This window comes from Emydura macquarii, unplaced genomic scaffold (assembly GCF_026122565.2).
Source record: "Emydura macquarii macquarii isolate MOO-44397 ecotype Brisbane River unplaced genomic scaffold, CSIRO-AGI_Emac_v2 contig_1253, whole genome shotgun sequence".
Classification (NCBI taxonomy): domain Eukaryota; kingdom Metazoa; phylum Chordata; order Testudines; family Chelidae; genus Emydura; species Emydura macquarii.
In genome coordinates, this window is record NW_027131390.1 from 72235724 (window position 1) to 72360000 (window position 124277).

General features: G+C 40.8%; 10 protein-coding genes and 3 long non-coding RNA genes across 18 annotated transcripts; 3 read left to right on the plus strand and 10 right to left on the minus strand.

The window, feature by feature from the left end:
- Nucleotides 1-14274: 14274 nt before the first annotated feature.
- On the minus strand, nt 14275-16354 carry HOXD1 (homeobox D1). Its single transcript, XM_067549850.1, has 2 exons — nt 15692-16354; nt 14275-15407 (listed from the first exon to the last, which is right to left on the minus strand). Exons 1-2 carry the CDS (start codon nt 16263-16265, stop codon nt 15073-15075), a joined length of 909 nt encoding a protein of 302 aa, XP_067405951.1. The 5' UTR covers nt 16266-16354; the 3' UTR covers nt 14275-15072.
- A 3436-nt stretch (nt 16355-19790) lies between these two features.
- Nucleotides 19791-21545, minus strand: LOC137153618 (uncharacterized). Of its 2 annotated transcripts, none has more exons than XR_010919854.1 (3): nt 21294-21545; nt 20563-20687; nt 19791-20067 (listed from the first exon to the last, which is right to left on the minus strand). It is a non-coding gene; the product is annotated as an uncharacterized lncRNA (long non-coding RNA). The 2 variants fall into 2 exon arrangements; XR_010919853.1 differs by having other exon boundaries at nt 20053-20114.
- A 197-nt stretch (nt 21546-21742) lies between these two features.
- LOC137154152 (uncharacterized) lies at nt 21743-22805 on the plus strand. The gene is made up of 2 exons (XR_010920114.1): nt 21743-21836; nt 22437-22805. It is a non-coding gene; the product is annotated as an uncharacterized lncRNA (long non-coding RNA).
- Nucleotides 22806-25022: 2217 nt separating this feature from the next.
- HOXD3 (homeobox D3) lies at nt 25023-63263 on the minus strand. Of its 3 annotated transcripts, none has more exons than XM_067549193.1 (5): nt 63187-63222; nt 52380-52406; nt 36306-36389; nt 31119-31676; nt 25023-29626 (listed from the first exon to the last, which is right to left on the minus strand). In XM_067549193.1, the coding sequence occupies exons 4-5, from the start codon at nt 31615-31617 to the stop codon at nt 28878-28880; spliced, it is 1248 nt and encodes a 415-aa protein (XP_067405294.1). In that variant the 5' UTR covers nt 31618-31676; nt 36306-36389; nt 52380-52406; nt 63187-63222; the 3' UTR covers nt 25023-28877. The 3 variants fall into 3 exon arrangements, with proteins under 3 accessions (XP_067405294.1, XP_067405292.1, XP_067405295.1); XM_067549191.1 differs by lacking the exon at nt 63187-63222 and adding an exon at nt 53616-54174; XM_067549194.1 differs by lacking the exon at nt 52380-52406 and having other exon boundaries at nt 63187-63263.
- Nucleotides 44009-52084, minus strand: HOXD4 (homeobox D4). Its single transcript, XM_067549195.1, has 2 exons — nt 48000-52084; nt 44009-47617 (listed from the first exon to the last, which is right to left on the minus strand). The coding sequence occupies exons 1-2, from the start codon at nt 48406-48408 to the stop codon at nt 47313-47315; spliced, it is 714 nt and encodes a 237-aa protein (XP_067405296.1). The 5' UTR covers nt 48409-52084; the 3' UTR covers nt 44009-47312.
- Nucleotides 53921-56827, plus strand: LOC137153621 (uncharacterized). The gene is made up of 3 exons (XR_010919855.1): nt 53921-54080; nt 55988-56131; nt 56460-56827. It is a non-coding gene; the product is annotated as an uncharacterized lncRNA (long non-coding RNA).
- A 4939-nt stretch (nt 63264-68202) lies between the features above and the next one.
- Nucleotides 68203-70270, minus strand: HOXD8 (homeobox D8). Its single transcript, XM_067549851.1, has 2 exons — nt 69601-70270; nt 68203-69013 (listed from the first exon to the last, which is right to left on the minus strand). The coding sequence occupies exons 1-2, from the start codon at nt 70118-70120 to the stop codon at nt 68718-68720; spliced, it is 816 nt and encodes a 271-aa protein (XP_067405952.1). The 5' UTR covers nt 70121-70270; the 3' UTR covers nt 68203-68717.
- A 5438-nt stretch (nt 70271-75708) lies between these two features.
- HOXD9 (homeobox D9) lies at nt 75709-78918 on the minus strand. Of its 2 annotated transcripts, XM_067549198.1 has the most exons (3): nt 78911-78918; nt 77000-77575; nt 75709-76684 (listed from the first exon to the last, which is right to left on the minus strand). In XM_067549198.1, the coding sequence occupies exons 1-3, from the start codon at nt 78912-78914 to the stop codon at nt 76443-76445; spliced, it is 822 nt and encodes a 273-aa protein (XP_067405299.1). In that variant the 5' UTR covers nt 78915-78918; the 3' UTR covers nt 75709-76442. The 2 variants fall into 2 exon arrangements, with proteins under 2 accessions (XP_067405299.1, XP_067405298.1); XM_067549197.1 differs by lacking the exon at nt 78911-78918 and having other exon boundaries at nt 77000-77777.
- A 1607-nt stretch (nt 78919-80525) lies between these two features.
- HOXD10 (homeobox D10) lies at nt 80526-83665 on the minus strand. The gene is made up of 2 exons (XM_067549196.1): nt 82908-83665; nt 80526-81523 (listed from the first exon to the last, which is right to left on the minus strand). The coding sequence occupies exons 1-2, from the start codon at nt 83647-83649 to the stop codon at nt 81246-81248; spliced, it is 1020 nt and encodes a 339-aa protein (XP_067405297.1). The 5' UTR covers nt 83650-83665; the 3' UTR covers nt 80526-81245.
- A 7312-nt stretch (nt 83666-90977) lies between these two features.
- HOXD11 (homeobox D11) lies at nt 90978-92754 on the minus strand. Of its 2 annotated transcripts, none has more exons than XM_067549852.1 (2): nt 92148-92754; nt 90978-91587 (listed from the first exon to the last, which is right to left on the minus strand). In XM_067549852.1, exons 1-2 carry the CDS (start codon nt 92752-92754, stop codon nt 91355-91357), a joined length of 840 nt encoding a protein of 279 aa, XP_067405953.1. In that variant the 3' UTR covers nt 90978-91354. The 2 variants fall into 2 exon arrangements, with proteins under 2 accessions (XP_067405953.1, XP_067405954.1); XM_067549853.1 differs by having other exon boundaries at nt 90978-91590.
- A 6763-nt stretch (nt 92755-99517) lies between these two features.
- HOXD12 (homeobox D12) lies at nt 99518-100574 on the minus strand. The gene is made up of 2 exons (XM_067549854.1): nt 100013-100574; nt 99518-99756 (listed from the first exon to the last, which is right to left on the minus strand). Exons 1-2 carry the CDS (start codon nt 100572-100574, stop codon nt 99518-99520), a joined length of 801 nt encoding a protein of 266 aa, XP_067405955.1.
- A 6192-nt stretch (nt 100575-106766) lies between these two features.
- HOXD13 (homeobox D13) lies at nt 106767-108394 on the minus strand. Its single transcript, XM_067549855.1, has 2 exons — nt 107737-108394; nt 106767-107017 (listed from the first exon to the last, which is right to left on the minus strand). Exons 1-2 carry the CDS (start codon nt 108392-108394, stop codon nt 106767-106769), a joined length of 909 nt encoding a protein of 302 aa, XP_067405956.1.
- An 8614-nt stretch (nt 108395-117008) lies between these two features.
- Nucleotides 117009-120725, plus strand: EVX2 (even-skipped homeobox 2). The gene is made up of 3 exons (XM_067549857.1): nt 117009-117432; nt 118472-118722; nt 120084-120725. The coding sequence occupies exons 1-3, from the start codon at nt 117009-117011 to the stop codon at nt 120723-120725; spliced, it is 1317 nt and encodes a 438-aa protein (XP_067405958.1).
- Nucleotides 120726-124277: the final 3552 nt, after the last annotated feature.

Here is a 124277-nt window from a genome sequence, read left to right on the forward strand (position 1 = left end):
CTAGACATTTTCTGGTACTCCCAGTGGGTTTATATGGGGTCAAGGGGCAATGAGGAACCTCTAAGGTGGCTGCCAATCAGGTCTCTCAGACGGGACTTCCCATGGTGTACATCCACTGTTGTTTATGGGTTGCAGGTTATAGCTACTGCTAAGTAGTAGCATAGAGCTGTATGCTGCCTTGCAGCTCTAGTGACCAAGTTTTGAGTCCTGCTAATCTGTGCACAATGGTAGCTTTTGTTAAATGTAGACACTATTCCACTAGAGCTCAGACTAACACCAACTTTTCACATAAATCCATGAACACCCATCAAATGAAAATGGCTATTAATCATTACGAGCGGCTTCTGGATTTGAGCCAGTGACCTGGAAATGAAAAGTTCCATATCTCAGTAGCAACCACTGAGACAACCAGACCTCTTGAAAATGTATCCCATGTTCTAGCTAACTATAATCCTTTCCTTCCCACAAATTCCACGTAATAAACCTTTTGAGCTTTCCTTTGAACTGTACATTTGGAATGGGGGGAATTATTCAGTTATTAATTTTTATTACAGATTACTAGAATTGGTGGGTAACACTAGTTGTTTTCTTATTATTAGGAGTAAATATTTATACTATCATAGCTTCCAAAGGCAGTTTAAACCAGGGCCCCATTGTGCTAAGTGCTTACAAACACACAAAAGAGACTATCCCTGCCCTAAAGAATTTACAGAAGCAGACAAAGAACAGGGAATGAAGATTCAACATATAAGCAAATGATATGGTGCAGAACTGGCACCACTGTATTGGCTACATGTCTAACATCTGGGTTACTTTTTAATTGGAGTGGATGTTTGTTTTCCCCGTGTTCATTAGAGGGTGGTTGAAACCAGCTTCAGTCACATCTCCATCTCATCGGTGTCCTTGATGTCTATTGGTCTCCTTTTTTAGCTGGGAGTATGGTCTGGAGATAGTATTATAATCTGTGGATGATGCTTTCTCTGTACCAATGGACATCAGCTACCATGGGGATTGTTAGATCTCTCGGAAAAGGCTTGAATACAAACAACTGCTTATTACCATATCAGTTTGGATGCCTGCCTGATCCTCCCTTCGGGAACGTGTGACCAGTAATATTGACCAACAGCCTTCTTTAAAAGATATTTTTTTATTTAACTGTTGGAACAAAATATTAGTGAGAAATTGATTTTAAAACAAGCAGCCTACACACACTTCTAAGGTAAAGCATAAGATTAACCACCTACAAGCTAAATTAGATAGGCTTTCCTCTTCAGTTACAGCAACAGAACCAAATCAACTCTCATTCTTTTAAAAAGCAAAGATCCTCTTGTGACCTATCCTGGTTACAGTAGACAGCATGCCCTAATGTTCTTTTAGCCCTCCTGCCTTTCTTCTAGGGGTGGATTTGAGGCTTCTATATAAGAGGAAATTGATCAGCATTGCTACAGCAGAATAAATTATTCTCCAGGTGGTCACTCTATTCCAGAATTAAAATGACTCTTCTTTGGAAGCAGATTGATTATTCTAGAATAAAGTCACTATTATTCCAGAATAGTGTGTCCACATGGAGAGTTATTCCAGCATAGCTATGGTAGAATAACTTATTTCTCTATACCTATACCAGTCAGTTTCCCCATCTAGCCAAGCTCTTAGTTTCTCTTAAATAGGAAATCCCTCCCCAACCCCTGATATTCCAGTTAAATCCATTACCACATTAACCCATCACCACATACTCAACAGTTCTCTTTGTTTCAGGGCCCAGGTGTGAACCCTCCTGGTGCCTCAAAGGGGTTTCCCCTGTAACTAGGTCAGACCATCCAGGTGGGCTGATGCAGGAAGATGCCCCTCAGTTAGCTGCTCCATTGTTTGGGTAGTTGAACCCATTCAGTCTTAGGGCTTGTCTAACTTACCTCGGAGATTCAGCGGCAGTCAACCGGAGTTACGCAAGCTACGCAAAAAGCTTGCGTAACTCCCATTGACTTCTCTGCTTCTGTTTTGCGCACCGTCTTAACTGCACTGCGCCGCTTGAGAAGGTGGTCTTAGTACGTCGATTTCTGGATCGACTAAGTGGGTCTTCACTGACCACTCAGTCGATCCAGAGAAATCGATCTGACAGTGGCGACTTTGCCGCCATCAGTGTAGACATAGCCTTAGAGTTTGTCTTCTTAGAAGGAATAAGGGGATAGTTTGGTTTGGTTTTAAGAGCAAAATAACTAACTCATATAGGCTATCCTGCTGTAAAATCCCAATGGAGACAAGGAACCTGCAGTCATTTTTACTGTGAATACCTAAGAAAGGTTGAGACTATATTCCCTGTTGACCTTACCTAATTTACCTCATGATAAAATTACAGGCCCTTGTCTGAGTTAGGGTTTTACAGTGGGATAGCAAATGCATGTTAGTTATCTCATGGTTAAAACACAGCAATGACCAAACCAACCAGTCAAACAAACCCACCACCCATTTTCTGGCAGTGAAGACAAAGCCTTAATGGATTGTAATCCCTGGCCTGATAGCTGGGTCTCCTCTGTGAGTAACAGTGTTGAAACTGTGTATGTGGGGCCTTCTCACTCCCTTTTGTTAGTTAGCATAACCTTAGGCTATGTCTACACTACAGACCTTACAGCGGCACAGCCGTACCACTGCAGTTGCACTGCTGCAAGGTCTCCCGGTAGCCACTCTATGGTGATGGGAGAGAGCTCTCCTGCCAGCATAATTAAACCACCCCCAGTGACCGGTTGTAGCTATGTTGGCGGGAGAGTGTCTCCTACCAACATAGTGCTGTCCACACCAGTGCTGTTGTTGGTGAAACTAATATTTGTCGGGGGGGGTGTTTTTTCACACCTTGGCCGACAAAAGTTTTGTCAACAAAAGTGCAAGTGGAGACAAAGCCACAGACATCAAGTATTGTGCCAGGTGATGTCCCTGAGCATAGCCCTTTTTGTGGCATAGCATGGCCCTGCGGATCACTGCACTCTCCTCTCCCTCTTGGGTCTTGTAATTATTTACTCCCAGACCTGTATTTAGACTACAATTCCCCTTCTTTGGGGCTTATTCATTAACTCTTGTACTGAGACCAAAACTCTTTGGGCCCTCAGTACTAAAGCTTTCTCCTAGAATCAGGACTCTGCTGTGCTGATTCAGGTCAGCTATGATCTTAAACCAGCTTCTCCCAGCTGGCCCCTTTTTAAATTCTTTCCAGCCTCACAGTGGGAAAGATCAGTGGTCTTCCTCCTGCTACTATCTCTCATATTATGAGGGAGGAGGCAGGGCTCATCCCGGTTGCCTGGGTAAGAGGATAACCTTGTGCACCCTGCACTCCTGGTCCCTTAAAAAAAACAGTAATGCGGATTTAAAGAAACAGTAGTGTGGATTTTTCCTAAATACTAATTTCCTGGGACCACTCCTTGTCTCCCTTCATGTACTCTCAAACTCCTGAAACCCTAGAGGGCCATGTTATAGCCATGGAACAAGGATTGGCCGCCCTTGAAGGAGCAGATCACCTGTTACAAGTACAAAAATCACATTTTTATATAGCTCAAAATATACAATTAATACAGAGATATTTAAGATCAGCTGTTGTCAGAAATGTTCACTTTGTCTCCTTTAAGGGCTGTCACATAGGAGAGTTCCATCTTGTCCCACTCCCAGCAGTGAAATGGGCAACTGTTGAGGTCCGCACTTTCATATAAATGTGGTGCTGTCCAGATATGCCTCTCTTTTTCATCAAACCTAGATACTGTGACCCAGACCCTTAAAGATATTTAGGTGCCAAAATGCCTTTGAGGATCTGGATCTGTTGGTTTTTGCTTTCCCAGGTGGGTAGGGATAAAAGCAAATTTACTCTCAACCCACATAAAAGAGGAGATAAGGCTGATAGGCATGGGAAAACATTCAGAGGACTGGGCCAGAGCTGTGAGTGCACTTGCTGTTGTTGGTGTGTGTCCGACCTTTAACAATAAAGTTCTCAGTCTTGAGGGAAGGTTGCTCTTGGATCCCAAGTGACTCTAGTAAAACATAAAACATTTTATTTCATTTATGGCTAGCCCCACAACTGTGAAGGCTCTTTTTTATGTGGACCTCACATCACCAGTTCACACCTATGCAATCTCATGGCTAGATAACTGACACATATTCTACTTGGGTCTACACTTGAAAATAAACTGGAAGAGATTAACTCATCTCTTAAATTGGATGAGACTTTCTGAGCGTATAACAACTTTACTCCATTTTCTGCACTGGCTACCTATTCACATTCAACTGAAATTCAAGGTGTTGATTACAATTATAAAGACTTACATGGTCTTGGGCCCAGGTATATGAGAGAACTCTTTTGTCCTGTGAAGACAGTCACAATTTGTTGGGTCAATCTTGCTGTCAGTTCTTGCAACTGAACAATCTAGCACCAGCAGCGGAGAGTTCTTAGTGGATGGCCTATGCTTTTGGGATTTATTCCCTCTTATGCATGCAAGGCCAGGTTTGATAAGCTTCAGGGTGCAATATAATGGATGTTTAGTCTGTCAAGTTTTTTACCTGAACTCTAAACAGTTTTTAAGAGCAAGATGTATGGGTTTTATTGAGAGCCTTTTTAACTTACAGTTTGTGAACTTTGTAATGATTTTTTAATTTGAGGCACTCAGGTGATGAAGAGAGAGTCACCTTTTATAAATCAGTGAATATATGAACGCATGGGTTTTCAAAATAATACTCTTATACCTATGTTAACCACAAGATCTAATACTAAAGATTACCAGAAACTGAAATTGAGTCCATTATGTGAATAGTAGTTGAGCAAAATTCAATCTTTGCTAGTCATTAAAAAATTTATTGTTAGTAGGCTTTGTATCATCTATTTTCAAATACCACTCTAAACTTTATTGTGTTTAATCTAGTTTACTTGTTAAAGGAACATAAAAAAGGACATTAAGAATGTAGATTTAGTGTAGCAAAACAGTTAAGATGAAGAATAATGGATATAAAGCCTTAACTCTCAGGTTTCACTGATGCAGTAACATAACAAAAATCATATTACTAGGATGCAGACATTTTTATAAAGGGTATAAAAACAAAATGCACTTTTTTCCTCATAAAAACAATGGTCCTGGTCCAGCAAACACTTATGCATGTGAGTAACTTTGTATACACACATAGCTGCAGTGAACCATTAGTAAAAACAATAACTGTTGAAATCATAGACCATTCTCCCGCAATGAGCTATGCTGAAGTGGAACTCCTCTGCTCATGCAGTGCCTCATTTAAGTCAACATAGTTTGGTGTAGGTGCAGAGGTCTCAATGCAGGGGCATAGGTTGTGACAGAAAAGTTATTCTTTTGATTACACTTTGGTAAAAAATGCTCTGTTTATGCCACTGTAGTTAGGGGTGCAGCAATGACTTCCATTATAAACTTATATTTTCTGGACTTTATAACTTGGCTGTAACAATTTGCTCTATGCTGAAATGAAGTAGCAAATATATCTTTTTGGAGGGTGGTAGCTGTAACTCAAATGATGCAACTTCAGGTTGGTAGTTTTTGTTTGTTTGTTTATTTATTTATTTGTTTAGTTTTAATTGCTACTTTACAATCCATTAATCTCCAGTGGCTGTTAACTTTGTGTGTTTTAGGAAACAAAAACACAAATAAAAAGCAAACAAGTGAATTTCTTTATGAAGCTATTTTTGGGGGGTATGTACTAATTTTGTTCAACATATAAGAAGCCTAGTCCTGCTTCCCATGTTCACACAAAACTCCCAAGACTGCACCATTATCTGAGATGTTAAGTTTATATATTGGCAAAAAACATAAACTAAAGATGATCAAAACTTTGCATAATTGAGGGCTATATTGGCAACTTGCCAAGAGCTCAAGAACAGCAACTAATTTGGTTAAAATGAGGTAGATATTAATAAATTATAATAATATTTTTCACATGTGTAACATTCTCATTCATACAGCTCATTATCCCCATCTTAAAGCTGAGACTAGGACATAGAGAAATTAGATAACATGCCCAGGGTTACACAATCAGTCAGTGGCAGAGTCCACAATAGGCTTTAGATGTCCTGACTTGCAGCTTCATGCTCAACCAATTTAATAAGAAAACATCACCTGTTCAGCTCAAGATAGAGCATAGCATTCTGGGACATATAGTCTCAGTGGGCCAGCCTTCTGTATTAAAGAAGAGGGCAGCCATGAATCAACTGCAGAATCTTGTGGGCTGCACTTTGGCCCCTCTTGCTATAAAGATTTAGTGGAAACTGTGACTGATTTATGCATCATACCATAAATCTCTTTTTGGAGGCCACAGAGGCCTACAGATGCAAAAATAATCTTAATAACAAATATTCAAATTGTATTATCACAGAGTGGCCATTACAGTCTATTGGGTAAATAATAACACATTTTATATTTAGCTTGCATACCCCATTACATTCTTAATCACCTGTGGTACCGCCGAGGCAGAGGATAGTGGTTTGATATCCCGGTAGCAAGAAAAGAGCAGCCGGATGAGGAAGTACCTTACACTGTTAGTTTATTTAAGCAGCACTCAAAATGTGAAAGTTACAAATCTTAAGCTATCATTACAACACTCAGCTGCTGGGGATGTAAATCAGGCGCTTACCACAATAAGGGAGGGGAAGCCCATCACCCCCCTGTAAGCCGACTGCAACCAGGGAGCAAACCTGCCACGCAGCACCCGCTGGATCCTCTAGGGGGCTGCAGAGAACTTCGGGCCGGGCAGCACCCGGGGGTCCCAATATACTTCTTCCCCCCACTTCTAGCAATAAGTTTATTGGTTATGTCTCAATCCACTTCGCGATTGGGTCCTAACATTTGTTATTTTCTCTGCTATTGGCACTTAGCTAAGGACAAATCCACTACAAGCTGCAGTTATTTGTTTACAACTTCTACTGACCTTTAGCTGGCTTGAACTGATTCTGTGGTTATCCTAGTTTCCTGCAATTGACCTAATTTTTTGCAATTAGCCTACCTCTGCCTATCGGCCGAGTTTATGCCCAAATTAGGAGACACCTAGCTTTTGCTCAAACGGCGTAGTATTACCCATAGGACCTAGCTATTATTACTTATGCTAACTCGGGGCTAGCTGATACTGCCTCAGGCCTGGCCGTTGCCACTTACGCTGCCCCCCATGTCACAAAATTCTTCCGCTCCTTACAGCACCCTACAGATTAGAAACTCTACAATGTCAATGGATAAATAGTTAAAGACCAGCAACAAGTATTTAACTTCCTAACATGAACTGACTTGTGTGTTGTGATGAAACAGATACAGTCCAGTTTCTCCTCTGTTATTGGGTGATGAAGAGTGGTTGATATTATTAATTATTATTATTATTATGTGTATTATCATAGTGCCTGAGAGCAGCAGTCATAGACCAGGACCCACTGTGCTAGGCACTATACAAACAGAGAGCAAAAAGACAGTCAATTTAATCTCTCTCTGATTCAACAAGGTGCCTTATCCCAATTAAAAAACACAGTAATGATAAGTACATACAGTGGAAAAATCAGTCAGAACTGATAGCCTAGGTTTACGTGCATATATTTTTCATAGGGAATACAAATGAAGAAAGAGTTTACTGTAAACTTAAGGCATCTCTGAGTGACATGCTGACAACGTATATGTCTTATGTGGTAGTTTCTCCCATATCTATTTCTCACTGCACAGCAAACAAATGGACTTGTAACAACTATAAGCATTTACTTAGCATTTAGGTTAACAAAATAATATAGTTAAAAAGTGTAAATCTCATCCAAGATTTATAAGTTCTTATGAGAAAATATTGGGCACTACAAAGCAGATCTTTTCATTTGTAATTTTGTCTGCTAAGCATTTTTGGAGAGGACAGTTAATAATTTGTTTTGCTTTACTCTTTCATGTGTAAATTACTCCAATTTTTATTAAAAAATAGAGTGAGGGCTCACATTTTTAAAAAGAGATAATAATGTAGCCCTTATTTTTGTTGTCTAGTTTATCATTTTGTTCCTTGATCCTCAAAACAGTGCTATTGATGCAACCAGCAGTATGTTTTGAAGTAGTCTGGAATGACGCTAAAGGAGGTGTCTGCTGTATTGTAGTGCAAGTGGCCCACACACATTCAATTCTATGTGACCATTTAAAACGTGGTGTTCTCTTATTGCCTGCATTTGATTTCCAAGGAAACAAGATTTTCCATGATTAACTAAATATCCAAAGCATACATAATCCAAACATTTATATATCCCTCTCAAATATAGCAACTGCATGCCATTTTCTCCATAGAAAATGACAGATGCACTACCAGCCTTCCAAGTCAGTGATTTTATTCCATCTTCTCTGGAATGTACATTTTTTTGCAGATCCCTTTGTGGACTGAGCTTAAGCCAATAGCAACTAGGTTAAAACTAATTTATGACTGATACAGAGTCATTTCTTTTTGGTTTTCTTTTTGAATATAATCTGGGGAAAAATAAGGTGAAAAAATAGCATAATATTCATTATTCTTAATAATGCAGAGTATGGTAAGTATTCGCTAAGGCCAGGCTAGAATACTATACTAATTCCAATGAGAATTATGAACTGTGCTTTTATTCCTATTAGCAAAACTGACAACCTGTTTCCAACGGCTAGGCATCAAAGTGAACATATGCAACACCCAACTGCTGGGTTTAATGTTGAATGAATAAATGTTAGACCTTATCTATCATTTATTTGTCTCATGTGTATGCCCACATATATTACAGACATTTTTATTCAATTATTCAGGAATTGGCACATGAGTTGCATTATCTCATTCCTCTGGGTATCTGACTGAGAGAATAATGCAAAAGAACAGTAGCTAACATGTGTACAGTTAAGATTGTTCATGGGGAACCTAGGTGTCATTAAGCTGCCCATATCACATGAGAAAAAATATACTTAATAATAAGTACTAGCTTTTAACACAGAATGTGGTTATGTTCATACCAATGAATTGTTTCTGACTCTTGTAGAAGAGTTGTAGGGTTTAGTCTTAATTGCAAGTATGTTTCCATATTCAGATTGTGTTGTTTTGATAGATATAGAGCTGCGCAAATTTGTATTTTTTTATTCAAGAAAATATATGGCATGGAAAAATTCATTGTAAGTGGCTTGGCATGGTCAAATGGACTCATCCAGCTAGACTAAAGTTGATTGGAGTCTTTCATTTGACTTCAACAGAAGAGGAACAGATCCCCAAATGAGGAATTTACCTGACCTTTTTATAAAATTGATACATTCCTCAAAATCTAAGTGAATGACATGAACATGAAAACCATTACAAAAATGAAAACCGTGACAAACCCCTAACCTCGAAGCCATGTGACAGATTTAGAGGCAGCAGCAAACACAGCTGTTTTTGAAGTTTACATGAGAACCACATGCTGTTGGAAAAATAAGTTATTCTGGTTGCATGTGCATGTGTATTTGTAGTTAAAACAGAAGGAATACTAACAATAGGTTTGGTGGGAAAATTGTGTTTAAAAACAATAGAAATGTATTTGTACAGGAATTAAATAGTTTTAAATATTTGGATGAAAACAAGAGTTTTGATTTGAATTTATTTCTCTAGTGCTTATTGTATTTCACTTGTTTGGGCTCTTTCCTTTTTTTATGTTGTAAAGGAGCAGTCAGAAGTCAGTAGTTATTTTTCTAGTGTTTCAGTGAGTGATCAACACAGGATATGAACATTCATTTCTGGTGCAATTTAATAAGAAGCAGTAAACATTTATTTTGGTTGCAATTAGTTTCATGCAGGTAATCCTGTTACCATGAATTTTAACAGCAACCTAAGAAGTGAATCAGCTATTTAGGGTAAATGGTAACATTATGAATCACAGAAGAAGTCTCTGTGCACGAGTGTGTTTGTGTTTGTAAGTATGTGTCGTTTGGGGCTTACAATTTCATTGTACTTTGAAAATACAAGTAAAATACAATATGTAACCTAACACTTCAGTATTGGAAGGTCAGATCCCTCAAGTACTAATGACACTTTACACCATACTCATTATCAAGAATTCCTCAGTGCCCCACAGCTCAGCCATCTGTCTTTCACCTCAACATTCAGTCCTGAGTTGTCTGGTCTCTTTTTTACACTGTGTTTGGGAAAGTTCTGTTTCCTGTGATCTCCCACGTCTCTGCCTGTGTTAGCAACAATCAGCAGAACAGCCACTGGTGATGGTTATGCTTGATGCTTTGGAGAAGAGAAATTCTAGTGGGAAGGCACTTATTCTGAAGGGCACTCTGGGATTGTTATACTTGTAAAAGAAAAGGCTAGCAGGATCTTATTCAAGGCAATACTCCACGTTTATTGTAAATGTAAGACTATCAAAAAGCAGTCACATTCACACACACATTCATACCCAAGAAGTTCTGCAAGCTGGTGTGATATAATTACCAGTCCTTTTATGCGTTGCTCGAGCCTGCCCAGTGGCCAACTAGACTGGGCATGAGGAGGGAACCAGGCCTCTGTCGGTTGTGAATCCAATGCTCTAGATGACAATTGCAGAATGAGACCCAATATTTCCATGTTTTTACCCCATCTTTTACACTTGCTGGCTCTCGTGTAAGTCAATGGGCCTTGCTGTGTCATGCTGCCTTTAGGTTCAGTTTAGCTGTTAATCACTAGGTAATTGCAAGCATGACTATTCTCATATTTCTGTACTTTGTTTGTTCCCAGGGTGGATCCTTCTGTACTTTAGGGTCATTTATTTGCACTTTAGGGTCATTGCTAGGTATTCTTCAGCCTTCAGGGTTAGGATGGCAGTCAGTGTCTTTACTCCCCTTTCTGTTGTTAGAACAGTTTAGGTTGGTGTCTTTTTATGCCCTGCACATACATTCCTCACTCACACACACAAAGAGAATTCATCAAGATATTTTTAGGTTCAATAGTACAAGTTTCAGGAAAGAGCTTACTTCAAGAAACTAACAAGATGAAGTCCATTTATGCCACATTAAACAGTACTGTACCATTACCATAACAGTAAAGGAAACATATCTACCTTTATCTCACTTATACAATAAAACAAGGAATCTACATCTGATTCGTTTGCACAGCTCCTGGAGGTGGCTCACAATGGAAGATATTACATGGAGTAATCCATACAAGTTGCAATGTTCATGGCTTATCTGACCAAACTAGTTTGATTTGTATCTCTTGGACCTAAATAACAACAGCCATTTTTCTTCAAGGATGGGGCAGATTCAAGGTGTGTTTTGGTTTATTTTGGGGCATCCAAGACATAATTGTAAATATTAACAACTTCCAGGGAACTTTGTCTGGGGCACAACAATGTCATCCATCCCATAGATTATACATGAAGGTTAAAAATTAAAGCAGAATTTTCAAATCACCTGTTGGAGTATTTATAGCCTTTTGCCAGCCACAAGAATACATTTCAAGTGAGTGCAGTGCTAATGACAGACCAGAAGACTGCACTTCTCTTTCCACAGAACTGGCATCACAGATTAGTTCAATCTTCCCAGTGCTACCTGGCCAATATACTTCAGTCCTCATCTCAGAGAAATTCAGTCTCCAGGCTTTATCAGCTCTCTGTCAAGATTATCAACATAGTGAAAATTAGTGCCAGTTGTTGTGTAATGTGGACAAACTGCCAACTAGGACACTACACCTATTTCACATAGACCCGCAAGCAGCCAACAACAGGCAATAACTGTTGGATCTGGACTGGCTTCTACCCAGTGACCCTAAAGTCATAAATCCCCTGCCATCCATCCCCCTTTAAACTGGGATATTATGTTTAACACCTATGTAGTTTCATTTTCTTTTCTGAAATTGTGTTACTCGTGAGCTTATTTTGTCCGTTGCCATTAGTTATCATGTTATAATGATATACCAAACCAAACCCAAGAAGGCAGAAAATCAGTCTAAAACAGGCCATTTGAGATTTCCTTCTGCTCTATTTTACCTTGCTCTTTATTCCACAAGTGGTGAACTATAGAAATCAGACGAGCGAGATCAGCCTTATTCACACTTAGATGAACTTGCTGTTTATTTGGTAGCATGTGCTACTTTTGGTGGCTGTTCCTCATTTTGAGCTTGGAACGGCACAACTAAGAACCATCACTGCCATGGGTCTTTTGCACAAAGATGTCTGAGATCAAACCAAATCTTCCTGAACTCAAACAGTTGGAGGTTTTCCAGTTCGACAAGATTTATTATAAACGAATTTAATATGGAACATTTCTTTAACCATAAGGTATAATCAAGAACTGGAGAGGGAGAAGATGACATAGGTAACCCTGTCAAGCTGCAAGTGCTGTGTGAGGCCCATTTATTTTCTATTCTTGCCCAACACCCCCTCCGAGAGGGCAGGAGTTAAGAGTCAATGGGGCAAAAACAGAATGGGAGCTTGTGATATAACCCTAATAGTTGAGACAAAGTCAACTCCAGGCCCCTCACTATAATCATTGCACTTGTTCAGTTTTGACTGATATCCCGTCTCCTCAATACTGTGTTTGTCTTTTTAAATGTTTATTTCGAATTAGTCTACAGATTCTGGACTAAGTCAGGCCTCTTTGGGAAAACAAAGTACTGATCCGTTAAATGCTACAGACCATAAATTTACATTCAGTCTTGCAATGGGGCTGGGGAGAGCAGATAAGGTACTAAATACCGGCACTTTTTTTTTTAAACAGGACACTTTTAGAGATTTTGGCCTTTTTTTGGTGGTGGCAACCAAAAAAACTTTCCGAAGGATAAAGTCTTCGCTGCTCTTCCTCCTTTCCGTCTCTTTTCTGCATGAACTCCCTGTGACCCTACTCTTGCCTGAGGGCTTTGGATGCGATTGGAACAGTCCAGTTGGCCTGGCACTGTCCCCACTCCCCTTTTAAAAGGTTAGTTCAAAAATGCAGGTTTTTGTGTGATCCAAGCGAGCAGGATTTGGCCTTTGGATTCATACACTAAGGCGAAAGCCAGACAGCCAGGCTAGAGCTCCCGAGTATTATGTGAAACATAACAACTAGGAGATCAGATTTACTCCTCCTGTAAGCTGCAAACGTGAAGCCATCGTGTGTTGTCATACGTGTGTTTGAAGGGGCAGGGAGGGGAGAAACTTTCAAGTAGTTCCCTTTGGAAAAGGAAATATATATGGGGAGCTGCAGTGAAGTTGTTTCCGCTTTTGTATCTGTGTAGATTTCAATGCTTTTCAAAGCAGGGGGCATTGCCATATCAAAGACTTCAGGAGGAGAGACCGGAGGTCAATGAAAATGCGTCCATCCCGGAGACCCTTTGAAATACCGACACATCACTGCAGGTCCTCTGTTGTTTTAACCAAGAGCTAATTAGCATTGCGCAGTTGAAAGACAGATGGCCAAATACATGAGAATAATATCGACAACATTACATCTTAAAAGTGTGACATAGTTTTCCAATCAAGCTATTTTTAAAAAGTTTTATTTCTCCTTCCTCTTAAAACCCCAGAGTTTTGGTTAAAATGGATCGCCGCAAAAAACTTGGGCTGAATGTGGTCTGAGCTCACTATTGCTAAGGGTCTGTTCCATGCAAGTGACTGACTTTTCAAGAATTCGGCACTTACCTATTTCCCAACGTTTGAGGCTTTTAAAATCGGATTGTGATGCCATGGGTAATTATAATATTTCATCCATATGGACTGATACTGGGATAGTTTCCAAAGGTTTGCAGTTCAGTGATTTACTACAGAAAAAAAGAGGAGATTTCTTAGCATGAGGCTTAATATTGGTCACATTGGAGACTGAAGGTCATCCACTCAACTTCTGGAACAAGAACATGCACGTGTTCCTCTTTACTTCAACCCTCTTTTGTGATTCTTGACTTTGGTAGCGTGAATTCGGCCCCTCACAACCCTTTGATGTGCAGTTACCCTAATGCGAACCCCTATAAAAGTTGCTTTTGTTTTTAATTAAGACAACCCTGTTTGCAAACCACGCTTCTCTAGGCTTTTGCACTGTAAAGGTGGAAAAGAGGCAATATGCCTCGTGTTTTGTAATCACCTTGAGTCCGAATTTTTTTTAGAAATCGGAAAACAGACAAAAGGCATTGGAGCTACTGTTATAACTCCTCAGACATACTGAAGCAAAGTTTGACCCTGGCAGAAGGCATAAAGACGAGATGGCAATTATACCACATGTTCCCAAAACCCTCCCACAGCCATTTCACTTTCATCTGGTCTGTAGCTGTTTATTAATTTTGACTAGTTTTCAGCTCTGGGTGATTTTGTCATTTAAAAAACCAAAACCAAAACCAACAACCATGCTCTAGCAATTAATTTAATTCAGAATTATTCAAGACAAAGCCTATTGTTCACAAAATATAAATACAATACAAATCCGGACAAAGCGTTGATAATTCGGAGTTTAGACATTTAACAGGTCAGTTAGTCCTTGATAGTACTGAAGCTATCTGAGTAATGATGGTTTCCCCCCACATAGGCACATTGAAAAGTAGGAGCAATTTAAAACACCTTGTAGTGCAAACGTTAACTTCTCCGTCAGTGCAGAAACTCAACTGAACCAGCCAGTTTGCATCTTCTTTGGCTCTTTTACGAATAGCAATAATCTTCCTTTAACCTAATTTCGTTGCATATATATGACTAAGCTTGAGGGCTCAGTTTAAAAGGTCAACCAAGACCATACAGATACAGGCACAACGTGTGCCGGCTGCTTTACCAACAACAACAACAACAAATTCATAAGGCCAAAGAGGAAATTTAGCAGAACGTTTTGACGGACAGTTTTCCCTGATAAACCCATACATAAAATGTAAACAAGTTGCAATAACGAGCAATAGTATATTGTTACAGTCCTGCATTTAAAAAAAAAACAAAAAACCAGACCGATATTACATACACATACTTCCTTACACAGATACAGCCCAACTATTTCATTGGCAGTGATAGCCTTCGTGAAATGACTCATTTCTTTTTTGCTCGGGTTGTGCAGGATTAACACCGTGGAGATGCTTTCTGCATTCCTTAAAAAGTGTCTGAAACTCGGCTTTCCTTTCCTGGCAAGTAGCTGTCACAACAGCTGGCCCTGGGAGGTGCTCGCGGCATCAGCAGGAGTCTTTGGCAGGAGAGGAGGGTTCCGAATTGCTGCCTGGCTTTGGGGGCCTGTGCCCGGCGGGGGAGAGCTGAAGGGACGTTACAGGGGAAGGGCTAAGCAGCCCTTCTCTTTCCCGTTTCTTTTGTTTCATTCTTCTGTTTTGGAACCAGATTTTCACTTGAGTGTCACTGAGGTGGAGCGAGTTGGCGATCTCCACGCGGCGGGCCCGGGTGAGGTACTTATTGAAGTGAAACTCCTTTTCAAGTTCCGTGAGTTGCTTGGTGCTGAAATGGGTCCGGCCCGCGCTGGGGGGACCGTGCGCTCCGTAGGCGGAGAGGAGTCTGCCTGCAACACAAAACGTTCGTTCAGTAGCCGTGAGAACCGGGCTCGGTGCACCGAGCCGTTTCTCTGGGCGCTGCAGGGGCGAAGAGGCAACGCTCTGCGTTCACGTTTCACGGGGCCGCTCGCGGCTTACAGGCACTTGAGGCGAGATAAGGAAACAATAAGTGACACTGCACGCGAGCCGCTGCATCCTCGCTTCGCTCTGAGCGCCCCTCCCAGCCAGGCGCTAAGGCGCCGGCTCTGTGGCCCTGTGCCCACGCAGCCCCCTCTCCGAGCCTGACACTTACTTTTCTTGGCTGCCTTTCTTTTCACTCTCATCCACTCGAATGGACTGAGCGCGGCGGAGGGCACCCCTGAGGCCGGGGAGTCGGGCTTCGGGTAGGTCCCCGGGGACGGGGAGACGCTCTGAAAGCCCCCCGGCTGGAAGCCAGGCGGTTCTTGGAGGCAGGGGTGGAAGCGGCTCTGCTCGGCCAAGGTGCTGTAGCCGACGGGGAGCAGCGATCCGCTCCCGGAGAAGACAGACGTTGCATAGTGCAGGTGGCCCCCGCCAGCGCCCTCCACCTGGTGACTGGCTCCGTAGGGCAGGTCGTAGGCTGAGCTCTGAGGCAGGCCGCTGAAGTCGGCCGCAGGTGGAGCGGATTCGTAAGCCCCCGCCAGGGCGCAGGGAGGGAAGCGAGACGCTGCTGCTGGCCGCGCCGGGCCGGGAGGAGTCCCCCCGGGGCTGCCCACGTGCGCGCTCTCCCTGCGCTGGGGGCACGAGGGCTGCAGGGCGACGATGCCGGGCTCTGCAGGGCAAAGCCTAGGGGGGGCGGGCAGGGCATCCCCGCGGGACACGTGCTCCAGGTAGAAGCTGGAGTTCATGTCCTGGCGCAGCGCTGGGCCAGCGGCCGGGGGGCGCGGGGCAGGAGCCCGCTGCTGCTGCCCGGGCCGCTCTCTGGATCTGCCCTCCTCCTCCCAGAGCCATCGCAGCGGCGGAGGTAAATATTGTCCTAATATAGAGCCAGCGGGCTGGCACGTGCTGCCCGGTGGCCAATCGTAGCCCTCCGTGGAGAGCCCACCTCAAGGATGCTGGGTGCTGCTAGCTGCCTTCTGCCCCGGCGCAAACTTTGCCAAGGGAGAAGCGGGCTGCTGCGCGCAGGACCCGGGCAACCCACCCTCGGAGCGCTGCTACGGCCAGGGAGGCAGCGTCTGGCGTTGCCCTGATCCGGCCCGAGCTCAGGCTGCCCCCCGCCCAGGTAGGGGGATGGGGCAGGCAGGGAGCTGAAGGTGGGACAGGGAGGGAGGCGCTGTCCGCTGGCCTTTTTCGCACTAGATGGTGGCTAGGCGGCTGGGGCGCAGAGCAAGCTAGGGCTGCTCCGGCGCGCCCCAATCTGTTTTCATTTCCTAACCGGCGCCTCGGACCCCTGTTATAACCCTAACTGGCCAGGGGGCCCGCCTTGGTTCCCGCGGCAGTTTTAGTGCAGGAGGCAAAGGGAGCGCACAGCTGGCAGCTCACCTCATCTGAACTCGAGCCCTTTGAGCCACTGCAGAAGGCTCTAAATTGCCAAGTAAACGTCTCAGCCTTGCTCCCTATGGGAGCGGATCCGGCCAAGCCTCGCTGGGCTGTTCTAGTAGCACTTTTGCGTTGTTTAGCAAGAGCTCTGCTTCCCTGTGGTCATCTCCCCCTCTCTTAAGGTGGAATATAATAGTAACGTCTTATTAGGTATTGCAGTGGAAGGCGCAAGTTTCTTTGATTTGGTGGTGTCTAGTGTATTTCAGAGGCGTCCCTACTTTTTCCCTGCTGTGTAATCTAGGCTTGCTTGCAATAAACCGTGAAAACTATCTTCTGCCAACTTTGTGATATCTCCGCCTCAGATGTCTCCGTGTTTTCCCTCAGAGGCGCTTCATTGCTGCAGCTGGGTTTTCTAAGAAATCCGAGGTTAAAATGCATCCGGAAGACAGTTCAGATCTGGAAGGGTTCGATGTTACTGTGCGTCACAACAATTAATGGATCTGCTCCATCAGATAAGTGCTTTGTAGTGTCTTGAAAGTGAATCCGAGGGCACACAATGTTAATGGGCTCTCATTTTCCCCTGGGCAGTATGATATTGTTTAGTGAGTGTTTATGACTGGCACAGAAATAAAAAACAGGAAAGAGATTAGAGTAAATCTCACTGCTCTCCCAAACTTTCTAATCTTCATTTCCCTAGGGCAGTAAGGAATTATCCTGGTGGGGGGGAAGATTTGACTCCACAAGACAAGTCATCCCCCAAGTTCTCCTAAAAAGGACTTTCACGTATAAAATTTGACTCATGAACTGTTGGGCTCTATTCCACTCCAAGTCTAATTTACATGAAGTCACTACGCGCTAAGAAGGCACGTGGTTTAAATATTTTGAGTACTCCTTGCCTTTCATGACGCCTGACAAAGAAGGTGGCACCTGTCATGTAGTCCACGCTTGGAAAGGGAGCGGGGCTGCAGTATAAAGTTTTGAAATATGCTTCCTTCTCTTCACAAGAGGCCTACAAAGTTCAAAGGCAGTCCCTTCAAAGAAGGGGAAAGCCACATTCATAATTCAGTACTAGTGAATATAAAGCCCTACTTTCATTCCCAGTACAGTAATATACTCCGAAGGTACACCTCCCACACCAAACAATGTATAGGATAACGTGAAAACTGCATTGAAGAATTCGTGAACGGTTTTTCTATCTGAACCCTACTCATCGCTGTGTACCGCAGATCCAGTCCTGTCCAGTTAAAAGGGGGCAGCCCTCACTGAAGTCATGTAATCCAGGCAGAATCTGGCCCCACTCCTCAGATTTTTCATGGGGATTCAAGTTAAGGGGTCATGCCTAAAACAGGCCCGTTGCTTCTGACACACACAAATGATGGCCTGCTCACTAGAGCAACAGAGCACCTGCAATTCCCACGTAACAAAGGGGAAAACTTTCATCCTAGTGCTACCAGTGAAAGTTGTAGACACGCAGGCCGTAGTTTGCATTCCATACCTTGATGACTGCATTAAGAAGGTAGGATTCGGGACACAGTTTTAAGGAAGGGAATCAGTAGGACAGCACAAGTGAAGTATTTAATAATAAACAAGCTCTTAAGGGTTGGAACTGCCATTAGACATTTCAGCCAGTGCTTACATCCCCTGAAATGCTTAGTTACCTTCAACCGTTCAAAACAAGGACTTCATTATTTTCTCTTGAATAACAGGGGAAATTCCTGTGATTCGGAGCAACAAACCAAAGAGCTGCTTTTTACCCCTCTTTTCGGACCCAGTGTCCCTTTACCTAAACGTTGGGGTTTGTTCAGTAGCTGGTCATTCTAACAGTAGAACAGCTAGAAGTCTGTCCAATTATCTCCCTCACACCTTTGCTTTTAAGCATTCAACTCAAGCACAGAGATTCTCTAGGCTGAAATTTACTTAACATTAACAGTGTTGTCCTTTTCTAGTGTATAGATGGCAGAAAAACAGAAGTGTTTTGGATGAGATTTTTCTACCATATCATTTTGTAAAATAAAATATTGCAGGGACACTGGACCTTTGTGGATTAATGCTTTTGTGGTGCAGCTAAATCAAGAGCTACTGCAGTTAGAATAACAGTGTCTACAGCACAGCTACATTAAAAACAGCCAACCAACCATTTTTTACTTAGTTACTGTCACACGGATTCTTGGATTAGGTTTTTCCCTGAATACACCTCGACACATTCTGCTGCTGCCAACTATGGAGTCAGTGCTCCACCCTAATGGGAATCTCTCATATTTCGGTTTGCAGGGGATCCATTTATGAACTCAATGGTTATGATCCCACAATATATATATATATATATAACCAAATGAGGCGGAGACCGGATGTGTTCAGGAAATTTAGTTTTTGTGTCCATTTAAATCCAGACCGTGGTGATATGAGGGTCAACACAGCTGGCTGGTATACACTTCCCGTGCACATTCACTGAGATCAAGAGAGTTTTGAAAAAAAAGCCATTTTCATCGGAGCTGTTGATGCTCAGCAGCTTCAGGCAAGCACCAAAGTTTTCCTAAAAGGGGGTGTCTGGAAAAGAATCCAGGGAAGTTGAGGGATGGAGAAGGGAATCTTACAGTTAGAGGAAGGGATAGTGTCAGTAGAGAATACTGGGGCGGCTAAGAACGTGGATGTGGAAATCCATTGAGCGCCCAGTTTCTGGATGGAAGAGCCCACAGGAGACCATTTAGGTGAAAGCTGGGCATGTGCCTGGAATAAGTGGAATCCAGAGTGCAAAGGCGCTGTTACCCCCCTCCCCGCCCCCGGTAGAGAAATAGCCTAAACCAAACCATGTTAGCTAAGGTGCGAACAATAGCGGCCGTCCTCTTCACAAACACGAGCCTCTTAAACGAATTAACTCCACAGCCGAGTTGGATTCATAAATAATATATTATAAGGAAGTCTAACAAACAGTTGGAGTGCAGGCACTTATTTAAAAAGCATTAGTACGTTACACCCTGCTCAAACATTGCCTTCGCTAAAGGCAAAGGTAGCTTTGCCAAGTAGAGTCAAAGTACTTCAGAATTTGGCCAATTTGTCGTTTTGTTCATTCGCCTTCATGTTTACAGGATGAAAATCCTTTTCTCCGACGGAAATCTTCAAGGTATCAGCTGGAACAGAACTATTTTCCTTGCCCTGGCATCCTTGATGGTTCTAATAAGATTGAAAATCCTCACGAGTGGGAGTATAGGCTAAGTGACCTAGGAGACAGTTTTACACTACACTAGCGTAGATGTAACAGATTCTCCATGAAATCTAGGACGTGAAAGCCCTAATCCAAATACACACTTGGGTTCTCCCACGTTAGTGTGCGATGTTTTTACAGAGAAGTTGTTTAGTGGGTGCAGTTACTGTGGATCTAGACGTATACGGGGTCATACACATTCTCATTTGAAAATATTCCTGTTTTAAAGTGGCTCTCCAGGAAAACGGATCATGTTCATGATGAGTAGACATGAAGAGCTTATGATAAACTTTTCAGCAGTATTTGCCAAAACATTCTGAATTGGCCAGATTGTGAACATTAGAGATATTTGAAGAGAAAAATTGAAATGCAGTGGAGCAGATAGATTTTATGAAGTTTTTCATAGGGACTACAGTTGATGACTGGCATTGATGCAAAAAAAAAAAAAAATGAAGTCATCCTACCATTCTAGGGGAATCCAAATTCAGCTCCTGGGAAAACATGGACGCCCCGTAGACGCAATTCACTTATTCCTTCTCTGGGCTGGCCTTTGGAGCAGTTTTGATGGGGTCTGGAGGATTTTGCCCCCCTGGATACATGATAGTGGAAGGTGAAATGGGGAGACTAACGGAGATCCTCCCAACGATGGACGGGAACTCTTAACTCTGCAGATACGCTAGCCCGTTATGCAAAGAAACAGGGGAATTCCCTGTAATTCTCATCAGCAGTCGCTGAAATAAGACCTGGGCTGATGGCCTCCAGTCTCTGCTTTCCTCACATTACCTGGGCTTTAGCAGGGGTGGCCAAGCCGTGGTTTGTGAGCGGCAGGGGGCTCTTTTACGGTTAAAACGCAGCTCGTGGAGACCCCTATGCACCTCCCCACACACACTCGAGCTTCTGTCCTGCGGCAGGGTGATGGGGCAGAGGGTTCTGCCCAGCAGGAAGCGGGGGGGGGGGGGGTGTCTCTCGGGGGTCAGTAAGTTTGGCCACCTGTGATCTATAGGGAAGATTAAGTGGAGAGTGTGCTGGGAATGAACGGCTTAGCGACATCGGAAAGGCCTGTTAGGGGACTGCAAAAAGGCACACCCGCCCCGTAGCACCCCTACTGGCCAAGCAGCTCTGCAGCACCCTCCTTTGGTTTACCCCTGCAGGGCGCCTTACAAATGTAAGGCCTTAAAGTCACACCACCACTCACTCGTGGGGCTCCTCTCCTTCACCCGGAAGAGAATCCTCCTCTCCAGCGGGCCGCTCCCCAGCTTTCCCCTTGGCCTCTTTTCCCACCGTTGTCTCAGCTCAGTTTTGGGCTTCTCCCCCAGAGAGGATCTAAGCTACACCCACGCTCTTCCCTGTTCTGGGAAGGCCATTGCCCACCTGCCTGCTTGGTAGCTATTGGTCCCCGAAGCTCAGCCTCTCCTACGGCCTTCTGCTCGCTCTAGGCCACGGGAGATGCCTGACGCACTGCAATTACAATTACACCTGCACCTTTCCCTCCCCCCCCCTTTATAAGGCCCAGGTGCCTTCCTTTAAGCGCAATTGGACAGCAGGTAACCAGTCGCAGGTGCATTCGACGCCACTCTCTTAAAGGCATCGGTCACCCTATATAGGGAGGCAGCGCACAGTCTTACTTTACAATTGTTGTCAGTTAACACGCACACACACACAATATATATTGGATTGTTCCTACACTGACAAAGTCCATGATTATTATTTTTGAAAAGAAAAGAAAAAAGAAAGGCCGGCAAGTACTTCAGGCTGTTCAGAGCCAAACCCAGCCTTCGACTCGTGGGACTCCCACCATTCACGCAATACCACAGGGCCGGTACTGCTGCGGGAGATTGAAAAAATAATTCTATAACAGCTACATTTATTTTCAAGTCCAGTCTAGCAGGGACCTTGCAAGGCAAAACGTTAATTAAATTAATGAATTAATTGACTAATTAAACGTTTTAACTTTGATACATAAATGTGAGCTGCTTAATTAAGTACCTAAAAGTTATTTGGGGGGGGGGAGGGAAATGTTTTAATTAAATCATTTGTGCCAAATCCTTCTGGCTGAATCCCAGATTTGGTTTTGGGCTGAGATCGGGGCGCAGGCAAATGTGAGCCAGCGAAGAGGTTCTCGGAGCTATCACAGAACCTATAACGGCTTTGAATCGAAATAGGGTGGACAAAGCCCACCTTTGCTTTTCGGGAGCAGATTGCACTGTTGTGTGTTGCCTTCAGGAGCAAAATTCCCAGTGTGGTGACGTGTGTGTGTGTGGGCACAAAGTCTGGTGAGGCTGTTTGTTACCCAGAGGGTCACTTTTTGCATTTCGGTTTTGTTTTTTTGTGACTAAAGGATTCAGTTGCGCCCTCCCTGCTGGAAGCTGAATGCAGAGCGTTCGCCCGTGAACATTAGGTTGCGGTTTTCTGAGCTTCGGTTTCTGTCTCCTCCGGCTGCGGTTTCTGGTCGAATCCCAGCTGGCCCAGACTCGAGCTGAAGGAGGAGGAACCGCTGTCGAGTGAAAAGTGCACATCGTGTGATTGATGAACTCTTAATAGAACCCATCCCCCCCGCCAGCCCCGCGCCCACAGCCTTCCCACTGCAACTGCTCGCTTGGTAATGGCGAGCTGTTGCCTGCGCCGTCATTAACTTGAGATCTAGTCTCCAGAAAGTGTCACGGGCTAGTGTAACGTTGGGCTAAGCCCATCTCACGACTTTTAGAAATATACCTTGTGGGTTCATAAATATGTAACAACACGTGGTCCTAGAGCCAACCCACTCGGCCCGCTCATGGTACACGCAGAAGAGAGCGGCTCTTTGTGCCGCCGCTCGGTCACAGAGCTATTGTTCCCAGCGAGCGAGTTCGAACTCACGTCCCCTTGGGCAGACCCAGCGTTACTGCAGAGAGCGCTCGTGAAAGCCGTGCAGAGCAGGTCTTGCGTTGTGTCTTATTATTGGCAGACTTTGGAAAGCTAAAAAGAGACAGGAACTAAATAAAATTGGAGGGTCTTCTTCTAGCTTTTGTTTAACTGCTCAGCCATCTTTCTTTAGCAGCACCAAATCCCAGTTAGACGGTTGCAGGCTTTGAACTGGAGGGCAGGATTTCAGCCATTTGCACATTGCAGAATGTGAATGAGCCAGGGCCAAATCATGCTTGAGCTGAGTGGATTCAGAAGAGCTACTGGCGTTGAGTCCGGCGAGCAAGCTCGAGCCCTAGCAGTGACCCTAGGTGTCCCTGCGTTCTTGTTTAATTCTTGCTGAATTAAATGGTGCTTTTGGATCTACCTTCCAATCAACGTCAGATGGTTTCCTTGGTTTTCCACCAGGCTGGCAGAGTACAAGGAACCCAGCTCCGCTTTCTACGACGGATTATTACTTACAAACAATTCACTACCGGGGTTTTACAATTAGCCTCCTCTCTTTAGCCGCTTCTACATAAATAACTTTTGCAGGGTTTTGCAATTATTTACATGCCAGCTCTGCAACTCTGGCTTTATTGGCACACTCTTACTAGATGCATTTTAAGACTATTTGGCAGGGTTGTCTCCCTCCGGCTTCCTTTTTATGGTGCCGCTGTGCAAATGGTTTGATATTTATTTTACCCTGTTCCCTCCTGCTATTTCAACTCAATTCGCTCAAACTTGCCATGTCCATCCTTTAAACCCGAGTCCGTGCCAGACCTGCTGCAGCCTTTTCAAAGGGCTGCAAAGTCTCTTCCAGCCCCAGCGGTGCCCGTTCCATGGGGCCTTAGCATTGAAAACGAAGGGCAGCTTGCAAGCCAGACAGTGTACAAACATAATGCGGGGGTGGCAGGATGGCTTTGAAAAGCCAGGGCTTTCAAATCTGGAGAGCTCCCGCCAGTTTCGGTGTCAGGCTATTATTACCGATACTCCTCTTCTGACTGTTATGTTAGGGAGTTAATTATAAATACATCTGAAGTAGACTTAAAGTATGATGAACCCTGCAATTGTAGACATTGTAGTGATGGCTCTAAAACAGATACAAGAGTCAGACAACGGTTATAAAATCATCCAGGGAGAAAAAAAGACACCTCCCCCGCCCCCCGCGACCTATAGGAAATAACTGTTTCATAAATTATTTCTTCTTCTATAGGCTTTGTATCGTGTTTTCCTGTTGACCATTTTAGGATGCGCTACCAAATACAAACAGAAAGAAAGGGTCCCTGAAGGAGAGGATCACGTGACAAAGAGGCGCCCGGGATATCATGACTATCGCACTTCCACATTTATTTAAAACAACAACAATTCACAGGAATTGTACCTCTAAAATATTAAAGTAAACGATGTGGAGCGAGTAGCACAGAGATGATGACAAAGTCCCTAGCCAAAAGGTTGCATATATAGATACGTATTTCTCTGGGTTTTGTCAAATACAGAGAGTTAATGTGGTGGTGTTCAGGAAATTCAATCTAGGGCATTTTTTCTCTGACTCCCACCCCGTCCCACAGCCGATGGGACGTTTAAACTAACTAGCTGCTTTCCACGGTTTGGAGAAAAGTCTACCACTTTTGCTAGGGTCGTTCTGTTGAATTTGAGCTAGGAGGAGCCATAACAAGTGGGATAAAGGGAATAACGTTTAGTGAAGGTGGTTAGTATCTTAGCCCCAAGATCTGGCGGAGTGGGGTACTAGACTGTACGGCTTCAGCCATCAATTCTGCGGCTGTCTCTGGTCTGTTATAAGTGATTTTACCTGGGCGGGCGGAGGGGGGGGGTGATCTTTACAGTCCTACATTCAAACTCATTTTCTGGTAACGCACAAGGGGAGATCTGTCTTTATTTTTTCAGGATGTGGTTTAGAGAAAGGTTCCCGTTTTCTTTTAATCAATTCTGTGGATTATAATGGAGTCTTCGGGGTCTAGATTTGCGGACTATCAGAATAATACAAAATAGTTGCGTATGCTCCGTGATCTTAAACGTCTCCTTTATTTTTTGTTGCGATCAGGACTCTTGGGCTGCAGTCTTTATACAGGTTGCAAATGTTACTACAGTCAAAACAACATTAAGCATTATAAGTGATGCTAAACGTCAGTCTAGCTTTTAAATCAGTTTCAGCATACAGGCATGTCCCATTCAATCCGTACAGTGTTTCTACACCCATTGAGGTCGCCCAACTACAGTGCGTAACTCAAAAAAACAACGGAGGAGGTACATAAAAGTGCTATTTTCTTAGTTATTTTCCTGTGCACACGTTTGAAATTGTAAATAATAAGTGGATTATACAGGGCAGAAGTTTACCTGCTTCTTAAATGAAAAATTAAGGTCCTTTTCCGCTCCCATTTATTGACTTCAGTAGGGCCAGGATTTCAACCGCTGAGTTTTGCTATTGACCGTAAAGGGAGCAGGATCTGGCTCCAAGCCTTTTTAATCACAAGTGGTCTCCACAATCAAAACGCGTAAATAGAGGTCACATTGTTCCCTCATCTCCACACTAGATATCTTCCATGAGCAGGAATTAATTCAGATCAAATAAATCTCCCCCGTTCTCTCAATGCATAATCCTGCAGAGGTAACAGGCACAGGCACTGATTAGGTTCAGGTTATTTTTTGAAACTCTCAGTTGCTATGGTTATTATTTTGAATACCATTTTTTAAAGACAAATAGGAAGAGCTATTATAAGAAATTCCTTTGGGGCCTGATCCAAAGCCCAGTGAAGTCAATGGGCGTCTTTCCATTGACTTCAATGGGGCTCGGATCAGGCTTTTAGAAGCCTGCCATGCCACTAAGCCATTTTTGTCTCTTTCTCAGTAGCACTTAGGAACGGGTGGTTTGGCCCTGCTCAGAAATGGATTTTCAGCGTCAGTGAATCGTCTGTGACTGTCACTGGACCAGGCGTTATGGAAATGAAGCCAACCCGAATGTAAAGACAAACTTCAGCCTTCCTGACCTCGCTTGATGCTCTTACGCGATTGGTTTTTGGTGCTGCTGGGGGAGGGGTTCGTCCCTGGAAATAAATGAAGGTTTGGAGCCCCGCACAGCTCAGCACTCGCAGTCGTGTTTTGTTGTATCTAGGTTGCCATGGTTCAGAACACTAATTGCACGGTCAAAAGGAGCTGAATTTATGCCGAATGTGAAAGCGGGTTGTTTATAATTTATGAAGTTTTAAATGGCGGGCCAAGGAAGCGTCTCTCTCTTAGGTTGCTGGGGCTTCTACACACACTATAAAAATGCCAACAATAAAGACAAGGTCACATTACTTCTAATAATTAGGTTATGATCCTGGGGTTCTGTCGCAGTTACATCAGATTTGCCTCTACCAGAATAAGAGAGAAGAAACGGAATTTATTTATCACACGACCCCTCTTCCACCCTACCGCCCACAGTCAGAAGATTTGGAGAAAGAGATCTGCAAGCTTTGACTCCATGGCATACGAAGATATTATATACCAGTGCTCCCTGGTAACACTGTGCTTTTAGTCTAAAGCAATTAATTTTTTTAAAAGGAAGTGTATTTATAATAATTTCCCTGGTAACACGAATGTAAAAGGAACTAATAATAATATAACCTAGCTCAGACACCATCTGAAGTCTAGCCCATAAAACAGTAGACAACACTTGCACTATAGATCCCCGCAGACTCAGAAGATTTACGTTGAGTAACGTGAGCTACTATAACATGCCTACTGGAATACACAGATTATGCATTTTTGATTGATAAGCGGCTGAAGTGAAATATGTCTGAAGAACATAAAAATAATCGACATGTACCAGTTCAGTTTTAGATCTATTCCCTGCAAACTGTAACACAACGCATTGTACTTGTGTAATTCACGAATAGAATGTATTACTATTTATCTTATTGATTATTTATTTAAAATAGTCATAGCTTATCGCTCAAGAAATAATCTATGTGTAAATCATCATAGAAAACAATTGTAGGTCTCGAAGTGGTTAAAATATGTCTTTGATCAAAGTAGTTTATTCTGTTTTGTTTACAGCTCTACAACACGTATATTCAAATCTGCTTGGGTAAAAGTGAGATTTTAACAAAAAGATACACTTCTTTTCGTGACATTTTAAAAATAGCACAGCGAAAAATTAAATAATATTTCAAACCATTATTGTCCAGCGAAACACAAATATCAGAAAATAAAGATTTTTCCATGTTGACCAGAACTGTAGGAGTTAAATATTTCTCACACTGGGAATTCCAGGTCTTGTCATCAGGGGATGGAGCAGTTATTTGTCAAACTAAAAAGTGATGCGTCGGGACGATTTTGCTGGGAATACAGAAGATTTGAATCTTAACTGAACACTTTTAAAAGCGATAAGAATACCGTCTTCCTGGAAGGACATATATGGTTACTAACATAGCTAATACCATTTCTACGTTTACAAATCGTTGTAAATCCGGCAAGAGATCAAACACAGTCATGTAAATAAAAAGGACGACATAAGATGTGTATACTTCTTTGTTTCTTTTACGAAATATTTTGTTAACGGCAGTAAGATTTGTTTTCACAAGGAATGTACCAATATCTGCTACAGAAGATTACACGGATGGAGATCATTTCCTAACTGAAAGCTCTTGTGATCATCTCGGAATAGTTTGTTTACCTACTCTGTACCTCAGTTTCTACTCTTAGCGGCTTCCTTTCATTTGTATATATTTGATTGTCAATTTTCTTTCATGTTTTAATGCGCGAAATTAAGCTCGGGCTTCCAATGATGTCTAAAAAATTGATTTATGGTTAGTATGAAGACAACAGTATAAATAACAAAGGAGACGGGCAGCTGCAGCACGGATTGCTATGGAAACCCTAATTCAATTATCACTATTAGACAGTTTCTAATTTTTTGCATTCTAACATTTTTTTTTCCTATTTCAGATAGCTAGAATGTAATGCGAACAAAATAGCCCACCGAATTAATGTGTGCAATAGATAGCTAATCAATAAATAAATGCCAACCTCTCTGAGGTTTTAGTATGTAGAAGTTTATCAGAAACAAAATGGCCGAGTGCTCAGCTTTGCATTATTAAAACAGATACACTTCCAACTTAAAAAGATTGCTTATTTTTCAAATCTAAATAGATATTCAAACGGTACCAGACAATTTGAAATAAATACACTTTATAAAAATGTGTAAGGGCTATTCGTGTGATGTCACAGTTTGTTTTACTCTATTAAAGATTTACAGTTTGCTGTCTTAATTAATCCTTACATAAACTACAAACACCAGCCACTGTTACAACTGTTCAAAACTACTCTCTCAACTATTTCAGACCAAATATACTAAATAGGTGAAATGTAATAGTCACCATGGACCTGACTCAATCTCCCGAAGTTATGGTGAATAAAGTCTACAAATATCCACATAAATACATTAAGACGAGGATAAATAATCAGTGATACAAAAATGTCTCGCTTAAAACAATAAATACATAGCCTTTAGTCCAATGCAATCCTTACATTACTGAAGAATTCATAAATTAACTTCTCTGAAATAAGCTTATACGCAGGCAAGACCCCATGGTTCACAATTGGTCTAAAAACACCTCAGCATGACGCGCTGCTAATACTAATTGATCTATAAAACTTACCTTCAAGTACATCATTACCAGATTATTAGCCCCTTGGTTTGCAGTATATTGCACTGTCATGCTTAAAACAGCTATCAAAGAAAGGATCCTTTTCATTGACTTATTTAGAGTCGCAAAAAAAGAACGTAGCTGTTAGGGGAGACAAATCCACCCAGAGTAAAGTAACACTGTAAGGTCAGAAAAGTGAGGTAATTTAAACGTGAGTACATTTCGCTCTCTTAATCCATCCCAGTCCACTACAGATGCGTTAGTTTGGGTGCTTCCTGAATCCTTCCCTGAGATGTGTGATGAGAAGTAAGATCTGTGTATGTAGGATGAGGGTCACAAGGTCCATGGTGATGGTTGCCTGGGATCTGAGCAGCGCAGCTGTAGTCCACGCTAGCAGATGAAGGATGAGAAAGATGGCCGATATTGAACATTGGGCCAGAAGCTGGCATGGAATCAACAAAGTTACCGCCGACATAAACGGGGCTGCCCTGCAAATTGGGATTGGCAAAGCCGCCGTTGCTTTGCATGGTGTGATGGTCATACTCTGCTCCCGGGTATCTTTTCTGCTGGGGTAAGCAGCTGCTGAGGGGCGCTGTGTAAGCAGCCAGGCCATACATGTTTTGCTGTGATTTGGCAAAGGATGTTGGCGAAGGAGCATCATAGCTAAGACTATTTACAGATGGAAGCTGGCTGGAATATCCTACGTGATTTGGGCCACTTAAGGGTGGACTTCGGTCAGGGGACTGTCCTACAGGAGAGTGCATGATCCCTTTGGCTTTCTGGTCTTTTTTGTACTTCATTCTCCTGTTCTGGAACCAGATCTTTATCTGACGCTCCGTCAGGTTCAGAAGATTGGCCATTTCCACTCTGCGTGGGCGACAGAGATAGCGGTTGAAATGAAACTCCTTTTCCAGCTCCACCAGCTGCGCGCTGGTGTAGGCGGTGCGGACTCTCTTGGAAGCTGGGCCGGGGGGACTTTTATCTTCGCAGTTATCGCCTGCCGAAGGAAGGGAAACAAATAAAGGTTGATTCTTTTATGGATCCTGACCCAGCAGCCCAGTGAGGACAGGGCAGCCCAGTGACATAAAGAGCGTCCTGTCCAAATCAGATGAACACATGCTACTGTCCCTGTTCTGACTGTGCAAATGACTTCGCTATTGTTAGGAACTGGGGCTGCAACATTCTATGTATATGGAGACTCTGTCACACCGAACCTGTTCCAGTGGTTTGACTATACACGGATCAAATCCCGTGTAGTTTGGTTTTGCTTTTCCCTGGTCTCTTCCACTGGTCTATTTGTACCACACCGACACCTAAACATACACTCGTGTGGTTGACGTTACATAGCTCTTAAAATATCCCCAGTTGGAATTCAAAGTACAATGAGACTTAATGGGCAGAGTACTGACTATTTTAAGCGAAAGCGTGTGTCAGAGATTACTGATGATTTCCGTATATGCCTTTTCCATATCACATTAATTAACGACAAGGTACACACGACCTGAGATCCCCCTGAAAGACACGTTAGTGGCATCATATCCAAATCCCTCTGTCCACGCATGTCTCTTTTTTTAAAAAGCCATATCCAAGGCCCGATCCTGTTCCCAATTTGCACAATATCAAAATTGCTTCATATTGCTTCAAGAGGGAGCAGGCCAGGGGTCCGTAATCCGGATTTTTATCTGAGCCTAAAGCACCAGAGAGGGGAAGTAATTATAAGGAGCAACAGTGGATAATAAAAGGGGTGAAAATAAATTAGATAGCGGGGGATTCATACATATTCTCAATCCAACTGAATGGAGAAAGTGGGGGAGGGATGAGGGGCTCCTTTTTCTTTTATCCCAAAGCAGAGCAAAGGCCCAATGGCAGGATTTTAAGCCAGCGGAACTGCTAGCAAGAGTAGGCCAGACAGGGGATTGGCCTTATCGCTTTCAAATCTGAAGAGATGCTCTGACTACTGGAGAAAAGATTGGGGGGAGGGGGGGCCCTTCCCAGGGATGAGTGTGAGGAGTACGTGTTTTTCAGCGCTTGTGCTGTCTGTATTTCTAAAGGCTGGCTCCGGGCTAGAAGCCATTTCAGAGTCAGGGAGAGCGGACAGACTGAAGCGTTGAAAAGGAGGGCCCGGGAGTGTGGTTTTGAATGGCGAGCAGGAATTCATGCCCTACACCGCTGCTCCGGGGGCCTCTCTCTGTGGTGCCGCCTCGAATGGCCTCGACCAAAGCAACACGCCAATTCGGGTGCTCCTAGGGGGAGTTGCTATGTACAGTGAAGCAGGCCCCGAGCCAGGAGGCCCTCATTCGCCAACTCCAGAAACCACGGAGCGGAGCATGTCAAAAATGCGGGTGCCACTCCTTCCCCGTGCTACCTGGGCCTCTGGCTCCCTGCCTTCCTGGCCAGGGGCGCTCGCCAGACTGATCAATGTGCTGCTTAGCGGGACCGGGACCAGCCGTGCTGGGGGGTGACCCAGGACAGGGGAGCGTGTCGGGTACCTGAAGCGGCGCAGTTGCTTTTCTGCTTGGAGTTCTGCCGGGACTCTTTCATCCAGGGGAAGATCTGTTTGCTAATGGTGGCGGAGGAGGAATTGGAGGCATTGGGGCCGCCTTTGGATTTTTTCGGGGGGGCCGCATTGGTGGGGTTCGGTGGGGAGGAAGGGGGCAGAGCAGGCGGCGGCTGCTGCTCTCCTATACCCGGGGGCTGACTGCCAGCTTGGCTGCCGCCGTTGGTCCGCATGCAGCTGCCATTCAGCTCGCTGCTTTTGTGGGCCGGGGCTCGGGTGGGAGCCGCCGAGCTCTGAATGGAGCAGGCCGAGCTCGAGTAGTCGGTGTCCAGGGCGGCTTGTGTGTAAGGCTGGTGGGCCGAGCTGTAGCTGTAGGCGTCGGCTTTGCTGTAGGTGTAGCCCCCGAAGAGCCCGGAGTTATCGTAGTAAGCGGTTTTCTGCATCTTGCTCTCTGGGATCGCCGAGGCCTGGGCACCCTGCTCAAATAACATTGACTGGATCCCAGAGGCTCACGTGTTCGGCCTGGGCCACTCACTGCCTAGAAAGCCACCTAGGGGGAAACAGCAAGAGACACAAAAGAAACTTTCATTAGGAAGAACTGGTTTGATTTCAGAGACTTTAAGGCCAGAAGGGACCATCTCGATCATCTAGTCTGACCTCCTGCACACCGCAGGCCACAGAACCTCACCCACCCACTCCTGCAATGGGCCCATAACCTCTGACCGAAATGATGAAATCCTCAAATCTTGATTTAAAAACTGAAAGTTCAAACCAGCAAGTGTCTACTGCCTCACGCTCAGAGGAAGGCTGTAAAACCCCCAGGTTAAAAAACAAACAACCAACCAAACCAAAAAAAAAAAAAAAAAAAACCCTCCACAGTATCATGAAGGCAGATATCTCTTTTAGCCACCACCACTCATTACAAACACACATGTATACACACTGCCTCACCTGCTTACATATAGATTCACAAACACTAACTCACTCAGTCCTACACTTTGACACTCAGACATGCTAAAATTGGGCTAGTTATTATATTCCTTTCATCTGTATATTTCATAGGCTATACTTTCTGATCTTTTACCTTGAGAGAGCTAGAGGGAGACTATAGAATGGATTAACTTCACTAAGAAGCTACACTGAACACAAAATGGGTGAAAAAATACATTAAACAATTAACAAAATAATGATAATCTAGTTGAATAGACAGACAGATAGTTCGATCGCTCAGTGTCTTTCTGCAGGTTTCCTTCTCTCTCTAAACAAAAAGCCTAGGTCAACTCACCTAAGGGAAGGGATGAGCATTGGACCTGATCTCTTTAAAATCTGACGAGATTCTCAGATCATCGCAGAAATAATTGGGAACACACACCTAGTTGCCAACAATCGCCCAGACATTAGGAACACATTTCAGGACTTGTTTAATTTCCTCTTGCTCTGAGTTTGTTTTTTGGTTTTATGGTTTTATGTTTTTTGTTTTTTTTGTTTTTGTTTTTTTTGAACTTTGAACTGATGCTCAATAAATTTACCTCGGTACACTTGAGCCATTAACAATTTGTTAGGCTTTCAATGAAAAACGGGAGGTTTACACTGTCCCACAGCATTATTCTATAATAACTTTAGATCCTTTAAAAATTCCCAGCTGTATCGAAATGAATTAACTACTATATTCCTTGTGTGCACTGGATCTTATACATTCTTCCTTCCCTGTGCTTCCTAGAATGTGTTTTAAAACCACACATGCCCTTTCCTCTAGCTCTTTGTTTTGTTTTTTCCAGCTGCACTGTCATATTATCATGTATTTTCTTACGGTATATGTGTATATATTTATATATAATGTGCATGATTTGTGACCCTCCTGTACCATTTTGGTATAAAGATTAACCCACCTCCCTACTTTCCCTTCTCCCCCCACCTTCCTGGACACGCAGGCGCAAGCGTGTGAAAGAGCCCCACATGACATGATGGATTGTACCAGAATTAGAACCTGAAAAAACAGAAAATTCCATCCCTATTGTAAATTCTGTCTCTTTTTTCCTTGAAAGATTCCTAAGAAGTTAAACTATAACTAACGCCATTCAGTAACGTAAGTTTGCACTATAAAGAAAAACGCATGTCAGCTACCCTATCTTAACTCTTTGAATAATTTTACCCCGCTCAAAATCTTTTACCCCGCCCAACGTTTCTTGTTAGTTATTTTCAATCTAATCAGACTGAGACCATGTATATGGTTTGGTTTTCATTACAAACCATATTTTGTCTGTGTACTGGTATGCACAACTTATTTCAGCTTTCAGTATTGGTCTGGAAAAAGTATCTAAATGAAAAGTTCTCCATGTAATCAATATTTTCGTATGGATACAAAAACTATATGCAATTTGTTGAATGTAGATCTGTATTTTATCTTTTGCAAGAAGGGTACTAACATGTAATATTGAAAAATGCTGTGACGTGGCTGCTACAATTTCTCTGCTGGTTCCCTTAGTTAGTATTTTATGCTTTTTTTTTTTTTTTTTTTTTTAAACGCATCTTTCATCCCTTCCAGCAAAATGAAGAATGGGATTTTTAACCTGACAATATAGTCTGTATTTGAGAAAATCGGAGGTGTCTTTCTTTATTGTTTAAACTTATTAACATATTACAGGAAAGTGGTTCTAAAATATTATTTGTCTGCTGTTTCCCCAATGGTAATTTGTATTATTGGCATTTTTTTAAAGTTACCATCACATATATTCTAAACTAAGATAACGAAAATTCGAGGTCACTTCAAATTGTTTTCTTGTCATCTCATCTTAAATACTGCTTCGCCAGAGGAGTTCTTTCATCAACATGAGTTGATAACTCTTTGGGAAGCTGGTAGAGGCAGAAAAGCTAAGGCTTCGCCCCAACCCCACCACGAAGAATGCAATGAACAGAGGACTAAGAAGTAATAATCAACGGTTTATTATGAATGATAAGAAAATACACTTATCCAGACTATGCTATCTACGGTTTAACTGTCTTTCATAATTTACATTTTGCAAATAATCCATTCAATTCATAATGTTCTACCTTTATCATTTACATTTTCAGGTATGGTCTGGACTGAAACACTTTGTTATCACAGCACAGCTTTGTGCCTGTTCTTTTATATACCAAGTAAAATATGGTTCCCGAAAGAATACACAGAATCTTAAGAAAGGATATTGCTGAAAAACTGTTAAAAGCCTTATTTCTTTTCTGAAATACCAACTGCTTGTGAACTCTGCTTGAACCTAAAAAGGAGGCAATGGGCCATAAATCACACGGACAATGCTCAACTGTTTGGTGGCTCATCTTTTAGATCTTTTTTTTTTTTTTTTTAAATCTTTACACGTTTTGACTTTACAAGTGCAGTGCATAAGGCGATGTTTTTGTATGCAACACCAAAGCATAGGCTCAACACTTCTCGGTTTGGCCAAAGACAGTCTGCAGAAAAGTAACCTCCAAATGGTTTGTCAGCGTTGTTGGGGGTGGACTAAAATGCACTAGGGCTAGGCAACCACAAAGTATCCATGTCTGTGTTTCGAGTTTCCCTTCCCACTACCCAGAGAGGTTAACCTCATCGGCTCCGTTAGACATTACATATGGTAATAAGGTTCTTTGTCCTGTGTCTATTTTCAAAACGCTTGGAAGCTACCACGCTTTCTACAGTTATACCTAGAAATCAGACTAGATACAAGAGATGCAGGATAATTAGACAAAAAGCTGACTCTTACACACACCCAGACACACACCACGTGTGTGCACGAAATACAACAAACTCAAATTTTGACAAGTTCCCAGTCTCACAGTTGTGTTCGATCCGACATCCAAACATATTCATATTAAGCAGTTCCCTACTAATACTTCCACTACACTTAATTCTGCTTAGGATCAATATCTAATATGATACCGAATAAATAAAAGGCAGAAAGAGCGGCCAGCGGAGTGGTTATTAAGCAGCCGGAGCTCTCACGGTGCATATCAATGCACCTGTCACTGTGGTTTGTAACAAAATTTATGACTGCTAGTGCTATGGCAGTAAACGCTTCAGTAAGGAATGAAAAGGAAAACACTTCTCAAGACCTAGCACTTTCAGAAGGGTAAAACAGGCTGCGCGTAGGAGGAAGAGCAGCAAAAGAATTCTCTACTCCGCACATTTTCCTTATTTGCAGCCTGGAAGGGTACATGTATATAAAGTAGCCAAACAGTTTCCTCATTTACTGATTCTCTGGCAGAGCACAGATTATTTTCCTCCACGTTTCCAGGGATTTTGGAAACACTCTATGCTCCTCCGTTGTTATTGTTTTACCCCGCTTTCCCCCTCCTCCTCCCCGCCAGCACTTTCTACTCAGGGTCTTTGGATTTGCTGGAATACGGTTTACCAAAACGGACGGACAGACTGCAACTTGAAGACTGCTAGGAAATTAACTCTCCCTCCCCACCCCCCAATTTTTGTGGGGAAAGAGTGACCGATGTAATTTGACCATAGCTGCCACTGATACTGAAATATATTCGGGTTACAGGTTGTACACAAAGGCTTGCCGAAGGAGCCGCGTTTGAATAGGTCTATTTTCTGTTTCTCTTACAGCGATTTAAAATGATGTGAGCCACCTACTAACGCTCGTAAGTCAGGATCCTGATGTCGGCCTTTCTGTCTCACCGATGTGAGAGTTCTTCTGAGCAAAGTAGAGGTCTTCCTAAAACATCGGTTTGGAGCTTTAATATTAATATTTGTAACCAGCCTTTGGCACATAAAAGCAGCATTAAAAGGTTACTGGCTTTTAAAACGCCTGGCCCAATTCCCATGGACGATGGGGACAAATTCCCATTCGGTGGCAGGAGGGTTGGTCCAAATGTGGTTCTATTAAATGTTTGTTTTGTTTTCCATTGATGTTTAAATAATTCTAAGAATGAACTACTTTAAACGGGGCGAGAGCATTTTAGGCACTAGCTTTTACAGTAATAGCGTACGTCGTGTTTGAAGTATTGGGTTAACGCCGCTAAAGAGTCATATATTTGAAAATCGATTATCAGTTACCATGTAATGTATGTTAGCTTACACTAGGGTGATAAACTTTCAAGCATTTTTGTTCTTTACATACGATAAATTATCCGTGGCAACTACTTCTGTAGCAAGAGAGGTGACAAATCTATAGAGAAGAAAATAATAACTCACCACACTTATGTTTTTTCTTGAATTTTGACTTTAACTCTTTTTGTAGGATCTTCGGATTCCTTTGGATAATCCGTTGGGACGTACCTGAAACAAAAGTGAGAACTTTCAATGGAAGCTGTTTTGTTTTGTTCTTCCTTCTTTACAACTTTCATAATAAATTCACGCCTTATAGGCAGCCACTCTCTCTGTCTCTAACTCCACATCAGAGCTTTTACTATACAGATAACAGGTGCTTTACATGTACTTCCTAACAGCACTTTGAAAACAAGCCTTTGGTTTTTATACGATTCATCGCCAAAACTTTACAGAGGCCTGGTTAGACTTGTCCAGACAATACAGTACATACGACGCGTGACTCCGGCGTTCACGCAATGTGAGACCCAAAGCCTTCTAATCGTTTGTGCGGAACATTTGATAGAACAGCTCGACCTCGGATCGAAATAAAACACGGTTCCACATTCTTATGGCGTCCTGAAAGCTCCCAGCCTCTCCACAAGTTAGTAGCTACTGTATCAATGTTCTTTGCCTCTTAGAAGGAGGAAGTGCAAACATGGCAATTGTGAACTGTAACTTTTCCCCCGCTCAGCAAAAGGATTCAAAGGCATCTAGCGCTGTACAGTGTAAGTGATAACTGCAAACATTTGGTACAGGCATGGAAAATCATGCCCAAGTCTAGCCATCACACTAAGAAGAATGGAAATTTACTAGAAAGATCACAGCGCCATTACACAGGACTCATACATTATGTATAGGTGTGGTTATCTCGGGTTTGTCACAACAAGAGAAAACAAGACACCACACTACTGTACAGATCTGCCCTCCCCCCCTCTGATCTACGATTTTAGGAAAGCGGCACAAAAATTTAATTGGATCTGCTTTTTAAATTCCCCATTTAAGATACATAGAAAGATAAGACAGAAACTTAGCCTGCTGTAAATGAACAACAAATATTTGTGGATCAAAATGAACATTTTGCATTTCGATCTGTAATGTGTCGACTAAGGAATCTGAGAACATTAAGAGTGCCAGAAAATCCCCCACAAAGAAGCCCAGGTCATTATAAAGACGATATCTAGCAACCATAAGCCTTTGAAATGACCTTTGGCTTGTATAGCAATAACTCACCACTTAATGAACAACCAACGGAAGCGCCTCCAATAGCTCACACCATAACAGCGCTTGCAACTTTCCACCAAGTCTTCTCTGTCCCTATCCAAACCCAGTATGCTGCAGCATTCCCTCTCCAATTCACCTTAATTTATGCTGGCAAACTGGAGTTTGGGAACTGGAGCTTCATGATTACACACGATGCTCTACCAGGTTCTTGGTCCAAGGCCTGTCCCGGTAACGTCTTATATAATATATTCACGTGGGCGTACGTCAACTTTAAGTGCTTTATTTTTTTATTTTTTTTTATAACGGAGTTCATTAGAAATAGTACTTTACAGTGTGTGTGAGAAGCAAGCACAAATTGGGCACACCTTAACTCCTGAGCGGACAGATCATAATACTGCAGACCAAGTCATTCTTATCTGCTGTTGATTAACATGGTAAGTTTTCATTTTGTGTCTTCTTAATTCTCGACTTCCGATCCTTTCTTGCAGCAGCACTCACCAGCAGCTCAGTGGCACCATCCTTCTTCTAGGCATGGCTTACTTCACAACCAATTTTGCAAAGATGTATTTTTGATCCCAACACGAGCAACACCCAAAGTTTGTATGTCTAAGGCTCTGATGCTTAAACACGTTGGCTTTATGCCAGCGTTGCTGAAGCGTCGTCAAAGAAATACAACGGGGCTCTGCTAAAAAGTTGCCAGGGATAAACCTAAGGAAACCTTCAGAACTATTCAGGCATGGACCCAATCTAGGTATTATTGAAATTTTAGGTGAAGTTATAAGTGAGTGCTTCCATCCAGCCAAATGAAATGCTGCTTGCAGTAATTGGATTCAGCTGACTAACTTGGCAGGCCAGCAGCTTGGAGGCACAGAGCTAAGAAAAATGTTCACTGCCTTTAAATTCTGATCGAGCAGCGCACACGCAATTGACAAAACAACTTTCTCTCCATCTTTTCATTGTTCTGCATAAATATGGATAAGCATCTCAAATGAAGGAAGATTCGCCTAAGAGACTGAGAGATCTGAAGACTGCTGTAAGGTTTTGCCCAGCAGTGCCTTATTCTGAGTTGCTGGGATCCAACACAAAGGATGGATAATATATTATGCCCATCTCAATAAGTATAACCGGAACAGGTCCTCCATAATTCATACATTTTAAATAGGGTGGAAAGTTATTTAAAACACAAACTTTGCAGCTGGTGAGAGGTTCTGGATATTTTAAACAGCCAAAAGTTGAGTTAAGGTTTAAACATGTTACTGTGATAGCCATTTACTAGGCGAAACAGGTACGACATTTGTTTGTAATTTATTGGTTGTAGACCTCAAGCCCTCCACTAAATATTCCCTCGCTGAACATGCTGGCTCATTTATAAGTTGCCCAAACTGTGGAAATATATTTTAAGAACATTTCTTGGTGTCTGAATAGCCAAGAGTACTTTATCAGCACGTGTGCCTGAAATACATGAAAAACCCGGAAGCTCAGATAGAAATGCTGCATCGAATGATAAATATGAATCCAAGGCTAAGGAAAAAATGTGAGTATGTGAGTGCGGATGGTAAGAGCATTCAAGAAACCTATGTGGAGGCTCCGTTACCAGTGAATTTATTTCAGATTGTACCGTATAAATCAACCCGGCTACACCCTGCCCAGCAGTCCAAGTCAACGAATTAATAGGATGCTCTATAGTACTTGGGCAGTGACAGAACATGAAAAACTTTTTCTTTCATTTGTTCAATTCCATACCTGAAACCACCCAAACCAAGACGGGGGCAAACATATTTTCCTGGACATTTGGAAAGTGTTTCGGTTCCCCCCCCAAAAGAGCATATCATTAAGATGATAGTGCTATAAATGTATATGGAAACACAGATTTCTAGACATAGTCTGCAGTCAGTTAGATCACAGATTACTAGCAAGTTATATTTAGTCTCTGACTAACGGCGATAATGTAGACCTATGGTTAAAGGTTCCGATTTGTCATGCAATTGCTTACCTGGGTATCAATTTATCATAAACCTGGGCTCCTCAGACTCAATATCTGCGCTTGCAGTTGTTAGAATATATCCTTCACCCTTTGTCTGCAGACAGGATTATCCTAAGCCTGATCTTGCGGGTTACAGACATTTTCATATACCAGTATTCCCGATAGAATGAAACAGGTTCAGGCTCAACTACCAATAAAAGAGGGCGAATGGAGTTCAGAATTTGTTGTTGTTGTTGTTGTTGTTGTTTTTAATACATAACAGCAGTCCTTGGCAATCAACCCCACGGAATAAAAGGCAGCAATTGAGCGGCTATTGCTTTGTTGTGGTATTAAATCATGCGGCCATTTATGATTTTTTTTTTAGAAGAGCCACAGAAACCCCTTTATAATCACAAATAGAGGCGCTGCCTTGAAATACAAGCATATTTGTTCACGTGATCCTGAGAGCAGATTGTTCTGATTGAGGCTGGAACTTTCACATTGTCTGTCCTCTCCAAAGCTCCCAGAATGTACATGGCTGGGGGCATTACACAGGATCCAAAAGCACCCATAAGCTTCATATAAAAGCTGTGCAGCAGTCAAATGCAAAAACGCCTCACACTCCAATAAAGGCTGGGTTACATTATTGTTTTAGGCACCAAATGGCAACATTTCTTTTCTGACGGGTTACAAAACCCTTGAATTAATTGATCTTTTAGGTTAAGTATTTTGAAGACCTTCTCTTCCTAGACGAATCAAGCGTTCTTATATCTTTTGAGCAAATTGAACTGCCGCAGCAACCGTCAGTGGAAGGGTCCCTTAATCCATGAACACTTTATAATGGCTATTGTATTAATCTTTGGGGGGGGGGGGGGCGGACAAATACACAGGATATTAATTTGAATTATAGTTTTTTTCAGCCATTGCTGATCAAACAAATTATTAATTCAGAAATTTCCGCTAGCAGATGAAAAGAAATTGGGATTTAATGTAATCGAAAATATGGTTTAATGAAAACCCTGAAGCACAAATGTACAATACCAAGCTGTCTGAAATGTTCTAGGTTTTACTAATATGCACTAATCTTTGTTTTCTCCTTCTCTATAGGGGTGGAAATTTAGGTAAACTCGGATTTTCCGGATCGGAAGATTAAAGAAGACTTAGAAAAATCGCCTTACTTTTCTCTTTGCGGTGCACTGAGTCTGATCTCTCTGTGTGAGTGTGTGTGTATATGTCTATACACAGAGACAGACCAAACACTATATGTGTATATGTACACCCGAACATAGATACACAATGAGTTAGAACAAACACTCTTTCTATATTAAATGCGTGTACAAAAACGCCCTGAACTGCTCAAATTCAGTAAAAACATTATTTTAACTCCTTTGTTTGATTTTTCTAAGGTGTCTGTAGCTGTAAATACACCACCCCTAATCTGGGATCTGCTAAACTTTCATTACCATCCAAAGCATGGCGATCTGACAGTAACGTGTCACCTTACTATACCGCCCAATCCATAAGTGTATTGTAACATTTATCTGAATTACATCGCTTCTCCTGACTTTGCAAACAAGTTAGAAGAAGATTGGAGTCCAGTTACTGAAGCACGCCTTCATAGCAAGTGATTGTTTACGACAATTTATAATCTTATATTTCTTGGAAATAATGTACTTGAATCTTGCATCAAGTAAAAGGCACTTGTTCTTCGCGTCATTTTTCCTCGGCCATATAGTTCTCTGTTAGTGTAGCTCTCTGCAGAGCTGTATTCACAGAACGGTGTGTGTAGACATGGATTCGGAATAGTGTTTACACCTTTTCTAATGACGAAAGTCTCGTTCGCTCCTTACATAAAAGTGAAAGTGCAAAGTGTGCCATTAATCAAGGAGAGATCGAGAGGAGGGATGGAGAAGAAAAATCTCCCGTTTTATCCTCAATGTATAAATATCTTTAGCAATAGTCACACGCCACCGCGGGGTTCATTTAGGTTCTATGGCATAAACATAACAACAACCGCAAAAATGAAGCCATTGCACGGGGACTGCAAAAGCAATAAAGAGGTGTGAAACTCCAGCGATGGGACTCAAGCTTGGAGGGAATTTGTCTCCAATAAAGGATCTGAAGACTTCCTCAATCGGAGCATATGTTCATAGAGCAATAAAACAGAAAGATTTACAGTCTTCGCCCGCCCCGCAACAGCCTCGCACCCTTTCAGGAATTACTTACGATGATTTATAACAACAACCCCGGCAATTGTCAAACTGATCAAATATCCCAGGCTCTATGCAGGAATAAACGGTATTATTAAAGCGTTTCCATTTCTGGTCGGGGCCATTTTACCGCGTGGCTTTGTGGAGTTTGGTTTCTTTCCGGGCACACAGGGTGATAGAAACTTCATTGATGGACACGAAGAAGTTATCCTGAAGCGGCAAATCTGGTTTTTTAGCCGCTACCAAAGTACAGAAGCGTTTGTCATCTTTGAATAATTGATGGAATGTGTTATTGTTTGAACGTATCATTCATAACATGGGAAACTTTGTGTCTCTCCTGCCACCGAAACGGAAGCAGTAAAAGCTACAGTCTGGGGTTTTAGAAACGTCTCCAGCGAGAGATAATAAAGAATATCCTGTTAGCAGCAAGTATTTCCAACTGACTGGGGGGTTTAATAGAGAAATCTTAGCCTGGCGGTCTGCATGCTGTAGAATGGGAAACAGGGTTTGTATATAAAATAAGGGCAAGCCTCGATTTTCCTTTAGCTTGGACCACTGATTCCAAAGTTATCAGAGTGTGTGTCCACCGCAAAATGACCCAAAGACTGGGGGGCTTTTCCTAGTCTTTTTCTATTTTCAGCATCCTCCCCCCCACACCCCATCCCCGCCACTCACCCATACACACACACACATAGACGAAGGCTCTGCTAATCATTTCAGAGAGAAACCGAACAAGACCGGGTCAAAATGGACATTTATCCGGCAAAAATCAAAATCAAAATAAACCTTTCCCTTTGTGTAACGGTAGCAGTAATGTCGAGGGGGTGGGTGGGAGGAAGCAAGCTCGGAATTCATTATCTGCTGCTTAAAACCTGCCTTGGGTAAAATTTCAACGCAGTTTTATAGCCTTCTATTATGACGCAAAGAAAAAATTACGACCCTTGCTTGAAAAGAAGTTCAGGGCCTTTTCTCACCATTTTAAGAATGGACAGCAGATGCCCTGACAGCCAGTATTGTTCCCAGTAAGACATAAGCAACCAGTAAATCTTCTCCCATTTCACCACACATAAAGCTCTTAGCGAGACCTTTCTATTTTCTTTTGCCTTCTTGTTATCTCCATGCAGAACGCACACACACAAACACACACACACACAAAGGGAGCCTTTGCCCAATATCAGAATTTTTCAGAAAGGGTAAATCTTTTGCTCTGAATTTAAGGTCACCGCATAAGCCTAGACCAACAACTTCTGGCTATTGCATGGTTCCAAATCAGGAAGCAAAGGGTCCTATTTGTCAAGCATTTGACAGCTAAGTTCATTAAGGATTTTAAAATGAAGGAATAAAAGTAAAATGTTTACATACCAAGCGTCTCTTTTTCGGCTGCTACCAAAGATATTGCTGTGCAGGGAAAGAGCCTGCACCCTTTGTATATTATATTCTTGGGATCTCTTCAGTTTTCAAGTCTGATAGAGTCCTTTGCTTGGCAGATTAATGACGACTCCGTGTTTCTTAAGGGACGTGCTGAATTAATTATTTCGCAAATCACGTGGTCAGGACTTGTAGAAATCTATTCTTATCATCTTCCTTGCACTTTGAATTCTGCCTGTTATGACTCTTCCTAGCAAGATCATTTTGGTCTATACGGTTACAAAAATCAGGGGAAAGGGCTAACAAACATGGCCGTTGGAAGCTCTGTGGCTCTGCATTGAAAGGTCCCTATTTACTGTACTGTACAGTGAGTGGTGTTTGCTATTGACTCTGCCTTTCCTCCTCATTCTTACCTTAACGACTAGTGGTGATATAATATACAGAATTGTATTGATGTATTGGTAGTAACAGGAGGAGCCATTAGACACAAGGCGGTCAAAGTGTAATCAGAAGATGTTTCTAAATATTTAAACTTAATGCCTGTGTTCTGAAAAATACACATGCACACACATCTTCCCCATGCATTAATTGTATTCAGGGTACAAGCCTCATTTTTGCATTATGTTCATGTCACAAAAGAAGAATACTCTATTTTTGGACTCATGCCCTGGCCAGTCTTCAAGAAAAGATAAGTCATATGTGACATATATCTATGCTAAAAATAGTGCAATCGACTTCTTGTAGTAAGAAATATTTGTTGTTGTTTGAGGACTTATATCAAAAAGAAAGGAGGCTGCCTCAGGTCCACAGGAAAGTTGAAAATTCTAAGTTTGTCTTTCATTTTTGTCCTATTGAGATCAGCTGAAGTAATTAAACCTACTTCTAATTTAAAAACAAAAACAAAAAACCTACCCTATTTCACTTCGATTTTGAATTTTAAAATAATTTCTTGCATTACCCACCTAAAATACACACCACTTGTGTAGGGTTCGAAGTAAGTTCAGGTGTGGTTTCTTGCTACTTATCAAGAGTGCATGCATCTGCGAGTCATTTAAGAATGACTTGCTAAATGTAAAACATTAACAAATGGATGATGGGCACTTTAACTGCGGCCTGAATGTAAATACAAACTTCAGTTTGTCCCAAAGTCACACCATTGTAGCTAATGTCATTTGCAAAACTGTTCAAAGGGACAGTTGGATATATACATTGGGATTATAGATAAACATCCATGCTTTTACAATATTATGTAGGGCCTGTATGATTAGAGAATAGAGAAGTTGTCCGTATGATTAAGACAATTTGGTCAGGGTACAAAACAGAATATGCTTCTCTACACCTTTTATTGTTTCAAATATATATAGAGGACTTACATCAAAACTACAGGCGATAGTTAGTATAAATAATAGTTTAATCAATGGCAGCAAAACATTGATAAAGTCTATAAAAAGCATCTCACGCTGACAAATATAATAGTATTGTTGGACAATGCAATCGTATAACAAAAGGCTGCAATACACAACGTTGTAACCGTGATAAACAAAAAGAAACATCTTTACTTCTTACACATAACCTCTCCAGAGAGTTAAAAACTCTTCTGCCTTTTCTATGGGCTAAAATGGGCGATAACAGCAAATTTTGTTTGTATTTATCTTTACACAGAAATGTTCATTCCTGAACCTTCAGAACAGTGGCAGATGTAAATAAATAATATATTTTGTTACACTGGTGCTTCAATTCAAGTATTTTCAGATCTTACAGATGTGATTGTTACCTAGTAAACTTCAACTCCCCCAGCCCTGCTCAAATTGGACTCGCAAACAAGATTTTAAGAGCTGTGTCTGAACCAAACATTCGTCCAGAAGATAGACAATGGGCCAACTTCTGCTCTCAGATACACCCTTGTTTTACTTCAGTTACTTAAGTAGATTTCAATGGGGGGCGGGGGCTAAATCTGAGAGCAGAATTTGGCTCTTTCACTGTAGGTATTCATCTCAACCTAAGACATACAAATCAAAGATTTGTTTCTCTGAGCAAGTTACTTTAAGGAATATTACACAAAGGAAGCCAAAGTTGTTGGCTTTCCCCCCAAAATAACATGTCTGCATGGTTCCCAATTAGCTCAGCACAGACATTAGGTAAACAATAGGGGGATTTATCTTAAATCAGACTAACCAGGGCTTCTTTTTCAGGTTAATTTTGACAGAATATACATGATTTGTGACACCTGTGTAGATTGAACGTAGATTGAAAAAATAATTAGTTTCAACAGCTTCTAAACTTGCCTAAAGAAAGCCCCTTCCAAATGCTGCATCTAACGACTCTCCATGTTAGAGAAAAGGAAGAGTAGTTAGGGTCCAAAAGGTTAAGGGTTTAGAGGTCACTCTTCCCGGCTGAAATACAGCTAATCGAATAGAAAATTTGTCCTCTGGATGAACCTGATTCTGCAATTTAGCCGAACTTCAGTAAAATACCTTTTCAGCTTCTCAACGTGAAGGCGTCAGAAAAAAGACGTCTTTACTATGTATGAACTCTGTGCTTTTTGTATTAGAAACAATGATGCGAATAATGCGGGAATATCCATCTTTAATATCACGACGTGGAGATTCAAGTATGGCCATATGCAAGTCTGAGAACGAGGCTAACCCTAAGAAGAACAAAGAATTGTCTCCAGGATCTAATACAAAAGACCAAGTCTTGTAAAATACTTTACAAGTTCTAGGGATGAGTAAAGGGCAGAAATGAATCCCCGACCACGGTTAATTTTGCCAATTGAATTATTTTTTAGGCTCTTGCCTTTTTATTCACAACCTATATTAAATCAATTTTCTTAATGTTTTCTCTAAATGTCCAGATACCGGTTTATTATCACCCAGAATACATGTTTGAACTTTCCAAATAACTCAGATATTGTAATGTGATATTTCTTTGTATAGAAGGAAGAATTTAGTTTAAAAAAATAGAAGTAATATCTAGTTAAAATAGCTGATGCCCTGGTACATCCTCTTGACTGCTTTCAGAGTGCAAGAGTAAAGCACTGATCTTTAAATCCGTCTGCGTTTAGGTGGAAGTGAAGGGGGCAAGTTGATTTTGCTCACTTTATTAGCATTTTAGCGAAGAAACAAGAAAGGCTGATTGCGCAAAAACTTTTCGATGGTGCAGAAGACATCCCCGAACAAATCAAAGTACATTAGACTTGCTCAGCTATTATTAAAACGTTTTATTTCCCCCTAAAATTAACTTTCTTTCAGTCGTTCAATTCAAGCTAATTTGTCTTCTTAAAAAATGAACACCCTCCCAAAATCATATTTCCCATCCTTCTTTAAAACTATACTTGAACTAAAAACAGGGCATGAAACAAAGAGCGTGTAATCTATGCTGAAGACAGAATGGCTTAAATAATGCCACAAATCGCTTTGATTTCACTCTGTATATTTATTTATTTATTTATTTACAGCTTTTTGTTTGTTTTTCTTTCTTAAATTAGGAAACTCTGGTTCAAAGTATAGCGCTGAATAAAGCAGGCATTTAAAATACATAATAAAGAATGTAACTTCTAGAAGATATATTTTGAAGGGTTAGGAACGCTTTCGTATTTACAGAAAAGGAAATCAGAGAAAAGAGACAGAAAAGTTCTGTATGTTCAGGTTAACTGATCATTATGCATATGGATACAGAAAAGAAGGAATACTGGATTTCACCTCTCCTCTTTAGTATTTTTGGTTTGACTATTTTTCTTTTTATTCTTTCTAATTAACAATAAATAAATAGGCTAATATAATCAGAAAAAACAACAACCCGTTTTCACTTCATTTCTATGCATTTGCTCTGAGATGTTATGGAAATGAGCAAGTTTTTTCATTACACCACGAAATGTAAAGCAGCACAAAAAGTTCACAACTACTATCTTCCTAGTTTAAATAAAAGACTAAGCCATAGATTTCTGTCCTGAATTTGCCCAAATGCATAATCCGGAAATTGCCTGGGGTAAAAAAAATAATAATAATAAAACCAAAAAATACCGGAATAAAGCATCAAATCTCAACTTTAAAATTCAAAACTGAAGACAATTTCATTTTCAATGATTTATTACTTTTTTATGGACAGAAGATCTCAGGCATTATTTTCCCACTTCCCACTACCTGTGAGAAGAGTTTTTAGGTTGTGCTAATGAAGGTAATTCAAATAAAGTCCAAAGCATTGTCATTTTATCTCCTCTTTACAACAGTACCTTAAAGCAAGATGACAGTCTTGAGTCTTTAGCTGCTACATGCAGGTTCTGCTTGGATAATGTCATTTATGTACAGTACTGTTCTAAATCAAAGGATGAAATGGAAAATGTCACCTCTTCTATAAAGTTGTCAAGTCAGTCTGGTGGTCCTTGGAAACAGTCTGTAAATGTTGGTTTGAACCAGATGAAGAAGACCTACCCTTAGTGTTGGGCAGTTTGTGATCTTTTTTCCACTTCATTCTTCTGTTCTGAAACCAGATCTTGATCTGGCGTTCAGAGAGACACAAAGTGTGGGCTATTTCAATACGACGACGCCTAGTCAGATACCTGTTAAAATGAAATTCTTTTTCCAGTTCTAGGACTTGCTGCCTCGTGTAGGCTGTCCTGGAGCGTTTAGGTTCCCCTCCGGTGTAATTGGGATTCACTGAGAAAAAAATATGTATTACTTTAAAAATCCAATCTTGACTTTCTAGTCACACTTCACACAACAAACCTTACAGGCTGCTACCATGTGGCTGTTATGTCTGCTCACATTTCCTTACAACAGCAGTGCATGTTTCTTCCTTCTTTATACAGATAGACACTCTGGAAATCTCTACCATGCTTCTAAAATGGAGTTTTCTCCTCCACAGAAAAGAGCCACATGGCCAACGGCCTATTTCCTCTGCAATAAAAATTTATGACGAGTGTAATTGGCTCCCTCAGTTTAAAAAACCTCATCTATTAGCCTTGGAAGGACTTCAGCAAACATCTAACAGGATTAGCTTAATCAGGGTAGAAGAGCAAAATAAGAAGATAATCCTTACCCGAGTTAACATGGACTTTCTTCATCCAGGGATAAACTACTGCGGGCTGCTTAATTGCTGACCCGTTTGGGGTTTTGAGGTTTTGCTGCTGGCCGCAGGCTCGTGAGTTGGCTATTGGAGGCGGTAGACAATGCTCTGCTTGGCCGGGGAAGTGGCTCGGTGGGCCGGATTGCTCCTGTCCATGACCCCGCGGCTGCACTGCCGAGCCTTGGGCATTGCTACAGCTAAAGGGCTGCTCGCTGTAGTTTGACCGTGGATAGATTCCCTGGTGCTGAAAATCAGAGCCCTGCGATGCACTGTAATAGTCTGAGCCCTGCTCAGCTAAGTAGCCGTTCTGTAAATATTCCTCACAAGGAGGAAATTTGGGCTCCACATACTTAGAGTTCACCATATACGAACTCATGGCCATTAATTTCTGAAGGTAGAAAATACTAATTTTTCTCGTGTTGTCTTTTTTTCTCCTGCCATAGAGCCCTCCTACTTGCTGTCAACTGAATAAAGTTAGGCAGCCATGTGACTGGCTCAGCCAATAGGGAGGCAGGGAGTTTATCACCGGATTTGTGTGCATCTCATAATTTCCATCAATTTAACTAAATACTATACGTGTAATCAAGTGCCCAAAGTTCAATCTGTTTTATTTTCAAAAGCAGATATTATGAATATGTTAAGAATATTCATCAAACGATGATCGCTTCATTGACCATCAGGTAAATCAAGCTTTTTGACTGAATTGACTTTACTAACCTTTGATGCCCTTTAGTCTAAATCACCAGCAATAATTTCAAACATGGCTTGTTACATTTGTCAAACAAAATATCGAAAGAAATAACGACCGAGAAGCTAAAATAGCATTAAGAGGGAGGAAATTGATAAGGAAACAAGAAAAAGAAAAGACATCAAAGAAGAGGGTAATATGATGTACAATAGATCTGTCCTGTCTTTGTCTTGCAAAGGTCATCCAAAAGTTACCAGAATCTAGTTCTGTTGAATAAAATTAGGCAATCAGTAACTTCTAGTTTACTTTGCCATTCTCAATATAAAAATCATGCAGATAACAAGGAAACATTCATTTTAAACCATTAAAGTCCAATCAATTGAACTGGAGATGGCATTTAACGTTATGTACAAAATTCACAGATGTAATTAGATAAATGCAGACTTCATTCATCAATCGTGTTCTTGTAATACAAGTAAATACCTTTCAGTGTCTCGAACGCTGCTTGTACTATTGTCATATATATATTTGGATGAAATCTGTATATTTGATATGAAAATTTTGCTAACATCTGGCATATCAAACTAACTTTTTAAGTGTCTTTTTAAAGATTCATTAATGAATTGGTATTTTTCAGACTTTTTTTTTACTGATCTTGTGATTAACTTTTGTAATTAGCAGTGATAGATACGACTGAACAACACAAATAGATATTAAGCATTGTTCTACTGTGTAGTAAATATGTTAGAGGCAGCAAAACTTTTAGAATTCCCCAATATTCAGCATGCACATGTTTTTTGATACCTTCAATATTTAAACTTCTAACCATTTGCAGAAAGGTGAAGTTTTTGCATCGACCATATATTCCCCTAGAATCGAATCTGTGACTATGTGAATACCACACAAATTCGGTTCTACAGGGTATATATAGACAACGTAATAACATTCTGTTTTCATCTACAATATAAGTCAGGATCATTGCAATTTTCGTATTCCTTACTGTCTTCTGAGGAATGCAAACTATTCTGTTGTGATAAAGTTCTGAAATATGGATTTGATGAAGGGTGTGATTTCAGAAAAGATTCAGGTATGTTATTATTGATTAACTTTGTAACAATTTAAAACGACGAATCTCAACTAACAGTATTACACATGATCAATAGGATCTGGTTATTACTTCAGATGCTCTGTCATTTAAATCTCCACTAAAGCCAATGGTTGTTAATAATCAAACTATTTTTATATTAAAATTAAAAATAAAGAGGTATTATCCATTTAGGCTAATATGGAACTGAAGAGATTTTATCTAATTTGATCAGGTTTTTTTTTTTTTTTTTTTTTTTCAAAAGGATTTCTTTTAATGAAAACAGGAATAAAACAGGAAGCAATACAAAGAGAGAGAGAGAGACTGGCGGAAATAGTTCTAAATGATAAGGTTTCTATTTTATTAAAATAGTTTCCAAATTTATCTCCATCACATTATGCTGTCTGTAACTATTATTCCTGTTAGCTGAATGCGAATCTACCATCAAAACTCTCTGCTTAGCCACTCTCTTCAGGTTTTTCTCGCGGTAGCGTTTATGGTGAAGGACAGGGCGAGAGGTCATTCTAAATCATTTACAAACATATCAGAAAGTTTCATTATTTTAACTTTGTGGACAGCCGCACACAGGAGTATCAAAGTTCATGAATTGTGTCTGACCCAGCTTCTCAGTGCTGTCCTGTGGTCAACCTCTTCTCCTTCGACTATTTAATACAAGGAACATCATCAGGATAAATAAGAGTGTGTGTGCAAATTTCGGGGGTATTCCGTTTACCAAAGTGAGGTTTGCTTTTATGCTACATTTAACATCTACTGTGGATGTGTTTGGGAAAGATATTTTTAAACATCTGATTTCTGATTCTGGCGGTGCTGAGTACTCAATAGCAAGTGCAACTCCTAACGATTTTCTGACCAAACTCAACTGCTCTGGATTGCTGAGATTTGCATCTAAATATTTTAATAGGTCCTTTTTGCTTACTCTTTTTTATTAATAGTGTTTAACTACGAAATGCTGAATAGTTCAATATGCTCAACAAGCCAATACTACAACATCTAGTTCACAGCTTAGCAGAAAGGCTTAGTTTTGGAAAATCCTGTATAGTGTTGAACAGAAGGGATCGATGGCGTTGGAAGAATCGCCTCCATATTCTGTTAAATAGTGCACATTTTCATATTTGTTAGACGCTGTGACCTGTGTTTCACCTTATTGCACGACTTGCTCAGACAGGTCAAAGCCAAAGAGTTATTGATGAACAAAAGCGTTAAATATTCACCTCCTGTTCAACTGCCCATACAAATGCTTTTGATCTATCAGCCTTTTTGTATTCTGGTTCATAATCAGCATGGTAAATGTAGTTTGTAAAAAGAAAGTAATCCCTAGATTTAGGGCCGACCACAGAATAATATGACAAGAGCATTCATACAACTCAGTGCTGAGCTATATAAGAAGAGAAGTTACCTACGGAAGGGAATTTAAACCCCTACAGCAGAGGCAATTGTTTAGTTCCGTTAGAGAGGATTCGAAAAATAATATTGCAATGTAAAATCAATATAAGAAGGAGCAGCCTGGTAGCCAGAAGTAAAAGAGGTTGTTGGTCAGAATGTATGAAGGAATGAAAAAGGAAGCAGAGAAAAATATAAATAAGCACAGTTCCCCTTCTGCACATTACCACATTCAGATCATGCTTTCAGAAATGGTAGGAAATTTAAATTTAATGAATCCTCAGCAATCTTAGATTTTCTTTTCCCTTATAAAACAGGTCAATCTTCCTCTGAAGCATGAAGCTAAAATGCATTTAACTAAGATAGTTGCCATTATTTCAGCCATAAAGCGTCAACAACAAACATTTTCTACTTTATATCTAATTGTTGTCTTCGTCACAGATTTTTCTCTAATATTCCTTTATGTTTCATTTCAGTTTGGATGATCATAGATTCGAAAATCAGTAACGTTTGACTAAACTTCCCTCAACTCAAATATTAGTTCTATTCCACTTCATATCATTTAAATAAATGTCATATTTTCACTATCTCGAAAAGACTTAATTGAATCAGAGGATCAGTGACACCACTTAGAATAATATAATTACATGGCTAGGCTAACAACTCAGCTCACTGATGCTAACAACACACAAATGCCATTATGCCATTCATTCATTCTGCCATTCCAAATGAGTTTAAAATTAGATAACAAACGCAACTATACTTTGAATCCTTTCTGAGAAAAGAGGAGGAGTAGCCAAGATTATGAGAAACTATGAGACTGTGGTATAACATGATACATTCAGTATTTGCACAGGGAGGCGCTGTATAGCTCGTTAAAATGGCAATACTGCTAATTAGTTTATATTACTTAAGAGAAACATAATATGACACCTAGCACCTGTGTCGCACTGTAATTATCTCTAAAGAAATTGTACATCAACTTTTAATATTATATGTGATTATAAACATGCATGAGAACAGGCTTAAATAAATTGAAGCCCCGAGAGTCTTTATATACACATAAAACAACCGTGTAGTCATGTAAAACTGGCATTTTTTCTCTGATTTTTCCAGTCTAAGGAAAAGAATAGGTGTTTTCACGCAGTGCTAATTTTGTAAGAAATTAGGAGTTACTTACTGTAGACGTCTTTCCATTGTGTCGAACCTGTTGCAATAAAAACGTTTGTTATTGTTATATTCCATAGAAGAAGAATATTTCTTTACAACATTTATGGAAACATATGAAGTGTATGCACGTAAATAGACAGAAAACGTGATAGCAAATTCTGAGAACAGGATAGTAGAAAGGAATTCCATTTCCAACTAAGAATACTATTCAACCAGATTTTTATGAACACATCTTTTTTTCCAATGGCTGAAGTGTGCTGTTTCATTTTTACTGTTCATTCCTGTTCATACTGTATACTTTTTATTTCATATAATGGGGAGGGGGAGGAAAACCCTCTACTTTCACCATTGGAAAAAGGCTAACAAAGGCCTTTCTTTCTTTTGTAATTCACTCACATCCCAATGAAGTATTCAGCTCCATCTTTGATAACTCATAACTCATAACGTGTCGCAACACGTCACGAAACATCATTTCCATCCTGAGTCTAGAAAGAACTATACTTCTATATCAACATGACTCGAATTACTCCAATATTAATACCCTTTAAGACCACCAGTAATTAGCCAAACATTAACCAAGAGTCATATGTGTCTTTGTCCGCGTTATAAGAGGGTGTATTTTACGAGAATGCACTTTCACTTTTCTTTTCTTTATTTAATTAAATAGATTTAAACAGTAATTTAAAACAAAATTTACGAGCATTCAGACTGATGTTCATTAAAACATATATGCTTAAAGAGCAAATGTCAATACGATTTTATTTTTAACAGCTATTTGGCTTCCTCCATTTCATTGCTACCCCATCTTGGAGAATTGTTCTCTTAATATACAAAGGAATTGAATAGGTAATAATAGTTCTCTAGATACAGCTGGCCAAGTCTTTTTTTGTTTGCTACGCTACTCGGTTTTCTTCAGGGACGACAGCTAGAACTTGCAAGGACAGTGGGATCTCAGCAGTTAAGCACTAAATAAGACACCTTCCCGGGATAAAAACAGGGTTAACGAGATGCTCTATTATCATCAGAAATCTCAGACATGGAAACATAGCCCAATTCCATTCTCCACATAATCCTAGCTACTGCCACTGTACCCGCCCATGTTTACAGTAAATCAGATTCAAATCCATATACCATTTCAGGCTGGTTCGTATATTATCAGTCGTACGTAGTTTCAGGAGGCACAAAAACAGCGGAGCTTCTCGATCACTTACTTATATGGTTGTATAAAGAGTAATAACGGACTTACTGTGTGCTTTTCCAGTGGCAGGGGGGATCTGAAAGAAGAAATATCTCGATGTTCGGATTCAAGCTGAATGTTCCTTGCTAACACTTTCCCTGTTACTGCTTCCAGGAACTGAAGCATCTGCACTTGTATGCTCTTAAACTAATTTATGGTGGGAATTATATTTTGGCTTGTCAACTCTCAAGCCATAAAACAAAGTTTATTGGAATCACGTGTCTCTAAATAGCCACTCAGGACCTCTCTCTATGGAACCATAAATAACCTTCAGCTTTAAACTTTTATTCACTAAATAAAGGTTCGCTGAACTGTTCTATCAAATGTACATAGTTGAAAATATCAAGGATGCACGGAAGGTCATAGTTGTATCACTATCCCAGCCTCCAAAATAGTAGATTGTAAGGAATACTACTTAAAGTGGAGTTAGCTCTCCAAAATTGCTATTGGGAAAAGGAACGTGCGCATTTCGCTGTGAGTATTAATTCAAACCTTTATTTGAATATGCATGTAGCTTGTAGGGATGGGGAAGCAAATCGTAAGGAGAAAAGAGATGTAGTTCATTTTGGGGATTTCCCAACCCCCCCCCCCCCTTAACCGGAAGTTTATGGCATTTTAGTCAAACGGAAACCATGGAAGATGGTTTTGACTAATTCATCTGCTAACCTGTTACTCGGTGGGCTGGTGCCAGAAGGCTGATGTCTCCCACCACATGCATGAAGCTGCTGTGAAATGTTTGTCTGAGGGGCGTTCGCAAGTTCGCAAACTGCTTCAAACCGCAAGGCTTTGCGGGGTCTTTCTAAAGTGAGAACTCGTTAAGCCTGCCCCAGTGAAATCTTTGATAACCGAAGCTGTAAGGAGGGCTATAAAACGATAAAACAGCTCTGGTGTGAAGGGAGCAGGGTGTGAGTGAGCACATGCGAATTGCAAGGAGTGTAAGCACAGGAAGTCAAATGTCACTGGCAGTCACCCAGCCGCCCTTTGCATAAAGAAAGCTGGGCGCCGATTAATAGTATATTACCGCGTCCTTTTCAAATTAGAAAATCAGACGGAGAGGATTGCTGATTCATGACAGCTTTCTCCTTAGGTCTGGAAAGAAACAGGCAACAAAGGTAAACGCTCTTCTCTCCCCGAATCACACATTCGTGTATCTTCACCTCATCTCAGCCACATACGTTATTACAAAGTAATCAGCTATAGATTCACGATGGCTGCATAATGTCCGGCACGAATTATTAAATATCTGTTATTGTCAGGACACCCAATAGTCTGAAGAGAAAGCTAGTACCACAGCCTGCAATCGACCTAATAAAGACATTAAGGAAGTTACGATGTCTTTATGTTTCTAAACCCTTAGTTTAATCATTTGTGTTTCGCTAGGCGGAGAGTCTGAGGAGTCCTGATGTTTTTACAATAACGTTCCTCTCTTGCTTCCGTTCTCTAACATCTGGTTATTTTGCATTCTGCTGTTTTTCTTTTCCCTCGTAAAAACTTTGATTCAAAGACAACATTTTCCTATATTCATAAATCAGACAACTCTCTGATACAGTTTGTTTCTGTTTGTGTTCTGTACTGCCTCTGATTCCTGAATGAATTGTGACAGAGTCTTGGTATTACATTCAGCTATTTAATGATGCAGTTAAGACACGAATGTGAAAAGAAACCATATCAATCAAACAATGAAATGGAAGCAAACATTCCAAGAATAACACTTCTTTTAGGTCCTATCTGTGTTTGAACCCAGGGAGTTTTCAGGGTGGCTTGCTATATTCACACCTTAAAGGATATGCCGAACTTCATGGGAACCATCATATTATATTACTCCAAGAAAGCTATGGACCAATGGAAGTTCAGTACAGTGTGTGAGGTTTTAGCTATGGATATCATTTTAACATGAAAAGGCCATGAGGGGTTAAATCCACGCTTTCCATACAGAAAATATATCCCTAAGAGGCTATTTCAGATCTTCATTTGGGCACTAGCAACACTAGTATGAGCAACAGCTTTGAGAAGGACAGACAGAATGAAATTGGACAAAATCCTAGAGAAAGCCTTTCTAACTGAGAATAGGCCAGAACCCACACCGCCCCTCCACCCAGTAGTCCCAATGACTGCAAGAAGAATTGTGGGAATTGGAGAAGAGGGCCCACTATGGGATTGAAGAAAGCTATCTTTAAGGAGCAAAACAAATGCAAATCTCTGCATCATATTCAAAGAGGTAAAGGCGGACTGCTGGTCTTTCTACAGCTTGGGCACTGTACCATTATGGGTCTTCCTGCAATGTAATGAACTGATGATGAGTGGTTCTACACGCACCCTTTAAATGCGATGTCGCAGTGTCGTTGTGAGAACACAAATAACTGGCATTTATTCCGAAATAGGATGAAGAGCCAGGTGTACATGGTTCGGAAGAAGACAATCAAGGCCAAGTTCATTTCAGTCTTCCTTCTAAAGCACAGCAGCTAAAACCTCAAAAGTGCTGACCAACTGAAGCATCCCAAGCAAATAACACGGAAGACCTACAGGTAATTATTAAATGACGGCTAAAGGTAAAAGTGAGCCAATTACATATATTTTAATGCGAAGGGTGGAGGAAGTGACTGTAGATCAGAATCTAATGGGGGAACCGTCATTGTTTTGAAAGGTCAAAAAACGAGGGCACCAACTCGTGGAGTCTGAGAATCAGGTTGAAGAGGAAACATTTTCTTTACACAGCAGGATAAAATGCATGTGGAGTTGGCCAGGTCCCTGAGCGCGTTGTGGTACAGAAAAGAAGGGGAAACGTTCTTAAACTGAAAAATCTCGCATGTTCTGATCATGCGTCAGCTCAGATCATTTATTATTTATTAACAGTGCAAGATTTTCTTCATCTGCATACACAGTCACATCAGCGCCTTTTGCAATAACCTGGACAACATAAGAGAAATGGATAAAGTGGAATCTGGCACTATCAAAAGAGGGAAAGAGCCAAATGAGCTGTGGGACGGGATGAAGTGTGTGTTCACTAACGTGGCAAAGAACATCATCAGGAAGAAAACATGGTACAACTGGACGGTTCTCAGTGAAAAATCAGAACATTGAAAAATCGTGCAGTTCAAAGCATAACACCACTATTAAGCAGCTAAAAAGGTGTAGCAGAGAGAATGCACGTGTAAAGGTTTGGAGGACACACATTATTTAGCCTTAGCAGTTAAGAAATCAGAATAGAAGCAACAATCTTAGGGGCGGATACAATCAAGTTATCCAAATGTCCTTAAAGATGCATAGAAGATCTAGAAGAGTTGGGAGCGAGGAGAGATGGGGTGTGTGTGTGTTGGGGGGGGGGGGGGAAGGGAGAAGAAGGATGGGATGGGGGCACACAGCGACTTTCTACAGAGAGTACACTGGGTTATAAATCTTACTAATTGGGGGAGGGAGATACTTTATCTGCTGCTGAATAGTTCCAGTCCACAGATTTTAAACATGGAAATATGATGTTCTTTCTGTCGTACTCATTATGTAATTCTGATGTGAAAGGTGTCTTTGGAGCTCTGGTCAGTGAATACGGAAGGTAGATTTTGTTGTTCTAATGAGAAAATGGATTTTGGAGGATTCAGAATAGTAAAAAAATAAAAAAAAAAATTTTAAAAAAGGGTTTTTTTTTCAGGTATCCATATTGCTGATCTTAAAATGGAAAAGAGATAGAGAGTAAGGTAACCCACTAATAATCAGTTCCCACTGGTAAATGGTGATGATAAAAGGAATGGGATTATTGTAAATAGTTTGTATTGAATGCGACTGGCTTTTATGGTACTTGGTGGACATACAGACAAGGATCCTACCTCGAGGAGTTTACAGTCTGAATGCAACCAGCAACTGTGACCTACTTTATCACCTGCGTTAAAGCTTTCAGCTCAACCCACCGTGCGATCTTAACGGTGTCCAATACGTTAGGTTACGTTATTTTATCGTGTCTTCAACATGGCTACAGACATGTTAGTGAGTACTGCTCTTGAAGGTAGTGATGCGGCCTTTCAGTGAATGCCTGTGAAACCTGATGGCCTCCAGTAAAGCGAACAGTGATAGCGAGCGTGGAAAGTGGGCTGCCTCCACAGGTCAAAGAGGCTGATTCTCGCAGAGCACCCCAAGGGTTCTGAGGGCTAGGAGTGAAGCTGCGGTGGGGTTCTACAGGGAATCCACAGGGGTGAGAGCTGCTGCAGAAGACCGGACTATCCAGGACCAGTTTTTACTCCACTGAAGAGCACTGAGGAAAGAAAGGGGGGGAAGGCTAAGTGACCAGGAAGGTCAGGCTGGTACAAATCGTTGTGACGTGAATGTGGAAGTTGAACCCTGAAGGTTGCAGATGAGAAGGAGACAGGGCGATTTGTGGGCGAATGTGGCTTCCCCACCCACTGTCAGAGGGAGGCGAGTAGATGAATAAATGGGGGTACAACCGCAAGGTGAGACCGAAGGGGGAATGCAGACGTGGGCGCCGCTAGGGTGATTGCTGGAGCGGAGATCAAAAGGAGAGCAAAGGAAAGAGTGGCTGGACAACATCAAAGACCGGGCTGACGATACTACAGCAGCTCATCGTGAGCCCTGGCGAATCGGAGTACAAAAGGTTGTCTATACACCCTCATAAATGAGGACTGCACTTGATGATGGTGGAGGCTGGTAGTGTTTTAAACGTCAGGGACCCACGGCAGACAGGGCAGTACTCAGGGGCCAGTAAACAGTTCTTTTTATGGGTAGGTGTCGTGGTCTTCTCAGACACTTTAGGTAGATTGGACTCAGAGAACTGGGCCCCCTGCTGAGCTGTGTGCTGGAGGGAGGGAAGGGAGGCTGACTGGAGCCAGAAGGATGTTCAGCATCAAGGGTTTAATGACTCCGTTGATGGTGATCAGTGTAACTGCGTTACACCAATTCGATACAATGGTCCTACCCACCCCCTCTCGTACTGGACTGCGGGGGGGACACACCAGATACGATCAAGGAAGGATAGATACACCGGTAGGGTCAAAGGAAAGGAAAAACGCCTCTGAGAATGTCCCGGCAGTAAATAGCCATCCAAAACTGCATCTCGACGGCTGCCCCTGCTGACTGCCCGGGGGACGCTTGGCTGAGCACGTACATGAGCGTCAGGCGCCCTTGGCATTGCGGTGCTGCTCGGGCACTGCGGAAGATCGTGCGGAAGGTCGTGCGGATTTCAGATCTCAGCTCCGCCGTAGCGTTACTCGCTGGCTACGCTGAGGGCAATTCTTTAAGACAGAAAACTGTGAGGCTTGTCCTACAGCGCCTTCTCCTGGACAAGTGGCCGGAAAACAAAATGGTTTTGCACACCAGAGGAGAAAGGGCCTCCTGGTTTCTCAGGGGCACGTTCCCCAGTGAGACAGTTTTGTGTGATCTTTTGGGCGGGGGTGGGGCTGTGGGGAACATGTTTTCTGAAAACTTGGCCTCCTTTGAGGTAGCCTAGATAAAGTCTGATCAGTTAATTCGCACTGCAGAGACAAACATAAATAAAAATACCAGCTCTCCAAGTGGCTTACACCATTACCAAAGACATCAAGGGATACTCCCTCGCCTCCTTTTTCATTTGCTATATGCTGTATTCAAACGAAGTGGTAAGCTAGAGTCCATGGACCAGGTGACCCCGAGATGGGGTCTCGCACTTGTTTTCTGGGATCCGAACGCTTGCGCATTCTCTGACTCATCCGATTTACAGTTTATTCTCGACACATGATCTAAGAAAGCAGATGCGAAAGGCAGAATATGCTTGAATAGTTTTGAAAGACAAAAGGCAAAATGCCTCTCAAACATCTGGAGGGAAGATTTGCACCTTCTGCACGCACACACACACACACACACACACAAGTCTTCTGTGCACTTAGAGCCAGACTCTGCCAATTTACTCACTTTGAGTGGTTCCTGACTCGTCGAGTAGTTCTATTGATTTCTGGCCTAATAAAATACGAGCAGGAGAAAAACGCATGAAAGGCAAAATAACACCTAAACTGGTGCTAAAAACAAACTTGCGTCTTTCCTGACAAAGGTATACACGCTGCGTCACGTTCCGCCATCTACTCTAAAGGAGAACACCCCTTGCAGGCAGTGGAGAATACTGCTTTAAAGATGATGGCACCTTCTGGCCCAGGGTTAGGCATATTGGCGGCCTCCTGAAAACAGCGAAAATAAAAGAACATCCAACGTTGGCAAATATAGAATCAGAAGCGCATTTGGCTTCATTCCAACGTGGGGATTTTTTTTTCAACTTACTTGGGTTCATTTTTCAATTTTTTATAATCCTATCTAGCTATCTATCTCTCTATCTATCTACCTCTACACATATACTATAAATACACATTATCCGAATGCATGTATGTATGCACACACATAAAGAAGTAGAACTATAGAAAAATAATGTTTCCTATGAAACGGGTTCATACATACATGTGAGACATTGGGCACTTTTCCTCTTCATTAAAACCTGCCATAATAAATTGTTCCTCTTCCTACCTTCACCTTTGCAAGCACTTGAAACCATTTTTCATGAGAGTTGATATAATCACCGATTCCCTCTGACTGGCAAACTAAATTCACACACTCGAAATCATATGTTTCTTAGAGAATCTAGGACGCTTGTATTATTTTGTTATTCCCTTTTTAGAATTAGAGATTTGAGATTCTTCCCAGTTTTAACAAGCAAAATTTAAAAAGTGCATCAGTCAAACATATTTTGCTGCATCGTATCTACTTCGGTGATTCTTAGTATTAACTGTACCCAGCTGAATAGCTGAAATGTTTACTGCGCTTCATCTTTTCCTTTAACTTCCTGTTTTTCCCTCCAACACTGCCAGCAGCATTCAATGCCGCACTGCAGTAGAGCAGTAAATACCTTTAACAGCTGCCTGCCAGCCAAGGAGTGAAATACTGTCTTTGTTCTGATTTTTTTCTACCCCAAGAGCTCATAAAGCAGTCCAGGAGAAATATATTTCTTTGAGAAAACATGATTAGAAAATAAACAAATCTTTGGATTCTAAGGCTCAGGGAAAAAACGTATTTATTTTTCCTATCTATGAGGTGCTTTATGTTCATATTCCCCCCTCCCCCTTCCCCATATGTATCAAGCAACATTCATCTCATTCATCTCTGTTTTTCTGAGAGACAAAAAGTGAGGGAATTTACTTACAAAAACGAAGCCTGGGCTATAACCTTATTTTTAATCATTAAACGAGAGTTAATGACGTCTGGATAGCACGATTGGTTCCTGGATGCAGTTTCCTTGATTATGGTTATTCTTTGCAGTATGTACATAATTCAAGTATATTTAATGAATCCTCTATTTCCTTTAAAAATAAAATGATTTATTTGATTGCAAAGCGTTGCTAATGTAACGACGCAGGTGTGAGAAATACAATGTGAATATTGATTTCTATACATAGATAAACACGCATATATTTTCCTTACAATGTTTGCGATTTAGAAGCACACACACACACAGACTTAGCTGCATGTATGTGTATGTGTTTTAATCACCGAAATATATAGAGAGAGATAAAGAGAATTAAATGTCGGGCCTTTTAGGAAAAAAACCACAAAGTACCAACGAAACCGTTCAATGTGTATATATATTTTTTTCTTTTGCATTTTCTTCCATAACTTCTTTGTCTGGGAGTGTAACTTTCCAGTGGGGCTGATTACACGACCCAGTCAGAATGCACAGATGATAAATGCCGTCCTTTCTATATGCACAATATATATACACACACAAACCCCATTGTGTGTGTGTATATATATTTAATATATGCACACGTGTGCATATTTTAAAAAATCATCTTTGCAAAGTTATAAAGTATCCTCCTCTCCCAGAAGTTGCAAATAATTTGAAAACATTTCAGCGGGAATTTTGCAAACTTTTTAGAGTTTTATTACTAATCAACTGCATAATTACCTATACTAATAACTATGACCCATAAGCAGTCATTCTGAGAAACAACTCCTTAGCTAACACATACTATTCCAATTTATATTGTAAACTGCTGCTATGTTAGACGTTATTTCCCCCAAACTAACTATCATTTTAAAACAAGTGTAGTTACGGTGTTGCGAAAGGATACATATAAAGCACCAGAAAGTTTAGAATCTTTACTTTACTCATTATAGCAAGCCTGTAGGATAATAGACCTATTGGAAGGCACACACTGAGGGACTGATACTGTTTTCTTCTGCAGGCTTCAAAATAGTTATCCTGGACCTATTAGAATCCTTTCTATTTTCATAATTAGTTTTGAATATTATATCCAATGCTTATATTTGATATAATAAATGATTGCTTATGACCTAAATAGTGCTGTTGTAAAATGCTGTATGTATATGTTATATAATGTGTACCGACCTTTCCCAAGAGTTGTAAACAGGAGATGCAATACAACAGTTCTATCACTGAGGATGAACAATTATTATATATACATTTCAGATTCATATAATAAGTAGATTATACTTATATGCATAACACAGAAAATATATTATTTGTGTATGATATCTATCTATGTTAAAATTAATATGTTTCTAAAAAAGTTATCATTAACGTATATATCTGTAATCTCACCATTGATAAATCATAGTGTTTGAACAGTTGTATTGTATTGCCTGGTATGTATACGTGAGTGCGTTTATGTGTATTCCTTGTATCAGTATAATACGTGGTATATAATATCTTAATAAAATAAAATCAAGACAATATGGATCTGGCAAAAAAAAAATTCACCCAACAAAGCTTCTTCAAGTTCTGAACTATTCCTTAGCTTCAGAGTCTTCCTGCCTTGTGATGAATAAAGCTAAGCAGCAAAAGAGAATCAGATCACAAAATCCTTTATGGTATGTTATAATTAAAAGCATACAGAGAAGAGCGGCTATAAAATATTTTTATTCAGTGTCAACGTCACTCGTAATTTGCTAACGGCATAAATCCAAAATAATTGAAAACTGATAGCGTTATTCATCCAGGCTCAACATTGATAACCTTCTTGTGGCATTCAGTTTTTAGCAAATTATTAATGACCAAAATTCTGATGAGGAAAACACCTGTTAATCTTTAAAATTCTGCAAATGCATCGTATAATCTGGAACAAACTACAAAATCATTAGACTAAGCAATCCGTCCAAAACCCTTTATTGGCGTAAAGCAGAGAATATCACACAACATTAAAATGTCTCTTCTCTGTCTTTGACTGGTGTAAACACGCAGCTTCTGCTTCGCTAACTCAGCCTTCAGGGGAGTATATTTGGATCACCTTTGCCACATTTTCCTACAGCTTGTTCTTCGAGACCACCCCTAGACCAGACCAAAGACACCTTCACATACCTAGTTTTAAAAGTGGTGCTTGCTCGTGCTTTAGTGCATTAGAAAATGCCTCCCGGACAGGTGACCCAAACCGGCGGGGGCAGTTAGCAACCACAGTCCCTGCAGCTAGTCACCTAGCCCCGCAGATGTGCCTTAATGAACGCCACGGAGATTGTTGTCTCCGACACTTTCTTTTATGACTTCTCGAGTCATTTGGTGGCGTCTGGGTTCTGGGGAGGCAGAAACGAAGGAATTCCTTACCCGCTCGCTGCACTGGAGGAAGGCAGGGGAGCCGAGGAGGGTCGCTGTAATCCATTAGGCGGGTTGGTAGCAATCCGAGTCGCACGAAATAGAAAGGCAAAAGGCAGTGGGCTAACAGGTACAGGGAGAAGGCTCTGCACAAAACAACCTGTCACTCGGCAGCGAGAGGCTGCTTTCCGAGTCTTCAGAAGAAGTGGAGGCTGACAAGGGAGCAGCCGCAGGAATCGGGAGAGTTTTTTTAAGAGCCCGGGTCTGAAACGGATCGGTACACAAACATCATAGCGACTGTATACACCTCAGCGGAGACAAAGGTTAGAAAAAGAGGGGTTGAGGCTCTCAGTAGGCAGAATGCAGAGGGAAATTCGCCAGGGAAATCAGGAAAAAGGCCATGAAAGCCATCACTGCCTGCACATGACCAGCCTCAGCCAATGACGAGCCCAAATAGGTCATAAAAAGGTCTATTACCAAGTTGTAAATTTTCTTCAAACAAAAAGGAATTTACTGCAATTCCTTGCGGATTTTGCACATCCTGCTTACCAGCGCCATGTTTCTTTTACCCGCTCTTTCTCTCCCTAGCTTTATTTTCTCTCATTCCGCTATTTTCCGTGGCCTGGGAGATCATCTGTGCAGTCTGACTGGGTCGTGTGATCAACCCCACAGAAGAGCTGCACCCCCAGGCAAAGAAGTTATGGAAGAAAATGCTAAAGAACTCCGAGTCTGTTTGAAGTGTTTATTTACACAAAAGCACAAAGCTGGGTCCTAAAGTCTCTGGGATCCTCCCAGAGTTCTGGTGCCAGCGCTATACAAAGGAGGAGATCCTCTTTCCTGGCTGTTATTTAAATGTCTCAGTTTTCATGCACAAGGAGTGTTGGAATTTATTCTGAACCCGTCTTTTAATGTATTTAATTTATATATTTCCCAAACAAAAAGAAACAGACCTGCTTTAGCGCCCACTGCTGAACTGAAGCTCACTGATCATTTATAAATAAACTGAGCTGGAATAATTCCTTTCTAACAAGTCTAAAGGTTTTTGAATGCACACAGGTTGCTTAGTGGCTTCTTTAGTTTGAAGATGCACTCATACAAGTTGTTCAACTGCTGCGTGTTCTTCCATTTTTATCTATAGTTTAATTAATCGTTTGTATTTGGGGGGAAAAAAAACCCCAACAACCAAACGTATGAAATTTGCTGCTCAGAAAATACTTTGAATTCTTAAATTGTCCCTGGACCTACAAATGAAGATCGGGACAAAAACGCCTGACATTTTTTGGGTGTTTCCTCGTCATGTTTTGACGTTAGGAAACTGCCACGAATCCTCTCCTATCAGGATCCAAGATAATTGTGCACACGCATGGAAAACAGAGTTTAAAAAATAAAATCTTCTCAAATATATGCAACATCTTCTTTCGTAGTCTACATGAGTGAGTTACACATGAACAAATGGACACAGAAATGAATGTCACACAAGTGCAATACACAAAACAACGTCCCTGCATAGAGGTATCAATAGCAGTCATTTGTATTTCACTCATTTCAAGCACAGATGTTGAAAATTGATATTAAACTGTACAATCTGTGCAAAACTAAAATGTGCCATTTTCATAAGCTGCTCTTGGGGATTTGTTTTAATTGGTGCTGCATCCACTAACACATCAAAATCACTTTTCCTTCCACATGGTGCCGCTCCCACTGTAAATTAGAGAACCCGGATTTTACGGGGCTATATACTGGCACTATGGGCCATTTTGTGCCATCGAAGTGTTTAGCAGAATTGCATGTTGATATCCGTGAGGAGTTCTGCTTAGAAGCAGAAATAACCTAATAAGCTCACAAAGCTAAAATTAAAATTGTTTAAAGATCCCTTTCCTTAAGAACGATTGAGATGGATACACTCTGGGATAATATTGCTAGCCCACGGCAAATAAACTGTACGTAATAGAAGTTAGTTCCTCCTCTTTGAGACTCTGTTTGTACACCTTTCCGGAAAAACATGCTAACAAGCAATTCTGCGATAAATATTTTGCTTTTATTCTCTCTGCTCTGCAAAATGGATTTATTTCAGAAACAAATATTTGTCCCCAAAAGTCTTCATCCCAATTTATACATCTCAGTTGGATACATGTCCAAGTTAAAAACAACATTCCCAACTTTAGGTTTTTATAGACTACACAGGCATTTGTACGCTAGCTCAGACATTCTTGGCCTTTCAAAATGGCTTTCTCTGTAACAGGATTTTCCTACATATAGTTTAGTCAAACCAGTTTTGGTCCGGAGCAAAGATGTTTGTGTTGTTCCCGGTGAAAGAGTATATTTTTACTGCAGATATATTTTTTGTAAATAGACTCTATTTTCGGTTTCCGACTATCTAGTCGTCTTTAAGTCTGCATAACCAATCACACAGCTTTTCTGGACACTAGGGGTACTGGTGTATTTATGCAAATTCATGCAGCAAAATGTTTGCTGCATGGATTTTCTGCAGTTTTCACACGTTTACGAGTTTTAACCGAGTACGAGATTAATTTTTTCACGTTTATAAAATAGAGCAAAACAATAGCGTTGCTTGAATCACTCTTCCTTCAGTGCTGTTTTCTTTAGATGAGGTGAAATACAGTGGATTTGAGTAAAAGAAACAAACAAACCTGAATTTTATAAAATCATTGCCCAGTGCTCGCCTTTAGGCCATTACACGTACTTAGACCGTGTCAGACCCGGAAAAACTCCATTGAGTTCAATGGAATTACTACGGATTTTCAGAGGAACAACTGAGATCAGAATTTGTTCCACTGATACGGTTCTCACTTCCGTCTGACCCCGCATCATTGAATTCAAAGGGAGCAGAATCGGGGCTTGTCTGAATTAGCAGCTTAGTCTGAATAAGGAGAGCAGGACTGCACAGAGATTGTGTTGAAGTGTGGGGCCATTTCATAAACCCACTACACCCCCCCTGCCCTCCCCTCTCCTGTATGCATTACAGGCAACTGGCATTTTCACGATTTGAAGGTCGGTATCCACAGCAAAATTTAGATTTCTGCTTCCGCGAGGACACGTTTGTTTATCAACCAGATAATTTAAGAGTGGGAAGCCATTTGTTGCAGAACTGAGCAACCGTTCCTGTGGTTTCTTTGAACGAACCATAATTCATGTAATGTGTAAGGAAGGGACTATGGGGAGAAAAAGCTTCTAAGAAAAATCTCGATTGAGAACTACGAAATAGAAATCTTCATCCGTAATGTTTGATAAGGATTATTTTCACTTGGTTCTATCATATCATGCGAAATATCTTGCTTCTGAGAGAAAACATATAATCTCTGTCAGAAAAAAAAAAAAAGAAATCAAAGCACGATACTAAAGCAGTGGGACTTCCCTTTTTATCAAGTGTGCAGCTGCATCTCAAGCGAGATGTTTTTGCTGTGTTTTTCCTATGGGATCTTGGGGACCTGCAGCCTTATTGGTGAGATCCCTTTACATCACCTGATACAAATACAAATATTTCATCTATGATGTTTTAGATTTCTAAATATCAAGGTTAATGAGACTAGATTATCCCTATACGCAAAGGTTTGTTTCCAAACAGCCCCCAATATATCTATACCTATAGCTTTTTTTAGAGGTAAAAAGGGCCCTTTCCTTTGTTTGTGTTTGCCTCGATCTGTGATGGTTTAGGGCCGGATCCTGCAAAGACTTATTTACCGGATTAGCTTTTATTCATGCTTCCAAACCCAGTAGAGACACCAGGAGTACTCGTGTGTGTAAAGAATACGCAGTGAGTGAAGCTCAGCAGGATAAGAGTCCTATGGCTAGCTGCGCTTTCCTTTAGAGCGAAAATAAAATTACACCTGTCCAGTCTCATTGTACGGTTGTGTGCCAAGGTTAGATCGTAAAATAATAAAATAATAATAATAAACACAAGGCCGCTCTTCAGAGACACCTTGTGTTCTTCTCGGGTTTTGTAACGTTTTAAACTTAAAGCAACACTGAAATATTTGATGGATAATATTTCTGAAACCTGACTACACCTAATTAGAATTGGATTTTAATTTAGCAGTGTAATATATATGTCTATAGAAATTCCCTTTCTCATTAAATGAAAACATGGAAATAAACTTTATTACCCTGCTGACAGTTGATGTTCTGTATTATTACAAAGAAGTATTATTGTGGCAATGCAGGCAGTAAATGCTTAATGAAAGCGACCTACATTTTATTAAATGGGCAGAGGTGTGTTATTAGCAACAACTTCCACTACTCTTTTGAGTTTTGATTACAGTATTAATTGGCAAGAGGAATTGCTGTTTTCAAGAATAACAATATGAAGACGTACCGACCTGCACCACTGGGGAAAAAAAAATCAAGATGGATCAAACTATCTCATTGGGCACATACGGGTCACCGAAATAAATATGGCGACCCTCCAATAAACAAATATTGTAAAAGGGAAAACGGACAAATACCATGGAATTTATGAACATTACTACAACAACTGAAAATGAAAATAGGAGGAAATTTCACGGCGGGATGAATGGTTTCTAGTAACGGTGGAACTGTAGTAGCAGTGTCGGAGAGTTAATGAGCCGGGACCGGCTCCTGCATTACCTGTGCACTCCAAGCTCCCAATGCCTCCAAGAGACTCGGTGTAACAGGAATTCAGGAGCAGGCCTTCTGAATAAATATCACTGGCCTTTCAAGTATTCACTCAATAGACGATTCCATTGCCACAAAGTTCTTCCACTCAAATTAATTAAAGCAAAATATTAAAAGTCTACTAACATTGAAGTCAGTGGCAAGCTTCCATTGACTCCAACCAGAGCAAGATCAAGCCTATTTTTTTTAAAGAAATAACCTTTGTGGTTATCGCAGTTTCCATAGACTCGGGTCCCCTGTTCTTTGCTTTAAAGCATACAGTTTTCCGGCAAATATGTTCTTTCCAGAGATCTGGCGTAAACTCTCCCAGAAATAGCACATATAGCTAGGGAGAAATGACGAAGGTTATTGAACCAATGAAGGCAGATAAGAAAACTGATCAGTATTACATTTGAATAAAATTTTGTTTATTTTAATCAAATATCAATAATAGAAGGTAAATATTTTACTAAGATAATTTCTTCAAAATTATTAGATTTATTTAATTTACTCAACATAATATAGGCAAAAAAGTTTAAAATAGTACAAGTGCGCTTGTCCTGATTAATAAAGCATTTTATATGTCTCGCTTATTGGTACTTATCATTAGGAAGCTTATGTCGTTGACAGTAATCACCCTCTTTTAAACATTGAAAAATTACTATCAAAATATGGTGCTATAAATTCGGTATCAAATTTCCATGTAAATAGGAGCAATTGAGCTAGAGATTGTGCCTGATACAGTAAAAACAAAAACAAGAACAAAAAGCACAGATGACAAGCGTGATGACATAAGATTGCTTGCTTGAAACACAGGTAAGGACCTATACAACAAAGAAAACCGGCCGTGTTTCCCAGAATATGTAGATCATTGTTTTCACGAGTCTTTTATTAATGTTTAAAGGCAAAACTTAATTCGTCTGGCCTTCAGCTCTGTCTTCTTCCAGATCATGTGCTTCCTTTTTGGCCTCCCCTTCCTTTCCCTCCTGTCTGGAAGCTGGGAATTTGTCCTTGTTGTTTTCTTTTTTCCATTTCATCCTCCTGTTCTGAAACCAGATCTTTACCTGCCTCTCGGTGAGTCCTAGCGCATGGGATACTTCAATCCTCCTCTTCCTTGTCAGATAAGGGTTAAACAGAAATTCCTTTTCCAGCTCTAAAGTCTGGAAACGACTGTATGTTTGTCTTCCTCTCCTCCTACCAGGCGCTGCTGATTAAAACAAAAACACAGCATTTTTCAAAACAAAGAGTTCATTGGTGTGGGCGCTTCTATATGTGTCTATCCATCTAGACATAACCATGTAGTTAGGCGACTAGAAGGGTGCATATATACGAATATATAGATATAGATATAGACATATGGATATTTACATATGAAGTTATATGCATGGGTACAGAAAAATAGCTGTGGACATTGTCTTAAAACACTCTGCTTTCGTTGCACATCAGAATTTACTGGATGATTTTATTATCTGATCACTGGGAAAAGCCACCCCGAGTTCCTCTCTGACCGCAGAGCTTTTCTGATGCGGGTGTACCTGCATTTATGGGATTCACGCCCGTCCGTGTCTGCTCAGAGAGTTTAAAGCTACTCTGGGCTAGCCCTCACACACCGCATACACGGGCTGTTGGATTTCCTCCCTGCATTACTTTATTATCCTCCACTATCGCGGCTAGAGCACGCAGCGAGCTGCAGAGACAGGCAGGGGGAGCGGGAGAGAGGACGAGAGAGAAGGGGGGGAAACAAAGTTGAGAACTCAGACGTGAGAGGGAAGCAAATTTTTGCCTGCGTCCAACCTTGCGGTCTCATCCAGGGAAACATTGGAGCAGGAGACGAGCTCTGATTTAAGTGGTCTGGTTCCTCGCCAATATTAGCACTGGACGATTTACAGTCAGGATATTGTACCAGCTCGGCCTCTTGCTGGGTCGTAAAAATCTGCTGTCTCTGTAAATTATCGTATCCGTAAAATTTCGCGGGCTCCCCGTGACAGGTAATCCCGCCGCAGGGGGCAGGAGGAGGCGGCGGCGCGGGCGGGGGAGGAGGCGGCGGCTGGTAGGCGGCGGTGGGGCTCCCCCCGGCCGGCGGGTAATAGTCTGGGCCCCCGCCGCCGGGCCCGGGGTGCGGCTGGAAGCCGGCGGCGGCCGCGCTGCTCCCGTACAGCAGGGCGGCGGCGGCGGCGGCGGCGTGGCGGCCGCTCACCTCGGGCGCAAAGCGACAGTCGTAGTACGCCGGGTTGAGGGGCTCGCCCGCCGCCGCCGCCGCCGCCGCCGCCGCCCGGTACGCGGAGTACAGCGGGTTCACGAAGTAGGAGCTCATCGGCGCGGCCCGCCGCCAGGGGAGAGGGGCCCGCGGCCGGCGGAGCAGCAGCGGGCCCAGGCCGCCCGGCTCGCCGCTCTCCTGCTCTGCCGGCCCCGCGGCCGCCCGCGCGCTGCCCCGCTCCGGCTCCGGCTCCGGCTCCGGCTCTGTGTGGCGGCGCTGAGCGGCCCGGGGCTGGGATATAATCGCTCCCCGGGTGACCTGCCTCACTGCTTTTACTGTTTCCTATTAGGCACACGCGGCGGCCCCGCACACACGCACACGCGCTCCTGGGCAGGCAGCGCAGCGCAGGGGGGCGCCTGTGGCTCCGCTTGACGCGTCCCGCTCCCGGGGCAAAGCAGAATTCCGCCCCCTCCCCCGCCCGCCCGCCCGCCGCCACCTGCACCCCCGGGGTGTGCGCGGAAAGGGCCGGGAGTTGACAACCCCAGCGAGCAGGCCGAGATCGGCCCCAGATAACCGCGGGGCGGACGGATCCAAGGGCAGCGCCTTGCTGCGGGCCGGACGCCGGCGCTCCGCCGCAGAGGCCGGGAGAGAGGGGGAGACAGAGACACCTACGCCTGCCCATAAAGAGCCCGCTCCGCCAAGGGCTCGGGTGCCTCCTCCTCCACATTCAATGGTCCGGCTACCGCGCAAGGCGCGGGCCTAGGCAATAAACGGGGGGAAGGGGGGTGGGGAGGCAAAATGGGAGACGTGGAGAAGTGGAAGGGCTGCACCGGGCACAGACCGGCAGAAGAACCTGCTCTGGGACGTTCTGCTCGGGCGGGGATCTAGTCCGAGATCATCCCCGTACATTTCAGCTGGGAATGCGAGGGTGAGGCGGGTGGTTTCCAATTCAAAACAGGCTCATGGGAAAAGGCCGGGCGTTATTGGAATGCATCGGGCTGTTTGCGAGGCCAGCGGATCGCTTGCAAATGAGATGCACATTTACCCTTGACGCAGTGCACGCCTGGCTGCGGCTCCCAGGTTAATTGATACTTAATGGAAATCATGCCCATGAATATACTTTCCATCATTTCACCCTCGGTGAACGGCAAAAAAAAGAAAAGAAAAAGAAAAATGTGTGGGTGAGCATTAGCATCGCTTGAGGACTGAATAAGAAATAGGAAGGAGCCGTTCTCCGAAGCGAAGGAAGGAAGGAAGGACTAACATGCCAGTGTATTTCCATTTCTCGGTGTACAGTACACACTGCTCTAGCTGACTTCTTCTCAGCTCAATGCCAAGGGAGATTCATAGATTCCAAGGCCAGAAGGGACCACTGTGGTCATCCAGTCTGACCTGCTGTGGAAAACAGGCCATAAAGCTCGCCCCAATAATTCATAGAGTATAAAGGCTGGTCAGTGTTTGTTCCAACATTTCAGACGCAAAGCTCTGCGTTATTAATCTGTTCTACGGACAAAGAAATATCGGGATTAGTCAGGTCCCTCCCTACGAATTTAGTGATTCTGCCTTTAAATTCAATTCAAACAAAGACTTGAGAGTCTGATCCAGTTCCCAGAGGAGTCGATGGCCAAACTCCCTTTGGTTTCAAATGGTGCAGAATCGACTCCCGAGTTTCCCAATATTTTGGGGCAAGTTTTTCGTTAAATGAAAGACATCTTAGAGGACAAATATGAATGTGATCTCAATGTTCTTTTTAAACAGACAGTAGGTGAAATATTATATAGATCCAGTCGGAGCCATGTGTGACCCTCTGGCGCGAATCGAATAAAATATTTGTGGTTACATAAAAGAGACTCCAGAATCCTTTCCCATCTCTCTCTCTCTGTCTCTGTCTCTCTCACACACACATACTTCCCCCTTATGTTATTAAGTCCAGGAAACTTTCATTGTTTTCTGTTTATTTAGGTAAACAACTCAGATTTCCTTTGCTGTAAGATTTATGCGGTAACTTCCACAAAATGAACGAGTCTGTGTATAGAAGCCTCAGGCAGAAAAAATATGTGATGGAAAGAATATCCAATTTAACATAAAACACGTTAAGACATCTTTCAACGTAAAAGAAGAAATAGGAATGTCATAAAAACACAAAATGTTATTCGGGAGAATTTATTTCCCAGTTCAGTTGTTTTAAAGGAGATGTACGCAAATTAATGTTGGTGTTATGGCTTCTAATCTGTAATTACTATTTACTTCTAACAAATATTCTGTGTTCAGATGAGTATCTGTGTTCTGAAAACATACTGAATTGCAAATGTAGACTTCGATCCTGCAAATCCCTATTCAGAGGAGCTGCCCTTACTCAGGAAAACGCAATATTTCTTGTATGAGGAAAAAGCTGCCCGCCTGATTTGCAGGGTAAATCTCAAAATCCAGAATAGCTACACTGAACACACACTTGTTTAGGATTTACGCCGGCGCAACTGGGAGCGGAGTCAGCCCCTAAAATATTGTCCTCCTGATTCCTTTCGTGAGATGGAAATGTATAACCATGGAGACAGACCTTATTTTCCTTGCTGTGCTAATTGGGTGTACGAATATATCTAGCGATTGCCTTAAAATATAGTCATTTATTGTATTTCATAACAGCGTATCCGTCTGTTACGTCCATAACGGTTCTTTAAAATAAATGTGTTTTTATTCACTGTTAAATTTGTGGATTTTTTCCCTGGACCCATAAATATTATTATGCTCGGATGATCACTGAGAGAAAAATTAATAAACCTCGTATTGTTTGTAAAACACAAGGACAAGATCACAATTTCGGGGGGCGGGGGGGAATATCTTTCAAACTTAGCTTCTTACCTTCTTTTACCCTTGGTTTTTATAAAGTTTACGCTCATCCTCCAGAAGTCTGTAAGTGAATCGAAAGAATACACAGGACATTTGCTTAATATTCATAAAAAGCTTCAAGTATTTTATCCTTTCAGTAACAAATCCTAGAAAATACAGGGAACATTTTTCGACAGCAGGCCCAACAAAGATCATGGCTTATAGATGTTTTTTCATGGCACAACTTATGAGTAAAGGATTTTATCGTTATGTTTATTGTCAGAATTTAAATATAATACAATGAGATCAAACCTCCTGGAGAAACATAGATTTTTACGTATCTACGGCTGCATATAATTAAATATTGTGCCATATCCGGTGTAGTCTGCGAGAATCTGTCACCTCAAAATTGCTGATTGCGCAGGGTTTTTCTAAGCTATCCATTTCGATCAGAATAAAGAACAGTTAGGCTTGTTTAGTTATGGTTACAAATATAAAAATCATAATTAAAATTAGGATTGTCTATATTTTAATAAAAATGTATCCTACACAAAAGCCAGGAGCATTGTAGTCTCAGAAATCATAAAATGGAGCAACAGCGCTCTCTAGTGGTCAACTGGAATCTTGATCAGCAATCAAAGCGCTTTAAGGTCTATTTATATACTAACCCTACCTTGATTTAAAAGTAGTTTACTTGTTTTAACTCTCGCTTCCATGAATTATATAAACACTAGCTCTTATCTTTCACGTTCAACATCAAAAGTGATCTAAACAAGATGTGCAAAATCAAAAGAAGGTAGATTGCAGCACTCTTTACATTGAGAAATGGAGTGGGGTGAGTCCTATACCCTTAGTCAAAAAAAAAAAAAAAAAAAAAAAAAAAAAGCTTTTTACTCATAGTCTACACATCTTTTAACACATTCATACTACTCTTTCAATGTTTTACCTCTGCAATAATTATGACAGTATAATTTATACATGTCTTCTTTACACAAGGCAGCCAGCAAAGAAATGTAATGTATTAAACGTTGAAGACCCTTGCGATCCCATTTTTGGTTCTGTTACTTTACATATTACATCACTAATACTAGATGCTTGGTATTTTCAGGTTCAGAATTCTTCTGCCTTGAACTTGTTTTTTATTTAATTATTTCTGTAACAGTACATTTAAGTAAAGACTATTCTGTTCACGATCCAGCCAATTGTTTATTCCAAATATACCGAACATTCCGCTGAACTGATTGGCATAATAGTGTACATTTTATATTTCATTCTTAAAAGCAGCCAACGCATAGGCATAACATGTCGTGTCCTTTGACACAGAGAGAACTTTCTTTGAATGGAGATTGTAGGCAGACCAATTTCGAAACGCCCTCATTTTCCTCAGACCATTTGGAAATAAATATATATTTATACAGTGCAAAAAGGGACAACTATAGCTCTGTCATTTCGACTGGCAAATATTAAAATCAGGGTCTATCTATCTTGCCTGGTCTGATAGCAATTTCTTCCCAGCCTACGTAATGGAATCGATGTATTAAAATGTCCCGATTGCAATAATACAATTTACATCTTAGTTATGGATCAGCCAATTAAAACGGCTATTTTCCAAACCATGTACACATTCACAATAGTATTTATATAGCACATAACACTTCTATAAAATGTAATGTAATGAATAAATTAAATGTTAAAAAAAATCTGTTAATTTTTCGACCTGAGTGTCTTTTCTTGCCTGTGTTGTCTTGGCCCAACGGTGACATACTGAAATTTATAGTCCAGATTTTAAGACTTAGTTTTGTCTGCATTTTTGTTTTCTTCTCACAAACACAAACATCAAAATAAGATGGTTTCAAAGAAAAGCGCCATAGCATATCGTAAACTCATTAGGTCCAGACGTCTAGCCATCTCAATGGTTTTATTATACCTCGGTTCTTCCTGCTTTAAAAGAATTATAGGTATAGGGTTGACTATGAATGGGGAAGCAATGCAACACCTTTTCTTAGCATTATATGCCTTTCCACTTTTTTTTTCCAGAGGTAAAAACACTAAGTACCAGGTCTCTGCAGCTCTCTCCTTAATCTTAAATAACTGCTCATAAATATTTACAGATCCTTCATTTTAATGGTTGCTCTTTAAACAAAGCAATGTCTTTTTACAATGAACTTCATCTTAATTATCTTGATAAAGTCATGTGTGTTTATAAATGCTGAAGGCGTGAGACGTGTTACTACATACTCTCCCCCCTCCCCAGCTGATAGCCTGGAAGTGGTATTAGTCCATTCTGAACCTATTAGTGTTCAGATTAAACAGCACAGAGCTTAAAATGGCAACATTTAATTAATTGGGTATCAGCCTAAATCTTTGGCTTTGGAGAGCCATTTCGGAAACATTTCCTAGATTACTCCAAGAAGTCACATGTGAAATTTTACTGATTTTTGAATGACAATTTGTGTAGAACATGTTTCGATGAAAATTATATAGGCATATCTACAATATATAATTGAAGCCATACCCCCTGTGATTAACTTTTTAGAAGTAGGTGCTTACTGACTATAATAGCAAAATTGTAAACCTTTTTTCTTATCTCTGTAACTACAAATGGAACGTTGTATTAGTAACTGTGTTGAAGTAGTTTTCATTTGGTTCTACAGCGTGTATCAAGCTTCTTTCCAAAATCCCTGTGTACGAAATAATCGAGAGATCAGGGTCTCTACTGACTTTTGAAAGCCTCGCGTTAATGATAAATTAGCCAGCATTGTACATAGAAATGCTTATTGGAGAGTGCATATACCAGACACTGAGAAAATAATGAATTTGTTGTTTTCATATGATTGCGGCTAATTCCGCGGTGCCAAAAGAAGAGGAATGCACACATTGCTCATTTAAGTGCAGTGATTTCATTTGATCATGTCAGAGTTTATTATGGAATAACTGACAATCATTACAATCGGTCTTTGGTTAGAGACATGCGATGGTTGATACAACATTTACCAATATTCAGAACTCCAACAATCCAAAGGATCAGTAAATGTTAGGCCTATTGAAAACCGGACACAATCTCCTAATAATGCACTAAAGAAGAAGAAGAAGAAATAAAATGTTCTGATTGCATCACTCTGGCATCTATTGCAAAGGACAAAATTCAGGACTAGAAAGCAGAGTTTTTGGTAATAGTTTCTTTTAATAAGTCATGGACAACACAATACTGCTATTGATTTAAACAAGTGTACTCCAATATATAGCTTTATGATCGTGATTACAATTATGTCCTTTACCTGTATTTTGGCAAAGTGAGATCTAGACTACATCACTTTTAAGAAACATGTCAAACATTTAACGTTACATTTCCCAAAGCTAACGTGCACTCATAATATCACGAACCAAACAGTTTGGAAAAAGGAGAGAGGGAACTGAAGCAACTTTTATAAACACATTGGCGAGCAAGACAGATTTCCAAAAAACAAACAAACAAAAAACTTGACAGAGACCACACTTTCACTTCTACCTAAAAAGACCCAGATTGATTGAAAATTCTGCAAAAAACCGCATCTGGTGCTGGAGGGGGCCGGGGGGGAGAGGAAGAAGAAGAATGCATGGATACACCGGGGCGTTAGTCTCCTTTATTTCCTTTCTCCTTGTTCATCTTTTTCATTTTCATTCTTCTGTTCTGAAACCATATTTTGACCTGTCTCTCTGTGAGATTTAGAATCCTAGCTACTTCGTAACGGCGGTCCCGAGTCAGATACATGTTAAAGAGGAATTCCTTTTCCAGTTCCAGAGTCTGATACTTTGTATAGGGACACCGCTTTTTCCTGGTTGAGCGAGCGTGGATCCAGTTTGCCGCAGGATTATCTGGAAAAGGGGAGGTATACAGGGGAGATGGGGGCGAGGGGAGAAAGGTCGTTAAATTAAATTTAACGAAGGATGGACTCTTTTCACAACTTGGTAGGAATTATCATAAAAGCCTGAATACCCCCACTCTGTTTACTGTACAAATCATGTCTTGATGGTAGGTGGTTATGTGCAGTCTTTTATGGGTGCTTGTTGCTGCTTGCGCTGGGGTTGGCGGCTGGACGTTTTTATAGGTTAGTAAAACTATCAGTTTTGCACATTGGAGCCTTATAGGGTTCGGCAATAAATCAAAGGGGCAATTTCTTTTTTACTTACTTGGGTCAAGTTGCTGTTGCTTCTCCTCCTTCAGATCGCTGCTCGGGCTGGGGTTGTGGCTGCAACCAGGAGGCTCCTTGGTGCTGCACGACGTAGCCGTCTTCTCCCGGGTCTCCTGCAGGAAGGAATTGCACGTGTACTCGGGCACACTGATCCCCTGAGACGCCCGGGACGAGGAGCACTCAGTCCTTTTGGAGGAGGAGGAGGAGGAGGAAGAGGAGGAGGAAGAGGCAGCTGCTCCCGTTTCAGGCTTTATCCCGTAGTGGCGCCCGTTGGAGGAGCTGGAGCTGGAGCTGCTGCTGGGGAAGCCCGGGAAGGGCTCAATCCAGGAGCGCACGTATCTGCCAGTCTCGGCTGCCCCTAAGTGGGGCTGGTGCATGTAGGGATGGTAGATCCCGGTCATTGCCGCAGACGGCTGCGGATGAACCGTGGACCAGGAGGTGGAGAACACGGTGGATTTTGGTGCAAAGCTACAGGAGGAAAAATCTGAACTCTCTGCAACACCTGATGGCCTGGAGGTCGCACTGTGACCTCCCGGGACGAATCTACTCCCGTAAACTTCTTCGCTTTCATGGCCTATGAGAGAATCGACATAATAGTTACTTATGGTGCCACTAGACGACATTTTTAGGCTCCCCTCGTAGTCATAGAAAAGGTTACACTGTTAACTGTATATGATCCCCTCCCTGAGAACAATCGTAGTATTTTGCAGACTGCCACCCTCAACCATTGGTTGTGGAGCCCACGTGATCATATTTACCAATACTCGAGGTAAATCAATCCGCTAAACTGGGGCTGCTGAGATTTAAAAAAAAAAAATCGTCAACAACAACAAGGGGCAATGAACCCCACACTGTAACTGTACGGCCCGGGGGGCAGCCCACGGGGAGAGCGCGGCCGGAGCCTCTGCCCAGCGGGGTCCCAGGCGGGCGTGGCCCTCGCCAGAAGCAGCAGAAGGAGACGGCCGGGGACTATTTCTTCACCTCCTTTGAGTGATTTCTGCCATTCATTTCTTAATCAATGAGACGCAGGATGTTTAAATAAACCCAGCCGCCTGGTCTTCCGAGTTACGCTGAAATCTGCCGAGGACACCCGCTGGGAAAGGGGAGATTCTTGCTTGTAAAATCAAACCATCCCAGAGCTCGGGGTATACGACTCCTCATAAAACAGGAAAATGTTACAGTAAAAAGCACATTGTGGTGACTTCCATATTTCAGAGCATATGCCTGTGTTCCGCCCCCTTTTAAATAAAGTTTCTATTTAAGGGATTTTCTCTCTCTTTTTTTTTTTAAGAGAGAGATGCCCATTGTGTTGTTTTAAAACAGGTGGAAGACCTCTGTAATGATTTTATGCCTTTCCATAAAAATTTTATGAGGTGTATTTGATTATAGATTAATGTGTCCCTAATAAAACGGGCTGATGGAACAGCAAAGCCTGTGTCTCCCTGCACAACTGACGCGTTCCTGAACACATGCTCCTGTATTTGTTAAACTTTGGGGCGATGAGGCTCAAATATGGCAAACGTTATTGGATCATTAATTGTAGTCTCTCCACAGCTTGGGGAATGAACTATCGGCAAATGTTCTCCATCGCAATCTCTTATAAGTACATTGCAGATATAAATAAAACCACATTTGAAAAGAATTCGGTGCGAGCAGACGAGACATCGCACTCTGGCTAAGACAATGTTTTCCTATTTAGAGTCTAATGCACAGCAGCTTCCAGTACATTCATACCGAGAATATGCAAAACACATCTTGCTATTATTTCCTCTCCTCCAAAATTAGTTTGAGGAGAATATATATTGTTTAATCCCCTTCGTTTACTTTAAATCCCTAGCTGTGTTTTTCTGAACCCTTTACGCTTCACCAACAGAAGGAATACCTGGGTTAGTATTTAAAACTAAATTACCCATATTCTTCTGCACATTTCTGTTCCTTCAGAGAGACAGAAGATGGTGAATTTGAATCTGAAGAAAATGCACACAGTTAGTTCACATCCCACAACAGTACTCTTTGAGAACACAACGTAACACCATACAGGAAAACAATTCTTACACACTGGCAAATATAAGGAAGAGACTGAAATTCCTGTTTATTTCATGATTTATGACTGTCTTCTTCCTTTGCGTTTGCATGCTCATGTTTTATTTTCCATATATGCAGCTTGTTTCGTGTTAAGATATTGCACTTAATTTTTCATAGATATAAACTGATTAGCTAGGAAGATTTAAAATGAACATTCTTTCATACATGTTAAAACTTGGTATGTAGCTACCTAATTGCATTTCCATTACTGAAACTTCTTAAGCAATGTACTGAGAACATTTATGCGAAAAGAGACGAAAGTAAATAGACGTTCAAATATATTTATTATGTAAACTGATGAACAGCCTTGTTTTTAGTATAGATATTTTAAAACCAGGGCAAAAACAACATACGTGAATGCTATCGACGTCTTTAGCAACAAAATGTTTATGTTTCTGGCTTGAGGAAAATATAACACGTTACTAATTGTTGCCAGTCGAATATAACTAAACTACATATCGGAGAGAAAGGAGGAAAAATTGACATCACCAATTGCAATATGAATAAATGGTGTCATTAAGGAAGATCACATTTAAAGTATCTTGTATCTTATGTCTTTCTTTAGAAACTGCCTGGGTAAAGAAGGGGTGGTTTTTGTTTGAATGCTGTTTTCCAAGAGTAGACAGTATCCACACTTTTCTTTCCAGTATTGTTAGAAGGTGAAAGTATGTTCAAGCATTTGGACTTCAGTGTGGAGTCATGTTCATTTGCAAGCCATTTACAGTTCTGTTTAGCATTTCACTCCTCCTCCCCCTAGTTTGCAAGATGAAGTGGCTGTTAATAATATTTTTCAGCTTTGTGCAGTTAAGGGTCGTGAACTTTATTACCTTCATGTATGTTATTAAAACGGAATTGCACGAAATAAAACGATCTTCCGAGCAAACAAAAATGGTGCAGAGTAACAAAAGTAGGTCTCAATAGGCTGCCGTACTTCAGAGTGCCCGGTTCTGAGCATTGCTAGTAGAAACCCCCCATCTTCGGCAGATATTAAAGAGAATGGCTTCTCTGCTACCAGGTTCTTAAAGTTCCTGAATTCCTCAAGAACTTCAGGATTTTTTTTATGTCTACGTATCTCTGGATTTTGTAGGTTGCATTTTTAAAAGCAAACGAGGACAAGAAATCAAACTCTACACACTGTAGGTACACAATGACTGTTATTTTTTAAATCAACACATTAATGTCAAATAAAATGACACAGATTGCTGACAGCTTGAATAGAGATTTCTTTTATCACTTACCATTTATGAGTTGATTGAAATAAAGATGTCCAGTTTATGCCATAGTATTTTACTATCCTTTTTCCATTCACTTTTCAGACTGCGAACGATTACACAACATTTTACCAATTAATCATCTGTTTACAGTCACAACGATAAATGAATCAAATTTATATCATTTCCTAACCCCCCCACCCGCCCCCCAAAATAAAGCCACACACACAAAAGAGAAGAAACAAGAAAAGAAGCTACATCAATCCAAACAGCTGCTGATAAAGAAGGATCAGGGAGCCAACCTGAATCTGTACTTTTCAACATTTTTAGAAAACCAAAGGAACCGCAGTAGTTTACAGACTTTATTGCATTATACATGCGAATAGAACATGCACAAGAAGGACATATTGCTGTCGTACGACTACTATACCACATGTGCACCACAAGGAAATGTCTACAAGGGAGAAGAATTAAATATTCCATTTTACGAAGGACAATTTCTACGTTCATTTGAGAGAATAGTTACATTGTAATGTGCTTTTTTTTCCCCAAAGTTTTTTTTCCCCCTTAAAGTATTGAATGTATTCAAAATGTTATGGCCCGTATAATAAGCCCCACATAAATACCATTTTGTTAGAAAAAACATGAAAAAGTCACATTGTTTGGATGTTCGACAGTTCCAATAAGTTAAGACCAGATGATAATATTCAATCATAGTTACCCTGCATTACGATGAGAAAAAAAATAAATTACACGTGCTAGGTTTTTATATAGATACCCACCATAGTAATACATATTCACTTGCAGCACTAAAAGAATGACAAAAAGTCACATTCTATCAGAAAAAAATGAAAAATGAAGGGTGTTTTTTGTTCAAAGTCTCTCCTGCATTTAGCAACTGGTGGTGCTGTGCCCATTTCTCACTGTTTCAACCCCCAGGTTTACGGTTTAAGAGAAGGTCAGATTAGCGGTCAGTTCTCGGATTCGGTTCTCTCTGCTCATCTTCTTGAGCTTCATTCTGCGGTTTTGAAACCAAATCTTGACCTGCCTGTCAGTGAGGTTTACGCTCTTACTGATCTCTAGGCGGCGCTCTCGAGTGAGATACATATTGAATAAGAACTCTTTTTCTAATTCCAGTGTTTGATGTTTAGTATAAGGACACCTCTTCTTTCTGCCACTCTTTGCAGTTAACCAATTGCTTGTTGGCGTATCAGACTTGATTTCCTCTATCAAAATCAAAGAAGAAGAAGAAAAAAAAAATCAAAAATACCTCAGGCTGTTAAAGTGTACCCTTGGCCATGAACCCTCATCTCTAGTGTCTGACAGATATGTTAAATGTTGGTATTAAACATTGCTAGCATGAGGTGTGTACACTGGAATAGATTTTTAATTGCTGCCAGACTCAAAGGTAAATAGTTCAGATTGAGTCATTCACTATCGTTTGCAATTTGGGGCTCTTTTTAAAATGCTATCCAAAGTTTTCAACTAGTACATAACATTTGCACAATATTTAACCTGCCATCCGCACAATGGCACCATTTTAACGGATTTGAGCTGCACATGACAGTAGACGTCTTAGGAGACATTTACTAAGAAAATCTCTCCATTAAAAAGTATGAACGCAACATATTTTCTATCAGATTCCTTTAGATCATATGGTGAATTACGCAAAGAGATACAGAAGCGGATCTGGGCATTTTTCTTAGCTAAAAGGGTCATTTTTAAATTTACACTTCATACCAGGGATTTTTTTTTTTTTTTTTTTTTTTTTTTGCATTTTCCTTTTAGAATTTTCCCATTGGAAAGAAATTTGTCCCAGATAAAATGAGACTTGAATTGTTAACTATAAATGTTCTACAGAGGATCTCTAGGCACATACTGGGATAAAAATCGTCTGAGAGGTTGCAAGGCACATTTTTATCCAAGGAAAATGTCCGTGTTTGATACTCCACCACATCCCGTTCGAAATTTAGGCTATTGTGCACTTTTAAAAGGAAATTAAAATTAAATAATAACCTCCTTCATCTTTTAAATACCTTTCAAAATAATGGTGTACTTTTAAAGACAAAACCAAGGCTATCAACAGCATCACCTTAACATATTCCACTTTCCATCAGCCAGAGAGCGGGCTGCTCCTTTCCTTGCACATTTGGTTAAAACTTTATCCAGCTCTGTAACACCCCTTTCTCATCTATTTTAATAGGCTCATAATTAACTTCCAAGGCAATCAAACCACAATTAGACTCAGTGAGAATACTTGACCAAAAGATTACAAGAGAAAAGTTGAATTGGTCGTATGCTCGAGAGCTATTTTAAGGTGTTTCATTGATTTTTGATGCTGTAATTTATCTAAAAGAATAAAGATATATTCCCCGCGTGCCCAGACGGGCTGTCTGCATACGAGGGTATGGAAATATGAAAAACCAATTTGCAAGCTTCGGTGTAGGATTTTTCCCTTCTCAAAGCTTCAGAGACACAGCACCTGCAGCCCGCTAGCTCCTTATCACTAAATGGTACGGCTGTAATGCTGGTTAGTATTTGATACTGTGTTTTACGATGCTGGCGTGTTCAAGTTACACCACGTTACGGTTTAAACTTTATAATACCGACCTTTGCTTTCCTTCTCCTGTACTTCTGGGCTGGACACAGAGCCTTCAGCCAGGCAGCTTCTTTCGTCTTGCAAAGTGGACTTTGGCTCTGGGCTTTCCACTTGAGGGACTTTAGCTGAGTTGTCTTGGTTGTTCGGATTTTCATTCATTTTCTTTTCCATCTGAAGTTGAGAAGATATCTGCGGTTTGGAGCTGCCGCGAGGGTTTAGCTGTAACATTACAGTTGAACTCGTTTCAGGACTATTATTGTACTCTTGGGTTTTCCCAGTGGCGTAGGTCTGGCTTAGTCTAAAATATCCTGGGACAGGAACCTCGGGATTTTCAATGGGACAGGATTCAGAGACCAGCCTCTGGTAGGAAGGGACGTCTGAAGAAATGAGTTTTGTTCTCTTATCGGAATACATGCAGCAATTGCTTTCTTCCTTAATATTTGTAGTAAAGGAACAAGTGGGGACCTGCTGTGTAACAGGTTGCTCTATTCGACAAGATCTGTTCGGATCTGTCCAACTGTCTACTTGAGGTATATAAGGATGTACATTCATACCCATATTTTGGTGATTAACTTCTCTTTTAGCCAGAGACGGTAGAAGTCCACAGGTTTGCATTCCATAAGTTCCAATGTCTGTGCTAGGTGGCATGTACATGCTGGCGCTGTTGGAATAAAAGCTGTCACTTCGACAGGCACTGATCAAAGAATCTACTAAAAAAGTATTAGCAGCAGGAGAGCTGTTGGGAAAGGACATTTTGGGGAGGAATTTGAAGAAGAGAGATTGTGTCCTTTGTAGGCTGACATCTCTAGGAAAACATTCCCTCTGTAATTGTGGATGCCTCTGCACGACCACATGACAACCAAGCCAATGAGATTTGAAAATGGCCTTGAGCCGCTACCTCCCCGCGAGTCACGTGCTCCCCGGGACCGTCCGGGCCGCCGCTGAAAGGTGGACAACAGCGACATCTAGAACGTCAGAGGGAAATTGCCCGCTCCGCGCCTGGAGCCCGGCGAGGCAGCCCTGGCGCACTGCGCTGATTTAAAACAAGGGGCTTTATTTATTTTAATTGTCTTTCATTGCAAACAAGATGAATCCGAATTCACCGGAGTCCTGACAGCTCACTGTGCCTTGGTGGAAGGAGACGGGGACAAACACGAAACCGATCCTTGCAGACAGAAAGCCAAGGAAAATCCCTGTCATGCACCTAATGAATGAAAGCCCCATAGTTTGTGCAATTTTTTTTTTTTTTTTTTTTTGGTACGAAAATAAGTGGTTTCTTCTGACCGCGTGGACGCTCATTACTCCAAGACCCTGTGCAGTTTCATGCAGAAGACAGTTATTTGCAAGCAATGTGTTCTCAGCGCAACCGTCCCCAAGGCTCAGTGCATGAGAAAGGCTCTGTCTCCTCTTTCTCCTTAATAATAATAATAATACTAATTACAACAACCAAAAAAAAAAACAAAAAAAAAAAACAAAAAAAAAACCCCTTAAAAGTTTTAGACAACTGGATGTGCTGAACCATGTGCGAAATCCAAAGGTGTCATTTGGTTATTATGCAAAGAAAAATATGTTTTCCTTTTATGGATTTTGTAAAAGCATTGGTTCCTGACAAGCGAAAGGTACAAAAGGTTGTGGAATTTATTAATACGTATTAAGAAGAATCAGGGCGATCAATAAAATTCTCATCTACATTCTTGGACTACTTGGTAATTTTCTTGCTTCTGAAGCTTTTTAAAGAGTTATACCCTCTGTTGCTACGCACGGGAAGATATTTTATTAACAAATCAATCGAGACTTTGTAAAGGATAAGATTAATAGTTAAGATTTAGCATAATGGCGTTCGCGTTATGAATTATTGAAAATTATACTATTGATTTTTTCCCTCGCTACTAACCAAGAAGGTCAATTTTGTTTTAACACAAACCGTCAAATATTAAAAGCTATACTTTTGTCAGAAGTTGAATTTTATAGTTACCCTAGATTCCTAAAATTGTTTTACAATGCTCTTTCTCTCTCTTTGCATATGCAAAATAAAATTAAAAATAAAATAAAAAAATTACTTGCCCTAGACACTGAAAGCACCATAAAGATAATTTCTTCTTCTGTAGTGTTGCTAATTAAAAAACATACAGAAACACAGTTTTATTACAACTGTTCAAGCCACTTTTTCCCCCAGAAGAATGATAAATGCCGCATGAATATTTAAAAAAAAAATCACAGAAAGCAAGAGTAACTGCCTACATGGCAAACTAGACTTTTATTTCCCAACATTTAAATGTGTTTAGTTGTTTCCCTCCTCACTTTATAACTATATTTACATCCAGAGCTGTTACTTTGAAAATTGTGAGGGACCAAATTTGATCGCGAAACAATTCATTATATTTTTACTTAGTTTCAAACCCAAACATTTCTCGTCTAAGACGAGTGCTGTCAGGGAATTTCAGACAGACAAAGTGAACTTGTTCAGAAATTCTGTTTCAGGTTCGTCTGGCTATTTATTTCGGGCCTCTACATGATCAAAATGTTGTTTGGAAAAAGTCAAGCTATCTAAGAACAAACAGCTCATAAAAGGGCGTTTAAGGTCTATCTTTTGTACACAAGCATAGTTTAAAATGGCATAGTCCAGCAATGTGAATTTTAATTTGATACTATTTCCTGGTATCTGACTGTTTTTCACTTTTCCGTATACTTTACCCAGTTGGAAACAATAACCCTATTTAAAATGTCGCTGTGGCAATGAGACAGACCTTTTAAAACCTTATCGCAGCTGTTCAAATACAACATCATTGTCAGGTTAAGAGCCAGTGTCTTTTACAGCTTCAGTCTAAAGCTTCTGTGTCGCTGGATAGTTTAAATATTACCTTCATGATATTAGCTGCTTTTAAGATTTTTTTTGCAACCCTTACATCTTGCATACCTTCCTGCCCTCTTCGTGTATGGCTTAGTCGCCACAGAGCTCTTAGCACAGAAAATGGGATTATATGTATATTTAAGATCATTATCAGAGCCATTGCTAAGATTTGTCTGAGCTCAAGAACAAACTGCAGCAGCGATCGTGATGCCCACAGTCTGCGGACTGGATTTTCACCCTGCTTCCTAACAATTTCCTCTTTTTGAACACCAGCCCTGGGAGCCCACAGAGTTTAAAGAAACAAAATGCTATTTTTCCTTGACGCAGTTTAAGACTTGACTGTTAAATCTAATCAGGGATTTTATGCCCATCAGATGGTCTATCGTAATCTTTATTTACTCTTTAAGAAAAGAGTGTCCCAGAAATATCCCAAGCGAAGTATCATCCCAGGGGTTTGCTGTGTATTTCGCCCAAAAGTAAAGTTAAAACATTAACCTAATCCTTAAGTGCTCGGCGATCCAGCGTTTGTTTTATTTAATGAGCTGACTCTGTGGCTACTAATTATACGTTATGTTTCCTTGATTTAAGTGAAAATATGATTTTTACATGTCATAATGTGCAGTTCAAATGATGATTATTATTTAGTATTTAATACTGAGTTTAGGAATGTTGAATAGCTCAATTTGATCATAATAAATCATGGCTTTTTAAAATTGTACCTGAAGCAGCCTCGCTTTTATTTGGAAAAATGAACATTAGGAGCGTTGGAGTTTGTTTGACACAGAATTCGAATAAACCTGCAGTAGTCTTCAGGGAAATGGTTAGTTACAGTCTGAGTATTTAATGTCACTGTTCTTTTTAATCATATTAAGATGGAATAAAGTCATTTACATTAATAAATTAATCAATATTGTGCAATAAACGAGATATACAATCTACATTAATATCAAGGGTTTGCTTTCAAAGCCCCATTTTTCCAAAGGGGGGGGACTCCCCAAAAAGGGCCCATATATACTAGATTGCTATTTGTAATAAAATATAGGTTGACATTATGCTTTTCGGTCTTAATAAATATTAGGAATAGAAATTCGAGGTTAAAAGACGTTGCTATAAAGTTTAATTTTCATCCCCCTCGCCCAAGTTAGATGGTTTTATTTGCGAATGTTCGTACGATTCTTGCAATTTCCTATGGTTGTATCGCATTATTGAAGGGGGATGGGAGAGCGATAACAAAAAGGAGAGATATTTTGCAGATGTGTTAATCGGTGCAAAAGGTATTGCGATAAATAGATAACTTTAAAATAGCCAGAAACCCAGGAAGTCTTTAGTAAGAGGGAAACTCTAAACATGCATACTATATATTTTATATCTCGCGGTTATATTGCTCAGCGATTGAAGAATATTTTATATGGTCAAAAAAAAATTAATTGGCTACAATATTGTGACCTTTCGTCTTTTAATAATGTAATTGTAACACTATCCTGTTTTTTGTGAGTCAGGTTTTCCTATAAAAGAATCAACATCTTGCTTGGATTGTCGGAACTTTTAGAATTTTAAAAAAATATGCCTATGCCATTAAGTATTTCAACAGTATTGTGGTTGATTAAAACAATTATGACTGCACATTAGCTCTTCCTGCAATGTTGCTGTTTTTGTGATCACACATAGGTGCATTGCCTATATTATGAAGATATTCCCACATGGTTTAAACCTTAACCTATTGTGCATCAATATTTCTTTGTACACATAAGTACAAAACTCTGTGTGATCTGGATGCTACAAGCTTTTAGCGTGTAAATAGGCCAATGATTATGCCCTAATCTTATTTACTTTAAATGCATACTTATCTATTTATACATTCCTGGTTGTTCTTTAACCAGAAATACTTTATTCGCCGTTCTGATAGGACCAACCAAAATAAATGTGGAAATTGCTGACAGTTAAAAAAAAAAAAAAAAAAAGCCATCGTGTCCATTATCCATCCACAGAACCATCACATTTACATGATGATTCAAAAAAGAACAAAGCAACATTTTAATCTGCAGCTAGCTACTTAATTAACCACATCTATGGTTTCAATCACAAGTTTATATTCTTTGAGAATGGCCTTAGTATAAATTTGAAGGGCTAAAACACGTAGAAGCCAAGAGGCGTAGTGAAGAGGCAAGATCTCAAAAGAAGTACGTTAATGTTAAAACAAACCAACCAAAAACAAACAAAAGATCTTTTCTGTATTATTCCTTTTCGAACTAAATTTACTTTGGAGGAGAGGAGATTGCTATGTATTCTGGATTCTGCTGTTTTACCTTTCTCGTCATAGATTCCAATGATCTTAGATGGCACAATGTCATTTTATTACAGACGGCAAAGCTATTTCCAAGAAACTGTTAACAATGAACTTCTAAAAAACCTAGCAGACAAACTGCCAACTAATTCTTTCATGGGGATAGGGCTTGTTAAATGGAGAATATAGTTGAACAAGTAGATCACGCATTAACTAGTTTTAGATTAATTTTGCAAATAAGCAGATAAAAACTAACTGATCTTTGGTGTCATTCCTTACACGAGCGCATTGTGAAAAAAGAAACGTAAATTCACTGGAAAATATCCAATAAATGTATCGGGTTATCTTTAAATTCCAAACCTCTTAGTTAAATTTTAATAGCTCTCTACAGTATTTATAAGGAGAGAGATTTTATTTAACAATCCCCTGGGAAGGTGATGTTCGGATATTAAAAATATCTACTCTTCCGTTTTGTCATTTACATTAAATAGGCACATCCCGAATCAAAAGCCCGTCTTTTGTTTAAATTAAAGACACCTCTAAAACTCTGTTGTAGCTGTGTTTACACTTCTTTGGGAACAGGCTGGCAATAATATCTGAGAGATAAGCTCTGAAAAGGAGACGCAGATTTTGACATAACTTTTGTTCTTTGGGCTTTAAGATTGCACTCAAACGAGTAAATAGATTTTCGCTCTGCTGAACGAATTCTGAATATCATTATATTTCTCTTAAAATTATAGGATTTTTAAGCCTCGGATGTATTATAAAAGATTACGACCAAAAAAAAAATCTTTTAAAGTAGCATGTCCTTCAGCATGTCCCGGTTATGGGTTATTTGTTTAATAAATCTTTTTGATGCTTTATTTTCTCATTTGGAAAGCCCTGAAATCTTATCGTTCCTTATATATTAGAGATTTGATTAGTAGTACAATTACTATTAGGAGAAAAATAGACATGAGCATCCGGACAATTGTAAGCTTTCCAGGACATGAGCGCGCCCTCCTGTGGAATTCAGAGGCAAAGCACAAGGGAATTTCTTTCTCTTCTTTGGCTTTCCGTTCAACTTTGATGCGTTTAGGTGTATTCAGCAATAGGGTTTCTTTCTTTTTTTAAAATATACATTAAAATACAATATAGTTGCAAAATTCTGCAGTGATTATATCGGTATAGTTAACTTCTGGTGATCATCTTTGTGGTGTCATGACATTTTAAAGAACACGTACCTTTGGATAATTAATTAAATACACTATTCGGGATCTGGAAAGCAAATCATGTATTCTTGCACTATGGATTAAGACCCGTAAGAGAGCTGAGATTTTAGTGATCATTTTAAATTATTTCTTTGAATAATTTCACACGCCTACTTGTTTCCCCATTTGATAGGATGTTTCCTGCTAAAATATATTTGAAGATGAATTCTCTAGAAATAATGTTTTCCTCCAGAATACCTAATTATTTCTTACATTCCACTCTTCTACAGTATTTTAGTTCGGAGCGGCTAGAGAAAAAACGACGTTTCCTATCTTTCCTGGACACGACATAAGCATTACAAAAAACCCAGAAAATATTTTGACATAAATAACCGAATGGATTAGGGAACAGTTCGAACATAACGGGATGGGGAAATGTTCGTCGTGACAGATGGCGTTTTCTTAGTGTTATGAAGCATTTGCTGATAAGGCTAGCTATGCAGTAGTTAGTGTGTGAGTGTGTGTGCGTGGGTGCGTGTGTGGTGAGTGTGTGTGTGTGTGTGAGAGAGCGAGAGACCGAGACAGAGAGAAAGAGAGAGAGAGAGAGAGAGAGTGGGTGGTGGTTGAAAATAACAGAGGAACCTTAAGGCGCCTAATTATTCAGAAAGGTTAAAGGTGATGACCGTGACATTCTGGAAGTTCAAAGGCATACGCTTATGTTTTTCTTGCTAGAGAGTTTCAAATATTTTTTTTTAGCTATGCCTTCTTACGATTTTATCAGATCATTTTTAGTTTTATGCCTTTTCCGGACTTATTTCCCTACTTTTGCGTTTACTGGATGCAAGCGTAATGAAACCTGCTTAGCTCTATTCAAAAAAGCCAAATTCTTTTCTCACTCTTTTCATTTATTGCACTTTGCGGAAATCTCTTTTTCGCCCACCAGAAGGTGTATAATATAACCCAATTAAGCTGTTTAGAACCTCGGCTTTTATGGTGTTGTCTAGACAGTTCAAGGTTTTGTAAACAGCTTAGCCAGGTCATACTACATGAAGTGAGCAGGGGACCATCACCAAATCCTTTGATTTTAAAAATAAAGACAAGGGCCAGTTATTTTACACTTATTTCGGGAAACTGATTACATTCCTGTGATTAAATATAGGAAACTCAGAACGAATTGGTAAAAAACATGGTAAAAATATTCACTCTGTTTTCGCTAAACTTTAAAAAAAAAATAGTTGCAACTGTTTACAGCTGCCTCTTGTTTGAAATGTTCAGGGTTCTCATTCTGACAATCCTTCCCCAGCTACTAAACATTCATCTGAGTTTTGAATTCTTGTCTCAGACGTTAGAAACCTGAATGGCTAACAAGTCTTTTTCATAGTTTATAGTAATTGTAGCAGCATCAAAAGTGGTGGTCTGCAGACAGCCATGTTTGGGCTGCCCTAAACTGAGGGGAATAATGGTGAAGGTTTTATATATATAATCAGTTACAGATTTAAACTAACATCTATTTAAATTCCGTTGAAAATAATTTGACTTGACTTCCTCCCTCGTTATTTAACTGAATTTGGCTATAGCCGAGTATACGCTCTGATCTTTCAGAGATGGAAATCCATAAGTGAGCAGAAGATATAACCTTAACTTTACTAGAAACCATTTATTCACATGAAAAAGTCAGTGGCCCATGCGTTTATATGACAATAGACACACACACACACACACACACACACACACACACAATGTACATTTACCGTCTTTTAAATAAACTGCATTCATTTAAGGGAGGAAAGGGCTATCCTAGCTCAAAACCAACAGGGAAAAAACCCCTCAATTGTTTTTAAGCAAGATCGACCATACACACCGCCGGTCCATCGGTGTCATCACGAAAGAGAAGAGAAAAAAAACACCTTTGGCGATACACATTGGAGAATGGACTCTTGGATTTACCCTAGTTTCCCCTTATGAGGAACGTGCTCCGCCAAGCCCCCGAGATCTCCAGTGGACATTGATTGTTTGGAGGCACCAGAGTTGAACAAGAAAATGAAACTTTCAGTTCCGCAGGGTGAATGTGTCACGTAAACCAATTTCCTTTCCTATTCAGATGGCAGGTTAGAGAGAGAGATTTTCTTTTTTTCAAAACAAGGGATTTCCAGTGAAATATTGGAGTCGATCTCTGTTCAGTTTCTTTTCTTTCATCCTTCGATTCTGGAACCAGATTTTAACTTGTCGGTCAGTGAGGTTCAGCATTCGGGATAGCTGCAGTCTTTTCTCTTTGTTGATATACACGTTGAAGAAAAACTCACGTTCCAGTTCTCTTATCTGATATTTGGTATAGGGACATCTCTTTTTCCTTGATCGTTGGGGAACTGCTGAAATTCAAGACAGAATAAACTGATGCATGCTGTTCCAATATGCACGTTAAGATAAGGACAGATAAGACACTTTCACAACGTCGCATTTACTAGAAAGCATCATCCCAATAGTTCAGAAAATATTCAGAGAGCTTCCTCTCTCCCCTTCCGCCTTCCTTCTGGGTAACTTTGCAAAAGGTGGACATTTCCCACTTCCTCTTAAAAGAGACCCTATCTAGCAGCGCAGAGATGTTTAAATTGATTGGAAATAGTCCAAGTTTTTCAAATTACTCCCCCAAACAAATGAAAATAGGAGGCGCGATAATTAAGCTGAACAATAGCTGTAAAATCTCTCTGCCCCCCAAATCAACGATTTAATAACAATTAATATCCTCCTCCAAGAAGACCTTAAGCCCATGTAAATTGGTTTCCTATCGTAAACACGCTTTACAACGGCAAAGGAAATCTTATAGGATGTATAAAATCCTTTGGATGCTTATAAAATTGCACATAAAAAGCGGCATGACAAAGTGTTGGCCCTGTACTCTTGCCCCCAATTTACTACTGATACCTACCTGAACTGTTGCTCTTCTCTGCAACAGCCTCACCAGAAGGGGAATCGGCGCTGTTTTCTGTTGTCACTTTCTTCTCTTGGCTGGAAGGTGTTTTACTACAAGTGCTGTTCTGAGGTTTCAAGTCGCTCTTGTCCGCTTCCCCCTCGTTCTCCGCTTGCTGCTGGTATGGAGGGCCGTGGGCTGTCTCATAAAACTGGTCAAATCCTTGCGGGAGAATCCCGTTCCTTCCCACCGTGCTGTAGAAGTTGGAGGCAGCACTGGCGGGTCCATGGTGACTGCACACAGGATCCGTCTTGAATAACATTTCCGTCCTCCTGTTAGCGGGCTGCAGAAAGTCTCTATGCATAACCTCCTCAGCTGAGTAATAAGGAGCATAACTACCCCTATACTGCCATTTGCTGCGCTCTAATCCGTATTCCCTGAATGCCACTTCTCGCACAGGTTGGACATGAGGTAAATTAGAAGAATACGGAAAAGTCATTTGACAGGAAGAGGACTGCGACAAAAAAGAGGGTTTCGTGGAGAAATCGGAAGGTGAAACGTAATAAGCACACCCTGGTAGATACATATTCGATGCACTGTGGCTGCAATCGTCAAACTCGGTCATGTCTTCCTTTTGGCGATTGCAAGCAACCAGGAGACTTCAGTGCATTGAACAAGATCCATCTATTGCACAAGAGGGCTTGGACAGGATCAACTAAGAAAAAATCCCCACCGTGTGCTGACGTGCAATTCATCTTGATTGATTCGAGTGGTAATTATGTCACGTGACTCAATGTAGCAATGTCCTTATATCTATATCAGCCCTGCCGAAAGACTCCTGAGATCTCTCCGAAGAGCCTCCCAGCAGCGAGAGATGAGCAACACATTTATACAAAACTGACATTTTTGTCTTTCTTTCTTTCTTTCCACCACTGTAGGACGAGATAAACGTAGATATAGAGGCTAATCACCTGAGAATGCACAGTCTGTGTAGCGACTCCTACCCACTGCTGAAAATACAGCCCTGACCACACTCGCCCACAGAACTCCTCCGATCCCCTCTTTCTATGCAGATAGCTAAACAGATTGAGGAAAAGCGACACAGAGAATTCAACCGGGAAAGGTAATCCCCAGTTATCCAAGTGTGAGCTGCAAATCCGAGACCTCGACGCTGTGATGTGATCATTCATTATTGGAAAGAAAGGGTGTTTGCTTGTTGCTACTTACACTGAAGGGTAGCGGGTGATAGTAAATTTAGGAAACCAAACCTATTTACATATTCTATAGCCTGAGCAGATTTGCTAACTCAGATCTAGAAATCCACAGCTGGCATACAAATCTGTTACAAAATTCAGACTATGCGGCTCAGTAACCTTATTTTCCCCTTCCCTAAGTACGAGCGCTGTGTGTTTGTCTGAGGGTGTGTGAGACAGACTGAAAAGAGGAATATGCAAATAGTACATCTACCATTAGCCTATTTTGTTAAAGGGAAACTCTTTCGGGCTTAATTCGGAATGAGAGGTCATGATGCAACATCATGTATTTGGAGGAAAAGAAACCCCAGAGCCACGATTGACTTGGAAAGCAGAATATCAAAGTGAACCTCTGTTCGGATACCGCCAAGTTCAGTCAATGTTCATTGGCATTTGAAGGAAAACGCATAGTTGGGATTTTTGGTTATTAACGCAGAGAAAGCCAAATATTAAGCGTTAGCCCAGATTATTTTGAAAGATAATTATACAGAAAATGAGCACAAACATGGGCCACAGAGCATGAAACCAAAAGTAATTAATTCATGAATACGCTCCAGAAATAACCCTTCACCAAGACAATTCTTCAGTCCGAAAGCATTTGCCAGATCTCTATAGGAATTTTTTATTCCTCCCCAGTTCAAAATGTCCAGTTTAGCTATAGGACATGCTCGTCTCTCAATAAAAAAAACCATGCCTGTATGCCACATAGGGTCGCTTTGGTAAAAAAAAACAAACCCAAAATCTTGAAAGCCAAGCTCTTTCCGGATACTGTCTGCAAACAGCCAGGCCACAGATGATTTAAAATCTTAAAATCTCACACAATGCAAAGCCCTTCCAGGTGTGGGAGCGGACTAATGAAAACCAACAAAAAGGAAAGAAAGAAAGAAAGAAAGAAACCCTGAATCTTAACTCTGTTATCATGGCTGAACCTAAAAAGGGGCTCAGGAGAACTCGACGGGGTATAAAACATCTGCACTGCGTGGCAGTAGGGCTTCCGCAGTGACAAACGCCCAGTATGCGTATTTTTGCTTTTAGCTGTAGCAAGAGGGAGGTAGAGGTATGGAATCTTTTCTTCAGACCCCCCCCCCCCCCGCAAAAAAAAATCTTCAGACCTGTCCATATCATACAAGGCTCACCAAGGCAGCTCCCAAAATTGCGCATAATTTCCCATTTTCCAAAGGGACTATGTCCAAAGCCACTCAGACAATTTGAAGTTTATTCTATTTGTTCCATGATGCCTCGCTTGTACACCACCAGTAATGCAACCCTCTGATTTTCCCTACCAGATATACTCACTCAAAATACCACTAGAAACAACACACAATACAGAAGACATCGTTTCCTTTCAAGCCTTTTAGATTTTGCTGCAACAAATGGGCTATCTCCTAAAAATGATGACTGCGTAGCTAAAATGGCTTCTGTATCACTTCCCACCCTGAATTTCCAGCAGAACATGGCAAAGGTTTGTTCGGACGGTGCTCCAGGATTTCTCAAGAGTAAGCTCATCATTTGATGTGGAGCTGTGAATCTATGGGACTTCGTTTTCTTTAGCACCCAAACAACTCAATTTAGCTCTATTGAGAATCGTATTCTTTCCTTTGGCTGTAGAAACCCTAGAATCAATTAAATATGGGGGTAGGAGTCAACCAGTTTCAACCAATTCAAGTTCAACGACATGGCGACGGGTTGTTGATAAGAAAACGGCTCTATAAGGAAACAATCCCTGAGCAAAACCAACAAATCGACAATCTAATATTTGGAACGTCCATCCAATAATACTGCAGAGATTCCACTTGCATGAAATAAACTCCTGATTGCTAAAGCGTTTTTACCCCAAAGGGGATCTTAGTCCAAACGATCTTTTTTCTAAGCAGATTAAATAGCATCGAAACATAAATGCGTATAATGTATATATTCAATCGAATACTTTACCGCTAGGAGTCTTGTAACATCTGCAATCCTTGCCTGGAATTAGCAAGTATTCTTGTCCAAGTGACATTTCCAAAAGACCTCCGTGAAAATTAAGACGACTTGCATAACATTCGGATTTAAAAATATACCCAGTCCGGCTAGAGAAGATGCGGTATTTTTGTGCCACCCAAGATAAGACACTAACTTGACCTTAACTTTGTTATGGCGCCCCTAGTATCTGGAGAACGTGAACAGACACTGTCTGGCAGCTCTCGTAAAAACTGACTGGAGAAGAGATTCTGAGTCATTTCATTTATTGCCACTACAGTTCTGCAAGAAAGCTTTTCCTCCCTGCCAAACTTTAATTATTTATGCTCTTTTAGGAAACACAAAAGCACCCAGAGCTATTTAAAACAATCAGAGTTACGTTTCCTTTCCTTATCAAACTAGCAGGAATGAAAATCCTATCTTCATCAGTTTCTCAGATTTAGATTTCGGTCGAATGCAAAGATGTTTATGTTGGAATGAATAAATGAATATATATACGTGTGCGTGTGTGTATTGCTATAATGGATGCATGTTTGTGTGCCTATCTGCACATACACAGACATACGCGCATCCAAAAATCTATAGGTAGAGAATGAAATATAGGAATATATAAATAGATGACAATATATTCGTATTTACTTATTTAATATATACCTATTTATCTAACACATACATTTATTTGTATCTATTTTTAGATACACGCACACACACATATATAACACATGGAGATAGCTATATATGTACAGTATGTGCATGTTTGTGTGTGTGTATATATATAAACACACACTCAAATGAATGTGTGTGTATACACAGTATATCTTTCTATATATGTATATTTGCATGTATGCATACACACACACACACACATAGCTAGGGTAGTTGCTTTATACTTAAGGCTGCAGTTGATATACAAAATATTGTGCCAAAGAATGTCTGTGTACTTTGGTCATATATTTTAGAGCCTACATCTCCCATTCTTTCTTTTATTTTCTACTTTCATTTCAAGGCAATAACGAATACAGATTCACAGTAAGTGAACATCGTAGAGCAATTAAGCTTTATGAATAATACATTGTACTTTCCACATTTTTTCATCCTATATTTCTCTCAAGCTTTAATATTAGAAAATTAAGAATTAAAACGGTTGGACAGTTTGTAACTGTAATGAGGGGAAGGTGGAAAATACAATATAAATAAGTCATTTATTGCTAGACAGTGTTGGGAAGGAATAGTATTCGGGGGAGGGGTAATCAGCAATGAAGCTTCAGAAGTTTTGGGTTTTTTTTCTGGATTTTTTCAGTATAATTTCTTTCTTTTTATTACTGAAGAATATACTCTGAGAAGAAGAGATTTGTATTTACCACTTCGCATTAGCTTTAAATAAAAATACCTTTAAAATATAATTTCTGGAATTATCATAATGGACTGTTTCGCTTGTGGTTTTCAGATGTGTTCACTTTTGAGTAGCGAGATCCTCAGGCGTATTTTTGCCTCCAGTGTGTCATGAAGTAACATGGTAATTTAGAAGGCAGACAAATATTAATCACCAGTTTGCTGAATCTCATTCTTACCATCGAAAATATCGCTGGACAATTAGCGCTTCCTTCTTCCGTAGCAATCAGTTGAAGGCATTCAGAAATATTGCTGATACCTTGCACCCCAAAATAGCCAGTATTTATGTCCGAAATGAGCTGTACCGACTATTTCCTTACAACCGCAATAACACATTTTAAAGCTGATGATTGGAGAGCAGCAAAGTTCAAAGGTGTCTTTTTTATTATGTTTCTAGCTAAAGCTGAAGCTGATTTCAGGAAGTCAATGGTCGTGTATTAACGGATAGTTTCTTTGTGCTGCTTAATATCGTTTTGATCCTTCTTCATAAACCTTGAAGAAGCATATTTAAATCTATTTAATTCCAGAAAAATGGACTGGATTTCAAACCTGGACATTGACCTATGAAACTGATCGTTGCAAATCAAACCAAAGCCATACGAAGAAGAAGATGCCAGAAACACACGAATACAAGCCCGTCTCTGTCATTTTTAATTATTATTATTATTAATAGTAGTAGTAGTAGTACTATTATTAAGGAAACCCAAGATTTCGCGTGCAGAAAAAGCCTCTGCATTAAAAAAAACCTGATTTACATGGAAAATATGTTCAGTAGACATTGTAATCAGGACGTAAAGATCCCTGGAATTTTTAAAAATATAAAACCCAGTAAATATATGTAATTTCCATTTGATTCGCAGGTGGTATAGAGCTCAATGTACTGCTCACAAATCAGTTTCACATTTATGGTAAATGGAGCATCCGCAAAAATGAAGTAGGAAAAATGGATTTAATTCTGTGAAACGTTTTAAAACAATCAGATGAATTGGGAAATGTGTCGAGTTCTTCTCGATTAAGCTAGAGGTATTTATATCTGGAGGTGTTTGCACTGGACAAAGACAGAGAAGCTTTTGTCCTCAGGAAAATAAGAATGCAAAAATGATTATTTGAACAGCCAGATGAAATAATAGAGTAATGGAAATAAACCCCTACCATTAATCGGAGAGTTTTCAATGTTTCCCAGTTCTTTGGCACTAGTATTAGTTATTAAGGCGTGTGATTGAAAAGAAATCGCAGAACCATCTGAATGAACTGCATCTTCATCGCTTACAAGAGGGTGGTTTTGATTCCCTCCCCCCGGTGTAACATTTGGACCAGGCCAACAAGACGAAAAGCAACATAGGCTGAGCGCAGCCCGGGCCACCAGTTAAAGCTATAAACGATTTGCAGCAAACAAATAACGCGACCTGCAAGAATTTTAATTCGATTTCTAGATCGTGCAGATTGGAGCAGAGCAAACAAAGTTTATAGGAACGCTGCTGAGTAGGAGGGTGTCTAATTTTAAAAACTCTTTCGCAGTGATACTTCGCTTCTTTCTTTCAGGACGAATGGGGAGGAGTGTGGGGTCTCATACAACGGAGTTTTGCACTTGGATTCTGGTCAGCGGAGCAAAACATCTCCTTATCATGAAAGTGACTGGGAGAAAATTATGTTTTTCGTGGCTGTTCATGGGCACTGGGGAGGTGGAGGGAAGAAGACACGCCGACGCTTTCGCTGACAAAGACAGACAAACAATATTTACATCCAAACCATAATTCCTTTCCTTTTAATGGAGCAGGCAAAAAGACGATCGATATCCTGCGCATCTGCAAAGCAAAGCGAAGGCAGTCCTTTGAAGTGTATTTCTTGGTGGCTGCGGCAACCGGCTTAAAGGCCGGATCATTGATTTTCCATTCACCGTTTAAAAGTCTAGGTATAAGGGCAGGGCTGCAAGAAACAACAACTGCAGCCTTCGGTCGCCCATGAATGTTTGAAGATGCACAAAGGATTTTGCACCCCCAGTACTTTAGGCATTTCCAGTCAGTTTGCCGCAGCCTATGATTGCAGAAGAGAGATTTTTATTCGACCTATTTTAAATAAGTAGCAGGAGTTAATGCGTAATTTTCAACACACAGGGAACGTAGCAAGGAGCAGAAAACCTTTGGGCTGATTAGGAAGCAGTGTAGTCAGGTTAATCCATGCCCTTGCGCATAAGTCACGTGCCCTGTCCAAATGTATGCCTCTCGGATCGACGACATTACTTCAGTGGATTATTAAAATTAGGGTTTATTTGTTACACATTTCCCCCCTTTTTTAAAACAAGTTATTCCCAACCACAAAATAAACAAACACTGCATGCTCATATTATAAGGCAAGTTAATATGCGAAGGGACTAACCGATATTTAAATATCCAAGACCATTATTAGTCAACGCTCCTTTATTTTGCTGCAAAATTATGTTTACATACAATTAGAGAAATTGATCTGAGCCCAGCACAGCTCATCCTCCAAAGAAAGAAAGAAAAAGTAGGAGGAAACGCTTTTATAAAGGGAAATGAAAGATCAGAGCTGGTAACAAATTTCTTAGTGTAGCCTTTTTTGATGTGTTTTACTTTCTGCGTTTTGGCCAAGAATTCAATTTTTGCCAATTTACAAAAGCCCCAAAGGTTTGCTTAGACCGTCTAGAATTTGTTTGAATAATAACAACAACAACAACAATAATAATAATAATGTTTTCATCGGGAATACACTCTCCCCTGGAAATGCAAAAGACAAAGTTCATTACAGGACTGGCAGGACGGTGGTCTAGTACATAGAAAGTGCCTGCTCACGCATTACTACTCTTTTCTTTTTCATCCGTCGGTTTTGAAACCAAATTTTAACTTGCTGATCGCTTAAATTCAGTCTGTTTGATAGCTCTTTCCTCTTCTGCCGATTAATAAACTCATTGAGGAGAAACTCGTTTTCCAATTCAGCAATTTGTTGTTTCGTGTAAGGTTTCCGCTTCTTTCTTAACCTCCCCTGGGCGGGACACCAAGGCAAACCTACAACAAACACGTGGATAATTTAATGGATAAACGGCCTGCAATATATCGAACATGTAATAAACCGCCCTATCTAAGTGCAACTTGCTCACGGTATATTTTCCTCAAGTACATTGGACATCACCAAAACCAGCTATCTTATCTGATTAACCGAATAGCTCCCCACATGGACAAACGCAATTAAAATCATTCTAAGCGTCTCTGAAAAATTATTCTCTAGGTCTCTTCTGGAGAAAGTGAGTTATTTAAGGCATACCATCCTGCCCTGGCGGTGTCAGGCATGACTGGACTGCCGCAGACTGCACTGTCAGGTTCAAGTTGACCGAATTCTTAACGTCCTGCTTTAAGCTTGAAGAACAGGAGTTCCCGTCCAAAAGAGCGGACGAGCCATGCAAACCTCTTTGCAGGCTGGGGTGGTCATACTTCACTGGCTTTAAGTTGGTTGGATGAGCAAGACTTGGGTCATTTGCAAAAGAGTGCCTCTGCCTGCATCTTTCCTCCTGCTTGGAGCTCGCATCATGGGCGTAGTATTTACTGTTTTCTTCCAGGCACTCTTTGTTGCTGTTGGAATTGATGTTGATTGGAACAGAGCCTGGAAGGTACGGCTGCGAGGAGCCGCTGAACGCATGGGTCTGAGGCTGAGCTGTACACGAACTTGAGCAAGTCCAGGGGATCGAGCTTCTGGGGTAGGAAATGGTGGGCAGAGCCGCCAATTGACTTCCATTCGTCCGCAAATTAGGAAAATAAAAGGAGTCTGGAGATTGCAAATTCAAGAGAGAACCAACGTAGCCAGATCTGTAGAGACTGCGATCACACATTTCCAACAAAGGACTTCAGCTGTTCTTACAGCAGTATTTAGTTACAACGGGGAATAAGCGGAAAGCCTAAACCGATTGGACGAAACTTTGCATACAGGTTCTTCAAAGCCGGTAATTTCAGCACCGCCTACACGCACGGAGCCCTCTTTTTTTTAAGTATTATAATAATACTTGAAATATTAAAACACCTAACTTGCAAGGGGGAGGAGGAAGCTTTGTCTGCGCTCATATAAAAATGAGTGGAGTATGAGTGCGATGCTGCTGTGCAAAAGGGAAGATAGGAGAAAACAAACATTTGTAAAGCTTTAGATAAAGCACGTTAGCTAGAACCTGTAGAACTAGGATTTCCCTTTAACCCTACTTGACTCGATCATTATTATTATTACCTTTTATTTCTCACCTGCGGTTTCCACATTTCCTTTAAAGGTGTGAACCTATTTGCTAAACGTACATCTGTATATGCGTATATTTTCTTTGCAAACATCACCATATGCATGCATATATATATATGCTTGCAATTTAAATCCTTATTATTGGTATTATTATGATAATGATCTGATATTACTCGAGCTGTAGATTTCTGCCCCTTTCAAGTTTACACATTTTAATTTGCATGATCTCTGTATGGGGGAAAGTGTAATCATTGAAGGTCTGTATTCTTTTCAGGGCATGTAGTAATTTTCATATCACAGTACACACATATTTATACAAATAAAACGTGTTCCAGTCTTTCTCCCAAGACGTTTCTTACTGAAGAGACTTATTTTTAATACTGTAAAGTACAAAAATTCGGTCTAAAGAATATATTTGTATCGTGTGCAATAACTTTTAGAACAACACGCCGAAAGTACAGGTTTTATTATTTGATGTGATTTGATTTTCGCAAATCAGGCTTATTAGGTAGAACCGTGGAAGAAAGAAGCTAAGAATTCATTCGGAAACGGCAAGAAAAAATATTCCATCGGAGGTATAATAAGCCAAAACCATAATTGCAGTGGTCGTCGCGAGTTTTAAATTGGCTGACTGATTTGATATGACATCATTTGCATAGCATTTATTTTTCCGCCATTAGGAGGTCAGCTCTTGACACGCGGGGTTTTTCAGGGTCAAACATGATTTGAAGAATTTTCCCCATGCTTTTTGCATAACAACGGAAGAAAAAATGTTATTTGTGAGCGTCCACACTTCCTATCGCATGTCTTTCGCAAAGGGTGAAAGAAGAACGAGGTGTGGAGTTTTGTGGAGCAATTTATTCCCTTTGAGGAGACCTTGCAATTCCTAATTCAGCGAGGCCGTGTGTATAGTAACTAACATAGAAATAGTCCATGGAAAATACTGTTAATGGCGCAAGAGGCTTGAAACTACTTGCGAAAATATACAGCAATATCTGAAAATGGTATAATATGGGGCATATTGCAAGAGAAAAAAGTTTCAGAGGATCATGGATATTTTGGAGATCGCTCTTCATAAGTCAGCAGTCTTGAAAAGAGGGTTTGGGAGTCTAAAGCAGATTTCTAAATAATATTTGGGACGTCCATCCATTTGCTACATACACACACGCTAATCTAACCTGAATATTTCACATGGACCACTTCAGTAAATTGAATGTCCCCAAAATGGAATTAACCCAGCTTCAAACAGAGACATAAAGCACTGACTTCATCGCATTCCATGAGCTCGATTAAAATATCCGATATAGTTAACACGAAGGGTTAGTTTTCCATGTTATTGTCTTGTTAATTATAGTTTTAATCTTGGTTTTATTTCTATGAAGAGATCAGAGGCACTGGCGCTCTTGACATTCTCCTAATGAAATTCGTTTTTCTGTTTAATGGGAATTGTGGGTAAATTATACAGTAATTTCATTGCCCTGGAAGAAATCTTTAAATGGTTATTCTCCACATTATCCTCGCAGACCACACAAGACCACACAAGCATCGCTGGAGGATATTACTGACCATTGCCCTTAATTGTTATTGTTTGAGTTATGTCTACCAATTGAGTCTCTCTTATTAGCTTATTTGTTTTCGTTTTCCAATATGTTGGGACATGGTTGGGAAAAGTTGAGTTCTCCTCTGCACTGGCGTTTCATAAAGAAAGCTGTAATTGCTTTTAGCCTTTCAGAAGAAAAAAAGGGAGATTTTGTGTTCAAAAGAGTATATTCCCTCTCTTCCCCCCTCCCCCATAAAAGCAAGAATAGAGCTCTAGCATCGGAAAGAAAGGTGACACTTCAAACTAGCTTTTACGATGTTAGAGAAAACAGGACGTTCAATTAACCTGAAAACTCATCTATAATTATAAATTAATAATAAAATAAATGTGGAAAGAAAACTTTTAGGAACAAGAGCATACACCTCTGGGGCAAGTATTTGTTGTTGCAAAACATAATTATTTTTTAATCTGCACAAACATAACAAAGCATCTTTTAATGTTGGTCAGTTGTGGGATGAAAATAACAGTAAACAGGAGTCTTGTTGGAAAGGCTGATATCTTCAGCTGAACACACACGCCTCGTTTGGAAAGCTGATCAACCCCCTTCTTTAATAAACGTGCGTATCCCTCTATGCTTATTTGTAAAAGAAATGTTGGTGTTCATTACAGAGCTAGTTTGAGATCTTCGCTCTCAAGCGTTTTTGAGTAAGTGTTGGCTCAAAAGTCGTGTGAATACTAGATCGGACTAGGGTTTCATCCCCTTGCAGTTGATAGGTATATTCTTTCAATTTGAATATGAAAGTTGCGCTGTGTAAATTAATGGCACTGAGTTGTCATTTATACTTTGGAAATGCCGCTCTTGGAACAGAATGAAGTGTTTTCCCAGCCTATGCCAGAGATTGACCAGGAGATGGCAGGATTGCCCTACCCATCGGCTCCCACTGCACGCCATAACCTTAGGAGTCAAGATCAATGGTAAATACAGGGCAGCCAAGTCGCCGCAACATACTACAATTCAGCTTGTCAATGTGCTCATTAACTGTGCGAAATAAAACTATATATATCATATACAAAGATCCTAACATCATCATTCTGCTTATATATATAATCAATGTACTTATTCATAGTGTGAAATGGGACTTTCTCTCTTTTACACTTTTATGTCACACAATTAGCGAGTATATTAATATTTACCAGAATCATGATGCGTATGATACGCTTTATTAGTCAAAAAAGGAATTACCATACACAAGCTGTGGGGCTATAAGGTCTTCTAGTTAGGTGCTAGCAGTGATCTGAACTGCACACTGCACACAGCATGGCTGGTTATATTATAATTCATCCGCTATTCCAATACACTGTACAGGATCAAAGAGCCTGTGTTGTAGACTTTTTCTCTAAGACCAACGCAGCTAGCCATACTTTCTGCCGAAGCATTCTTTAATTTCTTCCATATCCCTTCCGTGCGCTTTGTATTCCTATCTACAGCTAGTGCAATTTTACCATAATGCTCTGAAGCGCAGATGATAAGGGAAACAGCCCACGCCTTTCTGCCTAGAGTTGCTGTTTTCTTTCTATTTCTGCACGTTAGGTTACGTGGAACAAAAATTAAAAGCAACTTCCCCGCACGTGATCGAGTTCGTAGCGCGTTCAGATTCCACCCTAAGGTATTAGTAGCATTTAAAGTCGAATTGCAATCTCGGCTAAATCTGCTCCGATACAAACGGAGAGAAAAGGCTGACCTGCAAAGGAAAAACGAATGTGATGCCACAGAGTGCTGGGCAAAATCAAAACTAACTGTTAGAAATACAAATGTAAGCGAGGGAGTATTTCTTAGTTCAAAAATATTTCAGCAAATAGGATGAAACAGTTCAAACAGGTAGAAGGACTTTCAAATATAGAGAGAAAAGGGATTTAAAAGATCTAAAGAAAGGCAGCATTGTCAACGCTCTTTTGGACATTTACACATCTTCCATGTACTTCGTTACAGATTTTATGTTCCCCCAAAGTCTCTTATCTCCCCAGGAAAAAGAAAATCCAATTTGGGACATAGCTTTTCAACAGAGGAAGATTCCCCTTCCCCCCCCCCCAGGTTAAAAAGGAAGGTGGAGGAGAGGGTGGGAATAAGTGTAAGGGCGACGTGTGAGCCTAACACGTCGCTGCATCTGGTCATTTTGTTAAATGAATTGCCCGGCAGAGTCTGGGCCGCGTTCTGCACCCCACACTCAGCCAAACCCCCCACAGCGGGAGAAGGAAGAGTTGGTGGTGTGCGAATGCAGCCTCGGGCCCTAGAACACGTAGGTCGCGACAAATATTGATGCTCAAATATGATCTGCAGTAAGCACGTGTGGCACATATAAATGCTGCAAGGCTGCTCGAAGAAGCGGCGCTACCGCAGTATCACAGAGGAGCTGAAGTTGCTGAATACTGTATGTTCCCTTTAAAATCACAATTACGTTTCATAGAGCAAATTGAAGGCAGAAAGCATCTTTTCCTCATTATACAAAGACCTGGTATAGCAAAGAGCACCGTCTTTGGGCTGGATTCTCGACTTTTGAAGGCTGTCGTTAGATATCTGACTTGCTTTTTAAAAAAGCGATCAAGCCATAAAAGAGGCCTCGCCATAACGCAGCCTGCGAAACGACAGGCTGTAAAAATAAATGCGATTTTCTTCAACTGTTTGCATATTTAAAAGAAATCGTTTTATTAAAGATGTTTTAAGGATAGCTTGGCAAAATCATTAACAGCTTTGAAGTTGAGCCCACATTTCCAACGCAATTCGAAGTAAAAGCAGACCTTAAAAGAGGAACGGAAACAATATCGTTTTATGGAAAGAGTCTTAGTGTATGTCTTACCCACAGACATTAGTAATCAACGTGTTTAGAGCAATAAGCTATTATAATAAATAATAATAGTTCGGACCACAACACAGTTTAATAATTACAGGAGACACGTACATAGAGAGATTTTCTCTTTTCTCTCCTATCAGTAAACTGACTTGTAGTATCAAAATCACTGTATGGGTATCATAACATGCACGCTAAGATTGAAACAAAACAAAAACACAACCGCCAGCCTCTCTGGTCTGTATAAATTATGGCATCTCTCGAAATTCATCATTTATTGCTTCTGCAATAAATAAATGCACCCGTGTATTTTTGTAACTTAAAGTTATCAGCAAGCTTCACTTCTGTAACAAGAAGTTTTCAAACCACATGATAGGGCGAAGGTGGAGAATCTTGTGCTTGTTCAGACAAACAGTATAATAGAGCACCCAATACATTATATAAAAATATACATACACACCTTTATACAGCATGTCCTCTATATGCAATATGATTAAACATTTGAATTCCATTTAACCGTGTGTTTCTAGTATGCAGCTAACTAGCTAGGTATAAACGGATAAACTTATCTGTTTTGGACTATCTTTGTTAATGAACAGCAAATTATAAACCTATAAACGGAATCGTTTGAAGTAACTGTGTGAGGCATTCGAAATAAATGTATCTGCATAGAATATGTTGTTAGTCTTTAAATTAGGGAATATGAAATCATTAAACTGCAAATGACACTATAAAGTAAAATCGTAAAAAAAATATGTGGAATACAATCATGGAAACATCTGAAGCTAAATATGTTTTTCTAGTTCCAATCTGACTCCAAAAGACATTTTTTCCCCGAAAAAATAATTAGCCCCCACACTACATAAAAGTAGCTACTAGTTTTTCACATTTACAACCATTCGCTCTATTTGCTGGTGGGCTCACTTTATTCTAGACGGAGTACAGTGTTGTAATCATTTCTTAATCCCCAATCATCTGAATGATAATTTTTTAAAAAATTCTTCGTCTTTGTGAAATTTATGATACCAAATCACAGTTGACAGTCTTGGCACCAGGCTGTTCAGAGACAATTTTACAGGAAAAACCCTCAGATAAGTATTTAAGAAAATTATAATTGTAACTGCTCAACATATTTAAAGTCGTTTATACTGGCCTAGAGGGAGGAACAGAAGATATTAAAATAAAAAATAAAAAAGAATAAAATAAAAAAAGAAAGAAACAGAACTACAAAGTCAAGGTTTGGCAGCATTCTCCAGGAATCGAAGAAAAATGCTGACATTCATTAAAAGCAAATCACAAAATCTCGCCGCCGTAGGAAGGGGGGAAATATTAAATATATTCTCAAGTCTTTCCAAAAGTCTTTAACTGATCGTAAATTGTATTTATATTTCCATCACTGTCCACAACCAGTAGATCAAGATACATTGTCTTTCAGCTTTGAGACTATTTTCTTATCCTTCACCCTTCTATTCTGAAACCAAATGGTAACTTGTCTCTCAGACAGGTTTGTGGCTGCGGATATCCTTCTCCTCTTGTCCTTGTTAATGAACTTGTTAATGGCATATTCATTCTCGAGTTCTTTAAGTTGCAGTTTTGTATATGGCACTCGCTTCTTTCTTCCACGTCGGTAGACACACATATCTGGCTGGTTTAGTGCAACGTCCCCTATTGTAAAAGACATTACGTGAAAAATTAGAATTTTATTATACGCGTTTCAATCTTAACTGCTACTTGTTGGGCACTGATTTTCATGGGCAAATAAATAATACTAGGTTGTTTACAGCTTATTATTATTATTTACACACCCATATTATTTACACGCTATTAAAGCAGGAAAATCTTGATGGTCTGTCATCGCTTTCCAAGCCTGCGTCGTAGCAAGCATGCAAGATTTTACAGTGCATTTGCTGGGGCGCTGTGTTTAGTTACATGAATGTAAAGAACACAGACAACTTTGTTTAGTGCGTGTTTCCCTACGTCTGTTTGCATGTGGTTTTGTGCATGTGCCCGCTCATTACATGCAGTTTCTTAAGTGCTCTGGGGGTTGAGTCTTAAGTGCTAGCCTGAATAACAGATAATCAGAAGCATTCGAGTCATCAATTTGCATCTCTTCCCAAAACACCACGGGCAAAAGTGAATAAAACCCCAATCGTTATATTAAAACTAGCCGTGAGGTTGGGAGAGCTAGTACTCTAGCACCAACGCTAAACTACAGGGCTCTGGCATCCCCCACGCAGGGTGAGAACAGAGAGCGTGACTTTCTTCAAAGGTATTTTCCCCCTAGCCCTGGTGGATGTGTGTGCCGAGTATGTACCACGTTGCCAGGCCGGCTATTGTAACCCAGAGTGGAAATTCAGCTCAGACCCTTTCTCTCCCTCTCGTACCTGGAAAGGACGATTTCCAAAAATGTGAGCTCTGGGACTGATCTTTAGCACAGTAAACCTGACTGTTCCAGCCATTAGCCAGAGTCCAGGACTGGTAGCCCTCCATGGATATGTACGTCTCATGTCTCGGCTCCCCCGAGCCAAAGGTGGAGACCATGTCTATGTACCCAGGGACGTGCTGGTAAGGGTTGGTGTACCCCTGGTAAAAGGACACTTCCTTGGCCCGGGAGGAGACTTCGTTGGCCGGCACGCTGGTGCTGGCCAGACTGGAGACGTCCATGTACTTTTCCACGGGGAAGCCGCCAAGGGAGGCATGGGGCGAAGACTTCAGGGCGTTCTGCTGGAGCCCGACCCCGTGGGACATCCGACAGCTGTAATATCCATTGCCGAAGTGGTAGCCGTAGCCCAGCGCCGGGCCGGCCGGGGGAGCGGCCGAGCCCGGGCACTCTTTGGAAGGCGGCTCGGAGCGCGCCGCCGAGCCCGAGCGCTCCGGCCCCCCCGCGTATGCAAAGCCCGAGGCGGCCGCCGGCCGGCCCGAGTGAGCCGCCCCGAAGACGGGCGAGGAGAGAAAATTGCGGCACTGGCTGGAGGCGCCGCCGCCGCCGCCGCCGCCGTCTCCTCTTAATCCTTCCATCTCCCAGCTCGCCGCTTTGCTCATGGCCTTGCACATCACGGGCGGCGGCGGGGTCCCGGGCCGGGCATGGTGCGAATTGTTATTGCCTCGAACAGGTTAGATCATCGCGGCACGTTTATAAAAACTAACTCCAGGTTGGGAGGGGGAGAAGGGCGGGGGGCGGCCTGCTCCGGATCAGTTTGCCGGAGCTGGGGGCCGCCCCATAGGCTGGCGCGGAGCACGTGACCCGCCAGCCCCACGGAGTAGCCTGCGCTCTCAGCCCCTTCCCGGGACCGGCGTGTCTGTCCCCTTGCCTCCCGGATTCATATTTTTACAGTTCTGATCAAGAGGCGTTTGCTCGGAGGCACTCTGATTACGTTAGCGGGAGGGGGGATTTTATGGTCCCCTTTTCTGCTTAAAACAGCCGCCCCAGAGCTGCTTTCATCTCCCGCCTTCCATCACTTCAAAAGGCGTAAAAGAAAGAAAGAGAGAAAGAAAGAAAGAAAGAACTCCAACTTTTTGACCGTATTGGTTAACCCTTTCATTATTCAGCACAAAAAGCAAGGCCAACCGGATCCCGGAGAAGAAAGTAGATCCAGTGTGCAGGAAGAGGGAAAGGGAAAAGTGTTGTCATTTTCGAGAATGGCTTGATGTTTACTTGAGATTATGCCTTGTAGTTCATTATCGGTCCATAACATTATTTTATTTCTGGCTCAAAGTCACAGAAACTTGCTAATTACTAGCAGCCTAATTGTCTTAATTAATGATCCTGCGCCAATATTTGAACTGTTACTGTTAAATGTACATAATGGGGACGTATTTAAATAACCATTAATTTAGAAGTAAATATTACTTTCCTAAATAAATGTATTTACTTTTTTGAGCTCCTAATGATTGCTACACGAAAATTTGCGGTATCTTTCTACTATCTGATTAAGAAATATGAGACTGCATTGTTATGTTATTATTGTCATTTGGATACTATATATATACGCAATGTACTATGTACTCTAACAGTGTATATAAATGACAGTGCTGTTTACCTATCTCTGAAAAGTATAGTACATAAGCATATATAGATGTGTGTGTGTGTGTGTGTAAGATCACACACACAAACACACGCACACATAAATGGCAGATCTTATATCATTGCTGATAGCCATTAAAATCCACTGTCTGTGTACTTCACAAGATGTTAAACCTGGGATTCATTACATGTGGCTTTTTTCTTGAAGTGTCAGTTAATCTAGTGGTAAAACTGACAAGTAAAATGCCGTATTTGCTTATTATTATTATGGTTCTAGGATTAACTTTCCAAGACTGTGGCAAATATTTATATTGTCTAATCGACACGAGTGCTGTGTCGGTTTTGAACTTGCAGTCGTGCAAAGATCTTAAAATGCAGCACGTTCTATAAACACATCTCAGACTTATTGGACTGGCTCCTTTCAGCATTCTTGCCCCGAGTTTACTTGTTGCAAACACTTAACCCGCTCATTTGGACATAACATGCAACAAGTTACTACAGGGAAGTTTCTGCAAAGTAAAAGAAAGAAGGTTTTTAAAATTAAGATTATAATAAAAATGTTTTGTATGCTTACGCACACACACACACCACAGTGGAAGACTCAAAGAAAGAGAAAGATTATGGTAGGCGAAATTAATATTTGACATTTTGTTCTGAAATGCAATTTGCATTGATAATAACAAGCAAGGATCATAAGCCGGTTGGGGGGGGGGGGGGCTATATTAAAAGGGACACAGCTCTGATATCGCTCTACTGAAACTGGCTTAAGTGAGTTGAATGAGAAAGCGAATGGCTTCGCAATAATCGCAGGGCTTTTAGTTTTGTGGCAAGTCTAATAATATTTGGCAGTTTCTGGAAGTGGGGTGAGGAATGACAAACTGGTGCCAATAATCACAATAACAAGCGGCTGGCAAACACAAGTTCGTGTTCATTAGCTCCAACCACTTAATTACTATTAATGTTTCATAATCAGGTAAGAAGTAAAATAAATAAACCAGACCGGGCTACGTATTTCACTCAGTTATAAGCCGACTTAGTATTTGTTCCCAGGATATAAAATGATACCTAATTAGGGAAGTGGTTCGTAAAGATACAAGTATCCTTTATTGAACTGAATTCCTTTACTGAACTGAATTCCGCTTTCCCATGAATTCGTTACTAAAATACACAATATTCTGAGATCTTTAAGATCGAAAATGTGCATTGTACTGATCAGGTACAATTTTCTATGTATATCTCGTACTGTATTTCTTCTATTCAATGAGTATGTTGCAATTATCTTTCCTGTCACAAAAATATACAAAATGTGATTGATAAAAACAAGAGAAACTTAAAGTATAAAGTTTCTTGTCTGTTTAGCCCTCTGACATCAAAGCAAATTTGTAATTATGTGTATCAGAACGAAATAACACCAACTACTACCTTCGCTTCAATGAGTGTTTCCACTGATTCCATGCCCAGTGAGACTGTGTCTCCGAACAGTGGTTTGGGATCAATAATTTAAACTCAGTAATATGCCATTTTGTGAGGTGTGCAAAAACACAGCGTTGCCTTACTCTCATGCTTTGCACGACAGGATATTATGAATGTGAATAAAAATAATGAGCTCATAAGTCAAAGTCTCTTTATAATGTCTGAAAATACACACCCAGTTTACATGTGTTAAGATTTGTTGCTCTAACTATGTGGTAACTTAGGCGTAGAACAAAACTCTAGACTAATTAATGCTTGTTTCTATGTAATATTACACTTTTGATAATAAAATATTCTAAACCAATTCATTATCTATTTCATTTATTATGAAAAAGTCTTTTACAAGGCAGTGGCAACCAGAAACCTTGAAACTTGTTAGTAGATCGTAATAATGGATGTTTTCTTTTGCTTCAGCATGTTAGAGAATAATATTCCTTCCCCATGGAATATAGAAAGTGCGTGCATAGTTGACATCATATCTGCATTAAATTTTCCATTTAGAAATAGTCTGGGCATCAGTATAATAAATGAGCTAGATATCTGCAAGCACATCATGCAGGAAAGTTACTGAGTTCTTCCCATAAAGATCTATGCTGCATTTTATGGTTTTGAAATTATCTCATGTTCTCAAAAATCTTTGGAAAAGATTTACTAGACTTGGTAATCACATCTCTGTCCCAATTAAACATATGGATTTAGCAATTGTGGTGCTACTCTCTCTTTCACCTCTCTTTTCGTCACCCCCCCCCCCAACTGTCCGCCATCCCCCTCATTTACCTCTTTTCCAGGCTGCTGTGTCCCGATCTTAGCGATATTTTAAATGTTTCTTTATTTCAGTTGCCCTTCTGAGATCATTTCTGATCACAATCTATTGCTGAGGATTGCTGTAGAAAACAAAAATAAAACAAACAAATAAAGAAAGAAACTTTGCACTTGTTGGTTCAGCCTGAACAACTCATACAAAAGAGGGAGAAAAATAGATAAGCAATATTTCAGCAACTAACTTCTCCCAATCCCGGTAGATTTCATTGTTTAGTCTTAACTTATTTGTGTTTGTAGTTACTAAGTGAACAAAAATGGTTTATTTTCTGTATTTCTTTTTCTTCCAACTCAACAAAAAGACGTAGAAGAAACTGAAACAATTGCAGTAAAGGAAAAGCTTAATGACCATATAAGGATATTTGTTCAAATATGTTTCCCAAAGCTGTCTTATGAATGCACGGAACTTTATTTAGTCAGTCAATTAATTGATATTTTAAAGATACATTTTCATAGGATCATAGAAATGTATGTCTGGAAAGGACCTTGAGAGATCATCGAGCTCTGTCCCCGGCGCTTTTGAACATTGGAAAGTATCACTTTGTAACTCTGCGTCGTGGCCTCTACAAAATCCAAACAGACTTTTAAGCAAATGTGAGTGTTTAACATGTTTTTTCCCCATACTCTGAAACAAAATCTTTCATAAGTCCCAGCCAATATTTAGAATTATAACTTGTGCTGACTTTACACACAAGTCACTGCAGGGGTTTGAACCGAAGTAACTTTTTATACAACATGAAATACTGTCATCTGAACGTAGCAACATACTTCCCATTGGTAGCCGCAAAAGACATCATGTATTAACTTTGTAACATATGGTGCTCAACGCTTTCTTTGAGTTGTAATCAAGTTATATATTTACCATGGCAGTGAATTATTTTAAAAAGCACAAGTAATTAGAGAACTATGTTGGATTCCTCCTGAATAATAATTCTAGCTTTCTCCACCTCTCGTTAGAAAGTAGAATAAATATATGTATACATGTAGGTTTATGAATGAGTATTTGTATTTTAATTCTATCTTTACACGATATAGAGGAGAAGAATATGAGCTCACAGAGACCACGGATGTCTCCAGTAAAACTCCAGGCAACTCCTGTACCCAGCAGCAAGTCTTCAGCAACAATATTAAATTGCTTCCAGTTTTGCAGAGTTTGAGGTGTAAGCAGAGAGAGACATTCTCTCAAGTGGCACCGTTTAGCATTTCCCATGATTATACCATCTGACGCAGTATCCCAGCTCTACCACTAGATGGCTCTACACGGTTTTCTGTAGAGGCTCAGAATGCAGATTAATGTAAATCCGAATTGTATTGTTTCCTTGTATAACAGAAATTACGGTCTAGATTGCAGGATTGAAATATCTGAGTTTAAATACTTTTTTTTTACTACAAAGGAGGGAAGAGGGTTTCCACAGAAAGTGATCTGTTGTCTTAGCACAAACTTTCAGGTATAATCGCCGTAGGCCAGTGAATCTCAGCTTAGTTTTCCCCCCTTCATAAAACCAGCCTTCCTATGATTCGCTATAGATCTATAAGTAAATAAAACAAACATAGCTCTAGTTTCATTTTGTGAGTAGTCAAGTCAAGGGCAAAGCGACATAGTAATGTTAGCGCTCATCAGACCATTTCACCTACACCTGAGAATTATCTTCTTTTTTTCTCCCATCACTTTTACTAATAATTGGGCAAAGCTCATGGATAGCTATCCACCTGAGCATGCGTGCTCCTATAGATACCTGGGTGGAATCAGCTGCAACACAGGGCTTTTAGTATTGGAGGGGCAATATAGATATATATAATCAGAAGCTTTTTGTGAGCTCCCATCTGAAATAGTGCATCTACAGGTTGTATGCTACCTGCAGTAATAGTAATGTTTTACAATTTACCTCTGAACACCTAAAGTTGGGAAAGAAACAAATACTTAGCCAGTATTCCCAAGAACACTTTAACCAGTTAAAAGATGGTTGAGATTTTGGTCGATTTAATATACATTTCATTTAATTGGAGTCGTCTGAGAATTTCTCAGTTAAGATTTAACAGACATGATCGAAATATTATTTGATGTCCTAAGTAACAACTTTCAAGGATTAATAAAATCGTTTGGCTGTAGGCCCACACAGCTATTTAAAATTTATAAGAACAACTGAGTAAACAGAGCTTAGCAAAAACTCATATATTTTCATCGGTCTCTATCACTTCCTTTACATTTACCTGCTGGTGTAGCCCTTTAAAATATGTGCTGAAAGTTTTTTAGACTGAACTCTTTATTAAAAGAAAAACTATAAACATTTATAAAATATATTAATCTAGTTTTCTAATAACATAAATATGAAACGACTAGTTTATTAGTGGATATCCATTTTTAGAGGACTGATTAACTGGATTGTGCAGATCGTTTTTGTTATTTAATATCTGTTTAAAAGAGGGTTAATACCGTCTTTTATGGCATGTAATTGGCCTAGTACGCGAAGGTACTATGTTATTCATAAACTGAAGTATTAGTATTATTGAAATGGCGCAAGATGTAACAAAACATTAATTAAGGTAATGCACAGTCGAACTTGTGTATAACCTATTTTTCAGATTGGGAGTTTTGATGTAGCCTATTTCACCTGCAAGATATCATAAAACCGTTATTTTCTTTTTAGTGGCGCAATAACATTTCTGGAATTTAAAACTCTATCGGATTTGGTAGTGTTCATATATGAGTGTGTTGGAGATGTGGTGTCTAGCTGCGGTTTTCAAAAAAAGATACTAATCCAGTTAAAGTATTAAAGAAAACAGACGGGGGCGCCAAACGACAGCAATAAAGCTACCCACAGACTTCCGTTTCCCCTCCTATAACATTGCTCAGGCTGGACGAAATAGCTTTCCGCTATGTATTTAGGAGGGGTGTTTTGCATAATGCAATCAATAATTATTTCAACTTGTAAAACGTAAGTTTGTATTTAACTGGGACCAATACCTTTTGCGATGAAAAGTTTTGTTACACACTGGGTTACCCATCTAAAGTTAATAACAGAGAAGTTTTGTGAATTCAATTTACGCACTGTTTACAGTATCTACAAACACAGCCCATATGTACATCAAATCACTCTTCTGTTCAGAATTGTTTAATCTCAGGGAACTGCTGTCCTTATAACGTTTTAATAACAGAGTAGCCTATAGAGACTATGTCAGACAACTTTACCTTTTCAGTAAAAATCGGTGTAGGAAATTGTGCTCTTTCCTGATAAAACAGAAGATACCGCGTTGTCACCAATAATATTTGGGGTAAGAAGGGCAAATATATTACCATCTCTTACGGGTTTAAAATGATGTATGGAGAAATATAGTTTCAAAAAATGTGTTCGTGTATTGTGTTGGCAATATGCAGGGGTTTGACGTGTGCATGCCTTCTATTACAATGGATGTTTTCTGTGTCTAAATTACGCACACTACTAAAAACTCCCCATGGTTAATGAAAAGTTGATATTTCCTTTTGTCTGGCTCGGGGCTGTAAGACATAGGACCCCAAACTGCAGCGAAACTCACATTGACATAAAACTCTCATTAATAGAATGTTGGATTTTATAAACAACGCCTAGAACGTTTCCTAAATATGTCATGGAATGTACAGGGAGACTTTAACACGTTATTAAAAAACCGACAAGAATCCCGGTTTATTACACAAGAGCATAAGAATTTAGGAGATGCGTGTGACTTTAACATTACAAGGAAGAGCTTCTCTTGGCACACACACAAAAAAAATCCTATGTAATCACAGGAAAGGTTGCAGTATTTCTATACCTGATCAAACTCGGAAACTCAGGGTCTTAAACTTTGCTATGTGGATAGCAAAGAATCTCTCAGGAAGTACAGATTGGGTAGCTATTGAAGAGTACTCCAGAGATGCTAATGACAAAGGATTTATCTTCGTTTAAACGGTTGCCATCAGCGTCATTATTGCTATCAAAGTTATCACTGAGGAGAGACTTTCCGATAGTCACGTCTACTGAGCTTGGTAGCCCTGTCCCTTACAGCACAAGACATTTTGCTCCAGATCAACCCGGAAACCAATGGACAGATGAGCTAACAGAGCCACAGGTAACCTTGGAGAAAGACTGAGGAGGAGGAAGAGGAGGATAGCGTGTCTTTGCTAGTATTTGATGCCTCTGAAACACTAAAATCAAGTCATTTTGTAATTTAAAAAAAATGCTTCAGTTTTTGTGGGGAGGGTGTAAAAAGAAAGTCGTCTAGAGAATGAAATGAGATATAGTGCTTTAAATCATGAATGCATTTAACTTTATTTGGACATTTTTTGCCTTCAAATTGCACAAAAGAGAGTATTTTCCCAAGAGGGGAAAAATCGTAGACTAGCTTCGACAATAAACCGGATTATAGAAAATAAAAAGGAGACCATATTTAAGGATGTAACGAGGAAAATATACTAAAAAAAATCCCCCCCCAAACCACCCCCAGGACTACAATAAACCCATTTGCAGGCTGCTATTGTAGATGCACTTAAAGTGGTATGTACCAGCAGCAATAGTTTTTAAAAGTCTCAGTCTAAGGTTTGTGTGTATGGGGATGGTTGGGTGTGTGCTAGTAAAATTCTTAAATAAAAGTACTAGTGCATTCTTAACTGGGAAGGAAAAATAAATAAAATGCAGTGGAAGGGTATTCTCAGTCCGTAGGTCCTCTTCCAACATTTTCTCTAGTTGTGATCTAAAATCCGCTCTACAAATAGAAAGCATTATCTATTATTTAGCATGTAGTTCTGTCCGAGGACAAATGAGAATGAAGCTGCATCATTAGGACCTAAAAGGCAACAAAACAAAAATCAGAGCATAATGATGCACCTAAATGAAGGGGGAAATGTTGCACAGCTCATTTTATTAATCAGACTGTCAATTTCACCCCAGAGGCCAAACCCCAGAGCAATTCAAGCAAGATCTGATCAAGCGAAGGACAAGAGCTTTACTCTTCACTTCTTGCCTTTCTTTCTTTCTACCTGGATATATTTGTCTGCCCAGAAGCCGCCTTCATTATCCACTGGCAGAAGCTCGTGTTTATTTGCTTATAAACCTGTTACAATAAATGATTATTCGAACAGCGTCATTCCTACCTTAATGACGAGCACTACTTTTTGATGAATGACATTTCGGGCTAGAAAGGATGTATGGGTCATTTTGACCAGTCATTCCCTCGCTTTGGCATCCCACAATTTTTACGCCTCCCTCAAAAAGAGATAATAATATTTAGAGACACTTGCCGGGCTGAATGTGAATTAGCCCCTGCTGCAGCTCATCATTAGGACAGGACCAACCCTGCAACTTTGACATTTTTTATAAAGCTGAGATGATGGAAAGAATAAGAAAAGAGATGATTCTGATGGAAAGAGGGCTGCACAGCCCCACAGCTGGCAAAAGGCTCGCGAATTTGTCAGACTCAGCTGGAAATGCAGTGCTGGAGGCCCTCGAAAATTCTCAACACAGTGGTCGCCTCAGCCCTAGACTAACTTCCGCCTCTCTGCATAGCACTATAGGGGACATCCCTGCCAAAGGCAAATTTGAAATAGACACTTTATTCAATCTTCAACACCAGAACAGTGAAAGCAACGTCTCCTCGGAAATTCCTTCGTCGGAAAGCAGGAAGAAAATTAGCCATTATTCAGAAGTTGCTCAAGAGGCAGATATGAACAGTGATGTGGAGGTGGGATGTTCTGCACTCCGCTCCCCAACTAGTCTCAGTTCCTCCCAGCTGAAGGAAAACAATAACAAAGGTAAATATTCTTTTATCCTCTCGATCTAAACTGTACAGTTATTTGCTGGAACTTGTTAGCCTATGGAAAGAGCGCTCTAAATTCAGTAAAACCCCTCCTAAAACGGTACACAATTTACTGTTACTGTTATCACGATGGACAAAATAGATTAAACAGTGTTTGTATATCAAAGTGTATCTTTATATTCATGGAAATCTCGCTCTCTTTCTCTCATCTATGTAACTATATCTATCTATCGATAGATAGATATATAGAGATATAGTTTCTCTCGTTCGGTAGATCTGTCTGTATTTCTCCATCTATACACATACGTGGAGTAAATTGAGTATCTAGATACGTGGAAACTGTGTGTTTATGTATGTGTGTGTGTTTGTCTTTCTCTGTACATATAAAATGTGTTATTGTGTATTCACACTAATAGTAATTGGCCATTGTTCACTTTCACTCCCTAATAACGCGCTGACTATTAAAATCCCTCCCATCGTACCAGGTTTGAAATAAATGTGGTGAATTATTTTTATTGAGGAGTGCAATAAGAGAATAATCAATGGCTTTCTTTGTGGCAATAGCATATGCATGTTTGTCAAATGTGCCAACGAAGAAAAGCCATCTCCAGTGTAAGGCAGATCTTTGGTCTGGGCTGCACTTATTTTGTGCCTCGCAAACGAAAATAAGAAACGTTCATGTAGCTGTTAAAACTGACTCACAAATCAGAGTGATCAGATTATCGCCGCCTGAGAGCCGAAGCCCATCTCTAAAATTGGGCTCTGCATAGTGCTCTGATTTGGCTAATTCGCTGCAGAAGCTAGAGTTCTATAATTACTAAAAATGCCTAATTTGCTTAGAATAATTTGGTTATGAAGTGATTTAAAAACTTTATTGATTCTATTAACAGCAGCAATTTGTAACAATGACAGCTAGCATTAATTATCAGCGTTCACAGCCAGATTGGTAACATCACCTCCTGCTTTATTTAATACACACAAACACATCTCGAGGAACACATCTTTATTTCACTATTTGCTTGCTTGTTTGCCAGGCTATTCAGAAAGCGGCTCAGCTCCTACTACCACCACCTCCTCCTCAGGTTCGAGTTTAACCAGCCTGCACAGCAGCAACGCCCTGGGCAGCTCGGGCTCCGGGGCTGACCAGGTGAGAAGGTACCGCACCGCCTTCACCCGGGAGCAGATAGCCAGGCTAGAGAAGGAGTTCTACCGGGAGAACTATGTGTCTCGGCCCAGAAGGTGCGAACTGGCCGCGGCGCTCAACCTCCCTGAGACCACCATCAAGGTATCTCAGCTGAAGCGCTACAAACGCGGGGCTAGGACACTCTGGGTGGATTTTGGTGCTTTTGTGCTGTCTGGGAGCTTAAAATATGAGCTCGAGCCCAATTCCTGGCTAAATAGATGCTTCTTACTGACAGGAAAATGCAGTGGCTTATGCCCTCCTCCTTTATGGCAAAATAAATGAATAGATCCAATGATAACATAATAATAGAACATGAAACTAAATAGGATCGCGTAATTCCCACCTGGTTTCTTAGCTATTTTAACCTCGGACTTTTGGTTAAAGAACATCCGGTCTTGCCTTTCCTGGTCGGTGTGTTTGTTTCCCTGGGTCGAAACTTTTTTTTATTTGTCTTTTAATTCTCCTTGTCAATTTTTATTGAGTTTGCACGTTAAAAAAGGGGGAAACAAACGATATATATATATATATTAAATGAAGCAAAGGAATTGGACACGTCAGTATCATAAAATACTATTTCTCCCATTTCGGACAAAAGCACTTGAAGGACACATGTTTGTGCGATTTGAAATGGATTTAGAGTCTCGTTGGCACAAAGCAGAATAATTTCCGTTATTTACTCGGGTGAAATCGCTTTTGATTGGATTATTTTTGAAATATTTTGGTCAATTATAGGGCATTAAAATGGGGCAGCGGAGAACTAAAAAGCTTGAGACACGAAAAGAAGCTGCTCCGTTACAGAGGGCGAATCTCAGGCTCTTTCTTTCTCTCTCTCGGCTCCAAAAACATTTGTATTTTTGGAACCTTCATTTCCTTAATGTAGCGTTAGAAAATAACATAAAGGCAGGACGCTAAAGCGGAGGGCAGATGCAAATAGGCATTGTTACAGGGCAGAAGCAGGGCTGCAGCGTTTGCCACTCGGAATTTCATTTGGCTGGCTGCTTTCAAAACCAAATGCAAACACTATTTCGCCGGGCGCAAACGCCGCGCAATTAACACAAAGCAAGCAAGCAAACAAACAAGCCTCCCAATAAAAGCAGTTGGGTTCCTTCAACGGAGCTGCTTTCATGTTTAACTCCTGACAACCGGGCGGGCGCTGATGTCAGCGGGTTCCGTGCGTGCGCGAATTAGGAGGAAGGTTTTTCGGTAGCAAAACGGGAGCATAATTAATAAATAAATCACAGCAGCGCTAACCAGCTGGAGTGGGGGCGGGGGGGATGGGGACACTGGGAGGGGAGCTTGGCCGGCGCGGCCGTCCCCAGGTCGGGAGGTGCTGCCGGCCGCACATCTGCCTGCTCCCGGATTGCTTGGGTCGGGGGGGTTGTTGTGTGTCTTCGCGCGGCCGCTGCAGCGCTGCTTGCTAAGGCCGGCCTGTGTTTTGTGTCTCGCCCCCTCCCCGCCCCCAGGTGTGGTTCCAGAACAGACGCATGAAGGACAAGCGGCAGCGCCTGGCCATGTCCTGGCCCCATCCGGCTGACCCCAGCTTCTACACCTACATGATGACTCACGCGGCGGCCACGGGCAGCCTGCCCTACCCCTTCCACTCGCACGTGCCGCTGCACTACTATCCCCACGTGGGGGTGACGGCGGCCGCAGCGGCCGCGGCCGCCTCCGGAGCGGCCGCCGCCTCGCCCTTCGCCAGCTCCATCCGGCCGCTGGACACCTTCCGCGCCCTCTCGCACCCCTACTCCCGGCCCGAGCTGCTCTGCGGCTTCCGCCACCCGGGCCTCTACCAGGCCCCGGCCGCCGCGGCCGGCCTCAACAGCAGCGCGGCGGCGGCGGCGGCGGCAGCGGCGGCCGCAGCGGCCGCGGCTTCTTCGGCTCCCCCGGCCGGCTCGGCGGCCTGCTCCTGCCTCAGCTGCCACAGCAGCCAGACGGCGGCGGCGGCGGCCGCGGCGCTGGGCTCGCGCGGCTCCGGCTCGGATTTCCCCTGCACGGCGGCCTCGCAGCGGGCGGAGAGCGGCTTCCTGCCCTACTCGGCGGCCGTGCTGAGCAAAACCGCGGGCGCCTCCCCGGACCAGCGGGAGGAGGCGCCGCTCACCAGATAGCTGCCCGCGGCAGCCGGGGGCCACCCTTTTGGGGAACCGGGGGGGGGGAGGGGCGAGGGACACAGCCGGGCTCTGGGAAAGGCCCCTCTATTTTTGTAGCGTTCACCAGGCAGCCACCAGCTGGGGTGGGGGGGCAGGGACCCGAACTGACATTCCCCTGCACCCCCGCAGGAGCAGGCCGGGACCTCGCACCCCCCGGGGGCCAGACTGCTACCCTCGGCTCCCCCCCAGCGGAGCCCCGGGAGGATTGCACGCTTGTCAGCGGGTGCAAAGCGTCTGTTCTCCTTGCTGGGGCTCCGAGTCCGTCCCGAGCCAATCCGCCCCCGGAGTGCCAGGGGAAGGTGGCCTGGGGACTGCAGCAATTAGCCACGCGTCCGTCTGGCGATGGGACAGAAGGAGGGGGGGGGGCAGGGAGGGGAGCGTCAGCGGAAGAGAAAAGGGTTTTTCTGTTTTATTCTTCTTTCGGTGTAGTTCGAATTCGTCGGAAATGCCTCGCGTTGCCTATCTTGTGTAGAGAAAGGAGTGGGAGCTAACGAGACTGCTGTGGATGGGCCAGTAAAGGGAAGGGAAGTGTGAGACTGACAGGATGCTCCATAGGAGCCGCAGAGGCAGTCTGAAACTCATGCTTTCCAACTACCATAATCCACGCGATCTGGGAAATACTTGAATCTCTCTAGGTATAGGATATTGTCCTGCAGCATTGACCTTAGGTACTTTTCTAAGTGTAATGGGTTTTTTTTGTTTTGTTTCTCTTCTCTGGTAAAATGGCTCTTGGATTTATTTCTCACACATGTCTATCACGCGTTTGCCTCTGAAAAGCCACCACTGGGTAACTGAGACCTACCATACCAAACCACTGCTACTGGAGCGACTTCCTTGAACTTGAAGAAAGGCACATCAAAAACCACCAGTGTTACTGCCATGTCAATTCTGATGCTAATAATGTGCAGATTATGACGAAAATTGCCAATCATGTTCTCTGATGGACCTCCTTTGAATGTGGAATTGGAAAAAAGTTCCCCGCGCAGAGACCTGCTGTCAAGTACTAACAACCCGCTAAGGGAAGTCATTAGAAGAGACAGATAAGAGACTTGGTACATAAAACATTGTTCTTGGTGCATAGAATGTGTGTTATTTAATGTTATATCTGTTACCTGAAGTGATTTCGCACAAGAAAGCCACGTTCTTATCATCTCAATTGCCAATTTTCATTTTGGTAACTTGGACGCCCCGGGTAGACTTTTCTCTGTTAAGTTGATATTCCACCAATGTGAAGAGCCTCATTAAATCAGACCCAGATATTTCCATAATGCTCCCTACAGAGCCACTTCACTCTTCACATAATGAGATTTTTCTGAAGAGTTGAAGCCCTCATCTAACTTGCTATTGCTTGTTTAGGCCCTCTGTGTGTGTGTGTGTGTGTGTACACACACACACACACACACACACACACATTTCTCTCTTACATATATTTCAAATAGGTGTCCTGAAATACTTCTATTTTTAAGACACTGGATTTTTTTTCATATACTAATAATGGACTTTCAGGAAATTATTTCGAAGGCGGTACTGTTTTGTTCAGTGAACATAAATCGTAGATTTTTGTCAAATGGGACAGATTTCCTCGGTGGGAGGGAGGGTAGGGGAGGAAATATCCCAAGACTTCTGGGGTGGATTCCTGACAAGATGTGTTCATTTAATATTTAGAGAGCATTAAGCTGAAATAGGAAATACCTAATGAGTACATTTTTCATTTTGTAAAATAAATAGCAAGACTAACTTATGTAAAAAAAAATATTGATTATACCAGCTGTTGTTCACTGAGTTTACATTTAAATTTTTTTATTAATATATAATTTAAGGCTAAATCAAATACACCAAACATGGCACTCTATTACCAGCTTTACCTTTTCGATTGTTGGATTCATTTGTTATGATCACACGTATTGGAGGGTATATACGATAATTTTGGCAATAATGTTTACATTTTTCCAAAATATAGATAGACAGATGTCTATCAAAAGATGGAGAAGGACGCCGGTTGGTAAAATTAACATAAATTCGTTTTATGTTAGGTCCCTTGGACCTGGTTATTGTACGAATCTGTAAATAAAGTATTTGTGCTCTAAATATTGCTGGCTGTATGAACTCACTGTAAAATATTTTACAAATGTGCAATAATTATAAAGCTTTGTATATTACGTTATTTATTGTGTTTGGTCATGTAAAATAAATGTTATTTAAATCAAAGCGAGCTTATTTGTTTGAAAGGCTGCAAAACATTGCGTGCTGATGTTTGTTTTGAAATATGGCATCCAGGGTTATGAGAACTTCTTAAAACAACATATTTAAATGCCTTTTAATACACATATCAGATGGATTAATTCAGACTAATCAGTATTTTTACTGCAAATGCAATGCATTACTCATGTTTATAGCAGATGTGTAATAAGTCCAAACATTGGTTTAACATTCATTGGCTGGCTAAACAGATGAGTGTTTACAAATATTATATACATATTCTATAAGAAAAACAGCAAATCGAAATCAATCTGCTCCATTTTAGGCATTTGTCCGGTTCGGGGCTGTTCCAGTTAACTGCGAAAATATTAATCATTGTTCATTTCGGGAAAGGTGCCGCTTTAATCTCGTGTCATAGAAAGGCACCCACCAGAAGCCCCTCTCTCTCTCTCTTTTTAAACATGTAGCGCTGTTCCCATTTGTCAGGTAAAATGATGCTGCGACCATTTCTAGGAACAAAACCTGCGGACGCGGCAAACAATTTTAAGCTGTTTCGTCTTTCTTTCTTTCTCTATCGCATCTTTCGACTTTAACCCAACTGTCCTATATTTACAGATCGGCCGTAAAATCGATATTTCGATGGAAAAATGCAAGCGTCAATGGTGTGTCCGCAAAGCAGTCTATTTCAATTCGATTTAAAACCAAGATGTCCCTTCCACGAAATTTTCTTTTACCAACTGCTCACCCTGGCATTAATTACAACGACGTGGAAACTACTGGGAATACAGAGGCTGCTATCACAAGCCATTTTGGCCCTGTAATTTACCATTATTATTGCATTAGCTCTAAATGATACAAGCTGATACTGTCTTTAATTGCAGCTTGGTTAAATATATACCGGAGTGATCCCTGGGGTTTTTCTTAGATAAGTTCCTTTATTTATTTATTTATCTCCCCACTCGAATCATCCCCCCTACACACACACACACTAAAAAAAAAAAAACGATTATAGCAGCATATTTGGACTGGTGATGCATCACCCGGCTTCTCGGTGCTCTTTGCTAACGCGGGGGTTGTAACCCTTAAAAACAAAAGCATTGAGATAGATGGGGAAGCAAACTGGAAAAGACAGTGGCCAAAAAACCCTGTCCAAAATAACAGCATATTTTTTTTGTCTCTCGTGTGCAAAGAATGAAAAAATAATTCATCATAAAATGTAAGAAGACTGTCTGTCATCAAGCCCGAATTGTTTTTGACAAGAAAATAAATCTGTGGGTTGTTTAATATATTTTATATTTTCTTTATTTCGGC

Bases quoted from the DNA above. Each gene is read 5' to 3' on its own strand.
- HOXD1 (XM_067549850.1), bottom strand. From the start codon at position 16,265: ATGAACTCCAGCTTCTACCTGGAGCACGTGTCCCGCGGGGATGCCCTG. The intron at 15,408-15,691 runs GTAAGTGTCAGG...TTTGTGTTGCAG, and splicing joins AAGAAAGGCAGCCAAGAAAA to GCAGACTCCTCTCCGCCTAC.
- HOXD3 (XM_067549194.1), bottom strand. From the start codon at position 31,617: ATGTTATTTGAGCAGGGTGCCCAGGCCTCGGCGATCCCAGAGAGCAAG. The intron at 29,627-31,118 runs GTACCCGACACG...TTCCTTCGGCAG, and splicing joins AAGCAACTGCGCCGCTTCAG to GCGATAACTGCGAAGATAAA.
- HOXD4 (XM_067549195.1), bottom strand. From the start codon at position 48,408: ATGGCCATGAGTTCGTATATGGTGAACTCTAAGTATGTGGAGCCCAAA. The intron at 47,618-47,999 runs GTAAGGATTATC...TTTTTTTCTCAG, and splicing joins GAAAGTCCATGTTAACTCGG to TGAATCCCAATTACACCGGA.
- HOXD8 (XM_067549851.1), bottom strand. From the start codon at position 70,120: ATGAGCTCCTACTTCGTGAACCCGCTGTACTCCGCGTACCGGGCGGCG. The intron at 69,014-69,600 runs GTTGGACGCAGG...TGTTTTAATCAG, and splicing joins TCCCTGGATGAGACCGCAAG to CAGCGCCTGGTAGGAGGAGA.
- HOXD9 (XM_067549197.1), bottom strand. From the start codon at position 77,624: ATGTCGTCTAGTGGCACCATAAGTAACTATTATGTCGATTCTCTCATA. The intron at 76,685-76,999 runs GTAAGTAAAAAA...CCCCTTTTCCAG, and splicing joins GCAACAGCAACTTGACCCAA to ATAATCCTGCGGCAAACTGG.
- HOXD10 (XM_067549196.1), bottom strand. From the start codon at position 83,649: ATGTCCTTTCCCAACAGCTCTCCTGCTGCTAATACTTTTTTAGTAGAT. The intron at 81,524-82,907 runs GTCGGTATTATA...TGATTTTGATAG, and splicing joins ACAGGAGAAGGAAAGCAAAG to AGGAAATCAAGTCTGATACG.
- HOXD11 (XM_067549853.1), bottom strand. From the start codon at position 92,754: ATGACCGAGTTTGACGATTGCAGCCACAGTGCATCGAATATGTATCTA. The intron at 91,591-92,147 runs GTAGGTATCAGT...CTTGAATTTCAG, and splicing joins AGAGAAGAGCAACAGTTCAG to CAGTTCCCCAACGATCAAGG.
- HOXD12 (XM_067549854.1), bottom strand. From the start codon at position 100,574: ATGTGTGATCGCAGTCTCTACAGATCTGGCTACGTTGGTTCTCTCTTG. The intron at 99,757-100,012 runs GTATGCCTTAAA...TGTTTGTTGTAG, and splicing joins GACACCGCCAGGGCAGGATG to GTTTGCCTTGGTGTCCCGCC.
- HOXD13 (XM_067549855.1), bottom strand. From the start codon at position 108,394: ATGAGCAAAGCGGCGAGCTGGGAGATGGAAGGATTAAGAGGAGACGGC. The intron at 107,018-107,736 runs GTACGAGAGGGA...CTTTTACAATAG, and splicing joins TTGGAAATCGTCCTTTCCAG to GGGACGTTGCACTAAACCAG.
- EVX2 (XM_067549857.1), top strand. From the start codon at position 117,009: ATGATGGAAAGAATAAGAAAAGAGATGATTCTGATGGAAAGAGGGCTG. The intron at 117,433-118,471 runs GTAAATATTCTT...CTTGTTTGCCAG, and splicing joins GAAGGAAAACAATAACAAAG to GCTATTCAGAAAGCGGCTCA. The intron at 118,723-120,083 runs GTATCTCAGCTG...CCCCGCCCCCAG, and splicing joins TCCCTGAGACCACCATCAAG to GTGTGGTTCCAGAACAGACG.